This window comes from Eublepharis macularius, chromosome 7, assembly GCF_028583425.1.
Source record: "Eublepharis macularius isolate TG4126 chromosome 7, MPM_Emac_v1.0, whole genome shotgun sequence".
In the NCBI taxonomy this organism is placed as follows: Eukaryota; Metazoa; Chordata; class Lepidosauria; order Squamata; family Eublepharidae; genus Eublepharis; species Eublepharis macularius.
The window spans coordinates 32,517,066-32,661,244 of record NC_072796.1 but is presented as its reverse complement, the minus strand read 5'-3'; the positions used below and the strand labels follow the sequence as shown (position 1 = coordinate 32,661,244).

Genomic DNA, 144,179 nt, shown 5'->3' with positions numbered 1-144,179 from the left:
ACGGCCGGCCGCCGCTAGAGAAGAGGGGAAGCGCTTTCCACCAGACCGCCCTGGCCAACCCTTCACCCAGCCAGGCAGAAAAACCACGCTGGGTCCTGCTGGTCCTGAAGTCCGAAGGCCTCGTGCTGGGGAGCAAACGAAACGTGTTGCCTCCACCGAGCACGAGGCAAGACTAAAGCCACGGGGGCGGAGCGGCAGAAAACGCTGAGACTCCGCCCCCAAGGCTGACTCCCCGGATGAGGCTGAATCTGTCTGCCTCCATCCTTACAGTGAGGCAAACGGCTGCCACCTGCTCAAAAGGGGGTGCAAGCCCCCCCAGCAGGGTTGGCAGTATTCTCATAAGGAAAACAACTGCTTGTGTGAATTAAACCTAAATAAAATGTAATGAAGGTTTGAATTCCCCAAACATCTTATGTTTATATTACCAATACATAATGGTTTTACTTAATCTATTACCATATTCCCATTCTAAACGAGTCCTTCGTGAATCAAAGTTTCCTCAAAACATGGCTTCAGATCCATCTCAATGTAAGATAAACTTTGTCACACTTGTATTTTTTTCTTTAAATCACATGGCATCATGGATTTTGTAGTCTTACAACTTCATAAACAGCTATTCTTGTACTTGCAAGAATGCCATACTTTGTCCAGTGTATTGATTAAGACTGGTATTTTTAGCCTGATGTAATCACTGTGCCATTCTGCACTATATATTTGGCCCCGGAGTGAAATGTGATACCATTTGTTGAACTTACAAGAGATAGTTTTGAAAAGTCTAACTATGTAATCCTAAGTAGAGAAATACTCTTCTAAACCTATTGAAGAAAATGGAATAACAGTCTAATTCTGTTTAGGATTGCACTCTGAAAATATTACAAGGGAGGCAGAATTGTTTGCAAATTCCAATGATTGTGCCTATTACTAATGTCATTATTCTTTTAAAGAAGGATGCAAAAGCCTTCTTTATCTCATAACAAAGGAAAACTTGCTCCTAAAATTGCATTTTTCATAGCAAGTATTGCATGAAAGCACATCCTAATGAACACTCTATTTCCACTCAGTAGGTGTAGAACTGACATTCAGCTGCAATTGGAAAGCACGACTCAATATATATAGTTTATTACATTATATTCACCTCCACCCCCAACAGTTAAGAAGGTTCAAACTCACTTGCACATTATGGTATTATTATGGCATCACTTTGCATTTTAATTGCATGTTTCAGTTTCAAAGAGGGTGAGAAATGCCCACAAATTTAAAATGGGTAAAAGCGTCTTTCCAGGGTATTATTGTCAGCTTTAGACATTTTTAAATAGGAGGCAAAAATCAAGGATTCTGGGAAGATTTCTGGGATTCTGAGGGCCAAGCTGCACATGACGAATGACACTTGAACGGCAAGTGTATTTCTCCCTGTTCACTTGCCCTCCACTCAATCCACTTGCCGTTCAAGTGTCATTTGTCATGTGTAGCTTGGCCCTCAGTGAACAGGAAAAGTGCCATTTGGTGAAACAATGGCAGGAATGGTTAACAAAATCTAAGAAAATGTTCAAGGTCTGCCTATGAAGGCCAAAGAAGTCAAAATTCTTCCCATCTGGATTTTTGTATTGAATTCAACCGAATTTTAGTTGATTAAAAATGTGCCTCGTTTACACCAGTCATTCACTTTAAACATTTAGTGTTTTCCAGAAACGTAAATGCAGAAACATAAACGGACTTAGTGCAGTTCTGCATGCTCAATGTCTTGTGCAACACGTAGCATTTTCCTGACTATACATTATAGTGCCCAGAAAGTAGTTGCGCAACTTTTGTACCAGCAGAAACGCAGGATAGATACAATGCTTGACTTAGAGCAAGCAGTTACTTTAGTCTTTTTCTTGCCTTTTCATTTGTGGAAGAGCTCTAGTGCAAGCAGAAATTTGTCACTGCATCCAACCCATTTTCAGCAAAGTTAGACAACAAGGAGTTAAGAAGATCAAAAAATCCCATACTGATAGGAAAGTGTTTTTCTTTATACCAGAGGTTTTCAGCGTGTCAGTTTTGCACATTCAGATGGAAAATGATAGGGGTTTATTAAATTATGCCTATGAGGGGGACAGAGAGAACTTTTTCCCCTCTACCATAATACTAGGACTTTCAGACACCTAATGAAGATAACAGACAGTAGACATAGTGCAATCCTAAACAGAGCTACTCCAGTCTAAGCCCATTAATTTCAGTGGGATTAGATTGGAGTAACCTTGTTTATGATTGCACTGGAAGACAGCTAAAATGAAGTACAGAAATTTCCAGACGCAGAATTTAGTGGTGGCTGCTTGATCAGAAGGATTTAAAAGGGGTTTAGACTAGAGGCGAGCACAAACCAAAATATGAACCGAAGTTTGTCATGAACCGGGCCGGTTCATGGTTTGCAAACCGGCAGTTTGTGGCAGCTTATTTCTCACAAACTGTGACGAATTTTAGCCCGGTTCATTTGATTTGTATTTTGGTTCATCACTGCAGACAGCCTGGCACCGATCAATCAGTTTCCTAGGCAACGAGGGGGGAGGGATAGGCTCTCTGCAGACCTTCTGCTGACCCGGAAGTGGCATTTTCACAAACCGAACAAACCGCTTCGTGAACTGGGACAAGTTCGTGAAAGTTTGTGGTTCATGGTTTGTGAAACACAATGAACCACGAACCGCACGGTTTGGAATTTTCCCGGTTTGTGCCCATCCCTAGTTTAGAAAAATTCTCAGAAGACAGGCCCATCAAGACTATTTGCCATGATAAATAAATAGAATGTCCAGATGCAGAGTAGTAACCAGTGCAGGAGGAGGGGGGCACAGCAGAGAGAGACTTTAACTTTCTTGCCCTGATTGTTGGTCAGAATCAGATTACTGATTTATATGGACTGTTGCCATAAGCTGGAAGGGCTGCTCATAGTGAGCCACAGCTTGTTGCCTCTCACTAGCATTAGAAATATGTTATACTCACAAATCCATTCCCAATAGGGTCTTTCTAAAGTTTTTTGTGTTTTATGCCTACTTTTAAAACTGAAATAAGGTTTTTATTGAACATTAAGAAACATTTCTTAAACATAGGACTATTTTTGCTTCCATGGTTGCACGCCCACAGTTGTTGAATTAAATTCTGCTGAAATGAATGAAGAATTTTAAAAGGTATGTTTCCTCCCCCCCCCCCATTCCCCTCACCGAAACCATCTAAATTTGCTGGACATTAAAGGTTAATAGTTTTTAAAGATTTTTGATTTTGTTTTGTTTTGTTTCTGGATTGGCTAGCACGATCATGATGACAGCCATCTATTGACATCTAAGTAGCATCGGAGTTGCAGGAGAGGGTTCTTCCTACATAGACATTATTGTGCATTCAACAGATGGCACTTTGATTTGTTGGAATTGATCGGAGTTTACCAGAAATGCCTTGAGCACTGACATGACGCATAGTGTATTGAATTGTTGAATATTGCACATTTATTTGAAGTTTGTGTTCAGTTGTCTATTATGTATGTGTTGTTCATGCCACATCTCTTTGAGGAATGAGAAATTCCAGAGGATAGTGCATATGGCTTTGTTGTAGAACTGAAGATCCCAAGTCCAAGCTCTGACTTCTCCACTTAAAAGGCTCTGATAACATATGATGTGAAATATGTTCCCGAGGTCACAGAGAACCACGGCCAATCTGAATGGACAATACTGACCTAGATAGTCTAGTAATCTCATTCCATATAAAACAGCTTCATATGGTCCTTTGCAGGACAGACCCCAAGAAGCTTATGGAGTCTTCATAGCATTTGCCTTATTTATAAATATACAGGTGGAGGCAAAGAGGCATTCCTAACAAATTAGCGAATCCACCAAACTGTATCAGATCCCTAAAGATCCTGTGCCAACTAAAATGCTTCAGCCAACTCCAACAGAGACTGTCTACATCCCCTCCATGTCTTTTCCAGTAAGTCACGTGTGTTCTCATTTCACACAGATGCTCATCTGGTTGTTCTCAACAAACAGGCTGATAAAAAAACAATCTGCATATGACATCAGAATTTAATGCAGAAGTATATTAAGGTTTTGGTCGCTCAAAAACTGAACAAAAATACTAATGGAGTCACTTGCAAAATTTGGGTGTCCTTCTCCAAATGAGATCCTACCAGTGGGTTTTAGACATAAGTGGGATTCTGAAAACTATTTGGCAACATCATTTATTGAGAATTTAGGCTGAACTCATACGTATTACATGGGTGGGGTGATCAGCCAAACAATTGAGAAAGGAAGAGGAAAGGTGTTGGTGGGCTATCTCCATTGGTTCAATTTGCAGTTTAATCAAAAGAACCATGTGAGCAGATCACAAATACTTTTTCACTGATCAGCATTGTGGCAAAGGATAGGATCAGCTCCTTTCAAACACTGAAATGCAAGTACACTTTATACTATGCTGAGGTGATTCCCTCCATGTGTGAGGCCTAAAGCAACTGTATCCAATGTCTCACCTCAAAAGGCACCTGGACATACAAGTAGAGTTTCCTCAGCCACTCATCATTCAAACCAGAACTACCTGATGACTGTGTGCAGAGTCCATGGTAAAAGGACCAGGAACAAGGGCAACATTGGCAGAAGATAAAATTAACCTTCTCAGTGAGGAACTTCTGTAACAAGAACCACAACTGCATTAAAAAGGGAGGGCATGAAGGAATGAGCTGGTGCTCATGGACCTTTCTTATATGCCTAGGGTAATGCTAATTGGGGTCAAGAAAGAATTTTCCTCCAGGCCAGATTATCCAAGGATCCTGGAGGGTTTTTTTTTTTTGCCTTTCTCTGGGCACAGAGCGGGAGTCACTGCAGAGAGGGGCTGTGAATTTCCTGTATTGTGCAGGGGGTTGGACTAGATGACCCTTGGAGGACCTTCTGGCTCTTTGTTTCTGTTTCTTAAAATATGCTTGCTAGGACAAAGCTAGGATTTGTAGCATTTCCAAAGATAATAGTGAATGATATTCACCAGGATGTGGTGAAGGCCACCTGTTTAGGTGACCATCAAAAGGACTGCATGAATTCATAAAGGATATGCCTATTGGTAGCATTAGCTTTAATAATTAAACAGAAGCTTCATGTGCAGAGACAGCAGCCTGGTACATATAACTGCAGCATGCATTCTTTGAATGCATGGGGACAGAGAGCAGGATTGAGCAGACTGGCTCTGCCCCGTGCCTGTGCACGATTTCTTGGTCATCTGGAGGGGTGACTGCGTGGAGGAAGTGGCCGTGCAAACATTCTCTCCTCGTGATCAGCAACATTCCAAAAAAAGCACTGTTGATCACAGGGAGGAAGAGTTTGCATGGCTACTTCCTACTTCATGTAGTCGCTCCTGCAGAAGACACACATTTCTTTTGAATTTTGGAGTATTTAAAGAGGTTTCCCTGTTGGCACAAGGACAGAAAAGAGGAGAAAAGTTAATTGCTCTCAGTCAACCTCATTCCATTCAGAACTTAAGATGGATATGCAAATACACCTAGATAATGACCACAACAATACCAACACCACACTGACTGCTAGATTCTTGGATAAAATCCAAGTCAGTGAGGGACTAAAATTCCAGCCCAAACATCTGGTGGACTGTGATAATATTGTGATGATGATGATGATGATGATGACGACGACGAAGTGTTGTAAAGTCGCCACCCCCAAGGGGTTTTCAAGGCAAGAGATGAGCAGAGGTGGCTTGTCATTGCCTTCTTCTGAACAGCAACCCTAATCTTTATTAGGATTAGAAGCATTTCCACAATATTTGACAAATATTGTAGAAAAGATAGAACTTTCATTTTTGCTGAGGTACTCAAGGCATTTCTTGTAGAAAATAGAAGAAAGAATACTAATCTAAAGTGAACTTTCCCTATTTGGCATGGCCAACTAATTTGGCATCACACTTGCAAGCAGGTATGTGAATTAGGCCTCCATGGCAGAAACCTTGGACTGATGGGTCCTCCTCCATGGAAAACCATGAAGCAAGAGAGAGAAACTCTCACATTGCATGCAGGAAGAGGAGGAGGAGTCAGGAAGGCATTCCTACCTTGGACAAAGAGAAGAAACTTGCTTATCAAGAGAATAACACATGCACACAGCCATACAGCATTCCCCAGTGTCGAGACATGCTGTTGCCTTTTACAACACCCTGCTTAGCTTCCAAGGTCTGAACCAACAAAGAGGCTATCAAAAGCTCACCAAACCAAGCAAGCCCAAACAAACAGGTAAGCAATGCAACAATATACCAAATACTCCAAAAAAAATTTCCAAAAGCTTTATAAACACTCAATATAAATTCATTCAAGAGTCAAATTGATCACTATAATAACACTCAGTATCAAAAATACAACACTCAATATCAAAAATACAGCGAGGTATAACAACACTGAAAAGTGCATATGTCCTCAAATAGAAAAATTGTGTCTTATGAGTTCTCTTGTGAATATTTTCCCAATTTCAAAGATGAGGACTCCCGCTGCACAAGCGGGAACAGTTGGAAAGTCCCTCAGGAGACAATGGAAAGGGGCGGTGGATCTGGGAGGAGATGGTGTGGTTCTTCAGGTAGAAAAAGAAAAATGTGGGAAACCCCCGTGGGGGGCTCCCCTGCCCGACAAGCTTCCGGATATCTTAAGCTTGTTTCATAAGCACTTCTTCATGGGGCGATATTCCTCCTGCCATGATGTAATCTCTCCAATTCTCCCTCACGAAAATAAACTCTCACGTGCTGAATCTCAACGCACTTCCAGGGACCGTGTGGACACGGTCCACACTCTTTGACTCTTGAATGAATTTATATTGAGTGTTTATAAAGCTTTTGGAAAATTTTTTTGGAGTATTTGGTATATTGTTGCATTGCTTACCTGTTTGTTTGGGCTCGCTTCCAAGGTCTGACAAGCTTGGGATTAGTCTGGGTTATTCAGGCTGCTACTAGCTCCTACTTGGTAGTGAAAAGTGCTGTCAAGTCATAGCCAATGTATCCTGGGGTTTTCAGTTTGCCTTTGCACAGCTATCCTGGTCTTCCTGGTGGTCTCCCATCCCATCACGAATCAAGGCTGGCCCTGCATAGCTTCTGAGGTCTGAAACTTCTACTTAGCAGAGAACAAAGGGTGATCGAATACCCTAGTAGGATGATAAAACCTTGAAGGGGAGAGAGACTTGGGGATTATTATTATTATTATTATTATTATTATTATTATTATTATTATTAATGTCATTTATAGTCTGCTTTTCTCACTGACACTCAAGGCAGTTTACATAATGTGAGATTAGTACAGTCAGTATCAAGGACATTTCAATAAACAATGTCATTGGGTAAATCAATGTCAGTTTACAAAGACATAACATTCTCAAAAACCCGATACAAAAATTGAAGAAATGCTGAAACAGAGCAAAAGCAATTCTAGGACTGACCTTAGACAACATCGAACTACCCAGTAGGGTCATACTTGAAGTAATAGGTAGTACATAGGAGCACATACTTAAAGCAACATAGTGGTAAAATCTATGGTTCCTAACTCATTAATGAAGCACCTCTTTAAGACCACCTCCCTGCAATACAGGCCACCTATCTGAGTAAAAAGCCTTTTTGAATAATTCAGTTTTGCATCATTTGCGGAAGACCAGGAGTGTGGGGTCTCTCCTGACTTCCTCAGGCAAGCCATTCCATAGGGCAGAGATCACCACAGAGAATGCCCATGTACAGGCAGTTGTTGATTTTGCCCATATGCAGGGTAGCAGCTGCAGGTGCCACTGAGGAATACAGGGAGAGAGGTGGTCCCATAGGTATGCTGGACCAAGGCTGTGAAGAGTCTTGTATGTGTTAACTAATACCTTGAACTGAGCATGGTAACTGGTACGTAGCCAATGGAGTGACTGTAAGATTGGAGTGATATTCATGTTCCTGCTTGTTATTGATTGCAGCTGAGCTACAGTATTTTGTACCAAATGGAGTCCCCTAGTTAACTTAGATGGGATACCTACGTGTAGTGCATTACAATAGTCAAGTCTTGATGCTACCATAGTGTGGATCCAGGTGGCCAGATCAGCCCAGTTGAGATAGGAAGCCATCTTCCAGGCTACATGCCAAATGCAAGATAGTATCTCTTCCTGAGAAGGACAGGAAGAGAAGGAATGACCCACAATCAGTTGAACAGAGAGAGGTAATATATTCCATGGGCATAAGGGGAACAAGGTCCATTTTGCAGGGTCCAATTTGGTTGATAACAAAGCAAGAGGGGCTGGCATTGTGTTGGCTATCTTTCTTTGTATTCCATGCTCAGTCCACTGCTGCACAAAAAATGAATGTGGGCTTTTCTTTTTCAATAAATCCTTTTGTATTTTAAATGCTGGCAGTTATTCTCCATGTTACATAGACCTCCACCATTTGGGCATGCTATCTAAAATGGGTGCCAGGTGAAAGGAGGTGGTCGGTTGCTAGATCGCTATCTACCCGAAGTACGCAAGTGCAAAAAACCATCCCCATGGCAACTAGTAATTGGATATTGGGAGATGTGGGCACTAGGCTGTCACTATAAATGGCATTGTGGACGGAGCTCTAGAAAGGCTGGCCCTCTTAGCAGGTGATACTCTAACTGACCAGCTGGTGGCAGTGAATATACCAGAGAGAAATGGGGAAACCCGTCCAAGATTTGGGTGAATGTGGCGCAGCTCTGGGCAGAGACTCAGGATGATAGCTAAGTGCCTAGAGGTCTTGGAAGGCCTAAACAGAACAGGGCTTGCAAGTCAGTGGGGTTGTTCTGAGACAGTCTTACTCAACTAAATGAGCAAGCACAGCTATAAACGAGAGAAACCACCATCACATCCTGGACTGCAGTTCTACAAAAGATGAATGGTAGCAGTGCTTGGTGGATTGCAACAGATGTGTCCACTCAAGCTTCCACTTTGATGCAGTTAATTTCAACAGCTGTATCTTTGTCCTTATGCAACCCCTACCAGTGAAGCAAAATTTATTCTGGGCAAAATGCATTTTCAGAATCACATTATCCTCAGTGCAGAAGGTTTTTAGAAGCCAACTAATGAATAACTGTATTTATGGGAGGGAACTGAAAATGGTCCAATTAGGTCCGTTCTGATTAAATGCATAATTTACATTACATGTGCAGTGAATGTTGCAAAATAGAGTAGTTAGAGCAAGGTGATTATGTTTCCAAGAAACATAATTATACATTAAAGATCTGTAATTACCCACCTGAGTTCGGAATTGCTGCTCAAATTATACATGCTGTCGTAATTATGAAATTTAAACCTTACAATTTATTTTTTGAACTCTTGACCCCTTGATAATAAGAATATCCATTACTTGACCGAAGTTGTATATGAGGTGGGTGGATACAAGGCCTTGCCTTATTCTAAAAGTCGTGGTGATTCCCCATAGCACACATATGGCTCCTAAACTGAGCTCTGAGGTCAGCATTTCCATTTTGAGGATGAGAACTAATGATGGACCAAGACATTCTCATGCCTGGAGCAGAAGATGTGAAGCCTCCTCCTATGTGACAAAAATGTAATTTAGTTGTGAATGTGGTACCTTTTAATGGTACATCCAAACTCTGCAGCCTGTGATGGGCTGCTTTGCCTTGCCTAATGGTTGGACTAGATCTGAAAGACAGGATTTGGATTCTGGACTCACTTGTTCTCCTGTCTGCCATTTCCCCTCATAATTCTCCTGAGAGGGAGGTAGACTGACAGTGCCAGTGGCCCAAGGTAGCTAAGCAAATTCCAACTTTTACTTGGGATTTGATCCTGGGTTTATCCAGTCCTAGACTGATATCCTAACCACACTGACTGTCACTGCACCAAGAAGACATAGAATTTCACCTATCCAGAGTTTTCTATGTTTTGTTCTGCTACCGAGAGGTGCTCTCTTTATCTTTTATCTCATCGCCTACTAACGTACACTTTGCAATGGGAGACAAGTTTGGTTAGGATGACTTCCTCCTAGCGCGAATGCCTTTTCAGTTGAATCCATTTGATTTCAGAAAATTCTGTCTTTAAAAACTTTGCCAGAATTTAGTATCACTGCTAACCAGAGAAAATCACAAGTGGAAACCTAGACTTACAAGGGAAGCAGAAATCTGAATTTCATCTCTTTTTCTGCAGGAACTTCCAAACACAGAAATTTCCTGCCAACAAGAAGTTTTATTTTAACCATTCTACTTTCTATGGCTTTCTGCTTTCAGATATGACCATGCCCCAGATTCCAAATGATGACAAGAGATTAGGGTTTGGAGTTTTTTTTACCTGTAGAAAATACAGGTAGAGTTTTCACAGCCCAAATCTCAGGATGAGTGAAGCCGGGATTCTCTTAGAGAAGTTGGCCAGAGAATAAATGAACAAGTAAAGAACTAGCATACCATTATAGATGAGAAGGTCTGGGGAGGGGGGGACAGAAAGAAATCAGGGAGGCATAATCCTGTGGTTTTTTTCCCCTAGTTTTTTGAGGCCTTTTTTCAATTTTTTCCATGGAAAAATTGGAAACATTTGAGGAAATGAAAAAAATCCTATGAAGTATTTTCTCATTTTGAATGAGTAAAGTACTTCTTGGGGCAAGGATTTTCACGCTTAAAATGTATAGTGTGAAAAAGTGTAAGGACTTTAAAAAAAATTTCCAGTGAAAAAATTGGGAAGTTTTGGGGAGTACTGGGGGGGAAAACTCTTGTAATGTACATATATACAGTATTTTCAGGATTATTATTTTTTGTTTAAATGTAAATAATTTTGGCAACAGTACTCTATTGTTTAATGATAATACATTAAAGAGTTCAGTGTTTGCAATATTAAGAAGTTTAGCTCAATATTCAAACTACAGAACTTGTTTTCTGCTTTCAACTTTTCTTTTTTCTTACCTCTCAGATGGTAAAAATGAAAGATCCACGTGTTATGTTAGCATAAAGTACAGTAGTTTGCAACTCTTTCTCAGGTATTGAGAATGCTTCAAATTTTCCTTAGACAGAATTAACATATGCTTTCCATAAATATGCTGAAGAATACACTTTTGTATGCTAAGTAAATTATAAATGATGCATTTCATGTGGTTTACTCGGTAGAGAAGTTTAGGTTTGATTGGAAAGTATTGCTTATTTTCCCCAACGTTTTCATTTCCCCCAGAAAAAAATGAGGGAAAACTTGTTATTTTTTCCCCATGGTTTCAACATTTCTGGAAATTTTACTTCACTAGATACCACCACAGCTTCATAAAAATGAGTCTGCTGCCAGGTCCCTTGAGACCAACACAGGCCCCTCTGAGGTAAAATCTCAGGGGTTGGGCATAGCCCATATCCCTTGTCACCACCTAAAAAACATGATGCCTACCCCATGGGCACCATTGTGCCTGGGAATGGATTTCCTGATGCCCATTCACTTACTTGAAAAAAAACATCTTTTCCACAAAATAAAGAGCCAATTCTCCACCTCAGCAGGGCCTCAGAAGAATCCTCACAGGAATTTAAAATCATTTTAAAATGGCAAGGGTGAACTCATGGCAGCCACAGTTTGCTCCTGTGTTTAATTTGTCCTCATCTTACTGTTCTTTAGACACCTGGCCAAAACATTCAAACTTTTTTACTAAGGGGTGGGGATTTTCTGTCTTTTTAAGCTCCATTATGGTCTGCTTCTTGTATGGGGACTCTGTTATGAATATCATTTTAAGATTCTGGAAGTTATTTTATGCTTATTTATGCCCCAGGGTTGTTTTTATGACTTGCTTTATTGTTGAATTTTCTGATGTTGTTTTTATGGTTTTGTTATATTTTCCCCCTTTGATAGCCACTTCAAACCAGTCTCAGGAGAGGTAGCACAAACTCTTCTAAATAAATAAACAACAAATAGAGCAACTCAGCCTAGGGCACCCACTGAGCTTCCAGTCCAGTTTCCAGTCCCCATTGTGGTTCATGGTAGAGCAGGAATTTGAACTTGCATCTCTCTGGTTATAATCTGGCAGCCTGAACACAAGCACAATCCTGAAATCAACCTTGTCAGCTCTTCTAAACACCATGCCCAAGGAATCCAGAGCAAGGAGTCTACAAGAGATATTAGCAAGAGCCCAGCTCTGTTGAATAAAGGGCAAGTCTGGATAACCCATAAAGCTATGCACAGTCCAACAACCATGTGTAGCTGCCTGTAACATGTCCAATTACTTCTCTGCCTTTTCAGCCCTCAGGCAAGTAGCTGGTGGTGAGTGACAAGTTATGCAAGCTTGTTCAAAGGGGACACCTTAAATCAAGAAAGAAAAAGAACATGAGAATGGTTGCAAGTTGAAGTACAAAATGTTTAGGAAAACAAAAGATAATAAAAGATAATAAACGGAGGTATTATAATAGAAAAGATTTTTCAAGAAAAATCTCTGAGATGGAATAAATTAACGTTGCTGTCTGAAAGAGACAGCACATACTATGGGAGATGGTTTTGTAACTCAGTGTTCATATGAGCATATTTAACATATTTTGATTTCCATAAGACAGCGAGGGAAAGAATACAGAGATAGAAAAATATAGATCTTGGAAAAGAGTAAAAGGAGACAAGAAACAGAAAGTGAAGGTGTGGAAAAGACAAGTATCAGCATTGTTAGACATACAATGAGTAGGGTGGAGCTTTCAAGATGCCAGTGTGATCAAATCATTCCAACAAGCCCACACCCAGATATTAAACTGATAAGAACAGACTGACTTACTAGAGAATGTTTGCATCACTTCGTCTCAGATCAGGAGAATAGCAGTGAATACAAGAAGACCATATGTGAGACCTGACACCAGTCAGTTGGAGACATGCTGCTCTGATATTACACTTGACCTTAGCCAAAATTAAAAACAAAAAACAAAGAGAAGTCAGGTGTGTGGGTAAGGGGAGCTCCAGAGAAATAGGGTGCTTACAGGAAAAATATATATTCAAATTACAACAACAAAGAAATTCAAAATATTATTGAGTGGAATTACTATCTAGAAGGCCTTTCTTGGCTCCATCCTGTTCTGATGTGGGGCTAATTCTCTTGGAATAGTACAGGTGTATGGGGTTCCAGGGTATTTTTCTTCTTAGAGAGGCACTTCCTGTTCTCTTTCTTGAATTCAAAACATGCAGAAGTAGGGAATGAGTCAAAGTGCAATATCTTGGGACCGGTTCTTGTACGAGCCCCAGGGCTTTTTTTCATCAGGAACGCGGTGGAACGGAGTTCCGACAACTCTTGAAAATGGTCATACGGCCGGTGGCCCCACCTCCTGATCTCCAGACAGAGGGGAGTTTAGATTGCCCTCCGCACCATGGCACAGAAGGCAATCTAAACTCCCCTCTGTCTGGAGATCAGGGGGCGGGGCCACTGGCCATGTGACCATTTTCACCAAGGGTGATTTAAACTTTTAAAAACTCCCCCCTTGTTCCAGCTGACCCAAAGTGACGTCATTGTGCGGTCCTGAGTGCCACCACTGAGTTCCACAACCTCTTTTCCCAGAAAAAAAAAGCCGACAAGCCCTAAGAAGAGCCCTCCATGTGATCAAAAGCCTCAGAGTGACTGTGGCTGCTAGTATATCTTACTGCATCATCCCCCTTCCAGGGACAAGATCTAGCCACTGCCCTGCTTGCATATTCACTTTCCATTAGCACCTAATGCAGCAATGAAGAGGAATAAGAACATTGCTACATTTCATGCTTTCTGTATTCTCAGGCTTCAGGTTGGGACTTTGCCTTTAATTTCTGACTCTTTTCTGGTAAGTAAGCCTATGACCCAGAAGGCTATGGTTTGAGACCCATCTCCTTTGACAACACTCGGACATGTGTGAACACCACAGGACATCTTCCAATGTATTTTGAGCTTAGTACATTCTACTAAAGCATTGCGCTTTGTGGTGCGTGTTAAGCAAAATGCATTATGACACCAAGATTAAAAGGCATTTTCAATTTGTTCACATTTTCAATTACATTTTTGGGCAGCAAAGACATTTCAGTATTATATACTGTTGCAACAGATACAATAATGACACCCAAACTGCATTTGTGTCGTAAAAAAAAAAGTGTAACAGCATACTGCCAGTACTTCTAATTACATCCTACCCTTTAAACAAATGGCAGGTGGCCAATGAAATGCAAACATAAAAATGGAATGTATTCAGACAAAAGGGATGATTAAGCTGTTGTGGGGTTATAGTTATGTAAATTAAGAATTTTCCCCAACAAGTTGTTTAGTCATCCTGAGAAGTAGAAACATTTGTCTGAATGACTAATTTGACAGGATTCACTTTGCTTAATATTAAATTGTGCAATTTTTTTTTGGTAATTAAACTGTGGAATTGTCAGCAATGGTGCCAGGAGGCCCAGGGTACAGAAGGCCTCCCAGGATCTTTGTAGAACACAAGCCAGTGGAGAGATTTGGCAGATCAGGTGCACCGCAGAATTAGGTTCAGGCAGAAAGCAATGTGGGATCTGGTCCAAAACAGATATTAAAGAGTTTCAGGCCTAGTAATGTGAGGAGAGATTATGCAGAAGGTAGACTGGCAAAAAAACCCCTTAGAGGTGGGATGCAGCAAAAGTAGTTGACTCCAGAATAGGGTGCTGAGAAGATACAGACAATGTGGTCTAGTGGGTCAGTGCTGTTAGTGAAACAACCATGCTATTTCAACACAAGACAGGATGATCCGAATTGCTAGTAGAGATGGTCACGAACCGAAATATAAGCCAAAATTAAGCACGAACCAGGCCAGTTCGTGGTTCACGAACCATGGTTTGTCAGATCCCATTTCTGATGAACCGCCACGAACTTTTAGGCTGTTTCGTTTGGTTCATTTTTTGGTTCATCACTGCAGGCAGCCTGGTGCCAATCAATCAGTTTCCTAGGCAACAGGGGATGGACTTCCTGCAGACCTTCTGCTGACCTGGGAGTGAACTTCTGCTGGCCCGGAAGCGACCTTCTGCTGGCCCGGAAGTGATGATTTTCTGACCTGGATGTGAAGTTTTCACGAACTAAATGAGCCGGTTTGCAAACCAGGGGCAGGTTCGTGAAAGTTCCTAGTTCATGAAATTTGATGAACCACAAACCACATAGTTCAGTATTCTCCCGGTTAGTGCCCATCTCTAATTGCTTGATGTGTGCTCTGTTGTCTTGACCAGGAATCACTAGCTGCATCATTCTTGGGACAACTAGGATGACTATGGGAGTTCCAGATGGGGGTGGCCCAATCAAGGGGCTCCTGACTCCCTGCATGAAGCTTCTTCCTAGTTGGAAGGCTTGGACCTTCTCTCTGGGGGTTGCACCGACCTGGAGATCTTGTCCCAGTCTAGGGTGGGGCCAAATTAGGTCCTGACATTAATGGTGTGCTGTTAAACAAATTATGCCTTAAGGACAGGAGAGGCAACCATCTCAGACAGCAGATTTGAGGCACCATTCAAGGGCTGCTATTATTAAGCATTCTGAGAAATCTGACAAAAATATGATAACCAGGCAACCTTTCCTTGATTGAAATTCCTTGCTAACATGTGTCGTGAGGTCCTGATTGGATTCTGCCCTCCTTTAAAGGTGCCCTTTAACAACTGGAGATTGCAGCCATGGCATATGGGTGGTAGTAGGGCAGGAGCCATAAGAAATCACCCTATCGTGCATACATTCAAATTTCTTTGGATCCATCTGTAGAGTTTGGTGAACAAATGGCTCCCCGGTCACAACTAGACACAAGCCAAGTGGGTTATCAAGCACCTGTAGTTATTCTAGTTTTTGCCAGAAATGAACACCATTTGGTTTTTTGCCTTGTATGGTCCCATAGACTAAAAAGGAAAATAAGAAACTGGATGAGTACAACAGGGAGTAAATGGATAAACAAGAGATAAAACAAGCAAGTGCACCTATAAGGAACTGAGCGGGTATGTATAGGAAACAAGGCAGTATAGCAGATGGAGTATAGCAGTAACCTACAGTCTTGCCTACCAAATAGGGTAGTTGAGAGACTATGAAATAGAAAGCCTATACTACACACTGTACTAAAACCGTTGAATGAGCAAGGCAGTGAGTGAACATGCAAACTATTTAATCATATTCATTCTATACAACTTTTGATATAATTCAAATCTTCAGGCTCCAAAAAACCCCAGATTTTTCCTACTATATTAAACTCTTTTCTGACAAATCCAGCACACAGTGCTAAAATCCTATTGAACTTTATGGGTTTATGATTCCCTTTGCTTTTCCCATATACCCAAAGCACTTTTGCTTGATTCCCTTGCACTTTTTTCTTTTGATCTTAGCCATTTAGTGCCTTGCTGATGGGAGACTAAAAGAGCATCTTTTAGTTACGGTTGGCACCTTTCACCGCTTTGGACAGTGTACAATAGGTATTGTCTCTGGAAAAAATTGGTGCTCACCATTGATGCTTCCATTGCTGAAGAGGGTAGAAAGCTGGTTGTGCTTCCACTGATACATGTGGTTGTTTATTTTGTGGACTGAAGAACAGGAACCCTTCTCAAACAGAAGGGTTCCTGTACAGGCTTCCTTCTCACTCACTCCAGTCTGGTTCCTAAACAAATTGGCTAGCTTCCAAGTGTTCAAAAATGCAGCTTTGCCTATGTCATAAAAGACTAAGGTTGCCACTCTAACACTTTCCATCCTCTGTCCTCCCTTAGTGGAGCAGTTGGGGGAGGTGTGATGGGAAAAAACAGCTGCAATAAAAACCTGGACATCACTTCTGGTTTTAGAACCAGAAGTGAGGTCCCAAAGCTCTAGGAATTTTCAAAACTCTATGGTAAAAACCTCAGGCTAGACATTTGGATGGCCTTCAACCATAAAACCTCCCACTGCCAGTTGATGCTGTACAGCTCTAGAAGAATTTTCCTAAGTATGTTTATTAACTGCATTAAGAGAGTAGGACATACATCATTTTAGTAAATGTGCAAATTAGGTATCCATGGTTTGGGATCAGTCACAAAGTAAGGACTCTGTATCCTTTCAAAAGAGTTAATATATCAAGGACTTACTATCCTTTAGCTATTGCAGATCCAGGCAGAAAGCAAAAAACCATGAGATTTACTGAGCTTGGGGTTACCTCATAATTACAATTCTTCTCAAGACTACTGAGATCATTTCCCCAATGGCAGCTTCAGAGAGGGTACTCTATGGCATCATATCCTTGCTGAGGCCCCTCCCTTCCCCAAACTCTGCCCTTCCCAGGCTCTGCCCCCAAATCACCAGGAATTTCCCAATCCAGAATTAGTAACCCTACCCAGTAGCAATGGGATGCACTCAGCAGTCCTGGTGCAGTTAAACTGGAGATCTGGCTGATTAAAGTGTTGGGAGGTGCTTCATCCAGGTGGGTAAAAACTATATTAGGATTCAGTGCACATATTTACTGTGCAAACTCAACACAAAATATGAATATTTGGGGAATGAATAGGGATTGCTAATCTGATGGATTGTAACGATGTACACATTTTTATTTGATTCCTCTTACCCAGATTTCATACCTTGGGTGAAGGTTACTAGCTATTGGAAACACTTAGGACAGAATCCAAATATGATTTCCCCACCAGATTTATAGTCCAGAATATTTCAATTATGCTGGCTGATGCTGTCAAACACTTAAGCACCAATGTTTCTTGTCTATGGAGAATACATATTCCTGAACAGAGATGTCAAGAATTTTCGAAGCACTAGCGCCTCTCACTCACCAATGGGAAAAGTAAGGATTTTGCTGCCACCAAGTGGAAGGGAAAAGTTAGTGGATAGCTTCCTTGTTAATATAGCACTACAATTGCATTGTATAGCAATTTGCAACTAACTTAAATACACTGCTTTTCAAATATCCTGCTTTTTAAAAGCCACACTGATTTATCTGCTCTTGAATATTTTGAACACAAATGTAAAGGACCATTAAGGATTTGGGGGCATCTTCTAGGGTGCAGATACTTCCAATTTATTTGGAGCACTTTCCAAACTTGTTGATCTATAATGTTCCCTGAGGGCATTGGAGTTAACATTAGTACACACCCAAGAGTTCTGCAAAAGCAAAGACCAGTTGCAAATGTGGGCAATCTGACTTAATTGTTAAAATGGTTGCCATTACTCACTGAAGAACCCAAACAAGCTTTCAGTAAAGTAGGTGGTTCGCTCCTGCACCCCACTACCACTCACCTGGCCAGAGGGGGGGGGGGAGCAGGGGAATGGGCCTCCTGGGCATGCTCCTGGCGTAGCACGATGACATCAGTCAGCTGCTGTGCGTGCACGCGCTCCTGAGCCTGCATGATGATGTCACTTCCTGGAAGTGACACTGTCATGCTGCCCATGGAGCGCACGTGTGCAAAGCACACACACAAAGAGGACAACTAAGGAGAGTGCTGGGTCCCCTCCTCCCACCAGGAGGGTAAGGGGACCTGGCAAGCCTATCTCCCATCCAGACTCACACCTTGTTAGCTTAAACAAAGAGACCACTACATGTAGTGCATAACTGTAAAACACATCTGTCATGTTTTCCATCTTAACAGTTTGGATTTTATTTCTGCTTGTTAATGTGGGTTTTTAAAATATTTGTTACTGTGGGTTTAAGTGCAGGTCTCTTAAGAAAGGGGATGGATGAATGGAGTCTGTTGTGATTTGCTGGTAGCTGTACCCTAGGGGTTGGATTGAACTGCAGTTTTAGTCAGTCTGCTGAGAGACAGTACTCATTCTAGTTGAGTCAGGCAGACTGTGTGGAGCCTAAGAAAGTCTGTGTCTGCGTGTTTCTGAAAGAAAGTTAACCAGCTGGGAAATTCTGGTTAAGTTGGCCTCTGTACATTTCAGAGAAAAGATGCTAGCTAAATTAGGCAAACTGTATGTGCATCTGGGTCAGTTTTTGTATATCTGAGAGAGTGATTAATCTAAGTCAGGCAAGCTGTGTGGAAAGGCCTAAGTGAATCTATGTCTGTGTAAATGAGTAGAGAGTTTATTGGGTTAGTGAAGACCTGTGGTGAAAATTGCTCTGTCGGACTAAGTCTGTGAATATACCTTTAAGAAGATATAATTATTTTTGAAACCACCAAGCTTAAGAACTATTCTGGAACTATTTTTTCACTCACAACCACCCTCACATGCTGACTGGTCTGTTGAACTACCATCTGTCACAATCCTTTCTATGTTACCAGTTAAACTGATGGCATCAAAGGCTGCCTTTGGTGGCAGCAAAAATCTTTTGAGAAAATAAGGGAGGCAGCAATATACAGGTCACACAAATAGAAAGGAGAAGGGGTTCTCAGAGTAAAAGCTTAGTAAAGTAGAGAACACCTGAAGCTCTGTGTGAGTGGAAATAAAAAAGTCTTGGTTGTGACTAGAGATGGGCACGAACCGAAATACAAACCAAAATTAAGCACAAACCAGGGCAGTTCGTGGTTCATGAATCGCGGTTCATCAGATCCCATTTCGAATGAAATGCCACAATTTTTTAGGCTGGTTCGTTTGGTTCGTTTTTTGGTTCATGACTGCCGACAGCCTGATGCCAATCAATCAGTTTCCTAGGCAACAGGGGATGGACTTTCTGCAGACCTTCTGCTGACCCGGAAGTGACCTTCTGCTGGCCCGGAAGTGATGATTTTCTGACCCAGATGTGATGTTTTCATGAACCAAATGAACCGATTCACAAACCAGGGGCAGGTTTGTGAAAGTTTGTGGTTCATGGTTCGTGAAATTTGATGAACCACGAACCACATGGTTCAGGTTTTTTCCAGTTCGTGCCCATCTCTAGTTGTGACCAGAGCCCTTCTGAGGTATAAGTTTAAGGTAACGTAAGGAGGAGCTAGATTAAAGGTCCAAAGGCAAAGGTTTGAAAAGGTTAAACAAAACAACAAATCATTAAAACATCTCTGTGAGAACTTTGGAAAAAAATGATTTGGGAACCTGTTCCCACACATACTCAACTGCAGTCCTATTGGCATGCTTTGGATTTTGAGAAAGAAGAAAAAGTTGCTCAATAGGACATCTATCAATGTGAAAAGTCTTAGCAAGCAATAGCAAAATTCATCCCTGTAATTTATCTGCCTCCGTCAATGGCCATTGACTTTTTGAAAATCTGGATCAATATTAATGATAGATTTCAGGGCTGTTCCTATGAACATATATTAATAAGAACGGCACAGAAATGATTCTTGACCCTGTGGCATAAAGGACAGATAATCGATACCCCCATGTCTTTGCTTAGAGTGAACTCTGTGCTTGGGTTATGCTAATTAAAACTAGACAAACTGCTGAAGTTTCGTATAATTAAAAAATGGAGGAGCAGAACGCGGCAGTAAACATCTTGTGGGTGATTTAGTGTTGAAGCCATTTGATAACAGCAACATATTGTTTCAGCCAACCTAAACTTCTATTACACGCATTATTTCAGTCACCTGAAGAAGATGAAAGAACTGAATGCAACATGTGTGGAGAGCAAGAGATAATATGGTAGTGGGAGGGGAAAAAACGAAAGGAAAGTATTCTGTGGGACAAAGATGATGGATATCAGTCAGTTTTTTTAAAGAGGGAAATTAAAGGATTGCAAGGGTCCAAGTCAGAATGGACCCATGTAGAATGGTGTGTGTGTGTGTGTGTGGGGGTCTAACTTTCCATTCCATTTGGTCAATTGAGACCATCCTATTAACCAACTGAAGCAAAATTTCATTTTATTTTGTTACATATTTATACCTCGCTTTCGTCCTTAGTAGAGCCTCAAGCAACTTACAACATTGTTCACCATTTTATCTACACAACAACAACCCAGTTTGGTGGAGTGGTTAAGAGCATGGGACTCTAATCTGGAGAGCCGGGTTTGATTCCCCACTCCTCCACTTGAAGCCAGCTGTGTGACCTTGGGCTAGTTACAACTCTCTGGAGCTCTCTCAGCCTCACGCACCTCACAGGGTGTTTTGTTGTGGGGATAATAATGACATACTTTGTAAACCGCTCTGAGTGGGCATTAAGTTGTCCTGAAGGGCGGTATATAAATTGAATGTTATTATTATTATTATTTATCTACACAACAACAGCCCTTTGGGGTAGGTAAGCCTGAAAGAAAGAGACTGGCCCAAGATCACCAAGTGAGCTTTCATGAAAGAGTGGGGATTCAAATTTGATTCTCCCAGATCATAGTCTGACACTCTAACACTGCTAGTAGCAGTCCTTTGGTCATCTTTTCTTTTCTTTAAAGAGCTATAATAGTCTGACTCCCAGTTTTCATTTGTGAAACAAAGTGAAGATGAAAGATTAAACCCCTTACTCTCTTTCACACATGGCTGTAATCTAAATCAGGGTTTAGTATGGCTGGAATTGCATTGAAAAGGGAAGATCCAATCATGGGTCTTGTCCAGGGTCAGAGGCTCAGCCCGTGGACTCACCAGGAGAAGGGGATGGGAGACGGCTGGGAGAGAGCAGGGAGAAACTGGAACGAGAGAAGGAACACCTGGGAGCTTCCCCAGCTGGATGGCATCTAGCCCCACCCTGCCAGAAAAGATAGGAGAGCAGGGAGGGATTGGAATGAGAGGAGAAACACCTGAGAACATACCCAGCTGGAGGGCATCACAAGCAGTCCTCCCAGGACTGGGAAGCTGCCCAGGGATAGGAGGAAGCCTGGGAAGAAGAGAGGGGGAAGCTGGAGGAAGCCCTATAAAGGCAGGCTTAGTAGAGAGGTCATAGTGGGTTGTGTAGGAGTGTTGTAGGTAGACAGCAGGAGCAGGAGCAGGAGCAGGAGCAGGAGCAGGAGCAGGAGCAGGAGCAGGAGCAGGAGCAGGAGCAGGAGCAGGAGCAGGAGCAGGAGCAGGAGCAGGAGCAGGAATTAGTGGGAGCTTGAGAAGGAGAGTGAACGAAGGAGGAGGAAAAGGAGGATGTTCTTTAGGGAAGGGAGAGGAGGCAAGAGGCCAACCAGGCAGAGGAGTGGACGAGAGGGTGCGAGGGTGAGGTATACCCTCCTCCTACCACAAATCCGACACTGGCTATGACCCTGAACGCCACTCCCCAGGAACCCTTGACAGACGCCTGGACGCACAGAGCAGCAGGGCCCCAGCCGAGTCGAGGCAAGGCTGTTTACCTCAGACCTCTGCCCAGCGCAAGGGCAACTCACGCAGCTATACCCCAGCTGAGAGGAGGCAAGGCGGACGCAGGAAGGCCCCTGCCGGGCAGTAAGGCAGTTGGTGCAGCTACACCCGGGTGTTGACGTGACAGGTCTCCTGAAATCTCATCTGTTTTGACCCTGTGCTCCAAATATAAGTAACATGGCAAAACAGAAACTGATGTAACAGTACTCACAGGTGGACTCTCCCATTCACAAGTTACCTACATCTAGGGGAAAAATGTTACAGTCAACCTTCTTTAGAAACCAAGGTAGAACCAGAAAAAGAAATGATTGGGAAATGATGCACAGGCTTTCGGTGATCAAAAAGGGAGTGATGAATGCATTCAGCTACCTTAGTTCACTACCGCCCACACATCTAGTTTCCTCAAAAGTTATTATCGCCCCAATATTGCCCAGCATTCTAACTGCACAGGTTAGTTATTTTAAGCTTACCCTGACACCTGGTGGGGAAGAAAGAGAAATGCAGATAAGTGTTTTTCAAAACTCTAGTACTCTAGTATCTTTGAAGACTTTTTGCCTAGGCTGAGTTTGTCTTTCAGTTAATGCAGTTCCCACTATGGAAGAAGGCTGGGATTAGACTGGGAACCACATGGGATTAAGATTCATAGCCAGGAACCACATGACTTGAGAGAAGTGCAGGTCAACGTTTCTCCTGAAGCAATGCAAACCCTACAAACACTTTGCTCACATCTACAAAGAAGACAGCTGTAGAGTAAGCACATGGTGTCTTAGAAATTGTGTGGGTTGATTGTGTTTCAATGTGTCTTTAGTATGCAACTGAGCCACATATGCAACATTGTCAAGAAGACCAGTGGTGAAATGTTCACATAGTCTAGCATCGGAGTCATGGAGATGAAAAAGCCATCCAAGCCACACCCTACCTCACAATCAGAACCATTCACACACTCTGAAAACCAGAGCACAGATTGTTCTCCAACATGCTACAAGAAGAAAGGTGGCACATCCAAGAAATATGCTTGAAGATCAAACAACAAACCACCACAGTCAGCTACCACATTTCCTGGCTAACATTGCATCTTCCTACACTTGAGTGTCCCTGTATAAGATGTCTCATGTAGAGAGACTTTCAGAAACGGGAGTGTGAAGGGCAGAGTGATCTCACCCGTAGAGTATGGAACACCCCCAAATAACCCTCCTAGTATCTGGAAGCCTGAACATGAGATCGATGAGGCTAGAGAGTTTCCTCCCTCAAGCCCATTCTTCTGCCAGCCTGAGAATAACTTGAAACTCAGGTGTCTCCTAAGAGGCCCCTGGAGTGAAATGAACATCTGGGATTCCTCCATACAAAATTTCCAAGAGATAAGACGTTTACAGTTTGTGCTGAGGCAAGCTTATCCTTCCAAATACCTGGGCATATAGGGGCTTAACTGCCCAAAAAACTCACTCTGTAGGCTGGAGCTGTATCATCTAAGGCCCCTCCCATTAGTTGGGAGTTACATTTCATTCATCTGATTCATCTTGAAAGCCGACGAAAATATATTTTAAGGCGCCTCCTGCTGTTTTGTTATTTTGGCTGCTAAAAGACTACCCCTCTTTACTCTGAAATATCATTGAATGGGACAGGGTGAGAAGGAATCAGAGAGAGGGGAGAACTGCAGGGCCTGCCAAGGAAAGAGAAAAGTTAAAGATAGTGCGACCAATGGGGTGGGGAAAATGAGATCCCCTTGTGATTCTTCATGGGTCCCCTACTTTTTAAAAATAATCAAGAATAATTACTGTGCAATTTATCCCATGAAGCTGAAAGAGTATGAATACTAAAATAATCTTTCAATTAGTATCTTCCCCTTATCGATTTCTTCATCCCAAGTAATTATTTCAATGAAGGTCTAAAATAAGTTTCTCTTTTAAAAGCTCAATAAGCACCTTCTTCTCTCATCCACTGTAAAATCCACAATAATTTAGTAATGTGGTAGTGTAAATACGTATTCGGCATATCACAGCCCCCTTTTTCTCTTTGTTTCAGGTGGGTAACCATGGCCATTTTCACACATCTTACTGGCTCCAGCATGTTGCACAAAGCTTCCGCAAGGACAGCGTCTTCCTGGCATGATTTCGCACAAGAACCGGGAAATCGCGCCAGGAAGATGCTGTCCTTGTGGGAGCTTTGCACAACGTACCGGAGCTGGTAAGAAGTGTGAAAACGGCCCATGTTGCAGTAGAAGAGCAAGATCTAAGTTTAATAACACCTTAAAAACCAACAAGATTTCTTGGGAATATACTTTCAAGAGTCAGAGCTAAGGCAGCTTAGACTCTCAAAAGCTTATACCCTGGAAATTTTGTTGATCTTTAAGGTGCTACTTGATCTTTTCCACTAATCTTGAAAAATAAAACCAGAGTCCAGTGGCATCTTAAAGATCAACAACATTTATTTTAATAAACGACCTATGTAAGCCCTTGAAATAAATGTTATTAGTCTTTAAGGTGCTACTGGACTTTTGTTTTATTGCTATAGGAGACTAACAAAGCTTCGCTTGCAACCATTGATCTTGGGCTGTCTTTAAATTAATCTTTGATTTAGCTTTAAAAGGAGATTACACGGATTCATGGTGGCTAAAGGGAAACTCCATGTTCAGACACAGTAAGCCTCTAAACATCAATGTTAGGGCAGCATTAGGGGGAATGTTTCCCACATAGGAAATTCCTGGAGATTTGGGACTAGTGGGGGGGGGGAAGAGTTTGAGGAGGGGATGGAGCTTTTCATACAGTCTGCTTGTTTCTTGGCTCTCCAGTGCAACCGGTCATGTCACTGTGTGAATGTGCTGAATGCAGGCAGGGAAACAGACACAGACCTAACTTGAGTCCGAAGTGTACCAAAGCTGTCCAGGGAACAAGGAAGAAAACATAGTCCAGAAAGCTGAGTCCAAAGGTCAGAGCCAAGAGAGCAGGTATATTGCAGTAAAGCCAGGTGGATCTTTGCACAGGTGCTTCTGCAACAAGGGCATCCCAGCTTAAAAGCAATTACCTCCAAGGCAGTGCTGCATCCTGCTAGGACTCAAGGTCACTATGCCGCTGTTTGAGTGCCTGAAGCCTTGCACTTCGCCCCTTTCCTGTGCAGCAAGACGCTGCCGCACCCTACGCTGCCTCTCAGGTTCAGGGGAGCTGGGTGGGGACGTTGCTCTGGTCTCAACTGCTGGTGCAGGCAAGGGAACAGCTTCTGTCTCTGATTCTGCCCTGGATTCCTCAGCCTGCTCTGGCAAGGGTTCCTGCTGTTCCACTCCCCGCTGGCCCTCCACATGTCTGACTCCTGAGGAGCTTGGAATACTCTCTCCCCTGCCTTGATTTGCAGACAACTTGCTCAGAATTGTAATATTAGGAGGTCCCTCCTTTATGGTTTCGTTTGAATGTCAACTATTGTTTCCCTTTTTCACCTCTTAGCCAGTTGCTAAACTGAAGCAAAAGCACGGATTCAACCTTGTGACCTTGTCGAAAGAAGAACTGCATGAATTAACTGCATTCTACATAAATCACAATGGTGCCTGAACACCAATTCATTACAGCTATAATTATGTCCTATTCAAAATGGGTGGCATTTAAATGATACGGTTAACATTTTTTTCCCCATGTCAAGGGCCTTCTGAGATAGCTCGTCTGTATCTTGCTGACCTTTTGGTTTCTTAGCATGGCTTTTATGTTCAGTAATTGGATATACCAATTAGCTAACTATATACATAAAGACTATCTTTTAATATTAGTCTGGAAAGAACACTAAAACTTTCCCCACTGGAGAAGGAAAAAAGTACTAATGTACTGAAGTCAATGCATTTGTCTGAGAGGTTAACAAGCAACAAAACGAGATTTCATTTAAAAACATACTGATGCGGAGTTCCTGAGTATATAAGTTACTCCATTTTGACAATCACATTTCACAACAGGCTCGACAGAAGCTCTTTAACTTCCCTTCCTGGGGACCATTTTTTGTAACAAAACTTTAAATTTCTGGTACAGACACACACATGTAGTTTGTCTTCTGACAATTCTCTCATACACAGGGCCAAGCTACAAATGATCCCTGACACAGGTTGGACACTTGTCTACTTCTCTCAAGTTTTGATGGGAAATGTAGGCATCCTGGTCTTGTAGCTTGGCTCTCTGACAGCTGCCCAATGGACTTTTCAACTGTCACTTGTCCAACATTCTGCCAAGCTGCCTACATTTCCCATCAAAACTTGAGGGAAGCTGACAAGTGTCCCACCTGTGTCATTCATCACTTGTAGTTTGGCCGACGTTCTTCAGCAAACTGCAACCCTGTTTGAACAAATTGAACCCTATTTGACCAGTCGTTGTCGGAACTGATCTGTATTTGCTTGTTCCATTTACTACAAAAAAGTTCTAGATTGTTTCCCATGCTTTTCAGAGACATACCAGAGCATCAGAGAGGATGAGAGATCCATGGTCAGAACTCTCATCTTTTCTAATTTCTCTACAAATCACCAGTAGGGAGGGTCAGGATTGTAGCACTGGGTAAAGGGGCTTTTCTCTAGTGTAAATTGGGCCACTAGAGGCACTATTTGTTCTGTTAGGCAAAACATAATTTCTCTATCATGGCAAATAGCACCATTGTGGAGCCAATTTATATCAGGGAAAAGGTACAAGAGACCCCCCCCCCTACACACACTCACACACAGAGAGAGAGAGCCATTCCTAGCACTTCACGGTAGTCTTGATTCAAATCACCCTCCCATGTCTGCTGTTCATAGAATCTGAAAGAGGACTAATCACAGATCTCAAAAAAACCTCAGAATTTTCAATGTACACTTGAAAGACATAATGTGGATGTAATCACTAACTCTACCAAAAAGTACTCTTGTCAGCTCTCTGTGATTGGCTGCAGTTCTCTATTGGGAAAACGGAGAGTTTTCCTCTTATAATGTGTGAAATAATCCTTACATAATATTTCAAGTTGAGAGAGGAGTCTTGCCCAAGGCCACCCTAACCAAAGAATCTTACATTAACAATGACAGTAAGAAGGAAGCTAATGGGCAACAGATTGAAGACAGACAAAAAGGAAGTACTTCTTTTCTCAGTGAGCAATTAAATGCTGGAATTCACTGTTGGTGGATATAGTGATGGCCGCAAACATAGAAGGTTTTAAAAGGAGTTAAGATGGGTTCATGGAGATAGGTCTATCACAGGCTTCTGGCATGGGGAATAAAGGGAAGTAAGCTTTTGAATACATGTACTAAGAAGCAACAACAGGGGAAGGGCTTGGCCTCTATATTCTGTTCATTGGTCCTTTTGTGAAACTGGATGCTGAATTAAAGGGACTGCTGTTCTGATCCAGTAAGACTCTCTTCTTATATTCAACTATTCCACTGTAGCCCTTGTACCACATTGTTTTAACACCTGATGTTTTAACACGTAGCATGGGTTTGGAGTGCCTGGGGCAATTCCCAGGCTCCACACAGGTGCATGCGCTTTGCCCACGTGCTCTCCTGGGACTGTGCGATGACATCGCTGGAAGTGACATCATCAAGCAGGATGCAGGAGTGCTCCTGTGATTCAGGCCACTTGCCTCTCCGCCCCCATCAGGCAGCCCTCCACGGGAGCTGTCCATGCCACCACCACTGGCTCGGCATGCTCCTCAGCTGCAGGACAGCTGCCCCATTGGCGTGGCAGGTGGCCAGGGTGCCACAGGTAGCCTCCCACAGAGTACAGGCTGTCCTCGGCACGGCACCCCATGGTGCTCCCCCCAAATTTTGTGCATGGGGCAACCGCCCCTCTTGCCCCCCCATGCTATGCCACTGCCTGATGGCCGGATTCCAGGCTAGTAGGTTAACCATTCACTGTTCACAAACTTTAGGTCAGGAGCTGAAAATGGCTCTAAAGTAGTAACTGGCTTTCACATGGAAATTATAACTGAAACTAGACATTATAGTTGGAATTTTCTACCAAACCTCATACCACCATCCTGGCCACCCTCATGGGATTTGCAAGATATTACAAAACTCTGTAACAGGTAGAACATAAAAATAAACATTAAACAGGTTTACGCCTATCATCCCATCAACTGTATACTGCAACCAACCTTAGCAAAGTATATCTTTCACTGTAGACAGAATGCAGATAGGAATTTCAAAGCAGCTCTTTATAGAGTACCTCTATGAATTATTTCTTTTTGTAAGGCAAACAAGGGAACAATACACTGAAATGCACTTTATGGAAAAATAAAAGGAGCACCTGGCTCAGCAGAATATGATGATCTCCTATTTAATGTGCAACACATTGCAGCTCCATCTTCTGTTATTACAACACAACAGGTTAGTCTTTTATCATTGACCCGAGTTTCAAAATAACTCAAGGGATACCTTAGTCAAGCCTGAGAAGGGGCTTAGCAAGGTCCAGTGCAGCAGGGAAGCTACGGATATCAGTGGATATATGTCCTCAAAAGATGTCACAGCTGTTTGGTCCTAGCACGATCTGATCAAAGGACCTTTTGCTAGTAAATCCAGTTTATGCAAAGGTACGGCAGTAACTTTGCATGTAGGAAATCTCACATTCAATCCCCAGCATCTTGAGCTTTTGGAAGGGACTAATGTGTCTTTGAGTTTTATTCTCTTGTTTTTCTGACCCAGGTAGCGAGGTTAATTAAGGAAACTGTCAGATAAAAGCAATGCTTTTGCGTTAATAGTTACTTTATATTCATAGCATTATTACTTGTATAGAGAATATGGGGGGGTACTAGTATGTGAGCAATACCAGTTTATAGTCATTTAAAATATGATTTATGTGATGCCATTTCTTTGGGGGACTCTTAATATCATTCTAAGCATCTGATACCCTAACAAATGTGCTGAGCACACATTACCATGTACAGCTGTATTTAAGACAAATTAAATCAAGCCTGGAATACGGGTTGTTGGGCAAAGTGATATACTCAACCCTAGAGGTCCAAATAGATAGTTAATACTTTCATAATGCTTAAAAGCATTAATAAAGTTTAAAGCAAGACATATTATTACAGATAGCACAGATGTGAGAATATATGGAGGAGCTGTTATTGCTTGGAGATGTTTCACAAGACCATAAAAGAACCGCCCAAGGGAAGCATGCAACACCTGTGATAGTGCAACAAGAGCTGCAGAAGCACTAGAAACTGCTCAGCCTCAATTTATGTTATAAATATATGCACATTGGGCAATAAGACCATTGACTTAAAAGGGTGTAATGCTGCTTAGGATTGCGCTGGCAATAAAGATTTCACCTTTACAGCCTCATCCCTAGTGCTGGGTGAACTTCTCACTGGTCAAATAGAAATGGTCTAAATAAATATCCTTTCACTTTCCCAAATCTACCAAGTTGCAAAAAAAAAGGGGGGGGGGGGACAATAAAGCCTGCTTCTAAGCTGTTGTTTTATTGATAGTGTGAAGCCTGGGAAGGGCTGATTCTTATCTCTTCTGACTAGCAGACCAGATAAGGACTCATTCTAGAAGATATTCCTACTCCTCATTACATATAACTGAATGTTCTCAAAATCTACAGTATTAGGCTCTGGAAAGCGTGACTTGAGTTTTTAAAAAAGGAAGAATAAAAAACTACATTTCCCAGGGTTCTTATTGGCGTGTGTGTGGGGAGGGACCAACATGTTCCAATGATTTCTTTGCATACAGTTAAAACAAGAAACAGCCTCCACTTTTGTTTAGATAGCTCAGCTGTTGTTTTGCCCCCTCCATGCAATGTGGAAAGTTTAGGAGGAAGGAAACGGCAGGTGAGAGAGAGGGTTGTGGCGAAGGAGCTTCTCCCACCCTCTGGGTTTTTCTGAGTTGGGCAGAAATCTCAGAAAACACCAGACTTCCCCTCCCCCGACAAGAATTTTCCAAAAGGCTAAAAAGAACTCTGTTTATTGCAAATCAACATGGCTAGATATTGCCTATCACTGGTACAAATTTCCAAACTCTTTCCTGACAAGTACCACCAAATGAACAGGTGATGTTCACAGATGAAAACAGCAGTTTTTTGACCAGACATGTTTCTATGTAGGATCCTTAGAAATTGAGGACACTTGACACAGTCCGTCGAGCATCTGTAAACTTGTTACTTTATTTTCACTTAAAGAACTACAATTTATTTTAATGCTGTTGAATGTATAATGGATTATGTGCAAGCACCGAGCACCCTGTCCAAGCACCGAGTCATTATTGACCCATGGGGGATGTCACATCACGACATTTTCTTTTTTTATGGGGTGGTTTGCCATTGCCTTCCCCTGTCATCTACACTTTATGCCCAGGAAACTGGGTACTCATTTTACCAATCTTGGAAGGATGGAGGGCTGAGTCAACCTTGAGCCAGCTACTTGAACCCAGCTTCCGCCAGGATCAAACTCAGGTCGTGAGCAGAGCTTGGGCTGCAGTACTGCAGCTTAGCACTTTGCGCCACGGGGCTCCTGGCTGAATATATATATATTTGCCCAATATCAACACAGTACAAAGATAATTTTCTCATAAATAGACTAGAATTTCTTCAGACATAACAATATAAAAATATAATATATATATAATTCATACAAAACACATTGAAAGACATTTTATTTCCCACCCTGCTTAAGCATTCATTTTAGTTTGCATTAGCCCAGAATATTAAAACAAAGCTACCAATATTGGTTCTTTTGGTCCAAGTCAAAGACTCTGAAATTGTACCATTTGACGTATTTATTTGTGTCATTTATTTTATTTAAGCATTACTATTTTGTCTTTCAGCCTTGACAAAGTATCAAAATGGAATGACTAGTGTGTCAAAATGAGCAAAAGTGCATATGCATAGCAAAATCAAATGTCTATATGAATGTATCAGGCTGCCACTAGAAGGTATATTAGTCTGTGAACTTGCTTTGTCAGGGGTTATCCATGGTTATCCAAGTCCATAGGGAGGAAAACTAGATTCCAAGGATATAAAAGGACAGATATTACACATCCTTACGAGGAAGCCACATACCTCTTGGTCACATGTGCACCAATAGTATTTTTTTTAATTGCGAAACCTTTCTGCCTGGTCACTTGAGGCAGTTCTTATTCATCACAGGCTACCAGGCAAGTGCCTATTTACAAGCACAGCTTGCAAGATGTGTTGATTGTTGTAATGATTAGGGGTGTGCAAAATGAAATTCCTCAGTCGAAGATATATATGGAGATCTCTGTTTCGAATCATTAATTTGATTTTTCAGAGGTAACACAAATCCAAAATGTTTGCAATAATGAAACCCACTCTATGAAAAAATTCTCTTTTTTCAAGTTCTGATGCTTACCAGCAACACAGCATGAGCAGCACATTTTTTTCCCCTACCGATTCCCTGGGCAGTGACATTTCTCCCTTCCAATTAGACCCTTGCAAGGGAGGAGCACAGAGCACTCAAAGCCAACCCCAAGCTTCAGAAAGTTGCCATTCACTTTCCTCCCTCCTCAGTGACTGTAGAGTTTTTTCTTTCCCTCTGAAAATAGAAAACCTAGGCTTGTTCAGGGGCCTGTAGAATTCGCTCTTTCTCCAGTTTGCTCAAAAAATCGGGGTTCTTTGGTGGACAGGCAGAAAAAGCTCTGCTACAATTTTGATGGCATTTGGTGAAAAACTACGACTCCATCCCTACCCCTCAAAAAAGCCTCACATAAGGAATAATAGATGTACAGTTATGGTGGTGGGGGGGACCAGGGGCCTGTAGAATTTAAACACCTTTCTCAATTTGCTTGAAATTTGGGGGTTCTTTGAAGGACAAGCAGAAGACACTCTGCTTCAATTTTGATGATATTTGGTTGAAAAACAACTATTCCAGCCTACAGTCCCCTCCACCCCAAAGAAGTAACCCATAGAGAATGACAGAAAAACCACCGATCTCATTCCTTATGTTGTTAAACAGACCACAACAAGGAAGCATGGCAAAAAGATAGTTTTCAGTGGAAAGGTAAAAAAATATATATTGTCAGTCACTGTAAGAGAAGAGAAGTGAAGTGAATGCAGTTGAGGTATGGGTTATGATGATGTCTGGTCTCGATCTCTCCTGCTAAGCTGCTGCCATTTTAGTAATCAGTAGAGATAACTGCAGCTATGCAGAGAGAGACCTACTTTGTGAGTTTGTAAAATTGATCCCCTTTGTCCAATCTGGTTGATATTTAGGAGGTTTTTAGATTAGAGGGAGGAATGTATTCTGTGCAAATTTGGTGCCATTGCCTTTAAAAAGCTGCCCCAGAACCCTGAACAGATTTCCTATTGAAAATAAAGGTCCCAAAGAAAAAATACAGATTTAACTCTCAAATTGGTAAACTGGTAATATCCCACCCCAAAATAAGCAATCCCCTGGAAGTCCAGATCAGAAATTATAATGAAAACGTACTTGGTGCAAACCGCTCATAAAACTAGTTAATGAACATTTATAACAAAAGGTACTATCTATAAGTTATATATCCAAAATCTATGGAACAGCAGTTACAAAACTTTAACATAGAAGCTTTTTTGCCAGTGTAACATTGGTCCCCATTTTAAAGATGAAAATTCAGCTATCACAAATCTTTCCCAAGTCTTTCAATTTCTTCAAGCAGAAAATCAATGTCTGATTTCTTGGTTGCTGGATTAGAGAAGACCATCCTGAAAAAGTTCACATTGTTCCCGTGAGGCTGATAACCAACCATTGCAGTACCTTCTTCTATCATTCTTGCTTTTATTTTTGGAGCAATCTGGACATCAAAGAGAAAGAATGCTGCAATTAATTGAAGAGCAAATAGCCATATCAGTAGTGGAGGTATCCTTAAGGGTAGGTGGAGCCATAACACAGCTACACTTTTGTAGACCATGGTCTGCGTCAGATATTGGTTTAACAAAGGAAGCAGGCCTGATAGTTGCTTTATTTTCATATTTGCAAAACAATTTTTTCTCAAATATGTTCTCGCTGCTCTATTCTTTGAAAGAGATAAGTTACAATATTTGGATCAGTGCCCAGAATAAAATCTTTTATCCATTGTTTACTGTCTTTACTGTTTTTCTTTTCTTTCAAATAAAATTTAAAACTATATACAAATCTTACAATATAAAGAAGGAACAGGTCATTGATTCGAAACTTTATTCCATAGCTTACTTCTTCTAAAGCTCAGACAGGAACTCATGACATACCATAGGGATTATTTTGATATGGTATGGTTGGAGGATTTTGGTATGGTCATGTGTTTTGCACATAGCTGAATTTATATTAGGTAGCCACACACAAAAGACCCCTGAATATCTCAGATTTGGGTTGCATGAGACTATCTAATCTTTCTGAAAGTGCTTTGATGATATTCTTAAAATTGTATTTTATCTTAGATCTAAGATAGATAAGATCAGGGCTTTTTTTCTGGGAAAAGAGGTGGCAGAACTCAGTGGGTTGCCCTTGGAGAAAATGGTCACATGGCTGGTGGCCCCGCCCCCTGATCTCCAGACAGAGGGGAGTTTAGATTGCCCTCCGTGCCGCTTGGCAGCGCGGAGGGCAATCTAAACTCCCCTCTGTCTGGAGATCAGGGGCGGGGCCACCAGCCATGTGACCATTTTCAAGAGGTTCCGGAACTCCGTTCCCCCGCGTTCCCCCTGAAAAAAAGCCCTGGATAAGATAAGAAATGATGACATGTATGCATGTCTCCTTCTAATATCTTTGACATATGGAACTGTCTTATGTATCTTTGTGATCTTTGTTATCTTTGACTTTTTAAAGATTCTTTAGATTGATTTTAAATAAGACAACATTGAGTGATTAGTGATTGAAACCCATGTTTTTCTCTTGAAAATAAACAAACTGACTTCTCTTCAGTCAGAGGGCTGTCAGCATGTAAGAAAGGGGCTAAGGAAGAAAACAGCTATACCACTCTGTAGTTTAGTGGTTAGAGTGTTACTTTGAGATAGACAAAGAGACTCTTCATTTTGATGTGTTTATTTTAAAAGGAATGTTTCCCCCATAAGAGAGAGAGTACTCTGTGACAATGCCAAAGCTGATACGTCAAAATTTCATATTAAAAAAAATACATTTGAGATGCAGTATGTGAAATACGGAACATTTGTCTTGTTCTATTGTAGAATAATGAATATAATGGACTGTGATGTTCCTCAATAAAACATGATCCTTTAAAATACAGGACATCTAGTAATCTTAAATTATACTAATGAACAACATTATAGATAGCACCATTAGTTATATCAGCTAAAATGTATGTCTGATTCACCAAACAAAAGTGATGATAACAACATCCAGGGCATATTCTCACCTGGGACTTTTTCTGGGATTGGATATGTTCATTAAGCACTTGCCTTTTACACATTATGTGGAAGTAACAAAACAAAGTGCTGAAGTAATACCTTCTCTTCCTACTTTGCATAAAATAGGGAAGCCCACATGGGATGATAAATTGGCACACAACGGAAGAGCTCATACATCTCAACCAAGCAGAAGTTGAACAACTTCCCCGTTTGAACTTAACAAGTGGAATTGTGCAACGGGAACATGTTTCCTTTTACACTGTTCCGATGTTTATGTCTACCTGGGTTCCACACTGAGGCAAACAAAGTCCCCTTCTGACCATTTGCCTTGAGAAAGTGGTGCAAAAGGAAAGACTAAAGCCTCCCTCCAACACCACTCTCCCTAGCTGAATTGGATCCTGGCATACTTGGGAACATTAGATCCTCAATACCACCTCTGTCTGTAAAAAGGACAGTCATGTTGACCTGACCTAAGTCATTCCAGACATACAGTGCAATCCAAAGAAGAATTATTCCAGTCTAAGCCCACTGAAATCAATCCTAAACAAGGTACAATATTGAATTTTCTCAGAAATGGACTCGGGTAATGAATAGACACACCCAGCGTAGTAGCTAGAACAGCAAACTAGAGAAACTGTTTAGAAGTATTGGGAAAAGCAAGTGGGCTGACGTGTGTTTGATGAAAACTGATGTTTTGAGCCTATTCCCATGGCAGATTTCACCTACTCTCCATGGATTGCAGCATCCTGGTTTTATGCAAGAATTTTTTTTATTAGTACATTTACCTGATGTAGCCGTTTTTCTCTTTCTGGTCCCTTTGGGATCTGTCGAAGACTTGGTGGAATGTACCAGAAACACACGTTGGTAAGTTCTGGCTGTAAAATAAATAATGTGGTTGTTTTAAAAAATACAAAGGATCTGCATACATCCACAGTGAGTGTGAATTGTGTAACTGTATGCTTTTATTCTAAGTATCCCCTAAATTTCAGTTTCTGACAATTGCCTATGTTTGTATATAAGTTTGGAAGCCTGGAACAAAGCTTACAGATCTTAATATATAAATGAGTAAGCGTGTTTCAGATGACTCACTTTATACCATGGTGCACCACCACAGGGTGCTGCCGCAGAGGAAAGCCCAGGTAACTCACCATATCGCACCAGAAAACATGCTGTGGTGGGAAGCCCAGGCAGGGAACAGGAGCGGAGCAGGTGGCAATACCCTCTCCATGCCTTAACCCGGCTGGTATTAGGTGCAAAGCAGGTAACAATGCCCACCCCCCAACTTCACCCAGCTGATATTACGAGCGGAGCAGGTGGCAATGACCGCCCCCCTTCAGCCAGCTCATATTAGGAGTGGAACAGGTGGCAATGCCCACCACCACCTTAACCCAGCTGGTATTAGTACCGGAGCAGGGGACAATGCCCACTCCATCTTCACCCTGTTGGAATCAGGTGCCAAGCAGGCAGCAATCTCAACCCCCCCTTCAACCTGCTGGAATCAGGATCAGTGAAGGTGGCAGTGGCCACTCCCCCTTCACCCAGTTGGGATCAGGAGCAGAGCATGTAGCAAAGCCTATCTCCTGCCTTCGCCTGTCGGGATCAGGCAAGGAGCAGGAGGTAGTGCTCACTCCTTCCTTCACCCAGCAGGGAACAGTTGGCAGTGCAGTCACCCCTTCACCCAACTGGGATCAGGAGCAGGCAGCAATTCCTGCCCCCCTTCACCCAGCCATAATCAGGTGCAGAGCAGAAGGCAATGCCCGTTTCCCCTTCTCCCGGCTGGGATCAGGAATGGAGCAGGTGGCAATGCCTGCCCCCTTTATCCGGCCTGTATCAGATATGCAGCAGGTAGCAAAGCCCACCACCCCTTCATGTTGCTGAGATCAGGTTTGGATCAGGTGGCAATGCCCACCCCCCTCCTTCACCAGCCGGGATCAGTGATGGTGGAGGAGGGAATGCCTGGCTGCCCGCTCTCCCCTTTCTAGAGCCCATTGTATTTTTTCCCACAACGGGCTTTGTTTCTAGTATTTCAATAAAATATTTCCAATGACTTCTCTAATGCAATGTGCACTGATATCACTCATCCTTTCGGTCAGATTATACTAAAGTTAATAACCCCCTTGAATTTCATACAGTATAAATATGTATAGTGTTTTACCAGGCTATCCTTATTTGTCACAACTTCTCTGAAACAGACTAGAAAAAGATATTTAAGTAAGTATCAATAGATATAAAAATTAATACAGAGGTTTCCAAACCCTGGCAATTGGTTGTGAAATTATCATCATATAAAAATACTATGAGAAGAATCTTTGAAAATTAAAAAGAAATTAAAAATTAAAATTAAAGAAACATTAAAAATGAAGTATTTGATCTCTGTTGTTTCTGGAATGTTCCTGCAGAGGCACAAATTCAGTTGTGCAGAGACCTCCTGTGCAGAAATATAGTCAGATAACTGGTGAATCAGTTTGTCAAAATATGATTATCAGTGCACTCATTACATCTGAAATGAAATGGTGATCTTTGTGATAGATTACACTTCAGAAATCAAAGAAAATTTGTCCATTTTCTTTTGTCTGATTTATTTGACTCCTCCATGGTATATGAAAATGCAAAAGGCTATGAAGGAGCTGTTCTTGCTTTTAGACAACTGAAAATTCTACTGAATCCCACCAAGCTGGTCTAGAAATCTTAGAAATTATCTCAGAATGCTGAACTCTTTGCTCATACCAAATTCTGGGGTTCTTTATGCCTATACTTTTATTAATTTACTTACTCATTAAATTTATAAATTGCCTTTTCCTATTGCCAAAACCTATGGTGATTTACCCAGAATAAAAAGGCACTACTACTACTACTATTACTAGTAGTAGTAGTAGTAGTAGTAGTAGTAGTAGTAGTAGTAGTAGTAGTAGTAGTGGTGGTGGTGGTCGTGGTGGTGGTGGTGGTGGTGGTGGTGTTATGTGATGTTATTTCAAATCATTGGATGTCTGGGATGGAATTTTTTTTGTCTTTCAGCGACTCAGATTTTATCCAAGAATCTAGGCATCAGTAAGGTATTGCCTTAATATATGGCATGTTCCAAGTAGTTATTATTATTGTTATTGTTATTGTTGTTGTTAGTACAGCTGTTTGCAACTGCCTAATAATGTTTATGCTGATATTGCCTAGATGTTTAACTAGTCTTGCTGGAGTTGCACCTAGCATTCCTCTCACTATTGGAATAACTTGTTATGCTTCTTCCAGAGACTTTGCTCTTCAAATCTTAGATCTTGATATTCCTTGATCTCTTTTTCTCCAATTTTGCTTGCATGGAATTGCGGCATATGCAGTGTCCTGGAATTACATATTGCCCTGCACATAATATCTCAGAAAGGTGAAGCCTATAAAAAAGTGATCATAAGAGATAAGAAATAGAAGTTGCTTTGGATGGGTAAATTATGTGAGGAGGTAGCCTCTCTTAGGAGAAGGTGAAAGACAGATGAGTGTTCCACACCTTAGCTCAAAAAATAAACACACAAAAGCTAGTCTTGAGGAGAAGATGCTTGTTCCTTCTCTGGCAACACTCTGAGAAGAGAGGTCTTGCAGTCATCAGAACCTAATGTTTTTAGAGGCAGGATGCCTGTAAAGATGCTTTGACCAACAACATTGCTGATACTTACCTCAGCATCAAATACAAGCTCATAGTTTTTGCTTGTCTTCAGTTCCTTATAAAGGTATTCTGCAAGTTCCAGAAATCTGTTGATAAGAATCTCAAATCCTTGTGTTCCCTGTGGGAAATTGAGGAGAAAAAAAATCACAGAATGGGAGTTTACAACTTGATATCCCTAACCTTGCTAACTCACAGCCCCCTAGAGGTGAAGGTATCATGTTTAACCTCTGTCCACACTCAGAGCAGCCTGTGCAGTTCAGAGACCAGGGTGTCACAGACAGAACATGGTGGAATAAATCTCTGTAGCCTGTATTTAAATATATCTCCATCACAAAGGGGTTACAGGCCCAGCTAGTGAAAAGAAGTAAATATATTTGAGATAAATAAAAGAAGAGATATAATGGCCAAATATATAAAGGCAGTGTTCTTACCTCTACTAACTATCCTTTATGGAATCCAGGATGGAGAATGAGCTGGTGAAGAAGGATTTGTGGGAAACAGTAGAACAAATCGCACCAGAAGGAGAAGCCCAAAAGGTGAATTGGGAAAAAACAAGATAGAAAGACGAGGGCAGAAATCACAACTTGTGTGAGTGATAGTGATTTACACCACATAAGAGACTTTAAGACTACCAAAGAACTATGGCTGGGACTGAAAGAGTTATATGAGAAAAACACACTGAATGAGAGACTATTTGTCAAGAAAATTGTTTGATTTAAAATTAAACAAAGGTGAAGATCTAGAAAAACATGTAAGTCAAGCAACAAAATGAATGGACCACTTGAATACCACAGGCAAGAAATTTGATGAAGAGGACAAAATCATGTTAATTTTGTCAAGCCTGCCAGAAAGTTATAGTTCTTTGCAACATGCACTAGAGACTAAGGATGAACTTTCTATGAAATATGTTGTGTCATGACTTAAGGAAGAGGCATCTAGGAGAGCAGAGAAGGCAGGGGAGGGTGAGACAAGCATTTTCTGCACAGAAGACAGTATAGTTTTAAACATAGAGACACTTTACAAGGTGCAAACAAGAGAGATAAAACTAGAAAATGTCATTTTTCTTGAGGTTGTATAAAGCAAAGTGGTGTCAGCAAAGAAAAGCAACAAAGTGGAAGCAAAAGGCACATGAAAAATGTTTTTATTGCTCATCAGAACAATTTAGTAATTTCAGAGTGTGGAAAAAACAAGTATATTAACTCTAAATGTTTTGGTTGGATAATTGATTCAGGAGCTTCCATGCACATGACCTGTAATTCTGAGTTCTTCAAAGAATTAAATGAAACCTCATCAGAGGATGTCATAATTGCAAATGGCAATAAAATAGCTGTTCAAGGAAAAGGAGGAGGCTTGCTTAAACGTGTAGCAGGAAGAATAATTGTCTACAATGAGGTGGAAAATGTGGTTTACTTGCTAGAATTAACAGTTTGTTAAGTGTATCTGCTTTGACCAAACATGGTTTTAATATACATTTTAGATGAAGCAGATGTACAATCACTAGAGATGGTGTTCTATGTGCTCAAGGTTTTGAAAATAATGGCACTTTTGTTCTAGATACAAGTAGAGAGAGAGTGAATTTGGTTAAGCAGAGTTCAAGCACAAGATGTATTCATTTGTGGCATAAAAGACTTAGTCATAGAGACTTCAACATAATAGAAGAAATGCAAAAGAAAGGTTTGGTAAGACGAATGGAAATTAAACCTTGTAAAATTGACTTGAATAGAGAAACATGTGATAATTATCTTTTGGGGAAGGGAACAAGACCTTCTATCCCTAAACAAACTCAGAGAAGTTTAACAAAACCTTTGAAACTTATTCATTCAGATATTTATGGGCCAATTCAACCAATGTCACATGGACAAAATAAATATATATTAACATTTATTGATGATTTTTCCAGATACTGTATAACTTATATTTTGAGGGAAAAGACGGAAGCTGCAGAAAAATTGAAGATCTACGTTGCAAGTGTTGAAAATCTATTTGGGAGAAAACCACAAGCAATACTTTTAGACAATGCTGGTGAGTTTGTCACACCACATCAAGTCTTATATGAATAAAAATGGGATAGAGCACTTGCACACTGTATATATCCCAGAACAAAATGGAGTGGCAGATTCTGTATGTTGACAGAATCTAACTTACCACATCAATATTGGGGCAAAGCAGTGATGACAGCAACATATTTGCAGAATAAACTGCCAACAAAAACTACTAATAAAACAGCAGTTGAACTCTGTTTTGGGAGAGTGCCAAATATAAGTCACATTAGAATGTTTGGAAACAAAACTCAGTAGCTTATTCTACGACAGAGGCAGAATATATTGCAGCAGCAGAGGCATGCAAAGAAGGACAATGGCTTCTGGAAGATCTGGGAATGCCAAATTCAGAGCCTATTAAAATTTTGGAAGATAATCAGAATTGTTTGAAGTTAGTGCAATCAGAAAAAATAAATGCATAAACTAAACACATAGATATAAAATGTCATGCAATAAAAGACTTGTGCCGGAAAGACTTCATTGAAATAGAATATTATCCAACATTACAAATGATAGTCGATATCTTAACAAAGCTTTTAAGTGAAGACAATTTTGAGAAACTGCGTAATAAATTAAATTGGTCAATTCAAATGAGGCACAGTGAGAAGGGGATTGTTGGAATAAATCACTGTAGCCTAATTTGGATGGGAAAAGTAAGGAGCGCTTGCAGAGGGAAAGGGGGCTTGATACATTGTATAGTGTCTATTTATCTGTTGCTGTTGAACTGGCCCTTCCCTGCTGTGAATGAACATTCCTTTCTGTGTCAGTTTAGAAGTTCTGTTATTGTAACTGTTTATCTCTTGTATACAAGTCATGAATATGTTTCTCTCATTCCTGGTAGGGGGAAAGTAAGGAAGTTCATGCTGGCTTGCAGTAACTGAATTCCAACTGGGTTACATTTTTGTTTTCTTTTGTAAATATTTATCACCTAAACAGAGCCAGAAGTATGAGCTGAAGGGCTTGAGGTCTGTGATAGTCAGCCTTGTTGTTTTTTTTTAAAAAAATAAAACTTGTGAATTTAAGGGGAGGGGAAATGCTGCAATGACTAATAGAGAACGCTGGATCCTGCTTAATAAAGTTTCCCTCCAAAATGCCTCAGCTCAACACACAGAAATGCCATCATAGTTTGTTTTGTGTTCTGTGTGCACACTAACCTTGGCAGTATGAAGTAAATCATCTTGTCACCAACACAAGTTATTTAGGATGACATTTCATACAGGAGTCTCTGTTTCCTGTATTTTTTTAATCCAGTTTTTTTCCTCCAATTTTTAAATCTAAAAACCCGTATTAATATTTAAAGTTTCCCCTCAGCCAATCTACACAAAGAAATTTTGTTAAATTTGGAGCTCAAATAATACCACCCAATTATTGATGGACAAGTACATTATAACGTTGTAATGCATGCACAAAAAAGCCCACCCTGACATCATCTTCCCCCAGAAAGCCCACTGTAAAAATGGGCATTTTTCTAAGTGCAGAAATAAAAACTAAACCCACTTTGGTTCAACTCCCAAGTATGGAATTACAGAAACCCAAAGCAGATCCAATCCTCACAGGCTGAATACACAGAAAACCTGCTATAAGTGAACATGTGGAAAAACTCAAAGTAATGTAACCCAGACAGGTGGTGGGTGTCCCGCATGTATGGAATGTGTGCCTTAGAACAAAGATGAACTTCAACAACAGGCTGGGGTTCCTTAATAGATGAGTCAATGTGGAAAGCTTTTCAGGGCCTTGCTTTGAGACAGAGGTTGGCAACCTTATTTCACTGGTAGCTCACTTGCAGTTTATTTCCTCCCTATGCCTCTTACCCTCTCCATACATTTCACCTTTTTTAAAATATCAAACATAGTTCCCTTCATTGAGAGCCCTAAATACCATATACTCAAGGTTTCAGGGGAATTCTCTCTTGCAAGATGTTTCCTACCTTTGCTTTCCACATTAACCAAAATTTGAAGACATCAACGTGCCGCCCACATTGGATTGTCTTGTCTCCTGTGTCATAGGCCCTGTCATACTGTTTGTCTGGTTGGAAGAGATATTCGGCACACAGCTGATTACAGGCCTGAAGAAGACCCTAGCAGAGGGCAAAACATCACAATAAGATGCATTTGAGAACACAATTGACCAAAGAATGCTGTTTTTAATAATTGTACTTGTCCTATAGGTCATCTAGGATGGACCTGCAATGTTTTAGAACAACCAAAGTGAACATAGCCCATCGACCATGTACCGTCCCATTAGGTTCTTGACAACTGACTTGTTTTTGTTAGTAAAAAAGGCATCTAGCAGACTGAATGCATTTTCAATCAGAGAAAAGAATACTAAAAAGTCAAGTAAAAAATGAGCTGTCCCAATTACACTACTCACAATACAATCCTAAGCAGAATCACACTGTTGTAAATACATTGAAGTCAGTGGGCTTAGAAGGATGTAACTTTAAGATAGTACTGTAAAAGCACTTAAGTCCAATCACACACACATTTATTCTGAAGCAAGCTCAGATGAGTTCAATAGGACTTTTTTTTACAAGTAAATGTGCATTGGGTTCCCAACCTAGCTGTGCATTTGTAAAATTTATCCAACAGGTTTTTCTTTAATGGCTAAACTATATGATTTACATGGCTCTGTGTCAGAACACTCAACATTTCTCTTCCCCTAAAAACAAAGCACGCTGGATTGTGCTAATGACAGGAAAGAATTTAAAGCTTTTTTTCCTAGCACCATTTTCCTGTTTGAAGTTCCTTCAAAGGGAAAAGACAACTACTCTCTTGTTGTCTGTCTTTCCTCCTCACTGTCTGGGCTAATGGCAACTGGGTGGGGAGCAAAGGAGAAACAATTTTGACAAGGGAAATGATACAAGAGGAAAATGTTAACACTCTCCCAACATTGTAGACCAAATCTTATTCACGGCCACTACTTTTTAGGACTATATTACACGTTAGAGGATCCAACCACATATCCCCAGTGTTTGGAACCAGTTGGGAATTCTGTGACACTCAAAACTTTGCACATAGAGAGAACAAAAATAGCATTCACACTTACCTTCTCACGGACCAAGAATGCTGAACACTGCAGTGGAACACCCATCAATTTGTGAGGATTCCAGGTGATGGAATGTGCCCTAAGTAAAGAGAAAAATTAAAAGATAGAGGAACATGCCAGATTTTAATAAGTCATACATTCTTAAACTTATACAAGCACATATGAATATTAGCATTTATTTATTTAGAATCTTTATAAACCTGTGTCTGCTCCTGTGTACTGCATGGATACACTCCTATGTGTTGCATAGGCAATTATTTAAAACCATTAACATAATTTTGGTCCATAAAAGGAGGGCAGTGAGAACAGGAAAACTAAAGAGATGATTAATAGACATTGACAAGGTTTTTAAGACACGAGGCTGCTACACATGCTGCTGAAAAATTTATACAATAATGCATACAGAGACTGACATGCAAAGTAAATTTACCATGCAGAGAATTTACACTTGAAATACTGATAATGGAATTCAGCCTCTGCCTTAACTCTCCTTCTCTCCTTCTGTAGTCCTCCCTATAAGGATTCCCAGTTTGATTTCCACACATACCTGAAGTAGTACACAGTGACTCATGAAAGCTCATTTGAAATAAATGTTGCTAGTCTTTTAAGGTGTCACTGGACTTTTGTTTTATTACGCAAAGTAAAGAAACTCTTATATCTGTGCAGATCCTAGCAAATATAAAAAACTTGGCTTCCACTCTAGGTTTCTTTGCCTATAGTGTCTCCAAAAATGGTTCCCTCAAAACATTCACTCATACAACTCATTTGCTTGACTCATACGACAACAAAAACAAGGAAAAGAAGTAGGAAAAATACATTGTAAGAGCTAGACTACAAGAGACGAATTACATGAGGAGGAGCACGTGAAGGGAGTCACAATGTTAGCCAGAAGCTGAGTTTTAAAAGAGATCGGAAGGCTCTGTCAATTTCCCCTCTCTACAAAGCCAGCAAAGATCACTCCTCAGAGGGTTTGTTTATTTCCTCTTTGCCTCATAGAAGGGGAGATAAAACTGACAGAGCCTTCCAGAGGCAAAGAGGAAATTATCAAACCCTCTGAGGAGCAATCTTTGCTGGCTCCATACAGAGGGGAAATTGACAAAGCCTTCTGAACTCTTTTAAAACTCAGCTTCCTGGGTAACATTGCTACTTGCTTCATGTGCACATCCTCGTGTAATTTGTCTCTTGTAGCTTAGCTCTAAGAGAAAGTAGAAGCTGAAAGCAAGATGATGAAAATTTAGGGGAAACAATAATTAAAATGATTGAATGAAGTATGCATTTTCTAGCTCTCCAACCCAAAGCATAAGGACTACCAAAGAGGTTCTGGTAAAGAATTTGTAAAGCCCAGTGAGTGAGACTGAGCCCATTGAGGCTTGACATTTTCCACAAGTGAGATCTCCAATGGGTTCCTTGGCAGGATGGCAAAGTTACAAAAAAAAAATGGGGGGGGGGGAGGTGTTCAACTGTCCCTTACTGACTCAACAAAGGGCTTAGGGATCCTTCTGGATCAGCATTGCTATTAGAGAAGCAAGTAAATGCAACTGAAAGTAAGGCCTTCCCCCAATTCAGACTAGCCTGGAAGATGGCCCCCTACTTTGACATAGCCCATCTGACCACCAGAATTCATGCTAGGATAACATTGAGACTTGACTACTGTAATGCACTCTACAAAGGTCTTCCCTCAAAGCCAGCTCAGAGACTCCAGCTAGTACCCTGCAGATATCAGCCTGCAGTTGGGCAAAAACTACAGACTACAGCTACACATACACATGCTTTCTCTGTGGTGGCCTCCACTTTGAGGAATGGCCTGCCGGAGGAGGTTAAGAAGGCTCATACTCTCTTGGCTTTCCACAAACTATACAAAACTGAATTATTCAGGAGGGCTGTTTTATTCAGGTACTGTACTGTAAGAAATGGCTCAGAGGGATATTTTGGTAAAGAGACAGGGACTGTAGAATATACTACTGCATCCTGCTGGTGCAAATATGCTCATTTTGCATCATTCAATATATCACATCAATATGTCACATCAATTTACATATGTTTTGTTTCTGCTATGTTTCATTTCTGTATTAGACTTATGCTTTTTTAAAAAATTCCTGTGTAATCCTCTTTGAGTCTCAGTGAAAAAGGCAGCCTATAAATAAAAATAAATAAATAAATAAAAGGTCTCCAGATGACACAGAGAGTTACTCCTAATTACAGTAGACATGCTAGGCTTAGATAGACCAATGGCTTCATTCAGAATAAGGCTGGTTCCTTATATCCTACCATAGAAATCGACCAGAAAATAAGGAGTTGAATGGGTAACATTCTTATTGTCCTACAGAGGAAGAACACAGCAATATACTTACCTTTCAATGCCACTCAATTTAAAAGAATGCCTTCTTGACAGTAGCAAACCACCTCCCCATGCTGCCTATCAAAAATAAGACACATGTACATCTTAATGCAGAAATTCAGTCTTCAAGCTCAGTACAGTGTTTTATTGACTGTTAACTTTAGAAAACAGCATTTTGAAAATTTGTCCTATATTCGTACAAAGATAATTTATAAGTCAGGATATTTGAGGTTATCTGTAGAATGATAATCACTCTTTTGACCAGCTGAACCTCATTTGATCCATGCCAAGGACTTATCTGAACACATGGGCACCGGTACAAATTCAAACCAGCTCTGCACAAGTGTAATTGGCATGGCTTCCTCCCAAAGAATTCTGGCAATGGTCGTTTTGTGGGGGTTGAGGAACATTACTTGATTAGAGACCTGTTTCTTGTTAACTGAGCTACAGAAAACTTAAGACTGGTTTAAATTTGGTGTGTAGAGATTTTAGCGCTAACATCCTCTTGGTACTTCCTGACCACTCTAGATGCCTGCTGCCTAAACCAAGGTGTAGAGGGATTTCTTTCATAGGCTCAGAGGAGGAATTCTGTCTGTAAAAGATCTGGGATTCTTACAGGCTTGTTCTAACAGTCTATTTAATAACAGTTGATTTATATACCACCCTTCAGGATGACTTAACACTAGAGGTGGGCATGAACAGGAAAAAAATGAACATGATGTTTGTTGTTCGTTGCCATCCACAAACAGGGAATCATGAACAACCATGAACATGACCCTGTTCACGAACACGTTCGTGGTTGGCTGTTCGTGGGAGGGAGGGTGGAGACTTGGAAGGGAAGAAAGTTCCCTGCACCAATTCCAAACAGCGTGGGGAACCTACTTCCCTTCAAAGTCTCCCTCCTTCCAGCTGGGGAGACTCTGAAGAGAAGACAGTTCCCCATGCCGTTTGCAAACAGCGTGGGGAACCTCCCTCCCTTCAAAGTCTCCCTCCTTCCAGCCGGCTGGAGGCGGGGGAGACTTTGTCAGGAAACCCCTGACAAGCGGCTGAGTTGGGGGTGAAGTGCCTCTCTCCCTGCTGCTATGCAGCAGCAGGGAGAAGGGCATTTCACCCCGACAGGCTGCACTCAACCGCTTGTCAAGGGTTTCCCTGACAAGCAGCTGAGTGGGGGATTTAAATGTCTCTTCCTGCACTGCGCAGCAGCAAGGAGAGGGAAATTTAAACCGCGACAGGCTGCACTCAGCTGCTTGTCAGGGTTTCCCCTGACAAGTGGCTGAGTCGGGGGTGAAGTGCCCCTGGGCTTAGATTGGGGTTTCAAGGGCAACAGGAGTTCATACAGAGTTCAGAAAGTCCGTGCCTACTGTTGCCAAGGGAATTGATTGAAAGGCGCCAGACTGTCTGGCTTGATGAACGGCTGATGAACACCACGAACAGGGCTTGGAATGAACACATGTTCATCGGGAATGGGGCCTCATGAACAGCTTGCTCACAAACAGCTGATCAGGCTGTTCATGGCTTTTTTTGTTTGTATTGCTGTTCGTGCCCACCTCTACTTAACACCAACTCAGAGAGGTTTACAAAGTGTCATTATTATCTCCACAACAAAACACCCTGTGAAGTGGGTGGGGCTGAGAGAGCTCCTAGAAGCTGTGACTGACCCAAAGTCACCCAGCTGACTTCAAGTGGAGGAGTGAGGAATCAAACTCAGTTCTCCAGATTAGAGTCCCGTGCTCATAACCATTACACCAAACTGGTTCTCAGAGTTGTAGCCTTCAACACTTTCAATGATCTCAAAAGAAATGATTTCAGAGATTATGACTCTGCTTAGGAGGGCCCCAAAATAGCCTTTAGTAGCCTTTAGAATGCCATCCTCTCAATCAGATGCTGGCTAGGGCTGGCTGAAAGCCCAAGTGTTTACTTGGGGTTCCGTGATGACAAGGTGGCCTTTTGCCTCCATGATCCCCAGGCTTCTTAGATGGCCATCCAAGAAGGACTCTGATATCTCACCTGATTCCCAGTCCTTGGCTACGGGCTCTGTACTATGGCGTGAGGTCTTGTGGTGACTGCACACACTGGTGGCCAGGCAGGTTGCTAAAGCAACACAAAATAGCATCCAAATGGTGCCCAAAGTCTCACACTAGTTGAGATGCTATTTCAGTTGCCATATAAACATTGGTTTGTGATGAGTCCGAGATGTATGTGCAGGCCACAGCAACTTCAGAATTGGATGTAGTGAGAAGCGTGGCTGCTAGACTCACAATGGGAGCAATTTGCAGTAATGGGGGCTGAGGCAGGACAATGGTGCATGGGAGGGTCTCCTTTTTCTGCTGGGCCACTGTGGTGAGTGGGGCGCTTGCAGCGGAGATGCTCACCCACATCATTGGGCCACAGCAGCGTATGGGAGGGGTACTCTGGCCAGTTCCTGTGCTAGACCTGGCTGTCCAATCCCAAGGGACCCTAGCTTGCTGGAGGTGGGGTGGCAGGGGGAGGGCCAATGGAAAAGGCTTCCCCAGATCCTTCTCACCCTTTTTTCAGGAGCACAAGGGGCAGCGTGATCTGCTCCTGCTTCTCCTCCCTCCCTCCTTTTCTCTAGGGCAACAGGATGCAAGTGTTTTTTTGTCAGAATTTTTCAGTGGGCAGTTTGGGGGCATTTGGCCATGTCATCCATTTTGGAGGTCCCCTTAAATGATCTTGCGGGGGAAGCCATGCGGGGACATGCCCAGCTTGGGAGCCATCATCTGGCAGTTTCACTCCGAGCTGGCAGGGGATCCATGGTATGCCCCGTACCCAGGTGGACATCACCATCTGCCATCCCATAGTTGACTCCCAGCAGGCAGTCTGGGAAATTTGCCATCAGATGACAGCCAGGTTGTTTGATACTTCAGTCCATGCACTATGCTGCACCAATGCACCGATGGCTGTAATCAATTAAATTTTGGTCAATTTTGCTCCAGTCTGGTGTGTCAATAATTCTTCATGACTCCTGCCTCACCTCACAGTCCTCTGAGGCCACAAGTATGGTGCAGTGTACTGAGTAAAAAAGTAGTAATTGAAGGGAAACATAAACAGTAAACTATCATATCTTTTTATCTTAGATAAGGATGTCATTTTGAAATATCAAAGAGATTTCATTTTGAAAATGTATTTGTGCCATATGAACAAATGCTAAAAACCACATTTCCTTTCCTCTACTTTACAGTGGATTCACCCTTATCTTTAGTCTCTATTCGTTTTAATCACGAATAACTTGATTTTCTAAGACATCGACCAATATCCTCATTTTCCAGTCATCCTAGCATATTCCTTTTCTGTTGTGAATAACAAAACAACTTCTTTCTAGTATCTATCCATTATGTTGGCTTTTCCACACCAGCTTGGCATCTTAAGTGCACAGAATTTTCCCCTCCCTTGTTTGCCAGCTGTTGCAAGTTCTCCCCCCCCCCCTGTTTTTTATGAACTGAAAAAATATGGGAAAGACTTGGAGAGAAAAAACACAGTAGAGCAAGGACAGCAAACGATACTATGTATAAAGGAAAAGAAAACCAATGCAGTTGAGAAGTCAAGCTGGAGCACGAACCTGGTTCAGAAAAGCTCAAAATCTATTTTCTTTTTTAAAAAGCTCTTACATCCACATGCATCCAGAGGTTATACTTCTCACAGATGTCAGCAATGTTGTCAAGAGGATCGAAAGCTCCATATACTGTTGTCCCAGCAGTGGCACTAACATACAATGGCACCTTTCCCTGAAAAACAATACAAGATGACAGAAGTGGTTTCAGTGTAGTGCCAATGTGGACTTGTCCTTTCACATGGAGGTCATTAGTTCCCATTGCTTCAAAGAATTTTACAAGTCATTCTCTTTGCCAGCAAGCACGACTGCAAGTTATAGTACTCAAGTAGAACATATTCCCAAAAATTGTCAATGTTTTAGAAAACCAAATTATACATCATTTGGCTTTCTTCTTTCTTTTTTCTTCCTATCCATGTTGTGCAATTTTTTAAAAAAGAAATGCAAATCAGTGCAATTCTAAGAAGAGTTACTCCAGTCTAAGCCCATTGATTGATATCTGCTAAAAATGTAACATTTTGATAATATATATCCTGCCTTTCTTCCACTGAATCCAATGCAGCACTTAAAATATGTGTACAAACAGATAAAGCAATCGGATCCAACCAGCTTTTCCACTTGTGAAAAAGAGAGGAGGGGGTCCTATCTGACCATTCCGAAGTATCTGCTGCAGATCATGGGAACTCCATGGAGAAAATTCACATGGGATGTAGGCTGGAGGGGAATTAGGTGAGATAGAGTGAAAAAGCTAGCCGGATTCAACTCTCTGAGTCTGATATAAATACATGCCACAGGGAGCTCCTGGTGTCTGCAGAATGCATGTGTATCAAAATAGTCATGGCTTCTTGGAATATCACATGAAGTTCCCCTTTTCTGTACACTTAATTAGAAGACCCAGCACTGGATAGATTTCACTATTCACACACTGCAGGCCATAGAAATGCTAAGAACTTGAAGATGACTTAATGGAACAATTTTTTTGATATTGTTCTCTTTTATTACATTTCTTCATGATGATAATCAGTGTGGGTGCCAAGATCTTGTGGGAGATCTCAGGTTAGTCAGATTAACGTCCCTTTAGCCTGAGCGATGGTGGGAGCTGCTCACCTTCTTCCCCATCAAAGGAAAAGAGCAGATGGCTGGACTGAAGGAGGATGAGGAGAAAAAGATGGAAGAACAGCATATGGCCATATGCAATGGTTGCTTCATCATCCTTTCTTCCATCCTTTTCCTCCAGTAGGTGAAATAGGAAGCAGAGAAGGAGACAAAATGGTGCCCACCCATGCTCCCTCTGGGGGGAAAAAGCAGCTTACACCTGGCCCAGTGATAACATCCAACACTTTCCTCCATTTCCAAATATCCGATGAGATCAAGTTTAGCTCAGTGTAGAAGCAAATTCCAAAAGAGCAACCATGTAAATAGCATCTTAAATATTAATAAATTTATTATACCATGAGGTTTTGGAGCCAAGAACCTGTTTTATCAGAGGTAGGAAGAGTTCTTGGAAGGTCCTACATAAAGCAATAAATAAATAAAACATAGCTCAAACCTGTCTTTTGACTTTTAGAATGGTTCTCTCCAGTTCAGATGGAATCATCTTCCCCCTGTTAAAAAGTTAAGAAAGGAGAAGCAATTGTTGCTCAGCATCATCATAAATAGTACATCTTTCCCAAACAGGGATGCCCTTGAATTTTGCACTTCAGTTGTTCTGACCCAAATGTCCCTCTTCCATTTTTGCTTCTCCTTTGTGCAAACTGAACCTGTGAGAAATTATTTTTGCACCATTTTTCTGTTTGCTCACGTCTGGACTTCTTGGGCATTGGACAGTTGAGCGAGCATCATTAACTGTATTTTTGTTGACTGTCGACAGATGTTTAATGCTTTATTAATGTTATTTATTTGGTTATTTCTTGATCTTATTTTTGGTTATCTGCCTTGGGTCCTGGGAGAAAAGAAAGAGTATAAATATTTTAAACACGTGGTAAGTAGGTTGGTTGCTATGATACACTGAAAGGATATAGATAGGTGAATTCTACGAAAGCCTACTAATAACACTTTAGTTAGTTAATTAACTAATTTTCATCATTTATACCCTGTCTTTCTCCCCAGTGGGGACCCAGACTGACATACATTGTTCTGCTCTTTTCACAACCCTATGAAGTAGTGAGTGACTGGCCAGAGGTCACCCATGAACTTCCACGGCAGGCTAGGGGTTCAGACCTGGATCTTCCCAGTTTTAACCACTACACCACATGAGCTAATTGAATTGTTTAAGAGTAAAACAAATTTGAAGGCAAGTAGGCGAAAAAGAATAGCTCTATTCACTTCCATCAAGTTTTTATCAGTTGCATTGCCATGTTCTTCCCCACCTCCCATTAACATCAAAACCAGATTCATGTTTTTGCATGTTTCGTCTGCACAGGTGTATTTTCCCCCCTTCATTCTACTTTTCCTCCTTCTTTATAGAAGAGCTGGAGAACAACACTAGACGCTACATAGCAGGTATGTATAATGGCACGCAAGAGAGGAAGCTGTGGATTTAGTGTGGAGAGGAGTGTTTAACTGTCTCTCCACAGCATGCTTTTACTCCTCAAGCTGCTTTTCCACCTATAGTGAAAATGAGGTCAGAGTAGCCATACTCCCCCCCACCCCCCCGCAGATGAGGAAACAATTTGAAGCCTGTGTGCAATTCTGAGCTGTGAAAGAACATGAGAAGAAAGGGTTAACTATACACACACTGCGTCTTCAATCAAATTTGCAGCCTCCTGAGGCTGCTTTTCTTTTTTAAAAGTCTACCAAAAATAATTTTAAAAACTTGCCTACTATGTAACATCCAGTTTGCCCTGCATTATTTTGTTTGTATAGTAAATTTGTGTCCTTGTGTATGTGCATTGATTTATGATACTATGAAGCTCATCCTAGTTGGATCTGCTAATTAATTTCAGTAGAAGTTATGCCTAGCTATTTCATCAGCCCAGAAGCAAGTAGGGTTGCCAGGTCCCCCTACCCTCCCGGCCGGAGGTGGGAGACTTGGTACTCATTTTTATGCCCAGTTTGGGCTGAATTGGGCCAGATCAGGCCACTGTGGAGCGCAGGAGCCATCCCGATTTTGGCCCAATTTGTACCCTATTCAGCCTATATCCAGCCTCCATGCTCCAAAGTGGCCCAATTTGACCCAAATCTGGCCGATTCAGGTTGAATCAGGCTGAATCTGGCCTGAACCGGGCTGCTGCTATGCACAGGAGCATGCTGAACCACCTGAGAGCGGGACCACAAGTGATGCCTGACACAGGTTGGACACTTGTCAGCTTCCCTCAAGTTTTGATGGGAAATGTAGGCATTCTGGTCTCGCAGCTTCGCTCTCTGACTGCTGTCCAATGGACTTTTCAACTGTCCCTTGTCCAACATTCCGCCAAGCTGCCTACATTTCCCATCAAAACTTGAGGGAAGCTGGCAAGTGTCCAACCTGTGTCAGGCATCACTTGTGGTCCCGCTCTGAGAGCATGCCCAGGAGGCGCATTCCCCTCTGCCAGCCAGGTAAGCAGTGGTGGGGGTGGAGGGTGGAAGCGGGGGATCTCCCATCCCTGGCGGGGGACTGGCAACCCTAGAAGCAAATTACTTATCAATCTCATCTAAAGATATCCCCTATTTCCCCCCTTTAACATTAGATCAAAAACATTTGGGGTATGCAGGCACATACAAGCTCTAGTTAATAAAAAACTACTTTAAATATAAGCCAACAATTTGAGGACAACTATTTAAATATATTTAGGAAATATTTGCAAGTTAATTTGGGAATGTAGAGGGATACAAGGACATGTACTGCGAGGGCCCCTTTACCTTAGTATGTAGAGTGTCTTTAAGCCATTTAGGGCTTTAATGAAAAGCCATTTAGGGCTTTTCTGAGAATAATAATATGTATACAATACACAAAGTGATTCAGATGTGCATTAGAAAAGCAGATAAGTGTCCCAAGCATGTAATGCTAGCTTATAAGAAGTCAAAGGTAAGGGTTTCCCTACAGCTTTTCAAATGAAATCAAGGAAATTATAGAAGGGAAGGGGGATGTAAAAGACTATTCATAGGAACTGGTTGCCGATCTTACCTTGCATCACACTTGACAGTGACAACATTATCTATCCCGATTCCAAGAACTGCAGCAGCCTTCTTTACTGAATAGTGGCTCTTAGATATTTAAGGATGGAAAAAATTAGATACAGGAAAGATTTCCAAATGGGCATTGCAGAAGGAGGATTGCTCTATAATCGTTCCTGTCTTAATAAAATACATCTTCTGCTTGACTCATACTGGGATTGAAACCATTTTAGTTTGATGACGTCAAAGGGATTGTAGCACGTTCATCTTACAAGATTTGGACTGGGTTGAAAATCAACCATGATGGAGCTGATCATTCTCAAACTCTATTTCTACAAGCAGCTGGAATCTGAACACTTCTCTAACTTCCATAATTGATTATACTCTTTTGTTCCGTAAAGGAATGTTTATTCAGCATCTGGGAATTATCACATCCCCTAGGGTGTATTGGATTATACAATAAAGCTCTAAACATACAAATAAGGGAGAGGGATATGGAAGACAAGTAAACTAGTTGGTGATGATGTCACAATTACTCAAAAATGCAAACGGGGACAGAGCATAGGATAGGCCTGTGCGTTACTGCTGTCACAATGGTGCAAAAGACACAAACAAGAAAGAAGGCTGAGCAAGAGAATGGGTCCAGAGGCAGCTTGTAGTCCGCAGCAGCCAAGTAAAACAGGAGTCCAGTGGCATATTAAAGAATTTATTTCCGCATAAGATTTCATGAGTCAGCTCATCTAGCTCATCTCATTTCATCAGATGGATTTGATGATGTGAGCTGACTCACAAACACTTTGTTCATTTTTATTTTACATATGCTCAGATTTCTTTGTACTGAGCAAAGAGAATCACCAAAAAAGACTTATTAGATTTAAATTGGCAGTACTAGTGGATAGCCATATCATGTCTCTCTACATGATCATTAGTTATTACCATGTATTACATTTCTATTTTCAAAAACTAACTACACAAGTTGACGGCCATTGCATACTTACATGTTCTGAAACAAACAAGGCAATATCTGGAAGGGCTGCCATGCCTTTGGTTTTAATTTCAGGAAAGCGTTTATAACGGGCCACTAAAACACTGTAAAGGTTTGATATGCTGCCCCCTGGAAAACAAAACAAAACTAAACTAAGCCATGCTTCCACTTGAATGGTAAACCCCTTCGAGAATGAAGGCTCCAACCTGTTATATCTGGCCCAGTGCAAAGGCCATGCTCTGGCTGTTTTCATGTAGAGAGCTCATTTTTTATTTACAAAATATTCACTACGATAGCTTCCAACAGATTCCAGCAACATTGATCAATTGACCTGGGCACTACTGCTTTTAAAAAGCTCACAGCTTGGTGACAGCTTTTTTTTAAGATGACCTCCAAGTGTGTGTGAAAGTGCTATCAAGTTGCAGTTGACTTAGTGACCCTGTAGGGTTTTCAAGGCAACAGACAAACTGGTGGCTTGCCATTGCCTGTCTCTGCATAGTGACTCTGGACTTCCTTGGTGCTCCCACCCAAGTACTAACCAAGGACAACCCTGCGTAGCTTCTGACATCTGATAAGATCAGGCTAGCCTGGGCCATCCCAGCAGGGTAGGGCCCCAAGAAGCAACCACAATGTCTGAAGTGTTTAGGGTAAGTGACCACCCACCAACATAATTTCACAACTTATTTATTTTTCATTCAGAGCTATATTCTGCTTGTAATGATTTTAAGTGTCTTTAAATGCTTGGTGCGGTACAAATGAAGAGTGGGGGTGAAAGAGAGGGATGAGTGAGTGAGCTGATTGGTTGATGACTGAAAGTGTGGGTGGAGTGACTGCAGTTTTCAGTTACTGAGGGCCAAGCTACACATGACGAATGACACTTGAACAGCAAGTGGATTGAGTGGAGGGCAAGTGAACAGGGAGAAATACACTTGCTGTTCAAGTGTCATTCGTCATGTGTAGCTTGGCCCTGAGTGGAGAGAAAAAGATTGAGGGCCAAGCTACACATGACGAATGACACTTGAACGGCAAGTGTATTTCTCCCTGTTCACTTGCCCTCCACTCAATCCACTTGCCGTTCAAGTGTCATTCGTCATGTGTAGCTTGGCCCTCAGTCTGGGCAATGCAGGCAACCTGTGTGGAAGTCTGAGGGGACTTTAAGAACTGAGAGCTATCTTTGAAACCATCAAGCTTAAATACTAGAGTGAAACTGATATACTTCTTGTAAAAATAAAAGTTTATTTTTGTTTGGTTTTTTCATTCCTATATAACCCATTCCTACCTCAGGGCCACATAGTCCCACAAAGGAGCCTGATGATTGGGCATGTTATTAAAAGGAAATTTAAATTACTTATTTTGGAATATAATTCCTGGTGGCAGAGGGTTAAAGAAACTGAAAAAGAAAGAGGGCCGTAACTCTGCTTTTCTCCCCAATGGGACCTCAAACACGTTACAACATTCTTTCTCCTCCTCCATTTTATCCTCACACAGCAAGCACCCTGTGAGGTTGGTTAGGTTAGTGTATGACTGGCCCAAGGTCACCAAGAAAGCTTCTATAGCAGAATGGTGATTTGGACGCTAGTCTCTTAGATACTAAACTAACACTCTAATCGCTATACAAAGCTGGATTACTTGCTATGGTACTCCAGTGTTATTGGTCTGATACTGCACAATGAGGCCATACCACCATAATTAAAGTTTCCAAATGTTATTGGAACACAGTTTGGTCTTAGTTGTATGGATGACTGTCAGCTGGTGAGGCCTGATGAAGTGAACAAGTTGTAGTCCTCCGCATGTAGTCTTAATCTTTGCCCCTCATAGCTAATCGTATCACACAGGGCTGGATAGGTGGACTGGGTCCTGGAACTAATAATTGCCTCTCTGTGGAAGGGTGTAGTTCTGACCACTTTGAAAGAGGTGGTTGTGAGACACTCCCCCAAGGAAGGCATCCCTGGACCCAAATAACCAGTGGCTAATATTCCATTCATGGGCAAGATGCTTGTGTGGATGGTGGATATATACCTGCAGGTGATCTTGGAGGAGAGAGATTATCTAGACCCATTTCAAACTTGATTCAGGCCTGGCTTGGGGATCAAAACAGCCTAGATCACCTTGACTAATGACCTTTGCCAGGAAAGTGACAGAGGAGATGCATCCTTGTTGATTCTCCTAGACCTCTTAGTGCCTTTCAATAACATCACCCAGCTTCTGGAGCGGCTGGCTGGGCTGGGAGTATGGGGCACCATGCTTTGGTGGTTCCACTCTTACTTGACCAACTTGACTTCCAGAAGATGATGCTGGAGGACTGTTGCTTAGCCTTATACCATTTATGCTATGGGCTCCCTCTGGATTCCATCTTATCCCCCATGCTATTTAACATCCCCATGAAACCAGGGGGAGAGGTCAATCGAGGATTTCGAGTGAGGTGCCACTAATATGCAGATGACACCTAGCTCTATTTCTCCTTAATGACTGAGCTGGGGGGTGGGGAATTCTTCTGAATAGATGCCTGGAGAAGGTAATGGGATGGATAAGGGCCAACAAACTGAGGATCAGTCCAGAGAAGACTGAGGTGCTGTTGGTCAGTGGAAAAACTGCTCTGGGACTGTGGAGCCAGCCTGTCTAGATCTTGACCTATGTTTGAAGGCTCAGGCCTCATCCATTGCATATAGTTCCTTTTATCAGTTCCAGTTGGTTTGCTAGCTATGGCTATTCCTCAAAAATATAATCTGGCCATTTACAATTATTTGGGCCAATGATTTGATGAGACTACAGTCATATTAATTTTCAGATTTTTAAAGTGTCAACAATGAACCTACATCAGTTCTAAAGTTGAGTAAGTCTCATCAGGGTGAATAATAATTTTGATCCACTTACCAGGAGAAAAGACACCATCTGCTTTACATTCTCCCCATCCTATAATTTCATGCATTTTTTTAAGTAAGATCTCTTCCATCACAATGAATACTGGAGCAATTTCAAATGTAAACCTAATAAATATTTTAAAGACATTGACATGTTATAGCCCAATATTTTTGAGGCAGAAAGGAATTCATAAAAATAACTTGATAAAAGAGATTGATCTTTACTAAAGATGGGCATGAACCAGGAAAATTCCGAACTGTGGGGTTGTGGTTCGTCATGTTTCACGAACCACGAACTTCCACAAACTTGCCCTGGTTCGTGAACCGGTTCATTTGGTTTGTGAAAACATCACTTCTGGGGTCAGCAGAAGGTCTGCAGAAAGCCATCCCCCCCTGTTACCTGGGAAACTTATTGATTGGTGCCAGGCTGTCTGCAGTGATGAACCAAAATATGAACCAAATGAATTGGGCTAAAATTTGTCATGGTTCATGAGAAATGAGCTTCCACGAACCACTGATTCATGAACCAAGAGCCAGTCCAGTTTGTGATGAACTTCGGTTTGTATTTCGGTTTGTACCCACCTCTAATCTTCACCATAAGCAGTGGAGATGTGCACTCAGTAACAGATTTCTGCATGCACAAATGTCATGAATGTAGCAAGACTGCATCACTAAATCTGTATCAAATGCTCATGAAAGACCCAGGAAATTGATATTGATGACGTAAAGGTGCAAGTCCCTAGGAAGTTTGGAGATGGTAGGGACTGGCTATGGAATATGTGGCAAGAGAATGCTCTGTGGATCTTCAAAGGGGCTATTAGATACAACTTCGCTATTGATGCACAAGGGATGTACACAAGCCATAGAACCTTTCACCAACTTCACTTTCTATATCAGCTGTATCCACCTCGATGAGAGAAGAGCTCCATTCAGAATTGTTCATCATTACTAAACTGCATTATACTGTGAAAAGTGTTAGGAAAATTCAATGGGTCTTGCTAAGCTGGCCAGGCTATTAACCCCGGTACTTAACGACCTGCACTGGCTCCCAGATTGTTTCTGGGGACAATGCAAAGTGGTGTTTTTAAAACCCATAAAGCCCTAAATGGTCTGGGATTAAAGCAACTAATATAAATGTGGCACTTGCCAAGATCATTTTTTTTATTTCTAAAAAGTTTGAGTTAGGCTGAACCTGCAAGGATATCATCACCAACACACATCATACTAACAGAATATGTAAGCAATAGAAAAAAATCTTTAAAATAAAAACAATAATCGATCAGGGGCTGATAACAAATGTAAGGTGTGTTCCTGATAAATGGCATCCGTAGAGTCATTTTGGTTGGAACAAGACTAAATTCTCCAGTGGCAGAATGAAATATCCTGTTTTCCTCCTGCCACTGCAGCCCGCAGAGTGCCACGAAATGCTGCTCCTGGGGGACAGGGGAGCCAAAAGAATGGCACAAGAGGGTTCCGCAGTGGGAAGGTGGAATTGGTGGAAATTCCCCATCTAGTCTGGATTCAGCCCATTGGTTTCAACCTGACAGACTCTTCTCATTTCAGAAGTGAGCCTGAAGCGACCCACAACTGGAATAAATGATCAACAATAGGGATCAGTGGCGACCTTCTTTGTGCCAAGGAATACTGAAGACTAGACCGGAACCTCCTCTCATGGCCAAACAGAGTTACAAGCCAGAGTTTCTACCAGGGTCCCAAACACAGTCATTTATAAATCCAAGTAAAATAGTTTAGGATTGTCCTCTTTTTTTTGGTATTAAAAAAAGAGCCCAGGACTCATGATGGAGGCCTGCAGCGAAGGCAACAGGGCAGCTTATATACTTCGTCAAACTCGCAGGTGACATAATCATTAGGTGCAGCAAAGTATATTGTCTGCCCCGTCGCCTTCTCTGCAGTCCACCTTTTTTGTGAAGATGGCAGGTGGGACTGTAGAGAAGGCGACAGGGCACACAATATATTCTTCCAAGCTTTCTCTGCAGTCCCATCTGCCACCTTCTCAGATGGCCTGTGTGAAGAGGTCAGCCAGAAAGAGGTGCTGGTATTCCGTACCAAAAAAAGCCCTGATTTAGGACGTTCTGCTAGACCTGCTAAAATTCCCTTTTGGGCAGGCTTCTAAAATACTCCAATTGAACATCAGATCTGGTAGGTTAACTCAGTGTTGTAACTGCAACATGGTGAGGTGCCTAAATTATTATTATACCCACCCACTCCTAAACTGACAGACGGTTTCAAATATCATATAATTCAGTTTTGTCCTTATAGTTAAAGCAGTCCATCTAATCTATACATCTCTGAGAAACTTAGATAATTTTTTCTACATGGGCTAAAACTAGGACTGCAAAAGAAAGCCTCAAAGAATAAGTTCACCTATTGACAAAATTAAAGCGTACTAACAAATGCTTTCTATTGAACAAAACCAAATGAATAACAAGATGGAAAAATATTCTGCTGCTATCTCACATCAGAGGCATGAATCACCCAGCTTGTCACAGACAGCTTCGCCCAAGAAAAGATGAGTGTTCATCAGGCTCATCAGTAAACAAAGATTACTGTACAACACAATTCTACAGTAAATGCACAATGGGAGCCTAGCCCAAAGGCTGTTTAATTAGTCTTCTCTTTCCTTTGATTAAAATCTTCTTTTGATCATGCTGCACCTTGTCCACATACTTTTTGTCCTTTTATCCTTCCTATGGCACAGCTGTAGTTTACATTCATTCATGGAGCAGCGGTATTAATTAACTGCCAGTGCCTTAAAGGTTTGAGTTCTCAGAGCCAAGCTGCAAGTGATGCCTGACACAGGTTGGACACTTGTCAGCTTCCCTCAGGTTTTGATGGGAAATGTAGGCATCCTGGTCTTGCAGCTGTAACGGAGAGCCAAGCTGTAAAACCAGGACGCCTACATTTCCCATCAAAACTTGAGGTAAACTGACAAGCGTCCAACCTGTGTAAGGCGTCACTTGTAGCTTGGCTCTCAGTTAAAGAGAAATGCTGTAGCATTCCCCACAATGCTCCATTTCCCCCCAAAGTGCACGCCCATATGCAGGCCACAACATATTATTAATAAGAAGAGACAGTGTGGTTTAGTAGTTAGAGTGTTAGACGTGGATCTGGGAGACCCAAGTTCAAATCCCCACTCTGTGATGGAAGCTCGCTGGGTGATTTTGTTAGTCATACACACTCAGCCTAACCTACCTCACAGGGTTGTTGTGAGGATAAAGTGGAAGAGAAGAAAATGTAAGCTGCTTTGGGAACCCATTGGGAAGAATGACGGGGTATAAATGAAATAAATTTTTAAAATACATAAATAAAACAATGCCCAACCATCCTACTAGCCATGTATTGGGGGCAGGGCTTGACAACTCTAGCCAAGCAGCAAATATAGGGGTTTGGCAAAGGTGATTCTTGGGTGACTGGTTATGAAACTCTCTTGAACTTCGAAGCATTTACCATGTGGAATGGGGGCTATCCTCTGAAAGACACAGATCCAAAGTTCTGCTGGGCATGTGGAAGTGTTTGAGCTCTTCTCAAAATCTTGGCCTCTGTTTTACTAAGTAAAAATAGCTCTCACCTTATTCCAAACTGTCAGAATCAAAGGGCTGGATCTTATCATTTTTTCTCCTGGTGGAAAAGGGAGGAGAGGTGTGATTTGGCCCGAGAAAAGTTATGCTGGGTGATCATGGACCTAAGCCATATGGCACAAGGCTGTACTGAATTAGGTGAATTGGGTGAATTAGGTAAGGTAAGAGTTTGCTGGATCCGACCCAAGGCTGCAGTTCCAAGTGATTCATTCTGATTATTTAATTATACAACTGTTTAAGTAGTAAAATGAGGCAGTAGAGTCCTGAGGGTTTTAGAATGAATGGAGAAATTTTCCGATGAAGAAATTTTCCCCTAGATTAATTTTTAAAATATTCTGCAAGGAGAGAGCTAGCCCAAAAGGATATGGGACAAGATAAGAACTTTCTCCCTGACATTCTAGGATTTAATTTAAAAACCTGCAGTGATTTTTATTCATAAGAAGAAACAATTTACAACGGCAACCCTATATGAAATGGTACTATTCACTATACCACCTATGCTACCTCATTCTTCTGCATATTCAGGTAAGGCCTTTTCTAATACTGGGTATATCTAATAGTCCCCCTTAAGGAAGAAAGACATCAGGAAATCCAATAATCAGTTTGGGTTAAATCCAGCCAACTTTTTCATCCAATCTCATCTAATTTTCCTCCTTAGTACAGCCCCTGTTCCACCTGGTTTTTGTCCATGCAGGTCCCATGATCTCAAGCATACCTTTTTTAGTGGTCAAAGGGGACCATTTTCACCCCAGTGGAAAAGCAGGTTGGATCCAACCCTCTTTGAGTAAACCTCCTTGTGCTTATTGGTTTTGCCATTCCTCTCTTTTGCTGCTCAGTGTGGCAGCCTTCCTTCCATTTGGAGGTTCATCTCATTGCCAGAAAGGAAGAATAAACATAGTGGTCTCTATGAGACAATTAGGTATAAAATATAAAACCACAGACCCTTATAGTCATATTAAATGAGACTGGTGGTAATCACTAGGTTTTTTCAGTGAATACCTTTGCCTGCTTTGATGCTGAGATATTATGTACCATATCATTGAGGAATATTAATGCTATTTCATTATGTACCCTTTAAAAATCAAAGATTCTGCTGAAGAAAAATTCCATTCTGAAAAATCAGTGTCTAATTCTAAAAGCTTTTGAAAATCTGGCCTTTGATGTAGTCTAAATTTAGTCAATAAGAGCAATCTTTGTTCCAAACTCATTACTGGACATTTAAGACAGCAGAATAAAAGGTTTCCGGTTCTTGGAATTTTCCATAAAAACTCAGCACAGACATAATTTTGCTCATATTTTACATTATCAACAGCATCCCTATTGACTCGGGCTGACTGAATTTCTACAGACACTTTTCCATTCATCCTTTATAGATTTTTATACAATACTTTGTTCTGTTAAAATTTCACCCTGAAGATTTAGTTTGCTGTTCACGTGAATAGTAGCAAGAAGCTTGAACATATGTGATCAGACTATGGAGACAAAAATTTTGCTCATTTACAATATTAAAGAATAGCTCTATATGAGTAGACTCAGAGTGCAATCCTTTGCAATTACTCCAACCCAAGTCCATTCAGGCCAATAGGCTTAAAATGGATTGACTTTTTCAGTTTAACTGTATGTGAACACTTCAAATTGTTTTCTGCAGATGTTGCCAACAAATGAATAATAATGCTAATAACACGCACTCAGAGCAGTTTACAAAATATGTTATTATGATTCCCACAACAACAATCACCTTGTGAAGTGGATGAGGCTGAGAGAGCTCTGGAAGAGCTGTGACTGACCTAAGGTCACCCAGCAAGCTTCAAGTGGAGGAGTGGGGAATCAAATCCGGTTCTCCAGATTAGAGTCCTGCCGCTCTTAACCACTACACTTAACCACTACACCAAATTAAAGTGAGTTTAAAAGGGTGCAACTGTGTAGGATTGTACAATTAATCTACAAAAGTGTTCAGAATTTTTAACTTGAAGTTGAGGAGTTTGATTAATTAAAACAAATGAGAATTAATCTACTTTTAACATTCTTAGGGTTTTTCTTCCAAACAAGCAGGAGGAAGAAAACTTGAACATGGCTTTCTCAGCCTTGCCAGAATTCTCTCTCATCTCACAAAGAAATTAAAACACAGTTTGATATGTTGTTGTTAACTGAACTGAAAAATTTAAGATTTAAAATACATACATGTTGGTATTTGCTGTAGCTGTTAGCCATTCCCCAGCAAGTCCGATAATGTCAAGGCCACTAGAGAGTTGGTTGAAATAACGTGGATGTCCTTTAAAAATAACATTAAAAAATCCCTCTATTACTGGTCAGTTTGGGAATAATGTTTTTAAAAAGAAATGCATTAGCGTTCAACAATGTGGACAACTAAAAATGCCAGTCTGCAAGGAAATGGGTAGGAAAAGAATTCATGACTTAGCCCAGGGGTGGATGTAGACATCATTTGCTCATCTGTCATTTAGCACCCATGAAAACATGAGATCAAGAATGAAAGCCAATGAAAAAGTGACGTCAGTAGCTTAAATCATTAGAGGTCCAACATCAAAAGCTTTCAACAAGGATGGACTGGACATTGAACTTATAGGGAAATTTTCTGGAGGGCTGATGCCCTAGAGGTCCACTGGTTGCAAGGAGCAAGTGGAGTGAAGCCCCAGCTATTCTGCCAATACTCTAGGGGCGACTTGTCAGGGACCCTTTGTTAGTAATGATGACTGGTGTCAGTTCACCAATTGCCTCCTCCTGCACTGCTGCCAGTTCGCAAAGGAGGCAATAGGTGAACCTCCTGTAAGTGCAGGCTTGTATCATCACAAGGGCCATTCGGTTTAGCTTGCCCCAGTACCATTTTCACTTGCTACTCCATTTCTGTTTTGCAAATAACATTGCAATTTCAAAAAGAAGTTATGCATTCCTTCCCCCCCATAAGTATGTAGTTGAAGGAAGTTGGGAGTTAGAGACAGACAGGTTGTGTTCTAGATCCATGCTGGGTTTATGAGTGAGTGAGTGAGTGAGTGAGTGAGTGAGTGAGTGAGTGAGTGAGTGAGTGAGTGAGTGAGTGAGTGAGTGAGTGAGTGAGTGAAGGGGGTTGACTTCATAAATCCTCTGAGGGCCAAGCTACACATGACGAATGACACTTGAACGGCAAGTGGATTGATAGGAGGGCAAGTGAACAGGGAGAAATACACTTGCTGTTCAAGTGTCATTTGTCATGTGTAGCTTGGCCCTCAGTGTGCCCAGAGTGATATGTGCATAGCTTTGTCTGTTATAAAATATACACACAGGAACCTTGCGGAAGCTGAAAGACCAATATATTTATGGCTCTGGGCATTTCTCACCTGCTATGGAGGTTAATCAGAAAAATTATGGAAACAGTGTTATTATCACCTGTTACTTCTGTCATAAATGGTCTCTATTTGAGTACATCTGAATTTAGCTAGAAATTAGGTAGCCTGTATTTACCACTTGCATTTTATGTACTTTTTACCTCACTGTCAATTTGGGGGGGGGGACTACTCGTTCTTTGCCAATTGATGATACATTTAATGCATCTAATAAAGTGGGCTCTAGTCTAAGACCGCTTATACTAGAGGAAACCTATTAGGTTCATATCATAAACCTCCCTTCCACTTGCACAGCACAGTTGCGCACTGCAAAGAGTGAAACACTTTCTGTTCATACAAAAGACAGACTCTTGCGTGAGCAGAAAGTGCCTAGTGCTGAAGGAACAAATGCCACAAAGAAGGGTTGCAACTGGAACCAATGTACGTAATCCAAGCCTTAGCCTTTAGAGCACCACAACACTCTTTTTTGTTCTGTAGAATAGAAGTATAGTTACATGCTTCTCAACCATGCAAATAGAATCAGTGGTTGACTGAAAGTGAGAACTGGTCATATGCCTGTTCTGAAGGTAGAAAGCTTGGAAACCATAGTATTATTCTGTAAAGTTAACATATCATGGAACAAAGTTACATCCCACATAGCAATGCTATTACCTGTCTTAACTCCATATTTTAAGGTATCCCTACAGTCAACGAGTATTTGCTCCAATGGCTGTGGCTGATCAGAGAGCTCCACGTTGAAGCCTTCCAGGCCTTCCAAAAGCTGGTGAGGATGATGGAAATCCAGCACTTTACTCTTTCCATCATAGGTCTTTTTGATGTAGCTCAGAAGAATATCCACTACTTCATGAAGGAAATGTTCTGTGAACTCCTCACCATTCCTAGCAGGAAGCAACTCTGGGGGTGAGGTGTTGGGGGGAGAGAAAATCCAAAGAAAACATATAGTAATGAAATCCGTACAGGAGGAGAAAGGCTTTGGTCAGATTGCCAGAGGACAGCTCCAGGTAGGAGCTGTGGGTGCATGACAAAGCACTAGTTTTTTCATACAGAAAGGCTCAGGTTTAAGTTCTAGTGTTTTCAGTTAAACGTTGTAAACAGTGGCAGGAAAGACCTTTCTTTAATGAAGACCCTGAAGAAACGCTACCAAGCTTCTAAAATCCAGAAGGCTGGGCTCAGTAAGCAAAGAATTCTGCACAGCTAGAACTACCACTGAGAAATGTTCTCTTTGAAGTTACCACGTTAACTTATAAATCCAGAAGGCATCTGCTGACATATACATAGAGAAGGATAGAGAGAAGGGAAATGTACCCAGTGTCTCCACAGAAAGAGAAATTCCTCTCCTCTCTTCTGAAGTCTGTGGCCTGCTTCAGATGTTACCAGAATTAGCAATGAGCCAACTGGATAAATGCCTCATTGTTCCACTTTTTGAATTAAAAAGCCCAGAAGAAAACTCACATGGGAAGAGACTCAAAAGCTGTACAAACAAATCTGAAGTTTGTAGATCTCCTGTCTCCCCTGCTAAAATATTAATAAAATAAAATATTAAATTTACCTGACTCATAGATGTTTGAGAAATTTGTCACAAAGCTCTCGATGGTAGAACCTTTATCTCGCTCCTCACTTTCTCCCTGGAGGCAAGAAAGTTGCTTTTGTCTCATCTGGGGAGGTTCCATATGATCTTGTTCATCTGAGAAAAGCACCATCAGAGTAATTCTAAAAGATCAGTGTCCTAATAATAAGCAAGCCTGTTAAAAGTAGCTATGCCACATCAGAACTATCACCCACTTAGGGTGAAGATACTACATCAGGAATCTTTACCCACAGTGGGAACTTTGCAATTTAAATAATAGATTCAAGCAAGGACGTTCAATCATCTACCCGCACAGTTTGCTGCCTACTCGCAAGTTATGGAGAAAGTTCAGCTATATCTCAACATATTTGATTTATTATGGAAGAAAAATGGCAGTTTATGAGCAACTAAGCACTGTTGGGGTGCAGATGCATCCTTCCCAACTCCTTGTGGTCAATGTGTCCTTTGAGGTGATGGCAGAGGATGCATTGACCACCTAAGGTGGAGTGAGATAGGTTGAGGAGGATGCAACTGCAACCACAACAGTGTTTAGTTAGCCATCTTTCTTCCATAATCAAACATATTTCTTCCGTAACTCCAAAAGTTTAAGAGACATTGTTAAAAGCAAAGAAACTAAAAATAATATTTTGATAGGAGACTTGTTAGTTAAGTGGTGTCTCTGTCTGTGCTCCCCACTCACTAGGGGTGCCATTTGCTTGCCACCAGCAGAGGAACCTCGACCGGCATTCCGTTGTCCTCCATTGGCACTCAGTGGAGTGGTGGTGGGGAAATGGGGGGGAAATGGTGTTGTGCAATGCCCCTGTTATGATTTGCTGTTTTTTTAAAAAAAATGTTTTAAACCTTGCCTTGGATGTTTAATTCAGCTCCTCCTTGTGTTACCTTAATCTTATACCTCAGGAGAGTTCTGGTCACAACTAGAGATGGGCACGAATGTAAATATGACCCAAAAAAACCCATGAACCAGGCCGGTTTGGGGTTCACGAACCAGGGTTCGTGGAAGCTCCTTTTCACAGAACTTCCATGAACTGTATACTGGTTCATTGGGTCGTATTTACAGGGCCAGTTTAAATGGCCATTTCCCCAAGGAAATGGCTATTTAAACTGCCCCTTTAAGGGACTTGCAAGGACAGGTCCCTTTAAACTACCCAAACCCCAGCCCCCCTACCCCCCACCCCCACCCCACCCCCACACTTACCTTCCCCTCGGCGCGGCATCCTTCCTCTCCTCCTGAGAGGGGCAGGAACACCATTTTCAGCCTCCTCTGCCACCCTGGGGGGCCACAGGGCAGCGGAAGAGGCTGAAAACAGCCTTCTTGCCCCTCCCAGAATGAGAGGAAGGACACCACGCCACAGGGGAAGGTAAGTGTGGGGTTGGGGCTGGGGCTGGGAGGTGGGGGGTAGGGGGTAGGGGGGCTGGGTTTGGGGCAGTTTAAAGGGTCCTGCCACTGGCAGATCCCTTTAAACTATCAGCTGGCAGGCAGTGAGGGGGGATCCCCCCTGCCGCCTGCCAGCTGATAGTTTAAAAGGACCTGCCACTTGCAAGGCAGGAAAGAGCCCTTTAAACTGTTAAATGCCCCTTTCCCTGCCACTGTTAAGGCCAGAAAGGGGCATTTAAACCCCATGAACCATGAATTGGTTCGTAACTGGTCCAGTTCCATGGTTCGTGGTTCATGAAACCCACGAACTACAAACCTCCTGGTTTGTTTTTTTTGTTCCATGCCCATCTCTAGTCACAACCCACACTCTTCTTATTTCAATTCACACAGAGCTTCATGTGTTCTCTACTTTAGCCATTTTTTTACCTTGAGAACACCTTCCTTTTGTCTTTGTGTAACCTCTATATTGCTGTCTCCCTGACTCCCTCAAAAGGTTTTTACTGCTAGCAAAGTCTTTGTAGGTGGTAGTTTGACCTCATGAGGAAGACTGTGAGGAACAAAATGATCATTTTTTCACAAACAAAAGTGGAATTTATTTATAAGTGCATAAGCATAACGGTTGCTGAGTTTAGCTAAGCTTCTTAAGCTTAGTAGTTTCACAAATAATTATCTCTTCTTAAACTTATATTCACAGACTCAGTTACACAGATTAATTTTCCACACAGATTTTCACTAACAGAATAAACTCTCATCCATATAGACTTTGGGCCAAGCTACAAGTGACGAATGACACTTGAACGGCAAGTGTATTTCTCCCTGTTCACTTGCCCTCCACTCGATCCACTTGCCATTCAAGTGTCATTTGTCACTTGTAGCTTGGCCCTTTGATTAACTCAGGGCTTTCTACACAGCTTGCCTGGCCTAGATAGAATAAATACACTGAGACTCAAGGTGGATTAAACTGTGCAAATCAATTCAATCAACAACTGGGACACGGAGGTTGGGTGCGTGCCCTGCCATGGCAGCTTCGTTCGTCTGAGCAAGGCTTTGTGAAGGTGCCATCCTGCAGTCGGGCAAAGTGAACCGCTGTCCATATGTGCACATTCTCTGTATTGTCTCCCACCTTATGGAACAACTTTCCCAAAGAGGTCAGGAGGACAGCTTCCACTCTCCTGGATTTCTGCAAACTATGCAAAACCAAATTATTCAGGAGTGTTTTTTTTTAAAAAAAATAGGTAGTAGGGCTGTGCTGTAAGGAAATGCCTTAGAGATTTTATTTGGAAAAGGGATAAGGACTATAGACTCTACTACTTTATATTTTCTGTTGCTGTAAATATGCTCCTGCTGGATTTGGATAGTGAGATATAGAGTTGGGTATCATCTGTGTATTGATGACATCCAGTTTCATAAAGGTTTTACATAGAGGTTGAATAACATGGGGGATAAGATTGCCTTGGGTGCCAAAATGCCCAAGAAGACCTAATGTTGCTTTCACAAACATCTCATTTATAGTTCAGTCCATTGAAGCTTCTGGTCAGTTCTTCACATTTAAAAAGGCTGCTTGCTGATTTTGTTTAATGTAAGTACAGGAAAACTGAGAATAAACAATTACAAAAAGAAAACGGGGAAAAAATAATATCACACAATAGGTATGCAGATATTTAAACTGCAGTATGTTACATATAAAAGTCATGCTTCCATGCTCGATGGATTCCTTTTCTCCCAGCTAGACTCGGTTGCTTTAGGGCTTTCTGGCAAAAGTTTGAAGTCATCACCCATGCACTCATCTGTTCTGTGCTCTCTCTGAATGTCTCATTCTTTGTGTATTTAAAACATCATGGCTAATTCCATTAACCCGTCTCTGTTTCAGATAGAAAGAAAATTCTATGGCAAATACAAAATACAAAGCCATCAGGCCATTCTATTGAATTTTCTATAGAATTTTCTTTCTATGGGAAACAAAAGCTTAACTGTAGTGTTTGTGAAAACAACATTTAGGCCTTCCCTACATTCTTCAAGGACTAAGCATCCCCTACTATCCCTTTCTCGAGTCTTAGGGCCAAGCTCGAGTGGCGTGCAAGTGGAGCGCAAGTGTGCAGGGAGGAATACATGTGAGTGTGTTCACTTGCCATTCAAGTGTAATTCGTCACTTCTAGCTTGGCCCCTAGTCGGTCCTACTTGCCTATCTGTGTTCATCCTCATTCTCCTTCTCTGTCTCATTTACAGTGCTTTTCAGATTATATGTTGGAGAAAATTGGGGTTCCTTGTAAGTTTATCTAGGGTCCCTTAATGAGATTAGGAAAGGCAGGAAAGAGTTGGTTTGCACATCACAACAAGTCAGCCCTAGCAATGTGTGGCCTTAAGAAAAGATTAGGTGTACTCTAGATTGCCACGCTAAGCTTGATCTACATATGCAGCAGAAGTGATTCAATGCTGTTCAGACTTCGGGGGGAGGGCCACGTTTTTAATGTTTCCCTATGTCAAAAGTCCCTCTGTGTTTAAAAAAAGCATCAAGGTTCAATCCCAGCATTCTGTGTGCTAGGTTCAGATCTAACCTCTTCTGTTGAAGCTTTTGCTGGTCGAACTTGGTCCCGTCATACTTGCTCAGCGTTACCTACCTCACAGGGTTGTTGTGGGACTAAAACAGAAGGTTAGAGGGAGATTAAAGCCTCTTTGGCACCCCACTGAGGAGAAAGGCAGGGTAGGATTTGTTTCAAAGTCCCTGGCTTATTTAAGAGTTCCATTGCCTAAGCCTTCCTGTAACTGATAGAAATACACTTTAGTCTTTTCTATAATGAGAGTAACATAATTTTTTTCTTCTTCCCATTCACTTAACCACCAATGTACCGTGGCTAAATAAAGACTGTCTTGAGCTCTCCTGTCAGATTGTGGAGATTGCATCTGTTGCAATAACTTTGGTTCATGACGGGGGGCTTTTCTACACCTCCTTCTATTACTATGCTTTTTTTTAAAAGTGCTGCATAGCCACATACTAAATGGTTACTGGGGTTAACAATGTTTTAAATACAAACATAAGAGACTAATTGAGAGTAAGGGAGAACTGATTTGTCATTTGCCAGCAAGAAGGCTTTGAAATCGTGATATTCCTCAGAGGAGGAATTGGGTAGAAAACCAATATCTATATAGTTCCCTTCATTATAATTCAAAATAACTTTTTTTTTACACCTCAGTGGTTCTATTTTTAATGGACATTATTAGCTTTTTATGAGGCTGCTTATCAAAGCAGTTTGCACAGGGTGACCAGTTGGTGGTGTGCGTGTGACTAGTCCTCAAGTAATTACTATACTGTCACTTTGAAAAAAACATTTTTAATTCCATGAGCTCTTTTTGTTCTACTGTCAGACATTTGTCACTATTTACATTATATTACCTTCTTCATTAATTCACCAGAACTATTATTCATATGATGGTTGAGGGGGAGGAAAATTTTGATATTTATAATCCTACTTTTGATTTTTGCTGAAATGCTCTCCGGGGAGAAGAAATAACATTTACATATTTAATTACTTGATATTGCCTCCAAAGCAGGTGCCTAGAAAGAAATTTCCATACAATTATCTGAATGTGCAGAATTGCACCTGCTACAAATTGAAGCTTATATTATATTGTCAACTCCAGATTTAACCAAGTGAGGTTTGTATTTTATGCCATATACTATAATTTGGATTTGTCATGAAAATATACTGTATTGAAAAATACAAGTCTATTCTCATTTTGCCTCAAATCTATATTTGTACATTTATGCTTCATTTAGAAGCACAAGAATTGCAAAATGTCTTTGTTCCCTATATGCAAAATATAAATGAGGCAATTACAAAGTTCTTACGTTTCCCAGCAATGTCCTCATAAACACTTGCCAAAAATTTGCTAACTGGGTTGGGAGCGAGAAGTGCCAAATCCACTGGTTAGTTGATTAACTGTTTGCAATTGCATCATTTCAGCACCTGCGCTAGTTCTTTTTCACATTTCTACCAAGTTTGGATGCTACATAGTTCAGCAGGAAAAGTTTTAAAACAATAGAACAAAGGGGTTGCTACATTTCAATAACTGTTCCCCGTTTAAAGAAATGCATCTACTTTCTTTGTGCAGTATGAGATCTGAGGATACTGAATATGTGGAAGAGAAAGGGGGATGATGTTGTGTGCTGTCCATACACCCAACCTCTATGCATTCAGGGTTTGATTAGAGTGCCAGTTTGGTGTAGTGGTTAAGAGTGGTGGGACTTTAATCCGGAGAGCCAGGTTTGATTCTCCGTTCCTTTGCTTGAAGCCAGCTGGGTGACCTTGGGTCACTTACAGCTCTCCAGAGCTCTCTCAGTCCCACCTACCTTACAGGGTGATTGTTGTGAGGATAATAATAACATACTTTGTAAACCACTCTGAGTGGACTCTAAGTTGTCCTGAAGGGTGGTATATAAATCAAATGTTGTTGTTGCTTTTAGATGCAATAAACATGAGTTGAGTTGGGGAAAACTCAACCCATCTGACATTTAACATGTAACCTAGCACTCACCTTAAAAATATTTTTTGTGTGTGTGGTGGGGGGGGGGGTGGAATTGGCTTCCAAGTGTGCAGGAGAGGTTTCATCATTCCTTCCCTTCCACCCTTTGCAAGCAGAAAAGGGCCACAGGAGTGAGTTTTTTTGTCTTACTGCTAGTTCTATATGATTCTTGGATAGACATGGGCACGAATCGAAATATGAATCACATTTCGTAACGAATCGGGCCAATTCATGTTTTGCGAAACGTGTTTTGTGGGACCATGGTTTTCATGAAATTCACGGCTTTTTGGCCCAATTTGTTAATTTTGTGAATGATTCATGATGCCAGACAGGCTGACACCAATCCATTGATTCCCTAGGCAACATAGGCCTGGAATGTCTGCAGACCTTTTGTTGCCATTGGAATCCCCAATCTTAGCCTACATAACCTTGATAGGCAGCTCTCCTTGCCAGCCGGAGAGTTTCCATTCTGCCCTATAGAGAAAGGAGCAGGGGGGATGAGATGGGCCTTCTGTAGCCATGAGAACCCCAATCTCATCCCTCCAAACCCTGTTAGGCAGATCTGTCTGCTAACCACAGATCTCCTGTTCTGCTCTATGTGAGCATTTGTTATATAAGGCACCTCTCTCTGCCTCATGCTCTTAGTTCCAGTAGACAGAGAGAGGGGGAGGATCTGTTGCTGGGATTTGAAGTGAGAGAGAGTGCAGTTGGGAGCTTTTGGCTGGATTTGCTGCTGCTTCAAAAGAGACTGAAAAGCATATTTCTTATTTTCCTCACTTGTCCTTGCTGGGAAGGTCTTTGGGTGAGGGTGCCTTTCTCCCTCCACCCCACCCCAGTCTCAGGCCATTGCCTGGCTCTGGGACCTTGCTTGACTGAGGCCTCTCTTTTTTTTTTCTTTGCGTGTTTTTGTTTTTTCTTAAGTCTTTCTCTTCTCTTTTGAGGGCTCACACTCTTTTTGTTTCCTTTGGTTTTATTTTGTGTACCTCTCCCACCTGGGCAGGTGTCTGTGTGGTGGTTTTGGGGCCCTCCCCCAAGCCCAGTCTCAGGGCCACTGCCTGGCTCTGGGGCCCAGCTTAGAGGGTTCTGGTCAACGTATTGCAATCTTGGCCAAACTGGGAGGGTGAGTGGAAGAGAGCCTGCTGAAGTCTCCCTGTGAATTTGGCATCTTTGGGTATGAAGGGGGCTGTTGAAGTGCCCTGGGTTCTGATGAATCACAAAACTAACGAATCATATCGTGAAATAAGACAATTTCGTGGAAGTTCATGTTTCGTGGAATGTGATGAAACACGAAACTCTCATTTCATTTTTCCCATTTCGTGCCCATCTCTACTCCTGGACAGTTCCTTTGTGAACAGAACCAGTAATATTTGAAGGCCCACAGAGGCATGGTCTAAAGGCACACAACTCAGCAACTTTGCTAAGGCTCCAGGTGGGGTCTTGAATTTTCCCAGAATGTCAACTGATCTCCAGACTACAGAGAGCAGATCTTCTGGAGGAGATAGCCATTTCAGAGGGTGGACTCCATGACATCATGTCCCCATGGAGATCCCTCCTCTCCACAAACTCAACCCTCCCCCTGCACTACCTCCAAACCTCCAGGAATTTCCCAAGCTGGAGTTGGCAACATTAAGTCAGTGCTTCCTCAGTAGTGAGGGGGATTGTATTCACTACTAGAAGGAATGGAATGGAAGCGGCCAAGTCCTTTTCACCAGGGTGTATGCCCTACACGTCTTTTCCCAATAATAAGGTAATGTTAGGGGGACTCGACCAATGGAGAATACAGTGGCTCGGATGCCACCTACAATTTCTGCAGGTGGCAGGATTTCCATCTGCTGAACCACTACTCTCCCTAGCAGCAATTCCAAATGCACCTAGGGGATCAGGAGCCTCTTGGAACAGCTGGGGGTGGGAGTCTGCAGCAGGAGGGGGAAATTGGCAAAAATCACACCCACACACCCACCCCAGAGGTGGAAATTTTAGGTGGGATACAATGCAGTGAGTTGGGAGCTTCATGGAACTTGGTCTTTTCAACAGTCGGAAGGGTGTATGACCTCCTGTAGAAAGTTCAGAAGGGCCCATTCCATCAGTTCCACTGGTGACGTACCTATGCCTAGCATAATGCGTTATACCGGTACAATATGACATTATAATATACCCCATTTTACATTAAGCAGGCTGGCAAGCTTGTTTGTTCATGTTGGATTTCAGTTTTGCTTCTCTCTTGTCAGAATCAAAACAGCTTTCGCATGGCAATTTCTCCCTGTAAAATATATGCTCTTTGCCCAATGTCATTGGTCTATTATTATATTAGCATTACACATATGTATGGATACTGTATAAGTTGCTTTAGAAAGTGAATCATCATTCAGCAACAGAAACAGGTGAGCCAAAACCACTCACAACAACACACTGAAAATGCTGCTGCCCCCCCCCCCTCAGGATGAATTCCTCTACCCTAATTAACCCTTGCTTTGGGTCTTTGGAAAAGCCATCAATGGGCATACTTCCGTTTGTTTATTTCAGTCCTTGCCCTATATTTTTAAGGGAGGAACAGATGATACCTCAGAACCACTTCAAAGCATTCTGTATTTAAAAATCAGTGACGAAAATAAGGTAAATGAATATAGCTGGTGAACGCTCCCATCCTAAAAGCTACACTTTTTTGTAACCATCTCAGTCAAACCTTTGAAAATGGCATCTCACACTCACGCACGTTTTGCCTGTGTGTGCGTGCGTGCATGCATGGGTGAGTGTATGTGTGTGACAGAGCATAACTGAGGCCTATCTCTGTAAATTTGTACTTCTTGGTTTTTCCTAGCATAACTTCCTCCAGGGATTAATGGGGAGAATAGTTTTTATGGCCTCCCAAAGAGAATGTGAAGGCTAAGAAAATTACCATTTCCATCAGCCTCAGTCATTCAGCAAGTTATCATCAGGTTCCAACAATAGTTACCAGCCAGCTGCCAATGTAGGGTTGCTAAACCCCCAGTGGGGGTGGAGACTCTTCCACTCTCAACCTCCTCCCCTCGCCGCCACTCACTTGGCTGGTGGAGGTAAAGGTGTGATAATGGGCCTTCCGGGGTGCACTCCCGGTGCGGCACAATGATATCATTCCCAGGAGTAATCTCATCGCGTAGACCCCAGGAGTGCTGCTGTTTGGGGCCCCAAATCAGCCTAGCGCAAAGCCTGGGCACAATCCTGGGGCTTGCACAATGATGTCAGTCCCAGAAGTGTTGTCATCACACCACATGCTGGGTTCCCCCTCCTGCCATGAGGATAAGGGAACCTGGCAATTTTATGTCAATGTAATACTGAGTGGAAATAACATACTTGAAAAATCACTTTCATTGGTCACTGTGCCTATGGGCCAAGCTACACATGACAAATGACACTTGAATGGCAAGTGTATTTCTCCCTGTTCACTTGCCCTCCACTCAATCCACTTGCTGTTCAAGTGTCATTCGTCATGTGTAGCTTGGCCCTTTGTCTCAAGGGCCCAGGCATGATTAAATGATGCAGGCAGATCCTGTTCAGATGTGGAACCAGCTGTAAGACAAATAGCCCTTTCCCCAAGCATGTGGGGAGGGAAAGGAGGGAATGAAGATGCTCTTCCTGCCTCCATGCATTCATGGGAGCCAATTTCTCCCCCCCACCACCACACACACACTGTTTTAAAGGCAAGCTTCAGGTCACATGTTAAAAGCAAGTTGAGCTGTGGGTTTCCCCAATCTAAACTCCTGTTCAGCGCAAGTGTAAAGAGACCTCAGCTACCGCACTCTGAGACTGTTGATCTGTTTGCAATGTAAAATGAGTTGTACTTCAAGTGCACTTTAACAATTACATGCACTTGAAATGTGGCTTGTTTTAACCTGCAAATAAATCAAGAGTCTGAAAGTATGGGGTGTTTCATGTGAGAGAAAGACACGGTGAGCAAGGGAAGTGCAATTTTCAAGTAAACTATTTGCAAGGACCACAGCATTGATGTAAAGAACCTACAATTCTAGATATACACACCCTCATTTGTTTTGCCTGCTCCCTTTCTGAAGACATGTCCACATGTGTGTGTGACAGAGCATAGTTCCCAACAGGGACTTATCTCTGTAAATCTACAATTCCCATGAACCCAATAGTTTGTGTATTTATCCCTGACTACCAAAGGGTTGTTTGAAATTAGGTCTTGCTGAAGTTTAGGACGTTTGGGTTCAGATGAACCTCAGCTGAGGGCCAAGCTACAAGTGACGAATGACACTTGAATGGCAAGTGTATTTCTCCCTGTTCACTTGCCCTCCACTCAATCCACTTGCTGTTCAAGTGTCATTCGTCATGTGTAGCTTGGCCCTTTGTCTCAAGGGCCCAGGCATGATTAAATGATGCAGGCAGATCCTGTTCAGATGTGGAACCAGCTGTAAGACAAATAGCCCTTTCCCCAAGCATGTGGGGAGGGAAAGGAGGGAATGAAGATGCTCTTCCTGCCTCCATGCATTCATGGGAGCCAATTTCTCCCCCCCACCACCACACACACACTGTTTTAAAGGCAAGCTTCAGGTCACATGTTAAAAGCAAGTTGAGCTGTGGGTTTCCCCAATCTAAACTCCTGTTCAGCGCAAGTGTAAAGAGACCTCAGCTACCGCACTCTGAGACTGTTGATCTGTTTGCAATGTAAAATGAGTTGTACTTCAAGTGCACTTTAACAATTACATGCACTTGAAATGTGGCTTGTTTTAACCTGCAAATAAATCAAGAGTCTGAAAGTATGGGGTGTTTCATGTGAGAGAAAGACACGGTGAGCAAGGGAAGTGCAATTTTCAAGTAAACTATTTGCAAGGACCACAGCATTGATGTAAAGAACCTACAATTCTAGATATACACACCCTCATTTGTTTTGCCTGCTCCCTTTCTGAAGACATGTCCACATGTGTGTGTGACAGAGCATAGTTCCCAACAGGGACTTATCTCTGTAAATCTACAATTCCCATGAACCCAATAGTTTGTGTATTTATCCCTGACTACCAAAGGGTTGTTTGAAATTAGGTCTTGCTGAAGTTTAGGACGTTTGGGTTCAGATGAACCTCAGCTGAGGGCCAAGCTACAAGTGACGAATGACACTTGAACAGCAAGTGGATCAAGTGGAGATCAAGTGGAGGGCAAGTGAACAGGGAGGAATACACTTGTCGTTCAAGTGTCATTCGTCACTTGTAGTTTGGCCCTGAGAGAGAATGACCAGCCCAAGGCATTCCAGCCCTGGGGCATTCCACAGCTATGGGAGACAACACCAAAAAGTCATTCCATGTGCCCTAGCAAGCCATCCTGGGCAAATGTCAGAAGAGTATCACCAAAGGCTAATATCGTCACCGTAAACTGTGCTCCAAAAAACATCAAAGAAATTCACATTACTGTTTTAGATTTCTTCCCACATCTGAATACACTTCCAAAATACATTTGTCGGAATATAAAAAGGTCACGAGTTTCCTCTTCTTTTACATGGATTTATAATTTCTTAAAGAAGTTTACCAGCATTATTTCCTTGAATATATCATCTTAGTGCATATTTCACTATACTCATGACTCTAAACCAGAAAATTATGTTTTCTGGGGGAGTAAATCAAAACTTCCATAAATGTTCATGCTTTGTTTAGCATGCATAGGTGGGTTTAACCAAGTTGGGGTGAGGAGGGCAGAATTTCCTGAAAAAAATGAGATTTTTCTGAGGTAAAGTTAGAGATGAAGTCAAATGTGCAGTGAAATTTAGTTTGTGAACAAGTTACTAAAACTACCATAATTTAAGAATCCTTTTTATTATAGTTTTACACTTTTCCACCTGAAATGTCAGGGTAGGAATAGTTTTGAGACCATACTTCTTTTCGGGCTCTTTTTAAAAACCACAAATTAATCATGTTGAGCAGCTGGTGGGTTCTGAAAAAAGCTTCATGCAGAAAGAGATCTTATCAGTAAGCAAGAAACCAAACTGTGCTTCCTTTTACCGGCATCCTTTCAGCTTTCTTTAAATAGAGAAGGAAGGATACTATCTTAGGACTTCCTGACTGTCATCACAAACACTTTGAAGGAGGCGTCTTCTTTTGCCTCCACAAGGAGTACCGTTACAAAACTGTACCCACTGGGGTAGCCATGTCCCAGATCAGCTCATTCTTCTGTTAGCTATGAAAACACCCATGTTCTAGTTGCTATTTTTAAAAGCCCCGAAGAGCAAGATTTTTACTGAAACCATTATTTCGTGAGGTCTGTAGACTTACTTGTTGTGTGGGTAACTGTCCGGAAATCCATTTCTCTGCCTCTCGCAACAGCAATGCACCATAGAAATATATCCAGAGCAGTACAACCTAAACTTGTATATATGAACTGGCTTTCTCGGGTACTGCTGAACTAATTTGTGTCATTATACAGCACATAGTTTTTATATTTGTTGAATGCTCAGTGCCTCTGGGCGTTCCAACTACTTGTTAAGCAAGATGGGTGGAGACCAAGAGTTCTTGTTTTTTTTTTAAAGAGACCAGTGCTGCTGGTTGGGAGGCTTTTTAAAAATGAAATTATTGCTAGGGGGAGGGTGTCAACAACATTTTACATTTAAAGAGCCAAAGTAACAGTAAAATTCAGAGCAAGGGATCAACCAAGAATATTAGAACAGAAAATCAAAATATACAGTTTAACATTACTGATAATTGACATGGGGATTAACAATCCAGAGAGTTTCCCCAGCCCCAATCCTGGGGGTTGCAAGTCCTTTATTTGGAAGTGGCACGCACAATGTATCATATTAAGCAATAAAAATGTACAGGAACATCCCCAGCACACTGCTGTAACTCTGTGCTTGATTTGCACTTGGATTACTAACAGTTCACCTCTCTCCTGTCTCTTCCTGGAAAGCTTCTCTAAAAAGCTCTTTAGTGCCATAAAAATCTTCGCTTGCCATTCGCTTTCCATACTAGCATTCCAACTGACATAAAGAATTCATTTTCTTTTTTTAAAGAGCCACATTTAGCCCTGCTATAAGACTTTCTTTTGGTTCTCTGAAAGTAGAGATGGGCACGAACCACATTATGAACTTAAAAAACGAACCGCATTACGAACTTAAAATACGAAATTGGTGAACGCGCGATCGTGATCCAGTGGTTAGTGATTGTCCTCGTCCAACGAACCAGTGTTCGGAAGAAGCCTGATTCAGTGCGTTCGGCTGTGGTTCGGGAATCCAGACAGTCAGGCACCAGCAATCAATTCCCCTGGCAACGGAGCCAGGGGAATGCCTGAACTCTGTCTGCACTCTTTCTGTCGCCCTGGAAACCCGAATGGAAGCCCAGCTTACCTTGATCGGCAGGTCTTCCTTCCAACCACAGAGCTGCAAAGCATTTACAAGTTGGGAGAAGACACCCAGGGGAGGGAGGGGGAAGGGGATGTTCTGTAGCCATAGACACTCCAATCTCATCCCTGCAAACCCTGATAGGCAGCTCTGATGGCAAAACACAGACCTCCTGCGTTGCTCAATGGGACCTGTGCTTATAAATAGCCGTGGGCTCCCAGGCTGGGTCTCACTTTCAGCGAGCAGTGGAATGTGACAGAGCTGTTGCTTGCTACTTGCTAGCCTTTGGGGAGAGAGACAGAGAGTTTAATTGGAGCTTGGATCCCTATTGCAATCTTGACCAAACTTGGGTAATGGCTGGAGGAGAGCTTGTTAAACACTCCCCAGGAATATGGGCTCTCTAATTCCAACGGGGGCCATTCTGACGCCCACGAACCACAAACCTCGAACCGGTTCAGCAACGGGAAATGTTCGTTGTGGTTCGCGACCTCGGGATCATCGTCAGCACCAAACCACGAACCGCAGAGTCATTAAATTTTTTTGGTTCATGCCCATGTCTATCCGAAAGGTTCTAAAAAAGCAAAGTGCCTTTCAGTACCATGAAGTTCTCTTTCTGTGCTAAACAGGGTTTTTCATTGGATTTGTCTTTTTGCCCCCTTAAGGAATCCCTTAACATGCTTTATTGGAAATATATAATATAATATGAAATATGGCCATTTACTTAGCTCACATATGCTGTAACAAAGGGATATCAGGGATGCACAGCAGGAAATTACTAATCAACACTCTGAATCCATATACAATTCTTTCCAGTGAAGAGCTTTTGGAAACCTGTGCTCTCTGGCACTTCATTGCCACGCTTCTATTTTCCAAGCAATGAGTGGAAGAAGATGTGAAATCATGTGTGTGTGTTATGTGCTGTCAAGTTGTCTCTGATCTATGGCGACCCTATGTGAAATCATAGCCTCTGCTTGTTTTGCTATCATTGAACTGCATGCATGAACAATGTTTATACTGAATGTTTCTAGAGGTGGAACCTCCAGAAGATAAGGTAGTCTATCAGAATATGCATAAGAATTAAGCGAGCTAGGGTATATTTGCAGGAACCCCCCCCCCCACACACACACACAGTACAGGGCTACAGAGATTCACAAAGACAATCAGCCACAGATACCATTGCATAAAGAAATGGGGAAGATGTTCCAGCCACAAACCCTCTACTTGTTATGGAGATGCCACCGTGCAAGACTCCATAAAAGTGAAGCCTCAGTCCAAGCCTTTTCAACATTGCCTCAACACACTGAATCTTCCTCCCGCCACACACACCCTGTTGTTTGGATATCCCTCCAATCATGGCACAAAGAATAATTCTGGATGATTCAAATAGTTAGATGGTTCTGTAAAAAAATTTTAAAATGGGGGTTGGGTTGTCTATCACGAACAAGGAACTCCGTTTACTATAAAAGTTCAAAATGCATTCTGTGTGATCACTCACCCTCATTTACTTTTTAAAGTGCTTCAAGAGGAAGTACTGGTATTCTCAAGGTATGAGTTTTTATACTTCAAAATAGAAGTGTCCGTGCTAATTGCTAGCATCTCAAAGGAACCCAGACGTATATATAAAATGCAAATACATTTCTCTAAGACTCTCAGGGGAACAAGATGTCTTGCACAACATGAAAGGCTTTCCCCATCCTTTTGTCACCCCATTGGTATAAAGGTATCAGAGAAAAATACTTCAAACACCTTTACTGCAGGTATCAGACTTCTTGACACTATCTTACTGGGGGTGCTCGTAAATCAAAGTTTCCCCAAATTCCTCCATTTTCCCTCTTCTTATTACATTGGAGCTCAGACCAATTACGGTCCAAATTAAACACCCTGATCCAATTGGCATTGAGCCACATAAAAGGTGTCCCTATTAACCACACTTACATGAAGCATCGTCTATAAAGGTATAAAGGCATTCCCCCAAAGGAACCATAGTCGGAGGTGCTTTTCTCAAAGGAGTTGGAAGTTCTCTTCCCCAGAAGTTTTTATCTCAGTTTGGATTATTTTCCATAGAAGTTTTCTTCTTTCTTTCCCCCCTGACTTTATCTCTCAGATTTTTTCCTTCTTGAAAAACTCTGTCTGGTTTCTTTGCATTCTCACTCTCCCTTTCTTTCACATCTCCGTCCACATCCTTTGTGCTATAAGCCACTACTTTTCATTCTCAATAAAATTCTTTTTCTCTTAATTTCTGATTTCTCTTTAACTTTTAAAACTGCCTTTTATGATCATTTCACCTGTTATTTTAACCAACTTTAAGTAGTTCTATCCATTTGAATCTCGTGTGTGTGTGTGTGTGTTTTCGCCTCTTTTAAAGTTTCCCATGTAACTTCCCTCTCTTGTGCCAGAGATGCTAAGCTTTCCTCTCCGTAGTACATTCTCATCACTAGGACTGTTTCTCTGAAGAATCACATGTGCAGGCATCCCACCCTCTCTTCAGGATAGGTTGTATGGTTTCATTCTCACATCTGCATTTACCTATTTATACATTTAGGCACAAAGGTACACAACATGAATCTTTAAGTATCAAGGCGCAATTCTTTGATGTATTATAGCAACTATCCTACTGGGTTTCATGGAATGTGTCAAAATTAATGTTCCAATCTTTGCTTATATCTTCTTCATAGTTTTCTTACTCTTCACAATAGTAACTGTGCCTTTGTATGTATTGCTGATCATGCCTCATGTAAGATCTTAAGGGTTATAAGACCAGAGAGGCTCCTCCACTATAAGTTCAAGGACAAGTCAGAACACTCTGCAGTTGGAGGTAAATGATCCAAGAATCATACATACAAAGTAAAATATAATGAAAATTAGTTTCATAAGCTGGCAACAACTGGCAACAGCCGGCCCAGGTTGTTGGGCGGGGGAGTATATACTCCCATATTTTTCCTCACATTGCATGTGTATGCAGAAGAAGGAGAGAGACTTTTTACACACCATGGATTTCTAAAGCTATTTCGATAGATGAACTTACCTGACCTATTACTTTGCGGAATTATCTGAGTGGATTCCAGTCACTCGTCATTTACTACTTGGACTTTTCACTGTTTGGACTCTTTTCATTTCTCAGGAGTGGCGTGCCTGTACCTTTATGTTTCCAGCTCTTTAGCTTACTAGCTTGAGCTTATTGTATGACTGTTGTGTTTAACATATGCAATTGCATGTTTACTGATTTTCATTATATTTTACTTTGTATGTATGATTCTTGGATCATTTACCTCCAACTGCAGAGTGTTCTACCTTGTTGGCAAAGGTGATAACATCTGCCTAAGTAAATAGGAAGTTGTACTTTCGATTTCCATTGTTGATATTCAGTGCTAGTGTGGATTGCAGTCATTGCAATTCATCATAATTCCTGCTTATATCTATTTTTTTTTTTTGAAAATTTTTTATTGGGTTAGAATCCATTATTTCCACATTTACATTCAATTTTCCCCAATTTTTTCATCTCTAACCCCCTCCCTTTCCCCCCCCTTTTTGTTGACTTCCAACAGCTTTCCAACCCTTTGTCCCCTTTCCCTTACTTTTATTAGCTTCCTCTATCTAAAACAAATATATATTCTCCATTATTCTAAGCAGTACATCCTTAACTATTTTTAACATTATATGTCCAAACTGTAAGCCTTTGTTTCCATCTTAGATAAACAATTTATCCCAATTTTTCAATTTCAGGTATTTCTATATATCATAAACCATATAGATCATACATTCGTTTATATCAAACAATTTGACTTATTCTCTATATATATTACTCATTCTATCTTTTTATAATAGTTCTATATATCTCTCCTCACGTAGTCAATCAATTTGACCCATCTATATCTTCAGACATTCAGTTTGGTACAAAACTTGTCAGAAAAAAAAGAAAATATTGTTAGTTAATCGCTCCTTATATTTAGTCCTTATAATTAATTATTTTCTCTATGTTCTGTTTGTTAACCTATATATATCTATATATATGTCAATCTATTAATCTGACTGCTTATTAATTCACATTTATCTCTTCTCCCCCCGGTAAAGTCTCCCCCCTCTACTTCAATACTTCAGTAGTTCTCAAACTGCCACAGTTTTCCTCCCACCTCCCATTTCTTCTCCAGGTATTGTTTCAGCTTCTCCCAGTCTGTGTTGAACTGCCCTGAGTCCAGATCTCTCAATTTTCTTGTCATCTTGTCCATTTCAGCCATATACAGCAATTTGTAAGTCCAATCTTCAATAGTTGGCACTTCTTGTACTTTCCATTTTTGCGCATACAAAAGTCTAGCTGCTGCTGTCATATAAAATATCAACGTCCTGTGTTGGGCTGGAATTCCCTCCATTCCCAAGTTCAGTAGCAGGAGTTCTGGGTTCTTATTAATTTGAAATTGTAAAATTTCACTCATTTCTCTTATTATTTCACCCCAGTACTGCCTGGCTACCTCACACGACCACCACATATGATAGAGGGAGCCCTCATGCTTCTTACATTTCCAGCATTTATTAGAAGTATTCAAATTCCCTAGCGCAATCTTCTTTGGTGTCATGTACCAACGATAGATCATTTTATAAATGTTCTCTTTGATATTAATACATGTCGTTGTCTTCATTGTAGTTTTCCACAAGTATTCCCATGCCTCCATTGTTATTTCTTTATTAAAGTTTATAGCCCATTTCACCATTTGTGTTTTAACTATCTCATCCTCGGTATACCACTTCAACAGTACTTGGTATACCTTGGATATTCTTTTCTTATCTTCTTTAAGAAGGGTCTGCTCTAGTTCCGAATTCTCTATTCGTATACCTCCCTTTACAGAGTCCGAATTATATAAGTCTCTGATCTGTCTATACTGGAACCAATCGTAGTTAGGTGATAGTTCCTCTTGTGTCTTTATTCTAAGTTTGGATGCTTCAGTTTTAGTTATTTCTTTATACGTTAAACATTGTTGTTCATTATCAACAGCTCTCGGGTCTATCACCTCATATGGAACCACCCACAAAGGGGTTCCTTCTTGTAGATAAATTCTGTACTTCTTCCAGATTATGTATAAACTTCTCCGAACAAAGTGATGCAGGAACATCGAGTTGACCTTTACTTTGTCATGCCATAAATATGCGTGCCATCCAAATATTTTTTTATATCCCTCTAGGGCTAATAGTTTCTTGTTCTTTAATGTCATCCATTCTTTCAACCAAACTAGGCAGATTGCATCATGATAAAGTCTCAGATTGGGCAGTTGCATTCCGCCTCTTTCCTTTGCATCTTGTAAAACTTTCACTTTCACTCGAGGCTTCTTGCCTGCCCAAACAAAATCTGATATTTTCCTCTGCCATTTTTCAAATTGTTTGGAGTCTCTGATGATTGGTATTGTCTGTAGCAAAAACATTACTCTTGGTAACACATTCATCTTAACTGCTGCAATCCTGCCCAACCATGACAAATTCAATCTATTCCATTTAATCAAGTCTCTCTCTATCTGAGTCCATAGTTTTTCATAATTGTTTTTGAATAGATCTATGTTCTTTGCAGTTAATTCGACTCCCAAATATTTCACTTTACTTGTTACTTCACAATCCGTTGTTTCCATTAACAATTGTTGTTTCTGCTTAGTCATATTTTTGCATAATATCTTTGACTTCTTTTTGTTAATGAAGAAACCTGCCAAGTCTCCAAACTCCTTGATCTTATCTATCACTCTTGGCATGTTCTCCAATGGGTCCTCTACAATTAACATTATGTCATCCGCAAATGCTCTGACCTTGTATGAATAGTCCTTTATTTTTATTCCACGAATTTCATCATCTTGACGTATTTGTATCATCAGAATCTCCAATACTAAAATGAACAACAATGGAGATAACGGGCAACCTTGTCTTGTTCCTTTACTTATCGTCAATTTCTTGGTCAATTCATCATTCACCACAATTGCTGCAGTCTGGTCTCTATAAATTTCCTTAATTGCTCTGATGAATCTTTCTCCCAATTGTAGCTTTTCCATAGTGGCAAACATAAAGTCCCAGTTTAAATTGTCAAACGCTTTTTCAGCGTCAACAAAGAAGAAACCAACCTCTTTGTCACAACGCTTGTCATAATATTCAATAGCATTGATCACTGTCCTTAAGTTGTCTCTTATTTGTCTGTCTGGCAAAAAGCCTGCTTGTTCCTCCTCTATGACTTCCGAGAGCCACCCCTTCAATCTCTCCGCCAATATCTTCGCAAAAATTTTATAGTCATTGTTGAGTAGCGATATAGGTCTATAATTTTTCACATTAGTCAGGTCTTGGCCCTCTTTTGGGATCAATGATATATTCGCTTCACTCCAAGTTTCTGGAGTCCTTTGATCCCTTAAAACCCCATTCATCACCTCTTTTAGGAATGGTGCCAGTTCATTAGCCATTGTCTTATAGAATTTAGCCGTAAGTCCATCTGGCCCTGGCGCCTTTCCTAGATTTGCAGATTGTATTGCCTTACTTATTTCCTCGTCAGTTACTTCACTATTCAACTTATTTCTCCAAGCTTCCGAGATTTCTGGAAGTTTGGTTTTCTCCAAATATGACGCTATTGATTCTTTGTTTACTTCTTTTTTATTATACAGCTTAGCGTAAAATTTATAAAAGGCTCTACTAATGGTAGCCTGCTCCAAATACGTTTTGTTATCTTCGCAAATTTTATTTATTATCTTCTTTTCCCTTTTCTTCTTCAATTGCCATGCCAGGTACTTCCCAGGTTTATTAGCACCCTCAAACGCTTTTTGATTCAGTCTTTTGAGATTCCACTCCAATTCTTTATTGCTCATTGCTGTTAGCTGTTCTTGAAGTATTTTAATTTCCTGGTATACCTTCTTTTTCCCTGGTCTCTTTTTTAGCTGTATTTCTTTGGCTTTTATTTTCTCCTCAATCTCTTGTCTTTTCTCCTCTTTCTTCTTTCTTGCTCTACCATTTAAGTCCATTAGTATGCCCCTTACAACCGCCTTGTAAGCATCCCAAACTTTATTGGTTGGTACTTCTTTATTCACGTTGTATTGTATAAAAAACTTTGTCTCTCTTCTCAGTATTTCCATATTCTCTCTTTCCTGTAACAAGTCCTCATTTATTCTCCATGCTTTCCTTTTTCTCTTTTTTCCAAATTTCCACATAATTGGGTTGTGATCTGAGCCTACCATAGGCATTATTTCTACCTCCTTAGTCCATAATGCTAAGTCTTTTGAGGCCCAGATCATATCAATTCTTGATAATGTAGAATGCCTTGCAGAATAAAAAGTAAACTGTCTGCTTTTAGGATATTCTCTCCTCCATACATCTTCAAGAGTCTCTTGTTGAATCAACTCAAAAAAAAGCTTTGGTAATAGTCCTCTTTTCTTTTGTGCCGTTGTAGTCTTTTTGTCTAGTTCCAAGTCTGTCACTCCATTGAAGTCTCCAGCAAGAATTATCTGGTCGTATACAAGATCGTCTAAATGCTTCCTTAAATCCTCAAAGAAGCTTTCTTTTGCACCGTTAGGTGCATAAAGTCCGACTACCAACACTCTCTTTAAATTCCAAATACATTCCACTGCTACAAATCTAGCTTCCACATCTCTCATAACAAATTTTGGCTGTAGCTCCTCTTTTATGTACAACACCACTCCTCTTTTTTTCTTGTTGGAGGCCGCTACATATTCTTTGCCCAATTTTCCAGATTTTAAATATTTTACATCCTGCTTTCTGATATGGGTCTCTTGCAAACAAACAATGTCACATTTTTGTTTTAGTAGCCAGTGAAAAGTATTTTTCCTCTTATTCGGTGAGTTTAGTCCATTTACATTCCAAGATAATACTTTACACTCCATACTCATGATCTTGTTGGTAAGTCTTTTTCATTGTCCTTAATAAATCGCTCCATCTCTCGCTCAGATCTGATGCGTTTTTTGGCCCCTCCAAACTCAAAGGACACTCCTTCCGGTAACTCCCATCTGTACCTGATTTTCATGTCCTTCAAAATCTGAATTAGCACTTTATATTTTTTCCGGTCCAGTAACACTGATCTGGGCAGTTCCTTCATTATAATAATCGTCTTGCCATCAATCTCCAATGGATCTTGAAACTGTTTTGTCACAATCCTCTCTTTCATATTTCGTGTTGTAAACTGCACAATCACATCTCTTGGTAGTTTCCTCTGGGTTGCTATTCTCGAATTCACACGGTATGCCACATCTAGGATAGCCACAACTTCCTCCTCCTCCTTCCCCAGGTACTCAGCCAACACCTCAGTCATCTGTTCTTGCGCTGACTTTCCTTCCACTTCTGGCAAGCCACGAAAACGTAGCTGCTTCTCCATATGTTTAGTTTCTGCAACTGACATTCTCCCCTTCACCAATCTCATCTCTGTTTGTTGCGTGTCTGCTAAATTCTCCATCGCGTCTTCTACTGTTTTAACTCTCTGCTGCGTTCCTTGTAATTCACTTCGTATTGTTTCCATACCTTTTTTCACTTCTGACAGCTCCGATTTTACTGTCTGTGTAACCTCTTTAACCTCTTTTATCAGCTCCAATTTCGTGTCCTTAAGTTCTTTAATCATATCTAAAAGTTTTTTGTCCAGGTTTTTATCCAGGTTTTCTATTGCCGATTGCCACTCTTTTTTTGACATCGTGGGGCTTGCTTTAACTCGCTCCCACGAATCCGCTCTCTTCCTTAACTCCGTGGAGTAAAATTTAACGTTTTTCTATTTTAAATGTCCCGGTCTTCTTATAGAAATTAAATTTTAAAGAGTCCAAAATGTCGGGCGTCTTTTCTCTATGGTTTCTCTATGATTTTGTAATCCAAGATGGCCTACTTCCTCTTCCGCTGAAGCCGCGACCCTTCCCCTTTCAAAAATGGCGATTCCCTACTTCCTGCCCTCCAGCAAGGGCCGCTTCTCTCCAGCCACTCTATTGTTATTACGCACTTCCTGTCTCCCGTCTTCCCACAGCAGATCTCGCGATGGTGTCTTTTTCTCACAGCTCCAAAGCCACAGGTATTCAAAACAATAGTCCCATTTCTTTAATAACTTCTTTAAACTTAGTCTCTTTTTAAATTCGATTCCTGCCGAGTCTTCCCCTCCTTTTCACTAGTCTGTTGCAGTTTAAAAATCTACTTTTTTTCCTCTCTGTTTTTATCAATCTGTCCCGTCTCAGAAGATAATGATCTTTACCTTCTCTTCACTTTTCTCGGGTTGTAATCGCTGTTTCGATTTTAAGTTCTCCTCTCAGCTTCTTCCCCCAATCGATGCTTGGGTATGTAGGTCTTATGCCAGCCGAATTGGCCCCAAAACTGCCGCAGAGATTATAGCCGACCCGTCGCAAGGTGGGACCTCAAGGATCGGGGGGAGACTCGTTGTGTAGAGCCCCCCCTCGTCCGAGATCTAGCTCACCCTAGGGTCTTGAGCGTTCTTTGCCTGCTCCCCGCCTGAGAGCAGTCGGCCGCGGGCTATTTTCACCCCGCTGGCTGGTTAAAACGGCAGTCCGGTCAGCTCCGCAAGTGGAGCTGCGTTAGACCTCCATGGATCCCAAACAGGAAGTCCCTGCTTATATCTATTTTGAGCTAGTAAACATTTTCTTGATTAAGCCTCAAGAGTTGTCTATGTGGTTTCTTTGAAGTAAGCCAGATGAAGTTAATTCCCTGTAGTATTGAGTGTCACTGCAAAAAGTAATGAGATTGCTTTCTATGTATTTTCCCCAGTAACCAGGGCTGGTCTCCTCCCACCAGACCTTGGTATACATAGAAACAAAGATCCTGCTTAGTACCTGGTGGTGCTGTGTTGTATTTGCACTTTAGACTAGAGATGGGCACAAGCCGGGAAAATGGCAGTTTGTTGCAGTTCATGGTTCATCACATTTCATGAACCATGAACCACAAACCGGCATGAAATTGCTCGGTTCGTGAACCGGTTCATTTGGTTTGTGAATACGTCACTTCTGGGGCATCAGAAAGTCTGCAGGAATGCCCCCCCCCCCCATTGCCTAGGAAACTGATTGAGCAGTGCCTGGCTGTCTGCAGTGATGAACCAAAAAATGAACAAAACGAATTGGCCTAAATATTGTTTCAGTTCATCGCAGTTCATCAGAAATGCCCTCTGACGAACTGCCAGTTCACAAACCAAAAAACAGCCTGGTTTGTGATGAACTTTGGTTCATTTTTCTGTTCGTTCTCACCTCTACTTTAGACATGCTCAGAGGGATGCTTCTAGAGGTCAAGGGACAAACTAGGGTAGCCATTCAGGTAACAGGTATCTTCAGGACCACCTCTCCCCGTATGTGCCCCAGAGGATGCTTCAACTGATTTGTTCACAAAGTTTGGTTTTAGTCCTAATTTGCAAGGGAACGCTAACAGACAGTTTAATTTTCTTCTCATGTCCTTTCACTTACTCTCAGAGGTCCACTTAAATTCTCACGTCTTCCTTTCATACTTTATAAATACCCTTTATCCCATTTCCTGCAGTTTAATAAATGTTCCTTTCATTTTCTGGACCATTTATCATGCTTCGATCCAATCTTTTTTGTTCAGTGCCCAGCTGAGCGATCACATTTTTTGTTTTACTGATGGCATGGGAATAATCTGCCAAGCATCAACCACAGGTCTCTTAATAATAGAAGTAATTATATTAATACTGAAGGCATGAAGAAATAAGACTATACAATATTTCTTTTATTCTCAAACGACTGCCTGTGGCAGGAATGACATGTAATGAAGAGGAAGTGATTTTATCAATTTGAATCAGACAAATTCTCACAGATTTTATCTATTATTTATTTTGTAGGTTACCAAGGTAAGACTGAGTCGCATTATGAAATAAACAGTTATGACAAAAAACTGAAAAAGCAATCTGTTGCATCCTCTCCCTACACCTCCATACCAGTTACTAAATTGCCATTCTGGGAGCTGTTCTATCAATTTGCAAGATGGTTTTAGAGACAATCCAAATCATTTTTTGTGCCCAAGGCAGAAAATCCTAGTGGCATCCCCAAATAATGGTAGAATACATTAAAGAATTGACACATTTGGTGCCCATTAATGGTAACTAGGCTTGCCAGTCTTTAGGTGAGGCCTGGAGTTGTCCTGGAATTACAGCTTGCTTCGAGACAACAGACAGCAGTTCCTGTTAGAGGTATTGGTCTCTTTGAGAGTTGGGGGAATTAGCAGCAAAGAGAAGGCTATGTGAGAGGGGTAACAAGTGAGATCCTCCACCAATTTTTACAGGGTCCCCAAGGAAACTAACAAGAGATGGGTGTTTTCCAAATAAAGAGTAGTCTTTATTTAAAGGGGAAAACACACACAGCAAAAGGCAAATAAATGGTTTTCACAAGCATACCAGAGTCCCAGGAAAGCAGTGAGGAAAGATGGGAGTAGATAGGAGGATTTTCAGGTAATAGTTACCAATCAGAGGAGTAGACTAGTTCGCGGAGGAAGAGGGCTTCAAACAGTGTTATTGACTAAGAGAGGCTTAGATAGACTCTGAGGGCACTATGCTTGGGTCCCAATAAGCGTGTACAATTTGACTAGGGGAAAGCCAGTATTCTTATAGGGTAAATCCAACCCTGAGGCTGAAGAGTAACTTCAGACAGTAAGAAAAAAAAACTTTAGTGGTTGTCTCCTGTGATAGACAAAAGGCTTGAGTACCTTGATTGGTGCTGCCGGGGTGTGACAAAAGAATTACATTGGCTGCTTCTGGTGTCTTACAAAGAAACTATAGTTAATGAAATATTCCCCCAGAGCTGGCTGATGAATTTAAAGTTTTGATTAAATGTTCCCAGGAAGAGTTTTAAACTTGTCAGAGCTGATTGATGGTCCTAGATTGCAGAGCTAGATCTAATCAGTGGTAAGAGGGGAGATCAGAATGTTCAGGGAGAGATGACTCACAAATGCCTTTCTTGTCAAATAGCTGCACTCCAAGGTACGGGTGGCAAGAGACAATGGCATCTAATCACTTCATATTCCATTTGCAGGGTACATGCATTTCAGTCTCCTGGGCAGGAGCTGGTACCGTTCTGCCTTGCTGGGCAATTTGGCTTGTGCGGCATGAAGTGCATTAGATTCAGTGGCTTATGATTTTTATATCATAAGCAGTTATTAAACGACGGAGGCTAGACAGACTGCTCACATTCCTCTCAAGAAACTGGCAGCTTTGGATGGTGAACATTATGGTATTACATCCACATTGAGCTCCCTCCCTTCCTCAGACTCCACTCTCCACTGGTACTTCCACTAAATTTCCAGGAATTTCCCAATGCAAAGTTGGCAACACTAATGGTAATGAAAGAAGTAGGGTGCATTAGCTCAATATTAGAATGGGTCCCAGATGGAGAGGGTATGGCAAAGCACGATAGAACACCTATCCGTTTTTCTGATGTGTTTAGTTTCTCTGTGGGTAAAACAACACTGTACCAGAAAATAGCTGCTCTGAGTTATTCTCCACTCCTCTTCCATATTGTACAATTCAACTTACCTCATGACAAGGCATCATGACACTAAATGGTTCCCTATCCCTATCAGCCAACATTTGAAGAACTGTACTATGTTGAACTGCTTGTTGCAGAGCAGAGTGGGGAATTCAACACAATATTGCCATTTTTGACAGCAGCACTGAGTTTCTGATAATGTGCACCCTGATCTGATACAGGCTGAGTGCATGAAAGGAGACTCTTAAGTCAAGAGCTACAATGTTAGTGAATGAACATCAAATTTGAGTTCTGTGTCCAGTATTTCTCAATAGATGTAAATGCATTTATAAGAGTGTGGTCTTGTCTAGTCCAACATGGTATATGTAGTAGTAGTAGTAGTAGTAGTAGTAGTAGTAGTAGTAGTAGTAATTTTATGTACCATTCTTCAGGACAACAACACCCAGTCAGAGCGGTTTTCAAAGTGTGTTATTATTATCCCCTCAACAATCACCTTGTGAGGTGGGTGGGCCTGAGAGCGTTCTGAAAGAGCTGTCATAGACCCAAGGTCACCCAGCTGGCTTCAAGCGAAGGAATGAGGAATCAAATCCAGCTCTCCAGATTAGAGTCCAGGCTCTCTTAACCACTACACCAATATGTTCACATGTCTCTCTCCAGCAAAGGTACAGTAATTCTGGGAAATGGTGAAATTATTGATAGGCCCCTCCTGAGCCTGCTGCAGAAGACTGAAGGACTGTGGGTGAAAACTTCAAAACACTCCACATACAGACTTTTATGAGTGAATAGGGAAAATCAAAGAGCCAGTACAGGTTGGAATGTGACTCCCTGAATTAACACCATTTTGCCAATTGTGCTTTTAAAACTGATGAATGTCAAGTGGCAAGTGACAATTTATTTTTGAAAGGTGTCTAATTTCAACTATCAAAAATGATGAAACGCCCATTTCACGGTTAAGGAAATGTGAGTTTGTCAGTCAAGTCGCCTGAGAGATTGCACATGCGTTTGAAGGCTGTGCCTTACTTCATCCAAAAGCGCAATTAATTCTCCCTCGACTCGAGTTTGCAATAAAAACCTAAAGATATTAATTATTGATTTAAAGTGTGGACGTACACTTCCAAAGGTCAGACTTCAACATCCTAATCCATTACTTGCTGAAAATGTAATATTTTCTTTGGGGAGAAGTATTCTGCGGAATGGCACTTTTAAAAAATGTTTCTTCTAACCTTCACTTTATGTAGTACACTAGTTTTAAATAAAACTTTGCTGTATTGCAGACTCTTTTCTGGCTTTGCTTGTCCTATGTGTAGAGGCCTTTTCTCTCCAAAGTGACTGTCATATAAGAAAGGACAACTGAAAGAATTCTCAGTTAAGATTCCATTCCTTTAGCACTCAGGAGGACCTTGCAAATGAAGAGAGACAATTTCCATGGAAGCAAGAGGATAAGTAGCAAGAAGACATGAATGGGTTTACACGTACCCAGTGCAAACATAATAGGGACAAGTAGATATTCCCTATTTTGTATTTTTGTATTCTTTTGTATTTTTGACAATTTTCATTGGTGGTGCTGTAGATTCTGTGGAAACATGCTGAACAGTTTCTATATGCTATTAGTGAGGGTTTTGGTTGTGCATCATTCATATGTATAACTAGAAACAAAGCCCGTTGTGGGGAAAATTACAATGGGCTCTAGAAAGGGGAGAGTGGGCAGGTAAGCATTTCCTCCTTCTCTGTCACTGATCCTGGCCAGTGAAGGAGGGGGTGGGCATTGCCACCTGCTTCACATCTGATCTCAGCAACATGAAGGGGTGGTGGGCTTTGCTACCTGCTGCACGTCTGATACAGGCCAGGTAAAGGGGGACAGGCATTGCCACCTGCTCCACTCCTGATCCCAGTCGGGTGAAGGGAAAATGGGCATTGCCTTCTGCTCTGCGCTTGATTATGGCTGGGTGAGGGGGGGCAGGCATTGCTGTCTGCTCTGCGCCTGATCCCAGCTGGGTGAAGGGGGGGTGGACATTGCCACCTGTTCCCTGCTAGGTGAAGGGAGGAGCGAGCACTACCTCCTACTCCTTGCCTGATCCCAACAGGCGAAGGTGGGTGGTGGGCTTTGCTACATGCTCCACTTCTGATCCCAACTGAGTGAAGGGGGTGCGGGCATTGCCACCTTCTCTGTTCCTGATTCCAGCAGGTTGAAGAGGGGCGGAGATTGCTGGATGCTTGGCGCTTGATTCTGACAGGGTGAAGATGGGGTGGGCATTGCTGCCTGCTCAGTGCCTTATTCCAGTAGGTTGAAGGGGGCGGGCATTGCCAACTGCTCCACTTCTTGTCCTGGCTGGGTGAATGGAAGAAGGGAATTCCCTCTTGCTCTATGCCTGATCCCACTCATGTGAACGTGCTGGGTGGGCATTGGCACCTGCTGCACTCCTGATCCCAGTGGGGTGAAGAGGGCGAGCATTGCCATCTGCTCCACTCCTGATGCCAGCAGGATGAAGGGGCAGGCATTGCCATCTTCTCTGCTCCTGATCCCACCTGGGCGAAGGGGAGTGGGCATTGCCACCTGCTCTGCTCCTAATACCAGATGAGTTAAGGCAAAGAGTGGGCATAGCCACCTTCTCCACTCCTAATACCAGCTGCGTTAAAGTGGGAGTGGGCATTGCCACCTTCTCTGCTCCTAATACCAGCTGAGTTAAGGTAGAGGGGTGCATTGCCATGTGCTCTGCTCCTAATACCAGCTGTGTTAAGGTGGAGGTGGGCATTGCCACCTGATAAGCTCCTAATATCTGCTGTGTTAAGGTGGGGGTGGGCATTGCCATCTGCTCCACTCCTAATACCTGCTGGGTAATGGAGGGGGGAAGGCATTGCAACCTGCTCAACTCCTAATACCAGCTAGGTTAAGGTTGGGGGCAGGAATTTCCACTTGTTTCACTCCTATTACCAGCTGGGTTAAGGTGAGGGTGGGCATTGCCACCTGCTCTGCTCCTATTACCCGCTGTGTTAAGGCAGGAGATGGGCATTGCCACCTTCTACGCTCCTAATACTGGCTGGGTTAAGGCGGAGAGTGGGCATATCTACCTGCTCTGCTTCTGATCCCAGCTGCATGAAGGGGGGGCATTGCCACCTGTTCCACTCCTAATATCAGCTGGGTTAAGCTGCGGGGCCATCAATGCCACCTGCTCCACTCCTAATAACAGCTGGTTAAGGCAGAGAATGGGCATTGTCACCTACTCCATTTCAGGTCAATTGATATCCATTTTGGACCTAGAGGAAAGAGTGCAGCTTTGTGGAACCGCACAACCACCAGTATATAGCGCTCTTGATAAAGAAGATACGAAACAGGAGTTCACCTTGCGCCCTGTTGAGCGCACGGTGGCTTTCCATCCTCCCTGCAGGGTTGGCGCCCTCCTTGTGGAATCTCCTGACTTGGGGCTGGTCATTGGAATGTGTTCATCATTTGACCACCGTGATTAAGCAATAAGGAGTGACTCGCTTAATTAAAAGACAATTTTGGGATGTCTTCCCCATAGGTGAGTTTGGACTTTCTGTTTGTGCAATCCTTGTGTTCATTTTGTATTGAAAAGGAACAGGCTAGTGTCCTTTGTGATTAATATTCTTCATAAAAGTGGTTAGTAACTTACACCATAAGTGTGTGCTGTACTTTATAGACTTTATGTTAAGTTGATAGTCCTTATTGTTGTGGATCTTTTGGTTCATTATCTGCTCCTAATACCAGCTGGGTTAAAGTGGGGGGCATTGCCCCCTGCTTTGCTTTTAATACCAGCTGGGTTAAGGCAAGGGTTGGGTATTGCCACCAGCTCCACTCCTAATACCAGCTGCCTAATGGGACAGGCATTGCCACCTGCTCCAGTACTAATACCAGCTGGGTTAGGGTGGCAGTGGACATTACTGCCTCTTCCACTCCTAATGCCAGCTGGCTGAAGGTGGTCAGGCATTGTCCCCTTCTCTGCTACTAATATTAGCTGTGTTAAGTTGGGGGGTGGGCATTGCCACCTGCTCTGCACCTAATACCAGCCCAATTAAGGTGCGGGGAGGGCATTGCCATCTGCTGTGCTCCTCTTCCCTGCCTGGGCTTCCCATCATGGCATGTTTTCTGGAGCGATATAGTGAGTTACCTGGGCTTTCCTCTGCAGTAGCGCCCTCTGGTAGTGCAACAGGGTATAAAGTGAGTCATCTGAAACACGCTTAATTATATAGTAAGATATTCATATGACGTATAATGCTGTCACACAAAATATTGTTGAAAATGTATAAATTTTAAAGGGAAAATTTGGTGCAAGGAAACAGAAATGGGTTCAGAGATGAGAAATCATTCCTAAACAGCCGTTTTCACACGTGCCCTGGGAGATCATGCAAACTCACAGCATGAAGCGTCTTCCTAGCATGATCTCCCGGCACGATCCCCTTTAATGGCCCGATGATGTCAGAAAAAGGGCCATAAAACAGGCTCATGCTGAGAAATTACACTAGGAAGACGCTTTTATGGTGTGAGTTTCTCATGACCCTCCAGGCACCTGGCTGTTTGAAAACGGCCAATGTTTAGCAGTCAGAACAAGTCTTAAGCCATGCTGAAATGCGATGTCTTGACTGTATGCCAAATATGCTTCAGGCACAAGCCTAGCCTAGCAACCCAAAGCTTACCATTTCCCTTCAGCCCCTACAGCAGAGGGAGATTTTTCAGATAAGTCATTATCATTCTTTTCTCTCAGAAGGACCTTGATAATATCAGTTTTCATGGTGGCCTTGCAGATTAATTGAAAGCATGCTGCGAGCTGCAGTTTAATAATAACTGTGGCAGCAAACGGACCAACATATAATTAGGCCTGACTTTGTTTCTGAGGAATAGCAGGGGGTTGAAATGGCCTTCTCCCTAGGTAGACTTGAATAGGCTACAAGTGAGAGACCTTGGAAAATAGCAGAGATAGAAGTCCTCGAGATAAGGATTTTCATATCACATCAAAGAGATCAACAGATAGTGGAAAAACAACCAATCTTATGTTCTGCGGTCTAAGAGCTGTCCTTGCTGGTCTTCATTTTGCCCTACCATAGTTTACAATCATATGAAAAGACCCAATTAGGGTCTTTATTGCAATCATCTATCCTGGGGCCAGAAATCAAATAATGGCTTCTCTTAAATTTAAAGATGATGCTGTCTTTCAGACTATTCTCAGGATAATGACATTTCCTTTACTTTTCCCCTTGAATTTATGCTGCTGTAAATTCAGTCTATTCTCTCTTGCTTGTTCCTTCAAAACTTCCTCTTGTCCTTTCATGTTCCAAGTTTGGTTCCACATTTGGTGGCCTGAGAGCTGCCTTTGCCTACTGTCCTCTCCTAAGATTAACATGGAGGGTTGGGTATGGCCAGAAAACTTTGCTGTAGACCAATCAGGAGTCATAATTAAGTTCGCAATAATAATGTCTTCCTTTCCCTGTCACATAGGACACTGTTGGGAGCTTCCAACCTAGTAATTTTGGCAACGTGGAACAAGCCAGTCACTTTTGGGCTAAGTATGAATTTCTGAGTCCCTTTCAAGTTAGCATTGGAAAGGGTCCTTTTCACTCTTTGCCAGTTTGACATGGGAATTACATGTATCTACACAGACCTGGTTTGGGGCTTGGATAAGCTGAAACAATGTGTGTATCTGCTTATGGTTAGGAAATTAGGCAAGCACCCTGAGGCATTTCATGATTAGAGATGGGCACGAACAGCAGTATGAACTAAAAAAAGACACGAACAGCCCAATCTGCTGTTCGTGAACAAGCTGTTCATGAGGCCCCATTCTAAACGAACAGGTGGTCATTGCAAGCCTCATTTGTTGCTGTTCATCAAGCCAGACTATCTGGCACCTGCAATCAATTCCCTTCGCAACCGGAGGCAGGGACTGCCTGAACTCTGTCTGAACTCCTGCTGTTGCTCTGGAAACCCCAATCTAAGCCCAATTTAGCTTGATAGGCAGGTTTTCCTTTCAAGTGTTGAGCTCCAAATTGGTTACAAGGAAGCGAAGAGCAGGGGGGGAGGTTCCCAGCTCTGGTTTTGCAGGCAGTGAGGGAGAGACAGTTGCTGTTGGCGTTTTGAGAGAGAGACAGGGAGAGTGCATTGGAGCTTGAATTTTCTTTGTGTGTGGTGGGATAGGGATCTACCTCTTCAAGTTCCAGGGCTGCTGCCAGGCTCTGGGCCAAGCTATTATTTATTACTGGTACCTTTCCTGCTGCCTACTCAGGTAAGGTTTCTTGGAGTGATGTGGTAGGGATCTACCTCTTCAGGTTCCAGGGCTGCTGCCAGGCTCTGGGGCCAAGCTATTAATTATTATTGGTACATTTCCTGCTGCCTGCTCAGGTAGGGTTTCTGGGAGTGGTGTGGTAGGGATCTTGATGGCTGGAGGAGAGCCTGCTGGCCCCCACGAACAACGAACATGTTCGTGAAAGGATCATGTTCATCAGTGTTCATTGTTCATGGATGGCAACGAACACCATGTTCATTTTTTTTCTGTTTGTGCCCATGTCTATTCATGATAAGGGTGTGTGGGAAGTTTCCCAAATGGGGTTGCCAATCTCCAGGTAGGGCTTGGGGGGTCTCCCAGAATTACAACTGATCTCTGGACTACAGAGATAAATTCCTCTGGAGAAAATGGCAGATTTGGAGGGTGGACTCTATGGCATAGCCTGCTAAGATCTCTCTTCTCCACAGACTCTGCCTTCCCAGACTCTGTCCACAAATCTCCAGGAATTTTCCAACACAGAGCTGGCAACCCTCTTTTCAAACCAGTCTCCCATGACTTACCAGTTAGACGTGTTGGGTCCATCTCAGGCCTGGAACTTCACCATTTTAAATCCTAGTATTTACCAACACAGGGAAGGCAACAGACGAACAGCTCCTCGTCATATCATTGGTGTGCAGGCTATGAGAAGCTAAGGGCAGACCTGAAGGCCACTCCATTCTTAGTGGCAGTATGGGATTGCCCATAACAGTATTATATCTTTGGCAGCCTAGTATATAGAATAACCCACACTAAGGAATGAAGGTTCAAGTAGTGCAGATCACTATTAATAAAATCCTATTTCAGCTCCATTACATTTTTATTTGGGACATGGGGTGGTTAAGTGTGCCATTTCATGCTCTTAAGATTAACATATTTATTGTGGCGTGAGCTTTGGTAGGCAAAAGGCACCTTCATCAGATGTCTGCAAATTTTAAATGCGATAGCATCAGTCTGGAGGAGATTCGAGTTCATTACTTTCTGCATTTTGGATAACAATGCCTGCTCTGTAGCCATCTACAATTGTGTTGGCTATCCTTGTAGCAAATTATATCACTTTTTGATTAATTGTAATTATACACCTTCTGGTTGATAAGCCACAGCAATTTATTAGTCATGCTTCCATTTATACATGCATAGTTAGTTTTTTTTAATTCCTTCTAAATCTTATGCGCGTTTACTCCCTTACGGATTTTCATTTGATTGATTCCAGCCCAGTTCTCCAATTTATCAAGATCTATTTAAATTTCAATATTGTGCCAAATGGCTTGCACTTCATTTAACTGTCTGTCACTGGAAATTTTTATATAAACATTCTCCTGTGCTGCAGCCAAAAGTTATGATATTAACATAGGAAGGTGCCTTTTACTGAGTAAGAATATGTACCACTGAGTGCACAACAGTTTGTTCTAACTGGCAATGGATCACTTTGTGTGCAAAACAAAACAAACCAGAAATACACCCAGAAATCTCTGTTTTATTTTGTTAAAGCAGCTTCCAGAACAGTGAACCAAATCCAGGAAAGCAAATTATAATGGCACTCTCTCACTGAAAAGTTTGTGTATTTTGTTTCAGTTTGTACCTTGCATTAGCAGCAGCAGGCAGGCAGGCACTGGACTCACATGGCAGCAACTTTTTTTCAAGTTCAAGTTTATTATTACGATCTAGGATCAGAATTTGAAACTTGTTTTCCTTAACAGCCTTCAGCAAGTGGATCCCAATGGGAGAGAATCTTTATGTTATTATTCAGAGGAGTTAGCGGTGTTAGTCTGTAGTAGCAAAATCGAAAAGAGTCCAGTAGCACCTTTAAGACTAACCAACTTTGCTGTAGCATACAGTAGTAGTACAGTACAGTGCATGACGCATCTGACAAAGAGAACTGTGATTCTCGAAAGCTTATGTTACAGTAAAATTGGTTAGTCTTAAAGGTGTTACTGGACTCTTTTTGATTATGTTATTATTAACTCTGTTGGTGGGAAAGGGGAATGTGTGCAATGCTCTTAAATGCATCTTTTTATTTTCCATTGCTACCCAGGAAATGGCATTTCCCTCCTGCCACTTGGGTCCTCACAAGGGAGACTCCTCCCCTCTGCGCCTATCCCCCTGTTTAGAAGGGGAAACGTACAGACTTCAATCTTAGGCTACAATTCGAAAGACGCTTCCCCAGGAATAAGCACTATTAAATAATATGGGACTTACATCTGAGGGTCAGGCTAAACAACACGCCAGGCAAGTGGTCATTCACATGTCGAGTGATGCAATTTTACCTGAGAAATGTAGTTCTCAAAGACATGTGTAGGATCACTGGGGGACAGGAAAGATTCCCTCACTACTCTCCGACACCTCTGCTGGCTGCTCAGCCATTCCCCCATCCCACCCCTGCGCTCTGGCTGCTATTACTGCTAGGGACAATGCTGAAACTTTGCTTTGAGCTCAAACTAAACAATAACGCAAGAGATCTGTGAGATCTTTCATTTAAAAAAACTCTTTAAAGCAACAATGTGGTGCTGCTAGTTTGATTGCAAAAGTAGTGCTAGAGGAGCTTTAAACCTTCCCTCTTGTACTATTTTCCCAAACTGAATCTCTCTCACCTGGTCCTGGTGCTAGTTCTATAAGGAAAAGTTAGACAGGTATGCACAGACCCATCAGCACAGGATCCTGTAGCTTCTTTTAAGTAACAACAAAAGTAAACTGTGATCATAGGGTTCCTAATCTTATTTGGCTCTTTGTTGTGCTAGAGATGGAACTTTTTTAAAAAAAAAATCTGGCATCTGGCTTGCTTATCTTCATAAGACATTTAAACAGCAGATTTCACCCAAAGTGCGGGGTGGAGGGAAGGGAGCTGGTCATTCCTCTCCCCTAATAATCCCATGCGGTTCTGTCTTGGAAAACTATAGTTCCCAGGTAAAATTGCATCACTTGCCTAGTGTCTTGTTTAGTCTGACCTTGAGTAGACCTGTTAGGGTTGCATCTTAGGTTGTTTTGTGGTGCTACCCAAGCACTGGTCTGCCTCCCCAGCCCACATCAGGGCACTTGGACAGTTACTGTGAGGATTAACTAGTGTTTTAGTAATTAACTTACTTCTTATTCCAAGTATGATGCGGCTTCATAATTTCCATCATATAGGAAGAAGTCCTGTGCTGGTTCAACCATCAGCCTTCTCCCTGCTTCCTAGGGTTGCCAACCCTCCATTACAAATTCTTGGTGATTTTGTGGTGGATTCTGGGGAAGGCAGGGATTGGGGAGGGGAGGGACCTCATCAGGGCATATTGCCATAGAGACCATTTTTCAAAGCAGTCATTTTCTCCAGAGGACCTGACCTCTGTAGTCTCTGGAGATCAGCTGTAATTACAGGCCCCACACAGAGGTTGGCAAACCTATTACACTCACACTTCAGATGGGCTATTTTTTTTTTAAAAACCCAACAACATAGTACCAAACTTCATGCCACAACCACTAGTGAAGCTAATTGTTTTTCAAACAGCTGCTCTGCTTATAGCATTTTTCCCAGCAGGGCTAACTGAAGCTTATCAGGAATCTAATAAGCTTTCCTGAATTTTCTTCCTGTACAAGCAATAAGGTAGCAATTTAATGAATTCTCCTTTGCTAGGGGCACAAAGAAAAATGGAAAAAGCTAAAAATGGAGCTTTATTGCACTGTTTAATTAATTTAAGAGTACAGATCAACCTAGAGAAGTATATTAATAAAACCTGATGAGAAGCAAAAGATCAAACATGACCAACAGTTTGAACCCAATTTGTCCTTTATGATATCACATCAGATGACAAAATCCACCATGTTATAAGATTCAGTAAGTAAATATATCCCCATGTTTTGGCACAGCCTGCATGATGTAGTGGTTGGCGTGTTAGACTAGGATCTGGAAAACCCAGATTCGAGTCCCCATTCTGCCATGGAAGCTTGTTGTGTGACATTGGGGCAGTCACATACTCCCAGCCTAACCCATCTCAGAGACGAGAAGCATCTTGTAAGCCTCTTTGGATCCTCATTGGGGAGAAAAGTGGGGAATAAATGTTGCAAGAGAGATTTGTAAGCACACAATTTACCCCAACCACATGTTGTTATTAAGAATGTCACAGAAATAGCCATGGAATGGAACAACAGGCCTGTCTCTTGGTTTAGCTTCCTCACATAGGTGTTGTGTGGATAAGAGAAAACTAAGACTATTTTTACTTCAGAAGAAAATGTAATAATAGAGAAAATTGATTTTAAATTGAAGCTTTAATGAGATTACTAGAATCAATCCATGAAATTCCACTTGTTACATTTATCATTCTCATGATGAAATATTTTAACATAACAAAATAGAAGTGCCATTGTGATAATTCATCTAAACAGTTATGTAGTCTGAGAAACATTTCAAATGGTAAGCAAAACAATCAGAAGATCGCAATGAGGTGATAGGAGACATTGGAGACAGAAGCGACTACTGACCTTAAGGAACCTTCTCCTTTATTGGCTAGTAATCACCCAGACAAAAAAACTTGCAGATTGCTTTTCAGTCCCCATTTTATGTTTGCTGTAGAAGAAGAATGGTTGCCTATGACAACTATACCAAAGGAAAATATAACCACCTGCCACACCCAGAAATTAAACAGGGTATCATTCTACAAATCCTGAGAAAACATAAAAGTTTAGAACACAACAGTCTAGAGGAAAGGGTAGTGGTTCAGTGGCAGAGCATCTGCTTTATAGGCAAAGGTCCCAGATTCAATTCCTATCAATTCCAGTTAAAAAATGATCAGGGAGTAGGTGTTGCCAAAGACCTTTGCCTGGGACCCTGCTGGTCAGAGGAGGGAGTACTGACCTTGGTGGATTAATAGTCTCACACAGTATTATTTAGAAAATGCCTCTCCAGACCTTCTCAAGGCAGATCACTATTAAAACAGTAAAAACAATAAAACACAAAAAAAATCAATAAGAACAAATAAAAATTAAAAAATCAATAACATCAATGTCAATTTAAGAAGGATGGTTGTTGGGGGTTTTCCGGGCTGTATTGCCGTGGTCTTGGCATTGTAGTTCCTGACGTTTCGCCAGCAGCTGTGGCTGGCATCTTCAGAGGTGTAGCACCAAAAGACAGAGATCTCTCAGTGTCACAGTGTGGAAAAGATGTAGGTCATTTGTATCTACTCAGGAGGGGTGGGGTTGAGCTGAGTCATTCTGTAAGAGTTTCCCAGGGTGTGGAATGCTAATGGCGGGAGGCTTCCCTGTATCCTGAGGAGGTTCTTTTGCATATGGATTGGTGCTTGATGTGCTAATCTTCTCTGCAGGGCTATTGTCGGGTGTGGAGTGTTTTGTTGGCCTTGTGTTTTTCAGAACTGGAGCCCATGCTCTGTTCATTCTTAAGGTTTCTTCTTTCCTGTTGAAGTTTTGCTTATGCTTGTGAATTTCAATGGCTTCCCTGTGCAGTCTGACAAAGTAGTTGGAAGTGTTGTCCAGTATTTTGGTGTCCTGGAATAAGATACTGTGCCCTGTTTGAGTTAGGCTATGTTCAGCCACTGCTGATTTTTCAGGCTGTCCAAGTCTGCAGTGTCTTTCATGTTCTTTTATTCTTGTCTGGATGCTACGCTTTGTGGTCCCGATGTAAACTTGTCCACAGCTGCAGGGTATACGGTATACTCCTGCAGAGGTGAGGGGGTCTCTGCTGTCTTTTGCTGATCGTAGCATCTGTTGTATTTTTCGGGTGGGTCTGAATACTGCTTGAAGGTTATGCTTTTCCATAAGCTTTCCCATCTGATCAGTAATTCCTTTGATATATGGCAAAAACACTTTTCCTGTAGGTGACTGTTTTTCCTTGGTTGTTTGATTCATCCTGGGTTTGATTGCTCTTCGGATTTCATTTCTGGAGTAGCCATTTGCCTGAAGTGCGTGGTTTAGATGATTAATTTCCTCATTGAGAAAGCGCGGCTCACATATCCGTCTTGCACGATCCACTAATGTTTTCATTATGCCTCTTTTCTGTCGGGGGTGGTGATTGGAGTTTTTGTGTAAGTACCGATCAGTGTGAGTTGGTTTCCTGTAGACCTTGTGACCTAACTGAAAGTTTGCTTTGCGGATGACCAAGGTATCCAGGAATGAGAGTTTTCCCTCACTTTCTTTCTCCATTGTGAATTGTATGTTCAGGTGGATGTTGTTGAGATGATTCAAAAACGGAGGAATACAAAAAGAAGATTAAGGAACTCCTGGACCCCTCCACCTACAAAAAACTAAAACGAGATCCCACTTGCAAAATCACCAGGCTAACAAATGCGCTGATCAAGAATTCCTCACTACATCCCGACACGCACAGAAAACTATGCAAGACTGAAGCACAGCCACCTAGACTATATGGACTCCCCAAAATACATAAAGATTCAGTCCCACTCCGACCCATTGTGAGTGCCATTGGTTCACCGACATATGAATTAGCTAGACATCTGGCAGATCTCCTGCAGGACCACATCGGGAAAACCTCGTCTTACATCAAAGATTCAGCAGATTTCATCAACAAAATCAGTTCTCTGAAACTCAATCCACAAGACATACTTGTCAGTTTTGATGTTGTATCCCTGTTTACCAAGGTTCCAGTAAAAGACACTATTGCACTGATTAATCAGATTTTCCCAGAGGATGTAACAGCCTTATTCCATCATTGTCTGACAACCAATTACTTCCAATGGGACAACGAATTCTATGAACAGATGGATGGGGTGGCCATGGGGAGCCCACTCAGCCCAGTTATAGCAAACTTCTACATGGAACATTTTGAAAAAACAGCTATAGAATCAGCACCCCACAAACCCAGTGTATGGTTCCGGTTTGTGGATGATACATTCATCATTTGGAGCCATGGGGAGGAAGAATTGAGGGAGTTTTTGAATCATCTCAACAACATCCACCTGAACATACAATTCACAATGGAGAAAGAAAGTGAGGGAAAACTCTCATTCCTGGATACCTTGGTCATCCGCAAAGCAAACTTTCAGTTAGGTCACAAGGTCTACAGGAAACCAACTCACACTGATCGGTACTTACACAAAAACTCCAATCACCACCCCCGACAGAAAAGAGGCATAATGAAAACATTAGTGGATCGTGCAAGACGGATATGTGAGCCGCGCTTTCTCAATGAGGAAATTAATCATCTAAACCACGCACTTCAGGCAAATGGCTACTCCAGAAATGAAATCCGAAGAGCAATCAAACCCAGGATGAATCAAACAACCAAGGAAAAACAGTCACCTACAGGAAAAGTGTTTTTGCCATATATCAAAGGAATTACTGATCAGATGGGAAAGCTTATGGAAAAGCATAACCTTCAAGCAGTATTCAGACCCACCCGAAAAATACAACAGATGCTACAATCAGCAAAAGACAGCAGAGACCCCCTCACCTCTGCAGGAGTATACCGTATACCCTGCAGCTGTGGACAAGTTTACATCGGGACCACAAAGCGTAGCATCCAGACAAGAATAAAAGAACATGAAAGACACTGCAGACTTGGACAGCCTGAAAAATCAGCAGTGGCTGAACATAGCCTAACTCAAACAGGGCACAGTATCTTATTCCAGGACACCAAAATACTGGACAACACTTCCAACTACTTTGTCAGACTGCACAGGGAAGCCATTGAAATTCACAAGCATAAGCAAAACTTCAACAGGAAAGAAGAAACCTTAAGAATGAACAGAGCATGGGCTCCAGTTCTGAAAAACACAAGGCCAACAAAACACTCCACACCCGACAATAGCCCTGCAGAGAAGATTAGCACATCAAGCACCAATCCATATGCAAAAGAACCTCCTCAGGATACAGGGAAGCCTCCCGCCATTAGCATTCCACACCCTGGGAAACTCTTACAGAATGACTCAGCTCAACCCCACCCCTCCTGAGTAGATACAAATGACCTACATCTTTTCCACACTGTGACACTGAGAGATCTCTGTCTTTTGGTGCTACACCTCTGAAGATGCCAGCCACAGCTGCTGGCGAAACGTCAGGAACTACAATGCCAAGACCACGGCAATACAGCCCGGAAAACCCCCAACAACCATCGTTCTCCGGCCGTGAAAGCCTTCGACAATACATCAATTTAAGAACATTGCCAGTAAATGCAGCATCATATGTGTGAGTTAAATTTAAAGTATTAGGTTGGACCTGAACCTGCCACTTATGGAAGGTTGCTGAACCTCTCCATGAGTAGAAGGATGCCTTCAGATACAAACCTATGATCAAGATTCAACCAGGATTCAGTAAAGCTACACAAATAGGGTCTGAGTCAGTTCCAGTCAGTTCAATGCCAGACAAAACAAAACAAAAGTCTTTACTCACTGGTGGATAATGGCAACAGAAGGAGACAGACAAGTCTCTCTGTAGGTGGAAAGGTGGAACTTGGGGACTAAAATTCTAGTGGTTCTGATTGCCCAGGGAGCTGGACAAATCATGCTATTTGCTTTTTAATGCTTGGGTTAAGCTTGGGTGATGTAGGGAGCAAGGCCAACTTTATCTAGTGGATCATGATACCTCTTTAGGGTTGTGTCAGGTCCTATAACTACCTGACAGGAGATTGGGAGCCTGGCACCTACTCTGCTTCACCTTGGGATTTCTTTTTGCACGTGCATAGCACACACATGCTCCTGGCTTGCACGCTGATGTTACTTCTGGGAAAGTGACATCATTGTGCGGGGTCAAAGGGCAGCTGGGACTGCTCCCACAGGCTGGATCAGTCCACTGTGGAGCACGATTCTGCCTGAAACGGGCCCGCTGTGGAGTGCATTTTGGCTCAAATTGGGCCACTGTGGGTGCGGGAGCATGCTGTGCCATTTGAGGGCGCACCATACCACCCAGGGGGCACCCCAGGGAGTGTGCCCACCCACTGGCCAAGTAAGTAGGCATGAGGAGAGAAGGGTGGGAACAGGGGATCCCCCGCCCCGGTCGGGGGAATGGAACCCCTATAGCTCTTGGCCTCTTTTTCCTAAATATTTTACATTTTACATTGGGGCATCCCATCCCTTCCCTTGATAGAGGACAGCCTTGTTTTTACAGGACCAGGGCCTTTGGAAGCTGGGGGATATGTTTTGCATATCCTCAAACATACATTCCTCTAACAATGTAGCTAGTTACAGAGCACGATGCATAACAAAGAGGCGAACAATACATAGTACTTCAAGGTCTGTATCATTACAAAACTGGAAAATGTAATCAATAGATGACTTTGGTAGGTAAATAAAGCAAGTTCTAAAGGGAACACCCAAAGCAAATTATGAGTGAGTGATGCTTTAAGAACCAAATTTAGTCATTGGCATCATCCATGCCATTGTTGTTTTTAGCATGAGAAAGGGCATTGCATAACATGAAATTCAGGGGCTTGCCAAGCATTTTGATCTTCTAGAATAAGTCGTGACCTTTTATAATTGGAGACATCTGGCCTCCCTAAGGGTACATTTGCACAGCAGCTGCCCACACACTTGTTTCTGCAATGTTTTGTACAACCAAAAGCCTGGGAATCTCCTGAAAAGTGAGGCAGTTCCTGCCCTCTTCCTGGGGAATATTTCCACACCACATTAGGAAACCAGCTGCAAATATGTCTCAGATTGTATAAGTCCCAAAATGATTCCCTTCAGATACGCAAACAGCAGAGGGAGCTGAAATTTCTGGCACATGTGTGTAATGACAGAACTGACCATTTCAAGACAGTCCCTTATATTTTAAAATGTTAAGGAATTGTTAATTGCCCTAAGATCTCGTGGTGTTTTTTTTTTTATTTCTAGAACAGAGTTTAGAGCAGGGCTTTTTTTCTGCCGGAATGAGCGGGAACTCTGTTCTGGCAGTTCTCCAAAGAGATCATGTGATCATGTGTTCTCCTCTCCCTCTCAACAAGCCCTCATCCTGTGTGTTCATAATGTTGTGTCTTTTGTTGCATATCTTCCCTTCAAACTCTCCCCAGTAGTTATGTTAAATCCCCTGTAATTCTCCTCTTTTAATTTTGATACCTCGTAATCAACTTAACAATTAAAAAGGATGTATCATTTTTAATCAGTCCCTGCAGGCCAGCTGAAGGGGGGAAGGGTTAAAATTTAAAGAGCCCTTTCTGTGTATGATCTGAATTGGCACAAAGTAGCATGTGGGCAATAAAGGGGTTAACAATGTAGTTGGACCTGTGCAGTATGGGAGTTGCAGGCAATAAGGATTCTGAGAGCTGTAGTAAAACACTGTGCAGCTTCCTATAATTGCCGGTTCCAGGGACATGAGGGGAGATAGTTCTTTCAGCGCTGTCAGACTATGGAATCCCAGCTATCTAGAGTTCGTCTCCCCCCTTCTGCAAGAAGCACAAGGTTTCTTGATTCCAAAAGGTTTATTGAAAGACTATGCTCAGGATACAGATGTCCATAATCCAAAGGCTTTAGAGGCCCTTGGCTGAACGAAAGCTTTGTTGAGAATGACATGCAAAGTAAAAGTTACAATACTTCAAACACCCATTCCCAGCCTCCCCCCTAGTCCTGTCTGCGAAGGCATGGGAAGACGAGGACATCAAGGTCATTGGCTGGACTGGATAGATAAGGACTCTTCGCTCCCATGGGTATGAGCGGCCTGGATGACACCTGGGCCTAGAGGGAGTAAAACTAGACAACTACTGATTATAACACAAGTTAAAACATGGCGTAACTCAGGCTAAAGAACTGACATCCTGACAAGCGCAGTCTGATTTTCTCCCTACTAAATGCAGCAAATGGCCCCGAATGAGAAGCTGCTTTTAAAAATGTATTTTTAGTTTGCTTAAAAATACACAGGCCAGTTGTGCCCTTCTTTTTCCCCCCTTTCCTATATTCACTTTCTTGAATGCTGGTACACTTGCAAATAGGCTTTTCTGCTTGGTGGAGTTCTTGAGTTCTTTATATTTTGCTGAAGTAATTGCATGTTTGTGACATTTTTACTATACCTTCCTTTACTCTTTACTGTGTTGGTAAATTTGTAATGACTCATTTCTCATATTTGCACCAAGTGATATTGCAAGTGTGCACTTGAAAATTCATTGGGGTTTTATTTCTTGTTTAAATTTAGGCTTCATTGAGGGACGTTGAATTTTATTTTGTAGATAGTTCCAGATGCATTATATTTGCTTTTTTTAAAAAAACAATCTGTGCATGGTGTTTCTTTCATTTCCATGGCTAGTCATTTTGTATACTCCAAGTCTTGTTTTTGCAACATGTTTTTGCACCATGAAAATGTTAACATAAATGTTTTTAAGGCAAGAGATGTGGTTTGCCATTGCTTGGCTTTGTGAAACAACCCTTGAGGGATCACCTACTTAGCTTCTGAGATCTAAGATCAGGTTAGCCTGGGTAGTCCTGGTTTGGGCTCAGGTGGTATACTGCCCCAGTTAATTCTTATGGTCTGAAGCCTATGCTTGGTCTCACCTTGCTCATCCCTGATTTAGATTGGAGTTGTGCAGGGAGAGGAAAGAGTTCTGGCCCTGAGAGCCCAGTTTGCTTTTGCTAATCGAAGCTGTGTTCCCTGTGCTGTGGCAGCATTTTAAAAGAAAAAAGATGCTTCATTTTCCCTTTAAAATCCTTAAAACAATACAAGAAAGAAGCACAGTTACAAGATGTGTGAATAAACCTTCCATCCACACATTTCTCTAATCATTTTAAAAGTCCGTAACACCCTTTAGCAGTTGCCACTTCATATGGTAGAGAATTCAATATATTACAAGTGCACTCTTTAATATCCAGAGGAGTAAGCCGTGTTAGTCTGTAGTTGCAAAATAGTAAAAAGTCCAGTAGTACCTTTAAGACTAACCAACTTTATTGAGGCATAAGCTTTTGAGTACCACATACATAAATGGGTGTCATCAGCATATTGATGGCACCCAATACCAATGCCTCAGACAGTCTAATTCAAAAGTCTTTTTATCAAATGGATTCTGGTTTTGGAAAAGACGTGCTCAAAACTTGCAAGTTGCTGCTCATAAAGTAGATTTCTGGCTCACAACACTGCACTGCTTAGAGGGAATACTGATGCCAGTGAAAAGGCGGGGAGGCGAGTGGGCCCGAATCAAGGGAATGCTCTCAGGGGTGGCTCCACAATGCACAATGATGTCACTTCACAGAACCTCCCAGGCACACTCCCGGGACCACCTTGTATAATGACATCACTTACCAGAACCTCCTGGGCACACTTCTGGGACCACATCATGTGGTCCCAGGAGTGCGCACGTGCTTTGCACACATGCATATGATCCCAGTGAGTTCCACCACCTCTTTTCCCAGAATAAAAGCCCTGGAGAGACCTTTGTACAGGATGTTACAGTTGCTCTTCCTAGCAAAGTTGTTTTCAGCCATTCATTCTGTCATCTGTATCAGTGGTCCCAGAAATTACAATATGGATTGATTTTCATTGTGGACATCATATGGTACACCCTAGCACATCTGCACAATCTCAGGAAGAGAGACAAGGATGGTAGATGGAGGAAGGGTGTGTGCGTGGGAGAGAGCAAGTTAATAAAAAGATGACACAATAGCTTCAAGAGTACATTCTGTCAAAGCATTCTATTAAGGATGGTGTTCTATCCAAGGCAGTATATTGTACAAGTCTAGGTTCTAGGGGGAGACCCAGCAGCATACCATCAGAAAGCGCCCTCTTTTTCCATCCCTTGCACCCAATGAGCAGATTTTCAACAACTGCTGAAGAACATTGGAGCCACTTGGGCACTTGACCCCCTTCCTCTGTGCAGCACCAAAGAAGTGGAAAGTTCCCTACCTGCCCTCTAGCCACCACTGCTGCCCTTGCGGAAATAGGTGAATGAAAAGGGCCCAGGGGCCATTACTGGTGGCTCATTCATCTATGTGTGCAAACCCAATGGTTTCTCAGCACTGAGTACACTCCCACCATCTGCTCACTTGTCTCCCTTGCGGTGGCTGTGACTGCTCCACAAGAACAAAGAGGAGAGGCGAAAGAGCAGCAGTTAAGCACTATTGGAGCTCAAAATGAATAGCTACTATGAGGCACATCTGTACTATCCACTTGTCTATTCCTCTTTCTTTCTGGGAACAGGGCAGGATTGTCCCCCAAAATGGACTGGCAGGCATTGCTGCCACCCCAAGGGAAACAAGCTGTGGATAGGCAGCATGCTACTTCAATGAACGGGTGAGCAGAAATGGCACCTAGATGCTGCTCACTCACCAGCCTGCTCTTTTTTTAAAAGGGTGCCTGTTGCCCAGAAAGCAAGTGCCAGATAGAGGGTAAACATAGAAAAACTCACATAGGCAGGCAGGCAAATATTATTTTGCTGCAGCCTTGCCTGCTAGAAAAGGTGACCAGGGACCATGTACTACCACCCTGCATGCACTAAGGCTGCTCTCACACACATTGGATAATGCACTTTCAATACACTTTAGTGATAGTTTGCAGCTGTTTTCAGGCCCTGAAAGGTAGGTGGAGAGAACAGCGGAGTCACATTATCTTACTACATAAAAGCCTAAGAGTATTTCAGATGACTCATTGGGATTCCACTGCGCAGGCGCGCTCTCTTGCACCCCTAGTGGGGAAAACAGGTGAATCTTGGCAACAGGGCACCCCGCTGCCTGCTCCCCTCCCTTCTTGCACCTCCAGCTGAATGGGGCAGAACCAGGCACCTAGCGGGCAAAGGATTGCACCACACTGTCTGCCCCCTTGCCCACCCCACCCCCACTGTGCACCCCACACCTCACAGCCTCCTCCTGCCTGTTTTTCCCTTCCCTGCATTCTCCTCTCACCCCCCCACCTGCGCCATGCACACCCCACCTGCCAGCCGACTCCTGTCTGACTTCTGCCTGCCTGTCTTTCCCTTCCCTGCATTCTCTCCTTGCCCCCCATCTCCATCGCACACTACTCTTGCCTGACTTCTGCCTGCCTGTCTTCTCCCCCACCCTGGTAGCTCTCTCTGCCCACCATCTGCCTGATTAGGCTGAATCAGGGTGCATGAGTGCCATCACTCCTGTTGCTCCATCTCCCCTTGCTGGGCTGGTAGACCTGGCCTCTATGCCTTCAGAGACCAGGTTTACCTCCCCTGCTTTGGCTGCTTCAGTAGACCTAGGCTCTGGACTTGGAGAGGCAAGGTCTACATGCCATGGTTCTACTGTCTGGGTAGACTTAGCTTCTGTAATACCAGAAACCAGGTCTATCAGGCAAGTAGATGTGACCTCTGGACCCACAGAGGCCAGGTCTACCTCCCATTCCCTTACAGGGCCAGTAGACCTGGCCTCTGTTACCTGCAGAATAAAGGGGTGGAGGGAGTGGAGAACAGACTGCTGTTGGGCACAGGAGCCCACCAGGGAACCTAGTGCCATCCCCCTAGCAGAACTCCCTGACAGCAGCGCCCCATGCAGCAGCCTGTTCCAACCTCAATAGGGCCAGAATGAGCCACTGCCAGGAGCAGGAGCCCACTAGGCGGCGCTCCCTGGTGGTGCCTCCCTGGTGGTGCTACCTGCCTGCAGCAGCCTGATCCAGTGCCAACAGGGCTGGAAAGGGCTGCTGCCAGGCACATGAGCCCATCAGGTTGCCTAGCACCGTACCCCCACCCCCACCCCGTGGCACTCCCTGCCTGTGGTGGCTCAATCCATCCCCAACAGGGTTGGAATGGGCTGCTGCCAGTTGCAGGCATCATGGTGCAAGAGAAGGGGCAATGCCTGCCCCGCCTGCCTTGCCTTTTCTAGAACCCATTGTATTTTCCCCCCACAACGGACTTTGTTTCTAGTACTTGCATAATTGCATAAAGAGGCTGACGAGAGCAGGAAGGAGTCTATTGACTCCTCCCATTGAGAAACAAATTGCTTGTCAGGCTACAACCAAAAGAGCATTATTAAGAGGAAGTCTCTTAATTCCTCTTTACCCAATTCCCTGAAATGCAACAAACCATTTCTTCTCCCCTTCTTAGGAATGTGGAGTTTTGAATCAAGCACATTTTGGTTAAAAGAGAAATTCAAAGAGAGGGAGGAATAGGAAGGGAGGTTCCACACATTTTTAGCTTTCATTTCACAGACGCACAGAGGCAGACAATATCTTCCCATACCTCTCTACCCTCGTGTTGAAGCACCTTGTGGCGTGTAACATGAAAAAAACTCATAAGGCCTGAAGTTACGAGAGGTGTAACAGAAAATACAGAGAAATTAAAGAGAAATTCTTTTTTTGAAAGAGAAAAGGAGGAATCAAAGACCATATCTCTAAAAAAGTGAATTTTGGAAAAAGAAATTCTACACCCTATAACAAATGCTAACACCAAAAGAGTAATACATCAAGCAACGCAGGTTTCTAGCAGCAAATGTGGATTATATAGAGACTAGAAACAAAGCCTGTTGTGGGAAAAAATACAACAGGCTCTAGAAAGGGGAGAACGGGCAGGCAGGCATTCCCTCCTCCTCCGTCACTGATTCTGGCCGGTGAAGGAGAGGGGTGGGCATTGCCACCTGCTCCACACATGATCTCAGCAACATGAAAGGGTGGTGGACTTTGCTACCTGCTGCACGTCTGATACAGGCTGGGTAAAGGGGGGGAGACATTGCCACCTGCTCCACTCCTGATCCCAGCCGGGTGAAGGGAAAATGGGCATTACCTTCTGCTCTGCACCTGATTATGGCTAAGTGAAGGGGGGCAGGCATTGCTGGGTGAAGGCGGGTGAGCATTGTCACCTGTTCTTTGCTGGATGAAGGGAAGAGCAAGCACTATCTTCTGCACCTCACCTGATCCCGACAGGTGAAGGCGAGTGGTGGGCTTTACTATGTGCTCTGTTCCTGATCCCAACTGGGTGAAGGGGGTGCAGGCATTGCCATCTTCTCTGCTCCTGACTCTGGCAGGTTGAACAAGGGCAGAGATTGCTGCTTGCTTGGCTCCTGATTCTGACAGGGTGAAGATGGGGTGGGCATTGCTGCCTGCTCAGTGCCTTATTTCAGTAGGTTGAATGGGGCGGGCATTTCCACCTGCTCCACTTGTCCCAGCTGGGTGAATGGAAGAAGGGAATTGCCTCCTACTCTGTGCCCAATCCCACCCAGCTGAAGGCACTGGGTGGGCTTTGGCACCTGCTCCACTCCTGATCCCAGTTGGGTGAAGGGGCAGGCATTGCCATCTGCTCCTAATCTCACCTGGGTGGTGTGGGCATAGCCACCTGCTCCACTCTGAATACCTGCTGGGTTAAGGCAGAGAGTGAGCACAGCCATTTGCTCCACTCCTGATCCCAGCTGGGTGAAGGGGGTGGGCATTGCTACCTGCTCCACTCCTGATTCCAGCTGGGTTACTGCAGCAGTGAGTATTGCCACTTGCTCCACTCCTAATGCTAGTTGTGATGAGGGGGTGGGCATTGCCACCTGCTTTGCTGCTAATACCAGCTGGGTTAAGGTGGGGGCTCGGCATTGCTACCTGCTCTGCTCCTAACACCAGTTGAGTTAAGCTGTGGGGTGTGTGCATTGTAACTTGCTCTGCTCCTGATGCCAGCTGCGTTAAGGCAGCGGTGGGCATTGCCACCAGCTCTGCTCCTAATGCCAGCTGTGATAAGGTGGGGGTGAGCATTGCCACCTGCTCTGCTCCTAATACCAGCTGGATTAAGACAGAGGCAGGCAATACCACCTGCTGTGCTCCTGATTCCAGCTTGCTGAAGGGCGGCAGGCGTTGCCACCTGCTCCACTCCTAATACCAGCTAAGTTAAGGTGGGGTGGGCATAACCACCTCCTCCACTCCTGCTATGCTCCTAATATCTGATGTGTTAAGATAGAGGATGGGCATTGCCACCTGCTCCACTTCTAATAACAGCTGGGTAAAGGAGGGGGCAGGCATTGCCACCTGCTCCACTCCTAATACCAGCTGGGTTAAGGCAGAGAGTGAGCATTGCCACCTTCTCCGCTCCTGATCCCAGCTGGCTGAAGGTGGTGGGCATTGCCACCTGCCTCGCTCCTAATACCAGATGGGTTAAGGTGAAGGTGGGCATTGCCACCTTCTATTACCAGCTGTGTTAAAGTGGGAGGTGGGCATTGCCACCTGCTCTGCTCCAAATACTGGCTAGGTTAAGGCGGTGAGTAGGCATATTTCCTGCTCTGCTCCTGATCTCAGAGGTGTGAGGGGGGGCATTGCCAGCTACTCCACTCCAAATATCAGAAGGATTAAGGTGGGGAGCCAGCACTGCCATCTGCTCTGCTCCTGATCCCAGCTCGCTGAAGCGGGGTGGGTATTGCCACCTGCTCTGCTCCTAATACAAGCTGGTTTAAGGCAGGGGTCAGGCATTGCCATCTGCTCCGCTCCTAATCCCAACTGAGTTAACGTGGTGGGCGGGCATTGCTACCTGCTCTGCTCCTAATACCTGCTGGGTTAAGGTGGGTGACTGGCATTGCCTCCTGCTCCAGTACTAATACCAGCTGGATTAAGGTGGTGGTGAACATTACCACCTGTTCCACTCCTAATACCAGCTGGCTGAAGGGGGGGCAGGCATAGCCCCCTGCTCTGCTCCTAGTATCAGCTGGGTTAAGGTGGGGGTGGACATTGCCACCTGCTCTGCACCTAATACCAGCCGGGTTAAGGTGCGGGGAGGGCATTGCCACCTACTCCACTCCTGTTCCCTGCCTGGGCTTCCCACCATACCATGTTTTCTGGAGCAATATGGTGAGTTACCCTGACTTTCCTCTGTGGCAGCACCCTCTGGTGGTGCACCAGGGTATAAAGTGAGTCATCTGAAACATGCTTACTCAATTATATAGTAAGATAAGCAGAGATCACATACAGATTTTTTTTAAAAAAATAGTTTCTTTTACAGATGATGATTTTCGGAGTCCAAAAAATATGACCTTTGGGAGGCAAAGAGAGTCAGGATGATAAACTCCATAGCAATGTCTGTTCAATGTCTCTAATTACCATATAAATCAGTGGTAATTAAAAATTAGTTAGCACTATCAACTGACTAGCATTCAGTTGCAGACAAAATATGAATAAGTTAAATTTGATCACTCATTACTCAAGTTCTATAAATAAGAGACTGGATGCAGCACAGTTCCAAAGAATAAGGCGATGAGGACTGTGTGATACGTAATGAGGATCCTGCTTCTGAGGAAACATGCTGAAGATTGCACCGCATGAATGCTAAAGAAAAACATCATGTTCATTCACGGCAACTATAACAGAAGCATACATGTCAAGCCTGTTAACAAGCAGCATCATTAACACTCGCAGAATTCATTTCCGTGTGATCATGACAGCAATACTCAGAAAACTAGAAGTGAACAGTGCTCCTCTACACTGTTTCTTGGAAAGATGATGACGGCAAGAAATGAAATTGTACCAGACCACAATTTATGACATTCCTCTCATCATAAAATGTTGGCATCAGATTGCATCTATACAGAGATATGAGAAGAAATATATGTAATCATATTAGAAGGCCAATCAATATTGCACCTGGAACTTCAGCTCAGCAAGTTACACAAGAGCAAAAAATGAAAAAAACTCAAGGTTCCAAGTGCTATGGTTAGCCAAACTGCCTCAAGAATGGGGAATTAATAAGCAGCAGGCTATTATTAAGGGATCAAGACCTGTGTATACCAGGGTAAGAGTTCCTGGATTTCGCCCAATAAGAGAGGAGACTAATACTTCAATGAATCAAAGCTTTTCCTTAATAATCTTAAGTATACAGAGTACAAGAAACACACACACATTCATTACAAGACTAGGAAATAAAAGGTGGGAAGGTATAGAGACTGTTGCATTAGCAGGACGATTGAAGTTTGGGTGATACTCACTTGTCTGTTGAGATGCAAGATTCAGCAGCAAGGGAAGGAATGCCTAGTGAAGTGCCTGCACTACACGAGAGGGGGTGAGGTAGGAACAGGAGAGACCAGCTCTGTGAGCGACCCGCAAAGGTCTTCTTAAATAGCCAATTCCTATCTGGAGGCAGGACTCAGGGTGAGTATGTGCCTCAAGAGTGGTTCCCAGGCACTTTTACAAAGAAAACAATTAATGTGTTATGCTAGGGTGATCAGAACGATTGATATATTGGGTTAGGGCACTATCTAACATTTGGCATTGGTGACACCTCGGAATGATCAGAGGGGCAATAAGGAAGGGTGAGTGAGAACTGATCGGATCTCTAGATAGTCCATCATGCTCTGCATATCAGAGGCAAGGCCTTTATGACCTGATCTGCACGTCAAAGGTCTATATATCAAAAGCAAGTGCTGCATGACTGGAGCGCTATCAAGTCATGGCTTCCAACAGGAAGATAGTTGCTCTGTTAAGCTGTCTGTGGAAGATGGCTTCTTCACTGTAATGGCTGCCATCTTGGCAGCAGGCACACGGATCCAGGTGCAAAAGGGTAGCTATACCAGAATGGTAACTTCAATACCAAGCCATGCACAGCTCATGTATATATGTCTATGTCAAACTGCTACAGGCAACATTATGTATTTTAATTTTTTAACCTACAGTTTGTAGCATTCAATAAAACCTGCTTAATGCTGTCAATAAAATAAATCAACCTGCCTGGGTTTAGACTAGAGATGGGCACGAACCTAAATTCGACCCCAAAAAACCCACGAATCAAGCCAGTTAGGGGTTTGTGAACCAGGGTTTGTGGAAGCTCCTTTTCACGGAACTTCCACGAACTGTATACTGGTTCGTTGGGTTGTATTTACAGGGACAGTTTAAATGGCCGCGGCGGCCATTTGAGGGGCAGGGAGGCTGTTTTTTGCCCCTCCTGCTGCCCTGCGGGCCCCCAGGGCAGCAGAAGAGGCTGAAAATGGCCTTCCCGCCCCTCCCGGGAGGAGATGGTCAACACCACGCCACAGAAGAAGGTAAGTGTGGGGCTGGGGATGGGGGGTGGGGGAGAATGGGGGTAGGGGGGCTGGGCTTTGGGCAGTTTAAAGGGCCCTGCCACTGGCAGGTCCCTTTAAACTATCAGCTGGCAGGTAGTGAGGGGGGATCCCCCCGCCACCTGCCAGCTGATAGTTTAAAGGGACCTGCCATTTGCAAGGCAGGAAAGGGCCCTTTAAACTGTTAAATGCCCCTTTCCCTGCCGCTGTTAAGACCTGAAAGGAGCATTTAAACCCCATGAACTATGAACCACGAACTGGTTCGTAACTGGTCCAGTTCCATGGTTCGTGGTTCGTGAAACCCACAAACCTCTTGATTCGGTTTTTTTTTTTGTTTCATACCCATGTCTCGTTTAGATTAATTTATTGCAACAACACAATTCCGTTTTCAGTCACCTGAGAAAGCAGGTATTTTTGCACTGGGGAAAAAAAATCTATGACCTAAATATAGGTAAAGGCTGCTGGAAATCAATTATTTTCCAGGCTATACTTTCCTCACTAGGTAGGGCTGCATCAGTGATTTCTTCATTGTCCGCCAAAATTTTTAACATCTTTCAGCCTAAATGTTTATGAACTGTTAGTTATTCCTGCTTTGGCTTATGCTGTATTAAGGCCAGAGGGTTTTAAATATAATGAATACCTTCCTTAAATAAATAATAACATAATACCTTTCATAACTCCAGGCGCCAGACTTACTAGGAACCCCATTTGCGGGCTATGGGATGCAGGACACAGGGTAAAGTGGAGACCGCCATGTCTCCCAGGCCTGGGCAGCTCCCAAAAGTCTCCTTAGGGTGGCATAGAAACATAGCTTTCAAACTGTCCAGCTGGCCAATCAGTGGCAAGCTGGCTGGGCTGGAGGAGGATCATTGCTAGCTGGTACCTGGACTGGGCAGTCTTCAGTGTGGTCTGCACGCAGGGCTTCCATCAGGGAGACAGCCAGGCCTCATGAGCAGTTCAGCTTTGGCCAGCATTCCTCCTATCCCTCTCTCAGCTATTTGGAGGGCCTCTGGGATTGATGAGTTTTGGCCCCTTCTCTATTTCACAGCAGGTCTTTGGAGGTTTGAACCATTTGGTGGCTGGTTACGTTCTTGTCACAACTTTAGATGGGGGCAGTTTTGCATGGGGCATGGATCCTTTGGTGGGGGGAACATGGCCTGTTTCTCCATAATTAGGGATCCCCTTAAGGGACCTTGGGGTCAATGCATGGCAGGGACAAGTGCAGCTTGGGGGCTGTTAGCGTATGCTTGCTCCCAGATGGTAAGGGAACCACACAGGCTGAGGGGGTGTGGGAGTCATCTTCCAGCAAGCAGGTCAGCCGATGCTTAGATATGAGCCCCATTGGGTTCTAGTGTTCTGAAAGCTGTAATCAATAAAGTTGTGGCCTTCTAACTTTACCTGGTGTCTCAGTGTCTTCTGTCTCATTGCCTTTGCCCTTCACCCCTCAAGCTGGAACCACAAGTTGCTCCTTCCTTGCTACTTTTAACTGCCATGCCATAGTCACAGCAGCTATAAAGCCCCCTCCTTCCCCTAAGATCACTGTGAGAAAATCCACCCTGAACATGCAAAGCTGGGCAGGTCAGATGGGTGGAAGTCAGTGTATTACTGGGGGGACACCAGCTGCTGCTGCTGTTTTTAACCAAAACTTTCATATTCTAAAAACAAGCCCTCCTTATTTAAATCGAAGCCGTGGTGTAAAGCATGAAAATGTCTTCTTTTTTAAAAACCTTAGGTGGTGCAAACAGCTCTCCAATTGGGGCAGTAGACTCACTCACTCCACCCTGGCTGGGCCTCCTGAGGATTGCATTTTCCTTCATGTGTGCGTTGACTCTAAGGATCTGAACTACTGTTGTCATCCTCCAGTTGGGGGTCCTGGAGCTCTCCCAGAATTACAACTCATCTCCAGACAACAGGGATCAGTTGCCCTGGAGAAAATGAATGATTTGGAGGGTGGATTCTACAGCATTATATCGCTTCTGAGTTCCCTCCCAGGCTCCATTCTCAAATCTCTAGGAATTTCCCAGCCTGAAGGATGGAATTTGAACATGTCCATTTGGACATAAAGGAGGAAAGCTGGGCGAAAAGCAAAGTTAACTACAATGCAAAAGGCATCCAGAGAAAAAAGACAGAGTACACCTCTTCTTCAGACAAACTGAACTCCCAGGTTTACTACCTTTAAGGAACTTCTGCATATGGGTTACCTGCTATTTACACTTGATTAATGGGTCTTGCTAGTATATTGGACCTGATATAAAACAATGCTCATTAGAAAGATGATGTCCTATACTGTCTGGGGTCAGTGCTTTACCCTTTGAAGCATGGTTAGGAGTGTAACTAGGCAAAGGGTGCTGTAAACTTCTTGGTGAGCTTTTTCAACTGTTGTAATCATGTGTGAGCTGAGCCTTGTATCTCCACGCCTCACTGCCATTCAGCTCAAGTGACTGCTGAACAGCTTTGCAGCTGTACAGTAGCTGTGGTGGCAGAATGTCGTTCCCTTCTGCCTTGTAGCTGCTTTTGTATCTGTTCAGTAAGTGATACCGATTCTCTCCCAGGGCGAGCAGAGAATTGTTAGGTGAGTGGAACCTACAATTCCCATAAGGCTGTGCAAAAGTATACATGCATGAAATAGCCTCCATTATGCAAACCACCAAACAGTACAACATTTTTAAAGTGTGTATTTATAATTACACCCTGACCTGGATAGCCCAGGCTAAACTAATCTCACCAGATCTCAGAAATTAATCAAGATTGGCCCTGGTTAGTACTTGAATGGAAGTCTACTAAGGAAGTCCATAGTTGCTGTGCAAAGTCAGGCAATGACAAACCATCTCTTTTACCTTGAAACCCTAGGGGTTGCCATAAGTCAGCTGAGACTTGATGGCACTTTCCACCACTATTAATCATAGGTTGACTCTTTGGTTTCCTTATGCTTTATTTAAAGGAGTGCTGCATACCACTTGGCAGCAATGACAGATCTGTGAGTGGGTGGGTATGTTGGTGTAGGGAGTAAAGCAGAACTTCTGTTGGAGTATGTGAGAATGTGCATACATGAGATACTGCCAGCTGCACTGTAGTGCACCATTTGGATAAACAGGAAATAACCTGACAAAAAGGCTTGAGCTGCTCATGAACATCCAAACTGCTGGGTGGAAAATTGGCTCCTTGCTCGCAACCAGCAATCAGAACATGAACCAGAACAGAGAATTTTGTACGACACTGAAACTCTGAGTGAACTGTGGGTGTACTTCACACTAACTGAAAATTTTTAAATTTAAAATGAGATTAAAAACAGATTGACCATCCCAGTAGAAAGAGATACTAGCCCTGTTCACAAGTTACACTGAATCCATGTTCAGTGTACATTCGATTTTTCTTTATATGCTTGCTGAGTAGTTCTTATGTTATCTTCAACACATGTCCAGCTGAACATGTGATTGAAACCACACATTTATCCATGTATTGTTTCCCGATGCCATTTGTAAAGTGAGTGCATGCTGAGTCTTTCTTACGAACAGATGTACCCACATACATGGAGGATGCACGTGTTTTCACTGTAAACAGGGATAGTGTTGAAAGGGGTACTCTTAGTAACTATTTGATGTGCGTATGCTTCTGGCTATGACGAATTAAGAGTGGTGAACATGATGCGCTCATCCATATGTTTGAAACTGTGTCAGCACAGCAAGTCAGTTGAGCTCTTGCTGTTTGGGTGAAGAGGAAGGAAGTCTGCAGGGAAAGGATTCCTGTAAAACAGGAATCATGTGGTATACCACAAACACCACAGTGGGAGAGAATACACTGTTCAAATTTTTTACTTCTTCATTGAAAATAAGTATCTGATACACAAAGAAAAACAGGAATACACAGCTTGAAGTAGTCAGTGATGACATATAATTGAACGTATGTGGCAATTTTCTTCTACATAATAGCTCCTTCTCTCTGTCCCTTCCCTATCTAGGTGCCATGCTGCTTCTACCTTTTTCAGTAGCAGCTTCCCCTAAAGAAGAGAAGAAGGCAGAGCATAGTGGTTAGTGTCATACTAGGCCATAAGGAAACCATATTTGAATACCAGCTGTGCCATGGAAGTTTATTGGGTGATCTTGGATCCATCACAATCTCTCAGCCTAATCTACCTCACAGGGCTGTTGTGAAGATAAGGTCTGTGGTGTTTTGACAACTCTGTTCCTTAAATACAGGTCAGTGTTTTAGGAACAGGAAGAGAAGTTGCTGCTACAGATCTATGCAGAGGAAGAAACTGATTTTTAAAACTCTGCTCCTGTTTGAAACGATGCTGCCTCATTCTGATTCTTAGCATTAAGGACACAACATGGTGGAAGAAGAGACCGCAATGTCATAAGCCATTCTGGGTCCTCACTAGACATGGGCACGAATGGAAAAAAAAAAAACATGAACAAGTTGTTCGTTGTTCATTGTGATCCACGAACAATGAACAATGAACAATAACGAATATGACTCTGTTCACAAACATGTTCGTTGTTTGTGGCCCCTTAAAGATCCTTTTAAACTATCAGCTGGCAGGTAGCCACGTGCAAGTGGCAGGGCCCTTTAAACACCCCACAAACTGACCTTCCCAATGTTCAATACCCACCAAATTTGCAGGGGACACAGTCCTCACTATCCTCCAAAGACCCACCAAGTTTCAGAGAGATTGCACCCCAGAAAAGGCATGATCCATGTGTTCCCCCCCTTTGCTGTCATTTTCTGTTCACAGTGGCAAAAATGGAACTGTCTGTTGGAAGGCAGCTACAAACTGACCTTCCCAATGTCCACTACCCACCAAATTTGCAGGGAACATAGTCCTCACTATCCTCTGAAGACATCCAAAGTTTCAGGGAGATTGCACCCCAGGAAAGGCACGATCCAGGCATCATTCCCTTTGTTGTCATTTTCTTTTCTTTTTTTTTTAATAAAATTTTTATTGGAATTAGAATCATTTGCTTTCACATTACAATCAATTCCCGTTTCCCAATTTCTAACCCCCTCCCTTTCCCCCCTTTTTTGTAGACTTCCAACAGTTTTCCAACCCTTTGTCCCTTTTCCTTTACTCATTTTAAATTCATCTATCTAACAAACATATACTTTCCCTTTAATCTAAGCAATAATTCTTTAACTATTTTTAACACTCTGTACCCTATCTTTAAGTCCCTTCTTCCGTGTTAGACAAACAATTTGTCCCTTTTTCCATTATTTCATAATTTCCTGGTTGTCATTTTCTGTTTACAGTGGCAAAAACAGGACTCTCTGGTGGAAGCTAGTTTGAGAGGTTACAAACTGACCTTCCCAATGTCCAATACCCACCAAATTTGCCTGGAACATAGTCCTCACTGTCCTCTGATGACCCCTCAAGTTTCAGAGAGATTGCACCCGGGAAAGGCATGAGCCATGTGTTCCCCCACCTTTGCTGTCGTTTTCTGTTAACAGTGGCAAAAATGGAGCTGCTTGTTGGAAGGCAGCTACTTTGAGGGGTTACAAACTGAAATTCCCAATGTCCAATACCCACCAAATTTGCAAGGACAGAGTATTCACTGTCCTCCGAAGACCCACCCAAGTTTCAGAGAGATTGTACCCCAGGAAAGGCATGATCCATGGGTCAGTTCCCTTTGTTGTCATTTTCTCTTCACAGTGGGAAAAACAGGACTCTCTGGTGGAAGCTAATTTGAGGGGTTACAAGCTGACCTTTCCAATGTCCAACACCCACCAAATTTGCAGGGGACATAGTCCTCACTGTCCTCTGAAGACCCCCCAAGTTTCAGAGAGATTGCACCCCAGAAAAGGCATGATGCATGGGTCCCTTTGTTGTCATTTTCTCTTCACAGTGGCAAAAATGGGACTCTCTGCTGGAAGTACTTTGAAGAGTTAAAGCCAGAAGGAAAGCCAGAAGGAGTTCAGACAGTGTTCAGTCCCTGCTGTTGCCAGGGGAATTGATTGAAAGGCCCCAGACTGTCTGGCTTGACGAAGGGCTGACAAAGGCAACAAACAAGGCTTGCAACAACCATTTGTTCGTTGAGAATGGAGCCTCACGAAGGGCTTGTTCATGAACAAACGAAACGGGCTGTTCGTGGTTTTTTTCCGTTTGTAATGCTGTTCGTGCCCATGTCTGTCCTCACTGAGTAGAAAAGTGGCACATAAAATGTTTTTTTTTTAAAAGTTTTCCACTTCCCTGAGGGGAATAGTGCTGGAGAAAAAAACACCATTCGTCAGTACTCTAGATCTAGGAGATGAATGAAAAAATCTAATCCTCTTCAGAAAATTGTGAGGAAAGTCAAACTTAGTTAATGTGGCAAAAATAAATTTCCTATATATTTTCTCAAAAGCCTTTTCAGTGAGATAATAGCAACTTGATCGTATCTGTTACCGTTTAATGCAATCAGATCAATAACCATTCTGGCATTATCAGAACATCGCCTACCTCATATGAATCCTACCTGGGCTAAATGTTCCAGAGTTGAAACAACCTTTTGCAGTCTGTTAGCAAGGATGGCAGCTAATATCTTAGCATCTACATTCATCAAAGAAATAGGCTGAACATTTCTACATTGTATACTGTTCTTGCCAGATTTGGGGATCACAGCAATATAAGCATCATATAGCGACCTTGGCAAGAACTGGACTCAAAGATCTAGTACAATCGATATATTTCTGAAATTTAAAAAATCTGACAGTTTTAACACCATTCAATAGGCAATCATCTGGACTTGGAGATTTGCCAGTTTTCATATTCATTATCCCTGTCTTAATTTCATTCATACTTAAAGCTTCAACAGGTGGCTGCTGTTGAATAGTATCTCAACATGGAAGATCAAAGTGAGAAAAAAAGCTTCCAAATCTTTTTCTGAGGGCTCTTCAGAATAAAACCTATATAACTGAGCGTTTATTTCAGTAAAGGCAGTGGATATCCTCTTCCTCTCATGCTTTATCAAGGTAATATAATTCTTATTCTTTTCAACGACATGATAAAATTTTACTCGGTTGCTCCCCACTTTCCCGGTATTACTGGCTCAAGCAAGTTAAAGCATATCCTCCTTTAACTGACAGCATATTATTTACCTCATATTTAATTTTTTGCTGCTCCCCATAATGATTTTGTGTAGCAAACTGACTTAACAAATATTTCAGCGTCGTTTCTTCTCTTTGCTCTGAACTTCTTCTTTTTGAGAGGTATATGCAATAATTCTTCCTCTAATGCAAGGTTTAGAAGCATCCCATTCAATAACATGTACTAGTTATTCCTTGGTTAATATTAAAATACATTGATAATTCAGCCATCATTTGAGTTTTAAAAGTTTCATCATTATGTATTTTGTTTGTTTGTTTATTTTATTTACATTATTTATAGTCTACCTTTCTCATTGAGACACAATCTGGAAATGGAAGGGTGAATGAAATGGGATCAGAGATATCAAAAATGGAAACATTACATATATTTGCTTTATCAATCACAGTAAATCCCACTAGGCTTGCCAACATCCAGGTGCATCCAGGAGATCTCCCAGAATTCCAAATGGTCTCCAGGCTGTAGAGATCAGTTCCCCTGGAGAAAATGGCTCCTTTAGAGGGTGAACTCTATGGCATCACATCCCTGCTGAGCACTCTCTATTCTCCAAACCCTGCCCTCACCAAGCCCTGCACCAAAATCTCCAGGAATTTCCCGATCTGGAGCAGGCAAACCTAAATCCCAGCTGTCTTTGTATTTTCTATGGGTTGGTTAGTGCTTGATTTTTTGATTTTATAGTTATTTTGCGTCAGTGGGGCAGTAGAGGCAACACCATGCCCCCTCCTTTTCAGCCCCCCACAGGGTCAAGCCCAGCAGCCTGAAGGCCCAGTGGGGTGACCGAGGGACCTTATAAAGGGCTGCACACCAGCCAGCTGATCAATGGCAGCTGGTCTTTCGACTCTGATAGCTGGCTCTTTGGCAGTCAGCTGTCTGACAATCAGCTGTTAGAAAGCTCCATCCTGTGGGTTGGGAAGGGGAGTAACAAGGCAAAAATTGCTCAAGAGGTGCTCTTGGTCCTTATCAGGCTGGGTCATGCTTCTGGGTGGTGGGAGGCCACTGGAAATGCCCCAGACCTGGAAAGAGCCTTCAAAAGGCATGAGGGTGGAGCAAACGAGGACAGACCAGCTCTGACTCTCAGCTCGGAAGGGATTATAGCTAGAGGAGACTAGGTGGATTAGGGTGGTACCCAATCCCTGATCCTCTCTATTTGAGGCCAAAGAAAAGACACTTCATCCAAATTATACCCAGTGCATGGTGGCTGGGGTTGGGATTCCTTATATTTCATTTTATCAAGTTACTAGCCTCAAGTCCTAACATTGCTGGGAGTAAGGCAGGCTTATAATACTTTAAATAAACTAAAGAACAAAAACAAATCCCACACATATGAATAGAGATAGTTATGAACTAATAGCCAAGAAAATATATTTTCAATAAATGGACCCTATCCAGCAAATCAGCAGAGTGTCAAAACAACTCCAACTCATGGTTAATTCCTTGGCTTTTCTACAGAACACAGAGCATGGTGGCCATCAACCATATGTTAGCTTTTTTTAAAAAAAAAAATTACATTCAATTTGTTTCTTTCTCAAGGTTAAAAATAAACTTCAGGAACAAAAACCTTTCTTCTGTTTTGTGGTACCTAGACAACTGGCCTAAAGCAAATGTCTTGAATAGGTTCAGCCTATTCTAAACAGGGTTTCTGTGTAGGGACACAATGCACTTGTCTTTGGTTGTCAGGAAAAACAGAAAACAACAAAGACCAAAAGAGATTATGCAACATTGTCAGTTGAGAATTCATTACTGGAGGGTCGATGACAATATCACTGTTTTGCTTCCTGATTAAAAATTAAAGGGGCCCAGGACATTCTGTCTGTTCCCAGGGAACTTAAATAACAAGGTATAAAATGTTAATGTGTTAAGATGTTTTCTTTTTAACTCTCTCATTTGTTAGTAGCTCCTTATTGGATTTAGCAAGGTTCAAATCCAGTAGCACCTTAAATACCAACAAGAATTTCCAGGGTATAAGCTTTTGAAAGCTTTTCATTCCACCACCGCTACATGATCCCCAAGGGGGTTGACCCAGCATCGATCACTTCTGCCCTCTCTCCAGATGGGGTACTCTCCATCACAGCTCTGGTTGCCCAGGCCGCCCTTCCACAAGAACGCAACATCCCCATCAGCCGCCAGGAGAAACCAGCAGTCACAGGAAAGTAATCGGGCTACCTGCCTGGGCTGGAAGCTTGCTTTCATCCCCTTTTGAAGCCTGTGTTCTGGGCCGACTCTCCCTTGACAGTAGCCAATCAGCCTAAGCCTTTAAGGAAGCCATCTTTTGCTCACTCTATCCTGCCTGACAGCAGAGACTTGATTGCTCCAGGATTATCTTTAAGGGCACATTCGTTGTACTCCAGAATCTGGGATCGGGTCTCTTCTTGGGTAGGCATAGCCCTCTGCTGCCGGCTTAACATGTATGCTGAACTCCTTGTCCATAAATGTGGATACTGAGTTGCATTTACTTGTCATTGCAAATAGTCCTTTCTATACTGTTGCTGTAACCAGGGGTTAAATTCGAAGCAGTCTTCATGCTACAGCACAGAATCAATTTTCACTGCTACTACAAGAACATGTCAAGTAAAAATAGAGTGCTTCTGAGCATGTTCAGAGTACATTTCCTTGATCTGCATGTCCATTTTCAAAGGCAGCCTCTGAAGCTGGGGACAGACATATACATTCCCATCTCATAGATACAATCTCAAGAGTCCGGAAAGAAAGCATACTTTATTTTAATTTTGAAATGATATATAGCAGAAATGATGTGGCCACTGTGGTACCTGCCCTGTTTCATCTAGATTAGATTACTGCAATGTGTTTTACGTGGGGCTGCCCTTGAAAACTGTTCAGAAACTCCAATTTGTACAGAATGCTGCAGCCAGGATGTTGACTGGGGTGGGTTGTAGGGAGGGGACCACAGCACATCAGTCTTGGCCCATCTAGGCTAGCTACCAATTTGTTTCCAGACCAAATTCAAGATGCTTATGTTGACCATTAAAGCCCTATATGGTCTGGAACCAGCATACCTGAAGGACCGTCTACTCCCATATAAACCTACCTGACCAGCAATCTTCTGTGGGCCTGCTTGGGATGCTTCCAATCTTGGAGGCTCAAGATTGGAAGCATCAAGAAAGGGTTTTTTTTCTGTCATAGCACCAAAGTTACAGAACTTTTTCCCTCCAGCAATAGTCATTTGTCCCCTTCTAACACTGATTTCTACCAGCGAGCGAAAACTTTTTTGTTTTGCCAAGCATTCCCTCAATGATCTCTCCTTCCTGCCTTGTGTTTTAATTTGCTGTTGTCTATTTTATATATGCATTTTAGCTCTGCTTTTAATTGGCTTCACAATTGCATCATGCAGTTTTAATTGTTAGCTGTGGTAGCACTGATTGGGCAGAAAGCTAGGATATAAAACAAAACAAACAAAAAGGAACCACCACTACCTGCTTGGGTACGGGGCCCTGTGGCACAGAGTGGTAAGCTGCAGTTCTGCAGCCCAAGCTCTGCTCACAACCTGAGTTCGATCCTAGCGGAAGATGGGTTCAGATAGCTGGCTCAAGTTTGACTCAGCCTTCCATCCTTCTGAGGTTGGTAAAATGAGTACCCAGTTTCCTGGGGGTAATGTAGATGACTGGGGAAGGCAATGGAAACCACCCCGTAAAACGTCTGCCAAGAAAATGTCGTGATGCGACATCCCCCATGGGTCAGTAATGATTCGGTGCTTGCACAGGGGACTACCTTTACCTACTACCTGCTTGCGTACTTCCAGAGCCATTCACTTGGCTTACTAAAGGTTCACTGCCTTTTGATTCCGGGAGGATGAAGACGGGCTTCCAGAAAAGAAGAGTGACTTGTAAAGAAGCTTGAAGTTTAGCAAAATTCTTCTTAGAAATTATATAGAACAGCTCCTTAGGGTTAACAGAATGTGTGGAGTATAGAGATGGGCACGAACCGAAATACGAACCAAAGTTCATCACGAACCGTCACAAACTGCTATGATTTTTAGAGCAATTCATTTGGTTCCTTTTTCAGTTCATCACTGCAGACAGTCTGGCACTGATCAATCTATTACTTAGGCAATGGGGGGATAGGCTTTCTGCAGACCTTCTGCAGCCCTGGAAGTGACGTATGTACAAACCAAATGAATTGGTTCATGAATCGGGCAAGTTCATGGTGGTTCATGGTTCGTGAAATGAGATGAACCACGAACTGCAATGAACCGACATTCTCCTGGTTCATGCCCATCTCTAGTGTAGTATTATTTGCAGAAAGGAAAAGTATTGGGTGTGTGTGGGGGGGGGAGACCTACCTAGCCATTTCTTTCTTATTGAAGCTTATGAGCCCCACAGAGCACTTCCAGAAACAAACACAAACCAGGCCTACAACCTGTTAGGCATACATCAGCTGTAACAAAATTAACAGAGCAGGTATTTTTATTCCCTTCAACTGAAAAGGATTGTCCTGTCATTGTGTTATTTTATCATACATTTGTTAATTCTTGGTTTAACCAGCAGAGGGCTTTGTACTATTACTTTCAGGCAAGTACTTCAGATTTCTGTGCTTTTATTTTATTTTATTTCATTTTAATATTACTGGTCTCCAAAAACTTTCAAGCACATGATACACAGTACAACCAAAAAGGAATCCTCTTTTAAGCCTATTGATTTCAAGGGGAAATATTTAAGCGCATGTTTCCCATGGAAATTAATGGAACTTAAAATGAGCTTAACTTGGGCACGGCCACGCCAGTGATCTGCGGTATTTTTAGCACAAGGGTTAAAGAGCCTCACTTTCCAGAATCGTGTGTCCCTCTTTATCCTGCCAGAAGAAGATATTTTTAATGAACGTAATTCTTTGGAGAGCTGTAGAAGTTATATCTAGAGTACATAAATGAGTGTCCATGGGAAGACTATAGGAGAAAAACAACAGCATCCGACACATCCTGACTTCCCTCTAGTTTATATAAAACATTTGAAGTAGAGTAAGAAATACCAAGTACTTCTGATATGTTTCCTCTTTGGGAGGTAAGTCAGACCATCTGGAAGCATAAACTTTGCATGCTTATACAACTAATGGCCACTAGAGGGTAGTATTGTACTTGGTTGCCTGAAAATCAATCAGGAATAATTTTAGGTTTTGCAGGGGAGGGAAGACACTCATTGAATAGGAATAGGAATATGCTTTTTTGTCATTCTTGTGAATCTTTGCCTGTCACCTGATTTGTTTCTTTTATGGCACGTTAATGCTTTGTCAGGCTTCTTTCACACTGTTAGTGCAAATCATAACATCTAAGTATCAATGTAACTGTATGTTTATCAACATTCATCAATATGATTAGGTGGGAGAGAAGAGCAGGTTAAAAGTTTACCATGACAGAAATGGAAACTTTCTAATCAATACTATCCACTCATAAAACGTGCTGATATTTGTAATCAGGAAGGGTTTTGTATAAATAGGACCTGAATATTACAAATATCCCTGAGTGGCTGCAGTATACGTCTGTGCATGTCCCTGCAGGATCCATATAACTGAGGTCCAGGAATTCCACAGCATTGCAAGTTTTACCCTCATTCATGGTTGACAACTTCTAGCGGGGGCCTGGAGATCTGGAATTACTGTTAGCAGAGTGCATAGCGGGCGGAGATATGTGGGGTATAGGAGCTTGAGTTGCCAGTGTGCGCGGGAGAGAGAAACAAACTTATGCTCAGAGCCGTGGTTTAGCTTTAGAACAGGAAATAAAAATTCTTCATTGCGTGAACTCTATACATGATAGGAAAGACTAGCTAGCTAGTCTAAGGATGCCAATGATGGCGGGACAGGAGGTCCTGCATCTATGGTGCAAGATGGAGAGGAAAGAACGGAGAGTGTGATAAAGGGAGGAAGATGAGGTGTCACAAAGAGGAAATCTCTACGAATAGCATTCTGCACCTCAAAGGATAGTGCCAGGGCAGTAAAGAGCAAAGTGTAAACAGATCTTTCTAACTCTCTGCAGTTCCCCTGGAGAAAAAGGCAGCTTCAGAGGCTGGATTGTATGGAATTAAACTCCGCTGAGGCTCCTTCCTTCCCCAACCCTGCCCTCCCCAGCCTCCACCCCCCCCCCCAATCTCCATGAATCTTCCAATCCGGAGCTGGCAACCCTACCCACATTGCACAAGAATCCCCCCAAACCTTTGGAGTAACTAATGGAGGAGCTATGGCTCAGTGGTAGACCCTCAGCTTTGCATGCAGAAGGTCCCAGGTTCAATGTCCCAGAAACTCCAGTTAAAAAGATCCAGTATGTAGGTGATGTGAAAGATCTCAGCCTGAAACCTGGGAGAGCCACTGCCGGTCTGAGAAGACAATACTAAACTTGATAGATCAATGTTCTGAGTTACTTTGTGAGTTCACGTGTAACTAGCAACCATTTTTGTAACTAGTAACCATTTATGTAAGAAAGAACCTGGTCATCCTTAGAGACTCTTCTTTGGGTGCTCCTGCTGTCTGAGTTCAGGTGGGTGGTAACCAGAGAAAGGGCCTTCTCAGGGCCAAGCTACAAGTGACGAATGACACTTGAACAGCAAGTGAACAGACTCACGTGTATTCCTCCATGTTCACTTGCGCTCCACTTGCGCTCCACTCAGAGCCAAGCTACAAGTGATGCCTGACACAGGTTGGACACTTGTCAGCTTCCCTCAAGTTTTGATGGGAAATGTAGGCATCCTGGTCTTGCAGCTGTAATGGAGAGCCAAGCTGTAAAACCAGGACGCCTACATTTCCCATCAAAACTTGAGGGAAGCTGACAAGTGTCTAACCTGTGTAAGGCGTCACTTGTAGCTTAGCTCTCAATCACTCGAGTGGAGCGCAAGCGGAGCACAAGTGAACAGGGAGGAATACACATGAGTCTGTCCACTTGCCATTCAAGTGTCATTCATCACTTGTAGCTTGGTTCTCAGTCAGGCATTAAAATTCCCTCTCCAGGGAGATTTGTCTGTCTCCCTTTATCAAGATCTTCCTCCAGTGGGTAAAGACTTACCTGTCTTACCTGGTGTTCCCTCACTGACCCCCCTTCCTCTGTATGCGTTTTACCTATGTATGTCTTTTGTTAACTATTGGTTTTAATTATTTTTATACTATGTAGTTTGCAGCTTGGGGGCCCCAATCTGGATGGAAAGGTGACACAAAACATGTTGTAATTTTTTTTTAAAAAAAAAAAATCTATTTCTCCACCTTGGTGACCAGATCCACTGAGAATCATCTGGTCCTTTATACATAGCTCTGCCCTAGGGTCCGTGTCTCAGTCACTCCAGAGAGTGATGGAAGAAGATGAAGGAGTTGTCATTTCAGTTCATTTAGAGTTCTGGTATCCTGCAGGCAGTGCTGCATTATATAACATAACAGGGAGGTTCCTCCCATTGTGCTGATGGAAGGAGTTCCTGTAGGAGGATCTTTCCTACCTCCCCCTTCTAGCAGCCCCTCCCTAAACCCACTGCTGAGTATTGGCACTGAACTGCACAAAACGCACCACAGTACAGAAGGAGGCGGTGGGGATGTGTGGAGGGCAAAACTTGCCTTCTCTGAATGGAGCAAGCCTTGGAGTCAGGCTCCCACCCATCATATCACTCGCCCCATGATTATGAAGTGCCAGCAAGCCGTTTACAAGCCTGGGGTCCCCCACAGAGAAGGAAGCAGCAGTATATGGACATGTGAAGCTGCTTATACTGAACCAGACAATTGGTCTATCAACGTCAGTATTAGCCTACTCAGACTGGCACCAGCTCTCCGGGGTCTCAGGCAGAGATCTTACACATCACCTACTGCCCGAAGATGCCAAGGGTTGTACTTGGGTCCTTCTGCATCCAAAGCAGATGCTCTGTGACTGAGCCCCAGCTCCTCCCACAGTAGCTCCAGCCATGCTTACAATTAAGTTCCACCAAAACTCCCCGCTTCGTTAAAACCAAGTCAGGTTTTATTCCACTACTGCATATGCACCGATCGTGGCTTCTGGGGGTTCCGTTGCCTGATCTAATGTTATGTTGATCACAGAGGCTCAAAAGGAGCATCTCAAACCGCAACACACTTTTAAACAAAAGGCAAAGGAATAATTTCAGGGCTGGAGGGACCAATTTGTAATACAAGCAAGCATCGCAAGCAGGGAAAGTTGCTGTCACAAGCCTGTTATTGTTGGGGGCCGTAGGACAATCGCCAGTGACTCTCTTACCTCTGCATTTCGAGGCAAAATTCAGATCAAGGCCTCCATGGGTGACAAGTCATGCTGACCTACAAGAAGAGCAGCAGAATGGCCAAGTAAACTTTAAAAACCTCAGCTATTCCTCTCATCCTTACTTAGAAAGATAATCTCCCAGAGCTAGAGGACTTTCTACTGTCTAACGATGGGAGTTTATCTAAGGGAGAAGATCATATCCTCCAACCACTAGATGCTACTTCTTAATGTGGCTTCTGTTAATTCCAAATATAGTTAATCGTCTAAAGCTAATCTCTGGCTTTCCTAATGAAAGGATGATTTTTTATTTAATTATGGCTGCTTTTTGCACTAGATAAACATGTAAACACTTAACTGTCTTTAGACTATTGCTTCCGTGACCTTTATGCTTTGGTGAGAGAAATGTTTCTTTCCACTGAACACAACCCAATTGGATCCTATATTATTTTCTACATATGCCTGTGGCTGTATTTACTGTTGATCAGGGGTTTTTTTCTGGGGAAAGAGGTGGTGGAACTCAGTGGGTTGCCCTCGGAGAAAATGGTCACATGGCTGGTGGCCCCGCCCCCTGATCTCCAGACAGGGGAGTTGAGATTGCCCTCCGTGCCGCTCATCAGCACAGAGGGCAATCTCAACTCCCCTCTGTCTGGAGATCAGGGGGCGGGGCCACCAGCCATGTGACCATTTTCAAGAGGTTCCGGAACTCCGTTCCACTGCGTTCCCACTGAAAAAAAGCCCTGCTGTTGATCATATATACTATGTTCATATATGCATCTTTTCTAGGTTAGAATTTACTTTGGTTCTCAGTATCGCTACGTGCTTCATATAATAAGTTAGCATCCCTGAGTCTCAGTGTTTGTTGAGAAAGGTAAGATCTGTTCCTAACTGGGAAAGTCTATTGTTCACAGTTAATAAAAAGTTATAAATAAGCTGGTCCTATGCCCAGATAATCTCAGGACACAACACTGCAGAAATGGCTACTTGTTGTAAAGTATCATTGAATGCTCAGAGGAACATCCTACCCTAGCTGATATAAATTGGGCAATGAATTAGTCAAATTTTTGCCTACTGTGGTTGCCAACAAACTGCAGAAATCTGTCCTGTCTTTACAACACAGGCTCAACGTGTAGAGATAGGAAGGTGAAGCTTTTCATGGCATGGAGGTAAATATCTCTTGGTAAATAACAAGCCATTAAGCTTGTATTAAAGGGGCAGGATGTTTTTTTTTTTCTCCCTCCAGGTTACTGGCACCCTGTTGCCGGCATAATCTATAAAGCTTTTAACATCCGTGCAATGTATTTGAATCACTCTGACCTAAAATTCAGTGAAAGCTGCTTTCTTTCTCTTCTTTAGAACACTAGATAAGAATGTTAAAAAAATTAATCAATTAGAAAGAGTAGAAATGCCAAGTAAGCTGGCCTGTTCCTAATTGCTATGCCTTATGCAAGCTTAATCTCTATTTTATGTTATTATTGCCCTTCTAATAGTTTAAACAACAATACTGCTTTTAAATAAAGATTTTAACTAAACAGCAGAGTGTTTGTTGGTTTGGAGAACGTAAGATTTTCATTCTGAACATGGAATAAACAAATAGGCTCCCAATCCGCCTCAGTTTAGGAGGCTGGGATCTGAAAAAGTGAACATTAAGGGATTTTCTCCTGCTGTGCAGTCTTTTAATGTATTGTGGTTAATGTGTGGCTATAATTTAGCCAAAGAGGTTTTACTCTGTATGTGGCTGCCCTAAAGTAATGCCCCCTCACAAGTGGGTCAATTGACTGTCACGTGGGGAGGAAGGCATCAGGCCCGTAATAGTATGAAAAAGCAGAGGGAGATAAAGGACTGTGCTACTACCTCATTTATTTTGATCAGGGCTGGTGAGGGCAGGAAGAACAGGCCTCAAACATGACTGCAGAGCCATGAGAAATACCTACTGGACAGGGGAGCCAGGCACCACAAAGCCAAAGTTTACTGCAGCTAGGAACATTTGTTCTTTGCCCTCATTGGCTGAGCTGTGTGCTGATCTCATCTGCAAATACCTAAAGGGGAGGAATGCAGGAGCACAGGAGTAGAGCCAGTATAGCTGTGTTGGGGATAGTGTCTCACTGTGAATTGGGAAACCCAAGTTCGAACCCCCCATTTTGATATGGAAGCACTCTGGGGTGACCTTAGGCAGTTACACTCTCTTGACCACCTCCTTCAGTAAATGAGTTTGCTACTCTCCCAACGTGGGACTGCACAGAAGCCACAAAGATGAAAACAGGGTTGCACTTACCTGTAACTGTTGTTCATCAAATGGTCTTCTGTGCAGGCACTCATCCCTCCCTCCAGCCCCGCTGTGAACTCTCTGGAACCTGAGTTTCTGGGGAGTTTCCAGCAGTGGCATGGAGAGAATTGAAGGAATAGTGCCCCTCCTCCTGATCATGTGATCTTTTTTGGTGGGAAAGAGCCACAGGGACGAAGGGCACTCCTAGTCTTCTAGAAATCTCTGGAAATCTTCTCTGTGGTTGGTCTGTACATGCACAGTCCCAACATGTGCCTGCGCAGAAGACCACTCAAAGAATAACAGTTACCTTTAAGTGTAAGCCTCTTTTACTGATTTGAATACGCGTGAGTAGTTTATAGACATACCTTCTGCCTCATTCAAAAGTGACAGGTGCTCCCCTCCCCCTCGTTCTGGGAGGATGGGGCCTTCCCCCATCCTTCACACCCCTCTCCCACCTCAGGCCCCTCCCCCATGCCCCTCCTCCATTGGCTGTCCTCTGGCTGTCCTCTGATAGGAATGGAGGGGGATGGGTGGGTTTGGAGGGGGCAGGTTGATTCTCCCCCCCCCCAGGAGTGGGTAGTGGAGTTAATATTGTAGAGGGTTGTGTTGGGGGATGGGACAAATGGCCACTGTTGCTTTTTTGTACCTTCGGGAAGGAATGGGGTGCTTGTTTGGGGGGGAGGGGCTGGGAAAAACTGTGCTTTACAGGGACAACAGTGGGTGATTATTTACTGTATATTTTTTTACTGGAATGGGACTGGGGATGATTTTTCTCCCCTGGATGTTTCAAACTTGCCCTCTTGGTGGAAGAAAGCAGCCTGCCTGCCTGCAAGCAGGTTCTCTGCCTCCTCTTAATGTTTAGTGGAGCAAAAGAGAGACCTATTTTCCACCCCACAAGCTTGCCCCCCCCCCCCCACACACACACACACTGGAAATAAAAAAAGGAGAGAGCTCCCTTTCAGGTCCCAGCCAATATTGTGGAATGAGTATTGGTTATTAGCATTTGGAGGGAAAATTGTTACCAATGCTCCTGCTTTCTCTCTGCCTCAGAAGCTGTCAGCTGTCAGCGAGCGACAAATAACAAATTTGGCACGTTGAAAAATGGACCCGTTATTGGTCAGCTGTTACATGACACAGGATAGACTTGTAGAAACATTGCAACGTTTTTTATAACTTCTTTTAGGAAAAAAACAAGAGGGGAAGGGAAAGGTAGTGGGCGTGGCTTAGAAAACATGATTGGCCAATCAAATTAAGTTGATTTGAAGGGCAAGAGAAAAGGGCAAGGGTGGGGAGAACATCGGATAAAGAATTTCGCATGATTAAAATCCCTAATCTACTGTGAATGGACAAGTAAGTCGGGGAAGAGCAGGATGGAAAAAACCTGGACAAAACCTGCAGTGACTTCGAAGGTGCTGCTAGGATTGCCTTCCCACGTGTGGAAACACAAAGAAAAATGGAGGTCATTTGGAAGCTGAACAGCGGAAAACCACTAGTGCGGAATCACCCTCCGTGTGCAGATTTGAAAAAGCGAGTTTTTCTTCCCATTTTTGAAAATTCCCCAGCATGTATTGCAGAGAGAGGACGGCTGCCTTTGGAGATTCAAACTGGCTGCGCGGCTGGAGGAAGGGAGGGGCAAAGAAACTCTTAGCTCAGGAGTTTGTGAGTTGGGAGGAGGGAGTATTTGCAGTCTGTTACAGGATCGTTCCACGGGGTCTCTAGAAACATCCCTCCCCCACTGAAAGTTGTACAGTGTTTTTGCTGAGTCACAGAGGAGCTGTTATAGATTTCCCCCCAGAGGTGTACACAGTGTGTGAAGTCTTAATAATCCCCCTCCCCCATTCTTCTCTTGGTTTTTGCCTGCTGTCTCCAGAAGCACCCCTCCCCCCTGTTTTTGCAGAGGAGCCCTTCGCTTCCCTTCCCCCACCCTTCTGAGACAGAGACCAGCTACATACATGTGTGTGTGTGTGTGTGTAAAGTCTTAATTGTGCCCCTCCCCCACTCCTCTCTAGCATTTTTGCCTGCTGTATCATGGGGTTTTTTTGAGTCACGTAGGCAAAGCCAATATCCAAAAAGCAACCTCTGTTTTACAACAGGGGCTGCAAAGAGGAATGCTGATGATGTAAAAACATGTTCAGACATGAATCTTATGATGAAACGCCCTCCAGTGCATTAGGATTACTAATGGATAAAGATATAGGGGCTTGTATATAGGGGCTCTGCTACACCCAGGGTCTGTCATTCCACTGAGGGGGCTGTCATTCTTGTCCCAGAGCCCTTCTGTCAGACCCAGGGGCCATCATTCCAGTCCCAGAGCCTTTCTATCACACCCAGGGGCCACCGTTCTACTCAGGGCCCTGTCATTGCAGTTCCAGAGCCTTTCTTCCACACCCAGGGGCCGTCATTCCTCTCCAAGGCCTGTCATTCCAGTCCCAGAGCCCTTCTAATACACTCAGGGGCCATCATTCCTCTCAGAGGCTTGTCATTCCAGAGCACTTCTGCTACACCCAGGGTCTGTCATTCCACTGAGGGGGCTATCATTCTAGTCCCAGAGTGCTTCTGCCACACCAAGGGTCTGTCATTCCAGTCAGGGGGCTGTCATTCCTGTCCCAGACCCCTTCTGTTACACCCAGCGGCCATCATTCCACTCAGGGGCCTGTCAATCCAGTCCCTGGATAGTCTATCTGGGCCCAGGGACCTTCCTTCAAAATATACTCCACATTTTCTTTGCAACTTTTTTTTTTTGTTTCAGTGGAGCCCATGCAAGTAAATGGGCATTCTTGGTTCCCATTATTTCCAATGGGCATTCAAGCCTCTCCCATTATTTTCAATGGACAATCCTGTCATTCCTTTTAGTACATTCCCTCCAACTCGCGGCCAGTTTGAATCTCAGATGGCAGCCATCCTCTCTCTCTCTCTGCAATACATGCTGGGGAATTTTCAAAAATGGGAAGAAAAAACATGCTTTTTTCAAATTTGTACAGGGATTTCTGTTTGGGTTTTTGCATGCTTCAGAGGATTTTTTTTAAAGGATTTTTTAAATGGGGATTAAAATGTTAACTCTGGCTAGTAAGTCTGTGTGCTTTTAGAAGGCTGCCTGCTTGCTTTTAAAATTGGGTGGGGATCTCTGTATTTTTGTGAAAAACCTCCTTCTCTGCTCTGTGTGTGTTTATGCTTCCAAACCTTTTGCTGCCTCTTTTAAACTCTGTTCCAAACTGTGTTGTCTGTGTGCTTAAATATGTTTTTAGAAATCGGCTTGCTTTCTCTCCTTATAAGCTTTAAAACCTTTTTGCCATTGCTTAACTTTCCAAACCATGTGTGTTTTTAAAAAAGGGCTCTGTGTGAACGTGCTTTATTACTTCCTACCTCTTCTCTCTAATTTTCAACTTTTTTGCTCTGAGATAGAATGGGAAACAAAATGTTCTCTCTGCTGCTGGGACCTGAAAGGGGGCTCTCTCCTTTTTTATTTCCAGTGTGTGTGGGGGGGGGGGCAAGCTTGTGGGGTGGAAAATAGGTCTCTCTTTTGCTCCACTAAACATTAAGAGGAGGCAGAGAACCTGCTTGCAGGCAGGCAGGCTGCTTTCTTCCACCAAGAGGGCAAGTTTGAAACATCCAGGGGAGAAAAATCATCCCCAGTCCCATTCCAGTAAAAAAATATACAGTAAATAATCACCTACTGTTGTCCCTGTAAAACACGGGTTTTCCCAGCCTCCCCCCCTCCCCCGCAAACAAGCATCCCGTTCCTTCCCAAAGGTACAAAAAAGCAACAGTGGCCATTTGTCCCATCCCCCAACATAACCCTCTACAATATTAACACTACCCACTCCTGGGGGGGAAGGGGAGAGAATCAACCTGCCCCTCCAAACCCACCAATCCCCCTCCATTTCTATTGGAGGACAGCTCCATCCAATGGGGAGGGGTGTGGGGGAGGGGCCCGAGGTGGGGAAGGGGCATGGGGGAAGGCCCCTCCCCCAGAAGGAGGGAGAGGGGAGCACCTGTCACTTTTGAATGAGACAGAAGGTATGTCTATAAACTACTCATGTGACATGTGCTTAACATGCAGTTCAGAATCCTGAGCTCCGGAACTATACTTCAGCCTCTTGTTACAATCCTCTTATTCTGACCACCTGCTTGGTAATTCCTCTCCCCCTTCCTCAGTTCTGTTTAATCTTCCAAAGTACTGAAAACTGAACTTGCTTACCTGCTGTAGGGACTTGCAGATTGAAAATTTCTCCATACCAAAAACAAAAACAAAAAACCTGAACAAAGAAAATTTTAGGAATAAGTTCTAGCATAATATTCTCCTCTACGTGCTAGTGTTGTATGTATAGCACACTGTTATATGGAGAGGCACATCTTACTATATAATTGAGTGTGTTTCAGACGACTCACTTTATACCCTGGTGCACCACAAGAGGGTGCTGCCGCAGAGGAAAGCCCAGGTAACTCACCATATCACTCCAGAAAACACACCTGGGAAGCCCAGGCAGGGTAAAGGAGTGGAGCAGATGCCAATGCCCTCCCTGTGCTTTTACCCAGTTGGTATTAGGTGTAGAGCCAGTAGCAATACCCACTCCCACCTTAACCCAGCTGACACTGGGAGAAGAGTGGGTGGCAATTCCTGCCCCTTTCACCCAGCTGGTATTAGGAGTGGAGCAAGTGGAAATGTCCTCCCCCCTCCCACCTTAACCCAGCTGGTATTAGGACTAGAACAGGTAGCAATGACTACCCCACCTTAAACCAGCTGGTATTAGGAGCAGAGCAGGTAGCAATGCCTGCCCCCCACATTAACCCAGCTGATATTAAGAGTGGAGCACCACCTCCCGATTTAACACAGCCAGTAATAGCAGCAGAGCAGGTGGCAATGCCAGTGCCTCTTTCAGCCAGCTGGTATTAGGAGCGGAGCAGGTGGCAATGCCTGCCCCCTCCTTAACCCAGATGGTATTAGTAGTGGAGCAGGTGGCAATGCCCATCCCACAACTTAACACAGAGGATATTAGGAGCATAACAGGTGGCAATGCACACTCCCATCTTAACCCATTTGGTATTAGGAGTGAAGGAGGTTGCAATGCCCACCCCCACCTTAACCCAGGTGATATTAGGAGTTGAGCAGGTGGCAATGCCTGCCCCCCCTAAAGCCAGATGGGTTCAGGAGCAGAGCAGGTGGTAATGCTCACCCCTGCCTTAACCCAGCTGGTATTAGGAGTGGACCAGGTGGCAATGCCCACCCCTGCCTTAACACAGCTGGTATTAGGAGTGGAGGAGGTGGCAATGCCTGCTCCCTCCTTTACCCAGCTGTTATTAGGAGTGGAACAAGTTGCAGTGCACACACACCTTGCCTTAACTCATCTGGTATTAGAAGCAGAGCAGGTGGCAATGCCCACTCCCCTCAAGCTAGCTGGGAGCAGGAGTGGAGCAGGTGGCAATGCCCACCCCTGCCTTAACCCAGCTGGTATTAGGAGTGGAGCATGTTGCAATGCACATACACCTTACCTTAACTCAGCTGGTATTAGGAGTGAAGCAGGTGGCAATGCTCACTCCCCACAAGCCACCTGGGATCAGGAGTGGAACAAGTAGCAATGCCTGCCCCACTTTAACCCAGCTGGTATTAGGACTGGAGCAGGTGGCAATACCCACCCCCCTTCACCCAGGTGGGATCAGGAGTGGAGAAGGTGGCAATGCCCAACTCCCTTCACCCAGGTGGGATCAGGAGCAGAGCAGTTGGCAATGCATGCCCCCTTCACGCAGCTAGGATCAGGAGTGGAGCAGGTGCCAATGCCTTCATCTGGGTGAAGGGGGGTGGGTATTGCCTTCTTCCATTCACCCAGCTGGGACAAGAAGTGGGGCAGTTGGCAATGCCCACCCTCTTCAATCTACTGGAGCAAGGCACTGAGCAGGTGGAAAATGCCCACCTCATCTTCACCCTGTCAGAATCAGTAGCCAAGCAGGGAGCAATCTCCACCCCCCCCTTCAACCTGCCAGAATCAGGAGCAGAGAAGGTGGCAATGCCCGTACCCCCTTCACCCCATTGGGATCAAGAGTGGAGCACGTAGCAAAGCCCACTACCCGCCTTCATCTGTTGGGATCAGGTGAGGAGCAGGAGGTAGTGCTTGCTCCTCCCTTCACCCAGCTGGGATCAGGCTTGGAGCAGGCAGCAGTTCCTGCCCCCCTTCACCCAGCCGTAATCAGACACAGAGCAGAAGGCAATTCCTGTTTTCCCTTCACCCGACTGGGTTCAGTAGTGGAGCAGGTGGCAATGCCTGCCCCCCTTTTACCTGGCCTGTATCAGACTTGCAGCAGGTAGCAAAGCCCACCACCCCTTTCTGTTGCAGAGGTCAGATGTGGAGCAGGTGAAAATGCCCGTTCCCCCCTCCTTCACCAGCCAGGATCAGTGATGGAGGAGGGAATGCCTGCCTACCTGCTCTCCCTTTTCTAGAGCCCATTGTATTTTCCCCCACAACGGGCTTTGTTTCTAGTTCAGTTATATGAACCTTAACCTGCAGTGTTCGGCCCTGATACAGGTTTACTATCTCAGAAGTAGAATGAAGAGGGTACTGAACATTTTAGTATGTGTAGCTTGGCTGTGCCCAAGAAAGTGGGATTTGAATATTTCATACAGCAGTGCACCATCTGTGAAGGAAATTAAAACCATCCCAAACTTTCAACTAGGGCCATTTTCACATGGCCAGGTGCCTGAAAGATCACGCGAAACTCACGCCATAAAAGCATCTTCCTTGTGTAATTTCTCAGCATGATCTCGTTTAATGGCCCTTTTTCTGACGTCATCGGGCCATTAAAGGGGATCGTGCCGGGAGATTGTGCTAGGAAGATGCTTCATGCTGTGAGTTTGTGCGATCTCCCGGGGCGCGTGTGAAAATGGCCTTGTTCTCATGTGCTGTGATTAAAAAGGAGACGTAATTAACTTTCCACTGAAACAATAAGCGAGCTGATGAAGTAGCACATTATTTGTAAGTATGTGTATGAGTGGGCCTTGTGTTTGATTAGAAGAGTGGGTAGCTGCCACAGCTGAATAATAAAATTCATGTAAAGAGCAATGACAGGGAATTGTCACATAAAGTTACGGCTTCCAGCTGGCTTGGAGAAAAACGTCCTGTCCCTTTAACTGAGGCTTAATGGGAGGCTATTTACTTCCATGCCATGAAAAATTTCAGCTGTCCATTTCCCCATATTATACCTCAGTTAAGGGACAGGACATTTTTCTCTTGGCCAGTTAGCAGCCATGTGACATAATGGGAGAAGTTTTGGAGAAGGCTTTGGGGAATGTGGGCCTAATTTACTAATTTCTTATTGGAATTGAATAAACCCCCAATTAAGCTGTACATTTGAAATGCCACCAATTTCATATATAAATATTAAATTTATTAAATTTATTATATTATATTGTATTACATTCAATAATACAGAAATAATATTACACATAGATGGTATCTATGATGTCGATTAATCTAGATATTAATTCTTGGGTGACCTTAGATTCTTTATACGTTAGAACTATTTTCCTTTAATCAATATTGCCTAGTTAATTTGATCTTAACTCAATAACTGTTGCCTGCTTGGTATTTCCCAAGCAGTGGAATCAACAAATACTTTCAAAGAAGAAGAGATGGTCTGAAAAAGTGAGTGAAAAATATAAACTTGTAATGCTTAACAGCCTTACAGAAGTCAAAAAATGTAAATCAGTTGGATGTTTACTGGAATTTTGTGATTTACCAGGGCCCTTTTCACACTGCTTACCTTGACTCGCAACGACGAGGAACATCATGCTAAAACGCAGAACGTTGTGCACATCTCACGTGAGAAAACGCGATGTTCCATCTTTTTAGCGCCATGTTCCGCGTCCTTGCGAGTCAAAATAAGAAGCGTGAAAAGGGCCCATATGAACTTATACAAAGCAGTGGTATGCTTTATTTAGAGAACTGATAACATAAGATCTTGTATCCTCCAATTAAATTAAAAATGCAACTGTAAGCAGAGTTACACCATTCGATTGATGTTGGTGGTCTTTTTTTTTTTTTTTTTGAGCCACAATGCAATAGAAAGTTTTCTGGAGTTCTGCCAACTTGAGCACTGGTTACCCTACATCCATGGAACTAGTTCTAGTCCTGAGGACACATCCATGGTTTTTTGACATCTTTCCACAGACTTTGTTGGGCCAGAGGGAAATGAAAAAGGTATCTCCCAAAGGAACAAAAAGTAAACACTTCACATAGTGCAGTACAGGTGGTCAAACCTCCAGCTACAACAATCTATTTTTAAGTCCAGCAAAAAAATATAGTAACCATTGATCCTAGTAAGCTTACATGCAAGAGCTATAATCTTCTCATTGACGTCAATGGACTTAGAAAGGCATAACTTTGCTCAGGATTGCACTGTGTTCTTATCTTTACAGGCTCAGAAGGAACTACAGAAGGAAGAATCCAGTGCTGAAGCATGAAGCTATTAACAAGCTGGAATACACCCAAGCAAAATCTATTGGTATGTTTCACATCAGGCTATATTTGTAAACTGTTAGGCAATCAAGCACAATCAAGCACAACAGACAGTGCTTTGTAGCCGGGTGCTTAAAAGTGTGAATCGTGAACCATGGAAAGGTTAGATCAGCTCCAGCGGTGGACTTTAGCAACATATTATTCTTTCAGACCATTGCTGAATTACAAGAATAATTGCACTGGCCCACCTGCCAGGGTATTGTAATAATTGCGGAGCTAACAGATGTGAAAAACAACAAACAACTGGAATGCATTAGATAAACATCAAAAGCACAATTCCATGCACACTTGCTAGGAAATCACTAAACCCCATGGAAGCAAAAACATGGGTTTTGGGTGATATGCATTATTGGAAAGAATCCACCTGAAAGTTCTCCTGTATCACCCCCAAAATATCTAGGAATTTCCCAACCAGGGCCCTTTTCACACTACTTACGTGCTTCTGGAACATCATGAAACGTAGTGCAAAAACTGTGGAAGATAGTGTCTTCTCGCGAGAGTTTTGCGCGACATCGCACAAAACTCTCGCGAGAAGACGCTATCTTCCGCGGTTTTAACGCTACATTATGCAATGTTCCGGAAGCACGTAAGTAGTGTGAAAAGGGCCCTGGTTGGGAAATTCCTAGATATTTGGGGGGTGGAGATTTGGGGAGTTAGGAAACTGGGATATAACACCATAGAGTCCACCCTCCAAAGCAGCCATTTTCTCCAGGGGAACTCATCTCTATAGTCTGGAGATCAATTGTAATTCTGGGAGATCTTCAGGCCCCACCTGGAGGTTGGCAATCCTACCTGTGTGAGTTGCTTCAAAAGGAGTGGGAGTTGTATTCTTATGTAGCTCCCATGCATTTCAATGTGACATGCAAGAGAACTTGCCAGTGGCTTGTGCTCACTACCAATTGTTACAATAGAAGAATTAGATTCAGTTCCTAAAACATTCTGCAGTGCTAGGATTTAAAAACATATATTATTGAAATATTTTCCCTTGCAAACACAGATTACAATGC

General features: G+C 42.7%; 1 protein-coding gene across 1 annotated transcript; it reads right to left on the bottom strand.

The window, feature by feature from the left end:
* Positions 1-30,604: 30,604 nt before the first annotated feature.
* LOC129333191 (glutamate decarboxylase 1-like) lies at positions 30,605-77,673 on the bottom strand. The gene is made up of 15 exons (XM_054984681.1): positions 77,553-77,673; positions 65,367-65,501; positions 64,469-64,711; positions 62,661-62,751; positions 56,894-57,006; positions 54,033-54,148; positions 53,045-53,124; positions 50,489-50,543; positions 48,998-49,114; positions 45,385-45,449; positions 43,034-43,112; positions 41,916-42,065; positions 37,960-38,067; positions 35,086-35,175; positions 30,605-32,754 (listed from the first exon to the last, which is right to left on the bottom strand). The coding sequence occupies exons 1-15, from the start codon at positions 77,581-77,583 to the stop codon at positions 32,581-32,583; spliced, it is 1,647 nt and encodes a 548-aa protein (XP_054840656.1). The 5' UTR covers positions 77,584-77,673; the 3' UTR covers positions 30,605-32,580.
* Positions 77,674-144,179: the final 66,506 nt, after the last annotated feature.

Excerpts from the sequence above, each read along its gene's own strand:
- LOC129333191 (XM_054984681.1), bottom strand. The coding sequence starts at position 77,583 with ATGGATTTCCGGACAGTTACCCACACAACAA. Across the intron at positions 62,752-64,468 it reads AAAATATGGAGTTAAGACAG|GACATCCACGTTATTTCAAC; the intron begins GTAATAGCATTG and ends TTATTTTTAAAG. Across the intron at positions 38,068-41,915 it reads GGTTAATGTGGAAAGCAAAG|GGAACACAAGGATTTGAGAT; the intron begins GTAGGAAACATC and ends AATTTCCCACAG.